The sequence below is a fragment of the Populus nigra genome, chromosome 5 (genome assembly GCF_951802175.1).
Source record: "Populus nigra chromosome 5, ddPopNigr1.1, whole genome shotgun sequence".
NCBI lineage: Eukaryota > Viridiplantae > Streptophyta > Magnoliopsida > Malpighiales > Salicaceae > Populus > Populus nigra.
The window spans coordinates 670863-809468 of NC_084856.1; the positions used below are offsets into that span (position 1 = coordinate 670863).

General features: G+C 34.7%; 11 protein-coding genes, 5 long non-coding RNA genes and 1 pseudogene across 21 annotated transcripts in view; 12 read left to right on the plus strand and 5 right to left on the minus strand.

Moving 5' to 3' along the window:
- Positions 1-316, minus strand: part of LOC133694573 (ATP-dependent zinc metalloprotease FTSH, chloroplastic-like) — a 3190-nt gene extending 2874 nt beyond the window's left edge. The window contains exon 1 of the mRNA XM_062116132.1: positions 1-316. This exon is cut by the window's left edge and continues 1064 nt beyond it. Within this exon, the coding sequence (XP_061972116.1) occupies positions 1-229 (229 nt within the window). The 5' untranslated portion in view covers positions 230-316.
- Positions 317-9186: 8870 nt separating this feature from the next.
- LOC133693599 (uncharacterized) lies at positions 9187-10288 on the minus strand. Its single transcript, XR_009842141.1, has 2 exons — positions 10201-10288; positions 9187-9270 (listed from the first exon to the last, which is right to left on the minus strand). It is a non-coding gene; the product is annotated as an uncharacterized LOC133693599 (long non-coding RNA).
- Positions 10289-12259: 1971 nt separating this feature from the next.
- LOC133694232 (uncharacterized) lies at positions 12260-14137 on the plus strand. Its single transcript, XR_009842246.1, has 3 exons — positions 12260-12368; positions 13300-13379; positions 13972-14137. It is a non-coding gene; the product is annotated as an uncharacterized LOC133694232 (long non-coding RNA).
- A 4076-nt stretch (positions 14138-18213) lies between these two features.
- On the plus strand, positions 18214-20094 carry LOC133694438 (uncharacterized). The gene is made up of 3 exons (XR_009842285.1): positions 18214-18325; positions 19257-19336; positions 19929-20094. It is a non-coding gene; the product is annotated as an uncharacterized LOC133694438 (long non-coding RNA).
- A 5510-nt stretch (positions 20095-25604) lies between these two features.
- Positions 25605-26715, plus strand: LOC133695335 (uncharacterized). The gene has a single exon (XM_062117276.1). It carries the CDS (start codon positions 25732-25734, stop codon positions 26557-26559), a length of 828 nt encoding a protein of 275 aa, XP_061973260.1. The 5' UTR covers positions 25605-25731; the 3' UTR covers positions 26560-26715.
- Positions 26716-34784: 8069 nt separating this feature from the next.
- On the plus strand, positions 34785-35612 carry LOC133694200 (uncharacterized). Its single transcript, XM_062115663.1, has one exon. It carries the CDS (start codon positions 34785-34787, stop codon positions 35610-35612), a length of 828 nt encoding a protein of 275 aa, XP_061971647.1.
- A 5612-nt stretch (positions 35613-41224) lies between these two features.
- Positions 41225-42851, minus strand: LOC133695338 (cytokinin riboside 5'-monophosphate phosphoribohydrolase LOG5-like). The gene is made up of 7 exons (XM_062117280.1): positions 42651-42851; positions 42466-42563; positions 42330-42360; positions 41961-42060; positions 41800-41870; positions 41556-41699; positions 41225-41477 (listed from the first exon to the last, which is right to left on the minus strand). Exons 1-7 carry the CDS (start codon positions 42771-42773, stop codon positions 41379-41381), a joined length of 666 nt encoding a protein of 221 aa, XP_061973264.1. The 5' UTR covers positions 42774-42851; the 3' UTR covers positions 41225-41378.
- An 8423-nt stretch (positions 42852-51274) lies between these two features.
- LOC133693289 (uncharacterized) lies at positions 51275-52530 on the plus strand. The gene has a single exon (XM_062114476.1). The coding sequence runs from the start codon at positions 51433-51435 to the stop codon at positions 52120-52122; it is 690 nt and encodes a 229-aa protein (XP_061970460.1). The 5' UTR covers positions 51275-51432; the 3' UTR covers positions 52123-52530.
- A 2957-nt stretch (positions 52531-55487) lies between these two features.
- LOC133693395 (NADH dehydrogenase [ubiquinone] 1 beta subcomplex subunit 2-like) lies at positions 55488-57984 on the minus strand. 2 transcript variants are annotated; one of them, XM_062114600.1, is made up of 4 exons: positions 57751-57980; positions 57480-57525; positions 57323-57379; positions 55488-55860 (listed from the first exon to the last, which is right to left on the minus strand). In XM_062114600.1, exons 1-3 carry the CDS (start codon positions 57852-57854, stop codon positions 57323-57325), a joined length of 207 nt encoding a protein of 68 aa, XP_061970584.1. In that variant the 5' UTR covers positions 57855-57980; the 3' UTR covers positions 55488-55860. The 2 variants fall into 2 exon arrangements, with proteins under 2 accessions (XP_061970584.1, XP_061970585.1); XM_062114601.1 differs by lacking the exon at positions 55488-55860 and adding an exon at positions 56693-57017 and having other exon boundaries at positions 57751-57984.
- Positions 57985-64156: 6172 nt separating this feature from the next.
- LOC133693138 (probable CoA ligase CCL5) lies at positions 64157-68222 on the plus strand. Its single transcript, XM_062114275.1, has 5 exons — positions 64157-65468; positions 67115-67260; positions 67436-67503; positions 67582-67684; positions 67774-68222. The coding sequence occupies exons 1-5, from the start codon at positions 64235-64237 to the stop codon at positions 67885-67887; spliced, it is 1665 nt and encodes a 554-aa protein (XP_061970259.1). The 5' UTR covers positions 64157-64234; the 3' UTR covers positions 67888-68222.
- A 4066-nt stretch (positions 68223-72288) lies between these two features.
- Positions 72289-75161, minus strand: LOC133693431 (uncharacterized). The gene is made up of 2 exons (XM_062114651.1): positions 74908-75161; positions 72289-72947 (listed from the first exon to the last, which is right to left on the minus strand). Exons 1-2 carry the CDS (start codon positions 75018-75020, stop codon positions 72740-72742), a joined length of 321 nt encoding a protein of 106 aa, XP_061970635.1. The 5' UTR covers positions 75021-75161; the 3' UTR covers positions 72289-72739.
- Positions 75162-76021: 860 nt separating this feature from the next.
- Positions 76022-78464, plus strand: LOC133693680 (lysine-specific histone demethylase 1 homolog 1-like; annotated as a pseudogene).
- Positions 78465-85120: 6656 nt separating this feature from the next.
- On the plus strand, positions 85121-86320 carry LOC133694496 (phosphoprotein ECPP44). Its single transcript, XM_062116032.1, has 2 exons — positions 85121-85531; positions 85644-86320. The coding sequence occupies exons 1-2, from the start codon at positions 85256-85258 to the stop codon at positions 86043-86045; spliced, it is 678 nt and encodes a 225-aa protein (XP_061972016.1). The 5' UTR covers positions 85121-85255; the 3' UTR covers positions 86046-86320.
- Positions 86321-89247: 2927 nt separating this feature from the next.
- On the plus strand, positions 89248-90556 carry LOC133693181 (uncharacterized). Its single transcript, XR_009842092.1, has 2 exons — positions 89248-89410; positions 89494-90556. It is a non-coding gene; the product is annotated as an uncharacterized LOC133693181 (long non-coding RNA).
- Positions 90557-92647: 2091 nt separating this feature from the next.
- On the plus strand, positions 92648-101787 carry LOC133694301 (ubiquitin-like domain-containing protein CIP73). 3 transcript variants are annotated; one of them, XM_062115788.1, is made up of 18 exons: positions 92648-93000; positions 94427-94568; positions 94934-95051; positions 95512-95610; positions 95714-95832; positions 95997-96080; positions 96693-96866; positions 96947-97016; positions 97092-97246; positions 97895-98059; positions 98140-98211; positions 98639-98759; positions 98838-99149; positions 99240-99364; positions 99442-99642; positions 100286-100909; positions 101096-101251; positions 101420-101787. In XM_062115788.1, exons 2-18 carry the CDS (start codon positions 94440-94442, stop codon positions 101489-101491), a joined length of 2796 nt encoding a protein of 931 aa, XP_061971772.1. In that variant the 5' UTR covers positions 92648-93000; positions 94427-94439; the 3' UTR covers positions 101492-101787. The 3 variants fall into 3 exon arrangements, with proteins under 3 accessions (XP_061971772.1, XP_061971771.1, XP_061971773.1); XM_062115787.1 differs by having other exon boundaries at positions 92649-93000; positions 94416-94568; XM_062115789.1 differs by having other exon boundaries at positions 92649-93000; positions 94416-94568; positions 99457-99642.
- Positions 101788-103883: 2096 nt separating this feature from the next.
- On the plus strand, positions 103884-107942 carry LOC133693859 (uncharacterized). 3 transcript variants are annotated; one of them, XR_009842188.1, is made up of 3 exons: positions 103884-104223; positions 106853-107141; positions 107326-107942. It is a non-coding gene; the product is annotated as an uncharacterized LOC133693859 (long non-coding RNA). The 3 variants fall into 3 exon arrangements; XR_009842189.1 differs by lacking the exon at positions 107326-107942 and having other exon boundaries at positions 106839-107310; XR_009842187.1 differs by lacking the exon at positions 107326-107942 and having other exon boundaries at positions 106853-107310.
- A 903-nt stretch (positions 107943-108845) lies between these two features.
- On the plus strand, positions 108846-114171 carry LOC133693858 (L-ascorbate oxidase homolog). Its single transcript, XM_062115202.1, has 8 exons — positions 108846-109170; positions 109265-109374; positions 110478-110748; positions 112121-112223; positions 112339-112687; positions 112913-113278; positions 113413-113491; positions 113611-114171. Exons 1-8 carry the CDS (start codon positions 109015-109017, stop codon positions 113821-113823), a joined length of 1647 nt encoding a protein of 548 aa, XP_061971186.1. The 5' UTR covers positions 108846-109014; the 3' UTR covers positions 113824-114171.
- Positions 114172-138606: the final 24435 nt, after the last annotated feature.

Consider the following 138606-nt stretch of genomic DNA (forward strand, 5'->3'; position numbering starts at 1 on the left):
CGATGGCTAGGGCTTGAGGGGTTAAAGAAGAGAAGAGTAAGGCAGCAGCTATGGTTGCTTGTGATTGAAGGGATTTAAAAGAACCAGATTTCTTTTTATTTACTATTTTTAGGAGATTCTTGGACAAAAGGAAGGAGGATTTAGTTGTTTTAGGAGTTGGAGGAGAAAGCAAGACTTTGGAACCAAACAAGTCTGAAGAGAGTAAAGGGTTTCTTGTTGATGATGCCATTGTAGGTTTTTCTTGCCTGTACGAGACTCTGTGGGGGGTGTAAAGCTTTATGTTCTCTGTCTTCAAATTTGCTCGTAGGTACCTGTGGGCTTTAGCCCTATATATAGGGATGTTTCCGACTGTGATGAATAAAGCTTTTAAGAATAATGCTTGATTGTTTTTTTATATATATATATATATATATATATATATATATATATATATATATATTTTTTTTAATATTAATATAATTATTTTATTTTTAAATAAAAAATATTGTTAGAAATCACATAAAAACATAAACAGAAACTGTGATAAACATCCCATAATATATTTAGAAATGTGTTTTAAACTCTTTATCAAATGTTTTTAAAGTTATTTTTTATTTGAAAATATTATTTTTTTATATTTGATATGCAGATATTAAAAATAAAAAATCATTTTAATATATTTTTATTTAAAAACACCATATACCACATTATTAAATATAGATTTAGAAAATAGAAAACACAATTTAATTTAAAATGTGTTTATATATATATATATATATATATATATATATATATATATATAAACTACCGATTGTTTTGAGATATAAAAAAAGGTATTTAGTTAAAAAAATAAAAATGCATTTTTTTTTAATTTTTAAATAAAAAGTATAGAAAAACGTATTTTCTATCTTGTTAAAACGACACTACCTAGATATTTGTTATAGTCTTGTTCATTTTTGATTTGGTAGATAAGTTCAATAAAAAGGAGCCGTAAATTTGGTGTAGCTTGAGAAGTATTTACGTGTACAAAGCAATACCCGGTCACTCATTTCAAGTCTCCTAAGATTTTTATGCAATCAAGTCGACTTTTTAGGGTAGACTTCATTGTTGCCCCTATAGTTTACATTCTTTTCAATGTTACCCTTTTAATTTCCAAGGATCCAATCATGACCCTCAATCATCTAATAGCCTGCCTTCTGCCTTCTAAATTTGGTTTTAATTTTTTTTTACAGGTTCTTAATTGTCTTTTTGAGATATGATGATTCGAGAGGAAAAAATGGGAGAAAATTAAGCATAAAAAATATGAAAATTGTGAGGTTCTTATTAGTTATTAAATAATAAAGGGCAGGTTGAAGCATAAAATATTAAACTTATGGGGCTAAAAGATGACATTGATGAATATTTAGGAGACAAGATATAGTTCGGCCGACATCTTGCCAAAGCCTTGGCCACAAATACAATGTTCTCCTTTTCAAGAGCGTCGTGTTGTCTCAACTATCAAGCAAATCAGTCCCGAAGTTGCAGTTTCCAGGCCATCGTTTTTCTGGCCCATTTGGGTACAAGAGGAAATAATACGAGCCCATGTGGCCCTTGTTTCACATGGCCCAAAATGAATTTGTCGATTTGTTAAATCCAGCTCGGTTCAGTAAATTGATTCAGCAAAACTAAACCAAGTTTTATTCCAATGATTAGATCAAATTTGGATAAGAGATTGACTTCGGACTTAGTCATATTAACTTTAAGATTTTTTTTTTATAAATAAAGTAGTTTTTTTTTTAAATGGTTTATGTTGATTTAATGACTGAGGTTAACCAACGACCAAATGATATAGGTCCTGAACGAGATGAGACCTCGTACAGAAACTAACAACTATGATTTCTTTCATTCTCATTCATTTGAGGCTGTCTTGTAAGAATTTCAAGATTAATGTACTATAGAGAGGGGTATAAGGAAATCACCATAACCTCAGCTCATCCCATAACCTCAGCTCATTAGTGATTTACTTTCATGTATAGTGTCGTACCCTAAAGAGAGTTCGACGTCGCGGCGACCCTTCCTGGTACCAGGGATTGATTTCGGGGTTTTTGTTTTGTGAAAAATGGAGTCGCCACCTAGTATTATGGTCACTAGGAAACCTAACTGGTCTTTTAGAGATTCTAAGGTAAGGGACTGGTTGCGTAAATGGAAGGTTTTAGCACTCCTAGTACGCCCTACATAAGATAAGCTGCTTGGTGTTAGGTTTGTCTATAATTGCTATGGTGTTGATGTTCTCTAATTCCATCAGTTCTATAGGATAAGTTTGTTATGATGTAAGAAATTGGGTTCAAAGTTTAAGGGAAAGAACCCTTGGCTAATATGGATCATACCTTCAGGTATGCCTATAGAGTGCCAAAGAGAAATGGTGCAGATTTTTTGAAGTCTATGCTTGATTTGAAATAAATTTAGAATTTATGAATTTAGAGCAACTAAGATAGAAATCTAAGGAGATTCAATGTTCTTGAAAGCTAATTTTTCTCTTAGTATTTCAAGTGTTCACGACTCGTAAACCGCAAGGAAGAGAAAAAAACTAAGTTAGAAATCTAAGGAAATTCAAAGTACTTCAAAAGCCTATTTTTGCCTTAGTATTTCATATTTTCTATGGCTCATAAATTGTGGAATCAAAATTTGAAATGTCCCCAATTATAATTGAGACTTCTTCCAAGGATGTGCGATTAAATGGTTCTAAATAAAATTTTAGGCATAAATCTACCCGTCTGTTAAAAATAAACAAGTTGTATTCCTATTAATAATATTTTGGACATTTACCTTTCATAGGTTTATTTGCCGCCCTTGTGTTATTAAAGGATAATGACTTTGTTGTTCCTAAAAAATATTTGGATATTTACCCCTTTGGAATTACTACTTGAGGTTTCTTTATCTAAATATTAACAGTGAACATCGACGAATTATTCCTAATAATATTTTGAATATTAACCCATTTAGGGGTTTCTTTATCCAAACATTTATAGTGAATAATAACAAATTATTCCTAATAATATTTTGGATATTAACTCCTTTTGGGGTTTCTTTATCCAAACATTACTAATGAATAACAAATTATTTCTAATAATATTTTGGATATTTACCCCTTTGGGATTTCTTTATCCAAACATTAACAGTGAATAAAAATGAATTCCTAAAAAATAAGATTTTTATATTTTTGGAATATTGGCCAACACACTTTGAAATTTACAAACATGTTGTAAAATCCAGAAATGTAAGGAAATAATTTTTTTGTTGTGTTTAAGAAATCCAAGCGAAAACATAATTTCAAAACTTTAGATATATATAAACATTAAAAACATGTTAGGGTATTGGCCGTATGTAACACACAAAAATATTTTTATATTTTTTTAATAAAATACGAAAAACTGTTTATCACATCAATTAAATGCAAACATCACGACCAAAGCTTGCAGAACATCATAAGAACCAGTTCATCACATGGGGTAAAGTCCTGAAAGTAATATTTTGAACTCCAAAAAATTACAATTACACGTAAACATCACAGTTAAAGTCATTCTAAAAAAAACTGAAAATGACCCCTCGAAGCCAACTTTCAACGAATAAAAATTCGGTCTGTAAATTCAGATCCTAAACATAGCCTAAACCATCCTCTTTACTGATGGGAGTGACTCTGCGTGCCCAAATCAGACGGTAGAACCCGTGACTCAACCCCTTCTGTTTTCCTAATCTTAGGAGTTATCATACTTCTTTCATGCAGCAGGAAAAAAAGCAACCTCAGAAGTGTACCTTTACCACCTTCGTTACAGACTAAAACTATAAAAAACAATGACCAACTATCTTCTCGCCAAATTACAGACAGAGAGAAAAAATAAAATGACCCAAGATCCTGTCAACATGATTGCTTCATATAAAAAGGAATTTCCCTCCTTCTCTTGCTTTCTCCTCTGGACAAATAACCTTTAGGAGCAAAAACCCTTCCCTACATAATTCTAAAACTAAACAGACCGAACAGAGGAGATGAGGGATACTGATGAAGAAGCTGTAGGGCTCACGATTTCTCCCGAATAAAAAGGAAAAGAAAGGGGTCGACCAGCAACGTTAACATCCACTCATTTAAACCCACAGCCATGGCAGAAAGATAACAAGCATGCACCTTTGTGGCCAAAACATGAACTCTAATGTCTAAAATAAAAGCAGAAACCAGCAACTCTTAACATAAGCTTTTACTTACTCACAGCCATGGCAGACAATAACAAGCGTGCACCTTCGTGGCCAAGATAGAACTCTTATGTCTAAAATAAAAGCAGAAACCAGGAACTTTTAACATAAGCTTTTATTTACTCACAGCCATGGCAGACAATAACAAGCGTGCACCTTTGTGGCCAAAATAGAACTCTAATGTCTAAAATAAACAGCAGGAACAGGTTTTGAAAAAGAAACAGCAGACAACAAACTATACATATGGCAAGGGATAAAAGAAAGGGCAGCGACTCATACCTGCCAATATAGCTTGCAGACAAGGAAGTATAGAAGGATGGAAAAGCCTTTGCTTTGCTACCTCTGAAGACCAAAGACAGCCTTCCTCTTTCTACCGTTAGGAGCTTCTTTAAAACCCTTTTAGAGTTTTGTGAAATCCTTTTCGGTAAGGTAGGATGAGCTGAAAGTGATCTTTCTTCGTCCTTAAACTGATTTTCTGCTTCTCTAAACTAAACCTTATGTTAGCTCTCTGTTTTCTACTCTTCTCCGCCTCCTTTTCTTTTACTCTCCCCTTCTTTTTTTTTTTCTCCTTTGTATTTAAACTCTCCCCGTATCCCTCCCTTTTCTCTCTCCTCTCACGTTTTTTCCACAGCTTGCTTATATAGCCAAATGAACTTGGAGAACAGCCCCCACCCCCTCTCATCCTAGTCGTCTGTGTCATCATGGGATGAAATTCCAACCATTAGATGATGGCGAGGCTCCCTCTACGTGACTGCGTCCTCTTCCCCAGCTGGTACTGGAGGTACAATGCCGTTTCCTCTCGCAGCTGCCATCCTAGCATGAAAAAGGGGACTGTTTTGTGCAGCAGGTTGCAGGATGCAAGGACGAAGGATTTCAAAAAAACAGCAGCAAAAGGTTGCAGAGGAGGGAAGGGAATGCATACGGGGTACAATACCATGCTAATTATATTTCCAGCAAAGGGGTTGTTCTCATACGGCACCGTCTAGCTGTATAGAATTAATGAAAGGGAGACGGTGTCATTTTTTCGTTGCAGCAAAAATGCAACCCCTCGTGGCAGAATTTCCATTTCGAGATCCTATCCCTGTTTTCCATTTCTCCATAACCCAGCCAAGTTCCTTTTCCTTTTATATCTGCCATTAACTCCCCTATTTCAGTCTTTTTTTTCAATTCAGTCCTGCAGACTTGGGGGGCAAAAACCTTCTCACAGCAAAAAAATTTTGCGGCAGAATTTTCACTTCCTCATTAGATATTCAAACATGAATATCTAGAGCTTCTGATATCGAAATCAAGCGATTTAAAAATCAAAATTCATCTACGCTTGTGGGACTGCATCTTTTATGAAGGATTCAAGGTGAGATAAAATCATTTTACAGAACAGAATCGGGCCGCAATCTGGTTGGTAAAAAATGGTCTCCTGATCTGATTCAAAAACTGACGAATATCGAGCATCCTGATATGACTGAGAGTATAACCTAAGAATAACAACTAGCAAAATCGTGATGGAAACAGAGTTTTTAGTGCAACTCTGGTCAGAATCCTACTCGCGCAAGAATTCTCGTCAGATATTCAAACAGGAATATCTTGAGCTCTTGATATCGAAATCAAATGATTCGAAAGCCCAAATTTATCTATGCGTCCAGGACTACAACTTTAATGAAGGATTCAAAGTGAGATAAAATTTTTTTTAAAGAACAGAAACTAGCAGCAATTTGGTTGGTAAAAAAAGGTCTCCATTAGCACGTATAGCTTAAAAAATAGGTAACAACATATAGCACCTTAATTCTTGCAGTCTTGTTTATGACTGTATATTCATTCATTAAGCTCTTTCCTTAACAGTCATAGTAATTGTATTATATATAGACAATATTGCAATGGAATATTATCAAGCTACTACATCAATTCATTTGTAATAATCCTTTTATGGTATAAGAGCTTTCTTCTCTCACGAGATTAGAGACGTTCACCATGTCGACCAATGGCAACCCTACTCCTCTCTCAGACTCTGCGTCTTCGCTTCCTTTCATTACCATCAATACTTCCAGCCAATTACCTTACAAACTCACATCCTCAAATTATCCCTCATGGTGTGCAACTTTTCTCACTTTTCTCATTGGATATGATCTAATGAAATATTTGGATGGCACTCTGCAATGCCCTCCTACACCCGATGCAAACTCTTCTACCTCTGTTGTGGCACTCCATGCACACTGGAACAGACAGGACCAGCTGTTGTTGAATGCCATCTTTGCTTCTGTTTTTGAAGTAGTTATATCCCTTATTGCTATGACCACTACAAGCCGTGATGCTTGGCAACATCTCGCTCACTTGTTTGCCAGCAAATCTCGGGCCAGGATTATGCAGTTGAAAGAAGATCTCACCCTTATTCAAAGGGGATCTCGCACGGTGTCTGAGTTCTTTCATGCAGTCAAGATGATTGTAGATGAACTCTCATTGATTGATGTACCTGTTTCAGATGATGATTTGACATTATATGTGCTTAATCGTCTTAGCTGTGAATTTAGAGATATGGTGGCTCCCATACACATGAGAGAAACTGCCTTGTCTTTTGCAGAATTGCATGATCTATTAATTGGACATGAACATTATCTTAAACGTATGGATGGATAACCTTCCTCCAATCTGGTTGTCACAGCTAACTCCTCTCAAAGGAGGTCATCAAATCCTTAGTTTAAACACAATAAAAAATGTTTCAATCGTTACAATACAGGTTCTACCAAGAGGCCGTCTGTTGTCTGCCAAATATGTGATCATCCTGGTCACACTGCCAAGAACTGTGTTAAATTGCAGTCCTCACCTTCTGCAAATTACACCACCTCTTCTACCCCATCGCAAGGTAAATGGCTTCTTGACTCTGCAGCTTCACATAATATTACGTCTGATTTGGCTAATCTCTCTATCCACTATGAGTATGATGGTTAAGATGAGGTGGTCCTTGGTGATGGTACAGGTTTGCATATTGCTAATATTGGTTCCACTGCTATCTCCTTCCCTTCCCGCTCTCTTTGTTTAAAAGACGCTCTACATGTGCCCCTCCTTCACAAAAACTTGATATCAGTTCATAAGTTCACTCATGATAATAATGTTGTTGTTGAATTTCACCTTTTCTTTTATCTTGTGAAGGATTCGATAACGGGAGCGGTGCTCATGCGAGGCAGGTGTGAAGATGGTGTTTATCCTGTGGAACTATGTCCTCCTTCGTCTCAAGCTCATGTTGTCACTCTAGCTGGCACACGTGTTTCCCTTGATCGTTGGCATCACAGGCTGGGACATCCCAGTTCCAAACTTTTATCCTCTCTTCTTCGCAGTTATAATTTACCAGTGTCTTCCTCTCAGTCATCTTTATTATCCTGTGTTTCATGTCATTGCAATAAATCGCACAAATTGCCATTTAGTGTCACGTCCCTTACAAGTTATGCTCCACTTGAATATTTATATGTTGATGTTTGGGGTCCATCTCCGGTTCCTTCCATTGATGGCTATCGTTATTATGTACTCTTCGTCAATCATTTTACCAAGTATTGCTGGTTTTATCTTATGTATAACAAGTCGAATGTGTCTCCTTTATTTGTTCAATTTGCAACCATGATTGAAAATTAGTTCTCTAGAATAATTAAGAACTTTTATTCCGACAATGGTGGTGAATTTATCAAACTTAAATCTATTCTGGCCACTCGTGGTATTAGTCATTTTACCACTGCACCGCATACCCCTTAGCAAAATGGCACTGTTGAATGTCGCCATCGATATATTATCGATACTGGTATGACCTTTTTACATCATGCTTCAACCCCTTCCACTTATTGGTCATATGCCTTGGCTACGATAGTTTATCTTATTAATCGTCTTCCCACTATATTACACTCACGTCAGAGTCCTTTTGAAATTTTATTAGGAAGAGTTCCTGACTATCATAAGCTGCGCACATTTGGCTGTCAATGTTATCCCTGACTTGTTCCATATCGTACAAATAAGTTTCAATCCAAATCCTATCCTTGTATCTTTCTTGGGTATTCCAACACCCAATATGCATTCCAATGTCTACATCTTAAAACAGGTAAAATTTATCTCTCGCGTCATGTTACTGTCACGACCCGAGTCCCGGATCCATGACCGACACATAGGCAAGGTTCTCCTCCAAGGTTCCATACCTATGCGAACCCAAACTTACACACAAACTTATCCTAACTCAATCAGAGTTCAACGCAACATTAATAACAAAATCAACTTCATAATATAATTGAATTGTCTTAATACAAAAGTTTATAAAAGTTCAAAGTTTTGGAGCACTAACTAGATATAAAGGAAAGGTACAAAGTACAACCAAAAAGCAGGTTCAGAAGGTCCAACAAAATGACCTGCTATCAAGCTATAAGCCTGAAAAGGATAAAAATGAGATGGTGAGTTCAATAACTCAGTGAGTAGATAACGTTCAATATACACACACGAGGTAATACAACAATGAGAAATATATATACAAGTATGGTTTTAGGTTCTTATAGGAAGGTTTCTCAAATAGGCCATAACAAGAAGATCAAATGGTAAAGTTCATCAGAAAATCAAAATGCAATGAGCATGAGGCTCCGTACTGCGGGATGATCAGTCCACACGGGTTGGTGACTCCCCCGACCAACTAGGGTTCAGATACGATGTGCACAAAGACTAACACTACCCTGTTAGCATGGATATTCTGACTGACATACCATAGGTTCATAATCATAATCTAACAAACATATTCATATCTCAAAGCTCAACTCATGACATCAATCAAATGATGAGCTATCAATTCAGAAGTCAATTCAAAATATATGTTGGTTCATATCAAGAATTCAGATTCAATAATTGATCATGCTTTATCAAAACAAGGATAATAATCTACATATATATTATCAAGAAGCATGATCCAATTCATATTAACAAATCAAATATTTATAATATTTCTCATGCATATGGAAAATTATCCACTCACCTGACTCGAAAGCAACAAAACTCAAAGCTGATATCGAAGAAAATCCTACTGACGTCCCGCCGGTAGAATATCAGGATTATCTAAATATAAAGGAGACATATTTAAGAATAACTCAAAAGAATATATATAACCTATTTAATACACTTATCTAAGGGTGTATTCCATAACCCTAAATGTTTTTGAACTAACTAGTTATCTTTCCTAAAAACCCAACATTTAACAGTTTTCTCGAAATCTAATCCATAATAAAACAATTAATAAAATTGACAATAATTCACTAAATAACCCTCAATTATTCATCAAACTAATCTGAAAAAGGTAATATTACAGCTAGGGACTAATCTGTAATTTATCATATTCTTAAGGGTTAAATTGCAACTTTTGTCAAATTGGAGGACCAAACTAAAATTTATCATAAATCCATGAATATACTGAAATTCTGACCATAATTAGTCCTCATTTCTGTACAGATCATCTCATTATACTCCAAGGACCATTCTGGAATTTTACCAAATTTTTAGGGTCAAATTGTAATTTTTGTCAAATTGGAGGACCAAATTGAAAGTGTTAAATTCTCTTATCTATACAATAATTCTGTCCATAATTCATATGTTATTCTGTTCAGATTCTCGGAATAGGCTCCAAGGACCAATTTGTAATTTTCCAAAGTTCGGGGACTAAACTGTAATTTTCCAAAATTGAGGGACCAAATTGAATTTTCGTCATCTTCAACCTCCAACTCAGAATTCTCACAGGTTACCTACTGTTCTTGCCAAATTTCTAACTCAACATTCACCATTTACACAATTCATAACTCAAAATCATTATCTTTCAATTCAATCTCTCAAAATCATCCAAATAATCAAATACCCACAACAATTAACTTTATAACATTCAACTTAATTCATCAATTAACCCAAAACACAAATTTTCAAGACCCTAACATTTATCAAAACCAAAATTAAAGCTTAATTAACACATATTTATACATTTAACAACCTAAATCTTACCTTTAAACTTATTTCTTCCAATCTCTTCCTTTTCCCTAATTTTCCCCTCTTTTCTCTTCTTCTTCTTCTTTCTCCCTTTCTCTCCTGCTGGTTCTCTCTCAAAATTCAGATCCCTCTTTCCTTTTTTTTTTTTTTTAACTTCCTATTTATATTTATCATCTCTTTATTCAATTACTACTATACCCCTCATTTAATTTATTCCTACATCTAAGCATTCAAGGGCTTTCTAGCCTTTTCCTATGTCTTTATATTCAAAACATTACAGTTACTTTTGATGAAAGCATTTTTCCTTTTACCAAAGCATCATTCTCTACCCCTCAGCCTATTGCCTCCCCGTGTCTTACTCCTCCTCCTGCTCCTGTTCCTCCTGTCTGCATGGTTCCATTGGATAATTCTACCGTCACATCTATCAGGCCAAAAGCTCCTGCCCCCGTGACTCTGTCTCCTACACCAGGTATGACTTCTCTTTCTTCTGCTACTCATTTATGCTCCTCTGCATCTCCTTTACCTGTTGAACCTGTGCTTCCCACTCGTACTCACTCCATGGTTACTCGGACTCAAAACAATATTTTATGTCCTAAGTAACTCTCGGTTACTACAAAGCATCCACTTGCATTGCCATTGGAACCCACCTGCGTCTCTTAAGCTCTCAAAGACCCCAGGTGGCGTAAAGCCATGGCAGATGAATTTACTGCCTTAGTCTCTCATGGCACTTGGCGTCTGGTCCCTCAACCATCAGCTTCCAACTTAATTGGCTGTAAATGGGTGTTTAGAATTAAATGCAATCCGGATGGTACAGTGGATTGGTTCAAAGCCCGTCTTGTGGCTAAGGGATTTAATCAACGACCGGGTGTTGATTATACTGAGACATTTAGTCCAATCATTAAACCAACCACCATTCGCCTCATTCTCTCCATTGCTCTGTCAAATAACTAGCCTCTCAAATAGCTCGATGTAAACAATGTGTTCCTTCATGGTCAGTTAACAGAACAAGTGTTTATGCATCAACTTGCTGGTTTCATTGATCAGACCTATCCTCATCATGTTTGCTCTCTTCAGAAGTCTATCTATGGTCTCAAGCAGGCGCCTAGAGCCTGGTATACTGCCTTACGCTCCAGCCTCTTTGCGTTGGGTTTCTTTAATTCCAAGTCCGACAACTCCTTATTCATCTTTAATAAAAATGATTTTCTGCTCTATGTGTTGGTCTATGTTGATGACTTAATCCTCACTGGCAATAACACTTCATTTTTGCAGCATGTTGTCACCTTTTTAGGTGAAACGTTTTCTCTAAAGGACCTGACTGATCTATATTATTTTCTTGGGGTGGAAGTTATACTGGTTCAGCAAGGTTTGTTCCTCTCTCAAAACCGTTATATTCATGATCTTCTCATCAGGCTAAATATGGTTGGCGCCAAGACGGTCCACACACCTATGTCTGTTTTTACGAAGCTTATGCTTGATGATGGTTCAGCCAACTGTGATGCCACTGAATACAAACGCATCATTGGCTCTCTTCAATATCTCTCACTCACTCGTCCAGACTTGGGTTTTGCAGTCAATCGTCTAGCTCAGTTCATGCACAAACCAATGGTGACACATTGGCAACATGTTAAAAGACTCTTACATTATGTCAAACAGACCATGCATTTTGGTCTCTTGCTGCGTCGCCAATCCCACCCAGTACTTCGCGGGTTCTCTAATGCTGACTGGGGTGGCAATCTTGATGACCGTAAGTCCACTACGGCGTATATAATCTTCCTGGGCAATAATCCTATCAGCTGGTATACTAGGAAACAAAAAGCTGTAGCTCGCTCCTCTACAGAAGTTGAATACAGGGCCCTTGCCACCGCAGCTTTTGATATTGCATGGATCAAATCTCTCCTTGATGAACTAGGTCTCATGTTACGTGAACCGTGTGATGTTTTGTATTAAAAAGAGTTAGGAAAAGGCTACAAAGCCCTTGGTGGCTTAAAGAGAGAGTATAAATAAATAAGGGTATTGTAGTAATTGTATAAATACATAATATATATAAATAGAAAAAAAAAAAAAAACAAGAGATCTGAAATTTAAGAACAAACCGTGAGAGAGAAGGGAGGAAGAAGAAGAAGAAGAGAAAAGAGGGGAAAATAAGGGAAAAAGAAAAGGAGTTGGAGGAAATAAGTTTAAAGGTAAGATTTAAGTTGTTAAATGTATAAATTTGTATTATTGAGCTTTTAATTTTGGTTTTGATAAATGTTAGGGTTTTGAAAATTTGTGTTTTGGGTTAATTGATGAATTAAGTTGAATGTTATAGAGTTAATTGTTGTGGGTATTTGATTATTTGGTTGATTTTGAGAGATTGAATTGAAAGATGATGATTTTGAGTTATGAATTGTGTAAATGGTGAATGTTGAGTTAGAAATTTGGCAAGAACAGTAGGTAACCTGTGAGAATTCTGAGTTGGAGGTTGAAGATGACGAAAATTCAATTTGGTCCCTCAATTTTGGAAAATTACAGTTTAGTCCCCAAACTTTGGAAAATTTGCAGAATGGTCCCTGGAGCCTATTCCGAGATTCTGAACAGAATAACATATGAATTATGGACAGAATTACTGTATAGATAAGAGAATTTAACACTTTCAATTTAGTCCTCCAATTTGACAAAAATTACAATTTGATCCTAAAAATTTGGTAAAATTCCAGAATGGTCCCTGGAGTATAATGAGATGATCTGGACAGAAATGAGGATGAATTATGGACATAATTTCAGTATATTCATGGATTTATGATAAATTTTAGTTTGGTCCTCCAATTTGACAAAAGTTGCAATTTAACCCTTAAAAATATGATAAATTCCAGATTAGTCCCTAGCTGTACTATTATCTTTTTCAGATTAGTTTGATGAATAATTGAGGGTTATTTAGTGAACTATTACCAATTTTATTAATTGTTTTATTATGGATTAGATTTCGGAAAAACCGTTAAATGTTGGGTTTTTAGGAAAGATAACTAGTTAGTTCAAAAATATATAGGGTTATGGAATACACCCTTAGATAAGTGTATTAAATAGGTTATATATATTCTTTTGAGTCATTCTTAAATATGTCTCCTTTATATTCAGATAATCCTGATATTCTACCGGTGGGACGTCAGTAGGATTTTCTTCGATATCAGCTTTGAGTTTTGTTGCTTTCGAGTCAGGTGAGTGGATAATTGTCCATATGCATGAGAAATATTATAAATATTTGATTTGCTAATATGAATTGGATCATGCTTCTTGATAATATATATGTTAATTATTATCCTTGTTTTGATAAAGCATGATCAATTATTGAATCTGAATTCTTGATATGAACCAACATATATTTTGAATTGACTTCTGAATTGATAGCTCCTCATTTGATTGATGTCATGAGTTGAGTTTTGAGATATGAATATGTTTGTTAGATTATGATTATGAACCTATGGTATGTCAGTCAGAATACCCATGCTAACATGGTAGTGTTAGTCTTTGTGCACATCGTATCTGAACCCTAGTTGGTCGGGGGAGTCACCAACCTGTGTGGACTGATCATCCCACAGTACGGAGCCTCATGCTCATTGCATTTTGATTTTCTGACGAGTTTTACCATATGATCTTCTTGTTATGGCCAATTTGAGAACACTTCCATAAGAACCTAAATCCATACTTGTATATATATTTCTCATTGCTGTATTACCTCGTGTGTGTATATTGAACGTTATCTACTCACTGAGTTGTTGAACTCACCATCTCATTATTTATCCTTTTCAGGCTTATAGCTTGATAGCAGGTCATTTTGTTGGACCTTCAGAACCTGCTCTTTTGGTAGTAATTTGTACCTTCCTTTATGTCTAGTTAATGCTCCAAAACTCTGAACTTTTATAAACTTTTGTATTAAGACAATTCAATTATATTATAAAGTTGATTTTGTTATTAATGCTGCGTTGAACTCTGATTGAGTTAGGATAAGTTTGTGTGTAAGTTTGGGTTCGCATAGGTATGGAACCTTGGAGGGGAACCTTGCCTATGTGCCGGTCATGGATCCGGGACTCGGGTCGTGACAAACTTGGTATCAGAGCTTTAGGTTAAAGAAACAATAATATAATTAAATTCGTAATAAGTGGAGCATTAGGATCCGTGTTGTCTTGTTTGTTGTCTTTGAAATTCTGAATTGTCATTAAGCATGTCTTCTTCCTTGTGATAGATATGCTTTCCTATAATTCTGTGATAATTATCATGCTATTGTTCTAGCATGACTTGAGTGCTCTCATTTTTTTATTTTAGGAAATGCCGAGGAATAGACGAATAGTTGATACTGTTAGAGTAGAGGATGATCAGGATGATGTCCCTATTGTACAGTTTAGAAATGTAAGGTATAGGAGGCGGGGTAGTACATCCGCACCTCAATATATTCTTGTTGTTTGCCTTTTTTTGAAGCAAAAAAAAAAAATATATTATTTAATATGGGTACAACTCATTTGTTTGTGTCCCTATATTTTTGTCATGAGCTTAGATAAGCAACCAACTTTATTAAGATCCTCAATTTCAATTGCTACTCCCTTAGATGAATTAATATTAGTGAAGTATGTGTATCTGGATTGTGAAATAGAGATTGGAGATAAGATCTTTATGGGAGACTTAAATGTCTTAGATATGGTTGATTTTGATGTGATTTTGGGAATGGATTGGTTGGCAAAGCATAGGGCTTCAGTAAATTGTTGGGGTAAGAAAATAATATTTGATCTAGATGAAGAAGTTGGGTTGGTATTTCAAGGAGATAAGATTGGGTCTCTATCAATTATGTTGTCAGCTATCTCGAGGAAAATGGCTAGAAAAGGGATACAATGCTACCTAGCATATATAGTGGATGTAGAGAAAAAAGTTCCCCAATTAGACCAAGTCCCTATAGTTAGGGAGTTTATTGATGTCTTTCCCGATGACTTACCTGGATTGCCTCCGTATAGGGAAATTGAGTTTTGTATTGATTTGGTTCCGGGTACTGAACCGATATCAATGGCACCATATAGAATGGCACCAGCAGAATTGAGGGAGCTTAAGGAGCAACTGCAGGATTTGTTGGATAAAAAGTTTATCCGACCAAGTGTGTCCCCTTGGGGAGCCCCAGTGTTGTTTGTGAAGAAGAAGGATGGGTCATTGAGGTTGTGTATAGATTATAGGCAACTGAATCGGGTGACAGTTCGAAATAGATACCCACTCCCTCGCATAGATGATTTGTTTGACCAATTGCAGGGAGCTCAATTCTTTTCTAAGATCGATCTTCGATCTGGGTATCATCAGTTGAGGATAAGAGATGAGGACATTTTAAAAACAGCTTTCAGAACTCGGTATGGTCATTATGAGTTCTTAGTGATGTCTTTTGGGTTGACGAATGCACCAGCAGCTTTTATGGATTTGATGAATAGAGTGTTTGGCCAGTTTATTGATCGATTTGTGATAGTTTTTATTGATGATATTTTGGTGTATTCGAGGTCTAGGGAGGAGCATGAGCAACACTTGAGAATGGTGCTTCAAACTTTGCGAGATCATCAGTTGTATGGCAAGTTCTCAAAGAGTGAGTTTTGGTTGGAGAGTGTAGCATTTCTTGGGCATGTAGTGTCAAGGAATGGGATTGAGGTTGATCCTCAAAAGATTGAGGCAGTTAAGCAGTGGCTTAGGCCTACTTCGGTGACAGAGATAAGAAGTTTCTTAGGGTTGGCCGGCTATTATCGGAGGTTTGTGGAGAACTTTTCTCGGATTTCTGCACCATTGACTAAGTTAACGCAGAAAAATGTTAAGTTTCAGTGGTCTGAAGCTTGTGAGAAAAGTTTCTTAGAGTTGAAAGAGAGATTGACTACAGCGCCTATTCTGGCAGTACCATCAGGTTCTGGTGGTTACACAGTGTATTGTGATGCTTCGAGAGTTGGGTTAGGATGTGTTCTAATGCAGCATGGCAAGGTTATTGCCTATGCTTCACGGCAGCTGAAGAAGCATGAACAGAACTATCCTACACATGATTTAGAGATGGCGGCTGTAATTTTTGCCTTGAAGATTTGGAGGCACTACTTGTATGGTGAAACTTGTGAGATTTTCACAGATCACAAGAGTTTGAAATATATCTTTCAGCAGAGAGATCTAAACCTGAGGCAGAGGAGATGGATGGAGCTGCTGAAGGACTATGATTGTACCATACATTACCACCCAGGTAAGGCAAATGTAGTTGCCGATGCTTTGAGTAGAAAATCATCAGGGAGCTTAGCTCATATTCAGGAGGTACGAAGACCTCTGATTAGGGAGCTACATGAGTTGGTGGATGAAGGAGTCAGATTTGATCTTAGTGAAGCTGGAGCAATGATTGCTCATTTTCAGGTTAAGTCAGATTTGTTTGATAAGATAAAAGCAGCTCAGAAGAAAGATGATTCACTACTCAGGATTAGAAATGAAGTTGAGCAGGGTAAAGCTGCAGGTTTTGTGATAGGTGATGATGATGTGCTGAGATATAGGGATAGACTTTGTGTACCTGATGTAGATGATCTGAGGAGAGAATTGATGGTAGAGGCACATCAGACAGTTTACACAATGCATCCAGGTTCCACCAAGATGTATAAAGACCTTAAGGTGTGTTATTGGTGGAATAGGATGAAGGCTGATGTAGCAGATTTTGTTTCTAGGTGTTTGACCTGTCAGAGGGTAAAGGGTGAACACCAAAAACCTCCTGGATTGTTGCAACCATTGTTGATTCCAGAATGGAAGTGGGAAAGGATCACAATGGACTTTGTGACAGGATTGCCTAGGAGTCAGGAGGGTTATGATTCAATATGGGTGATTGTTGACAGGTTGACAAAATCAGCCCATTTTCTGCTAGTTAAGATTACTTATGGATATGCAAAGTTGGCGGAATTGTTTATTAGTGAGATTGTACGGTTGCATGGAGTGCCAATCTCAATAGTGTCTGATAGAGGTCCACAGTTTACATCGCGATTTTGGGTGAAATTCCAAGAAGCTATGGGTACTAAAGTGCAGTTGAGTACAGCTTTTCACCCTCAGACAGATGGTCAATCTGAGAGGACTATTCAGATCTTGAAGGATATGCTGAGGGCTTGTGTCATGGATTTTGGAGTTGGTTGGAGTAAGTTCCTACCATTAGTGGAATTTGCTTACAACAACAGTTATCAAGCTAGCATAGAGATGGCACCTTATGAGGCTTTGTATGGTCGGAGATGTAGATCACCGGTTTGTTGGTTTGAGGTTGGTGAGAAGAGGCTAATGGGACCGGAGTTGATTCAGATTACCTCAGAGAAGATAGAGGTAATTAGAAAGAAGCTTCAAACAGCTCAGAGTAGACAGAAAAGTTACGCGGATAGAAGAAGGCGTGACTTAGAGTTTTCAGTGGGTGATTGTGTGTTCTTAAAAGTATCATCGACAAAAGGAGTATTCAGGTTTGGGAAGAAAGGCAAGTTGAGTCCTCGATTCATTGGACCGTATGAGATTCTGGAGAGAGTTGGGGCGGTTGCTTATAGGTTAGCATTACCACCAAACTTGTCTGCTATTCATCCGGTATTTCATGTTTCCATGCTAAGGAAGTATATGTCAGATCCATCGCATGTATTAGAGGTTTATCCCATTGAATTGAGGGATGATATGGTTTATGAGGTGCAACCAGAAGCTATAGTCGACCGACAAGTGAGGAAGCTTAGGTCGAAGGATATAGCTTCAGTGAAAGTGAAATGGAAAGGTCATTCACGTGAGGAAGCGACATGAGAGCTCGAGGATAAGATGCATGAGGAGTATCCTCATCTTTTCGATAATCTCGGTAAGTGTTCAATCTTTTCTATTAAGTTTCGAGGATGAAACTTTTATAAGGTGGGGAGATTGTGATGTTTTGTATTAAAAAGAGTTAGGAAAAGGCTACAAAGCCCTTGGTGGCTTAAAGAGAGAGTATAAATAAATAAGGGTATTGTAGTAATTGTATAAATACATAATATATATAAATAGAAAAAAAAAAAAACAAGAGATCTGAAATTTAAGAACAAACCGTGAGAGAGAAGGGAGGAAGAAGAAGAAGAAGAAGAGAAAAGAGGGGAAAATAAGGGAAAAAGAAAAGGAGTTGGAGGAAATAAGTTTAAAGGTAAGATTTAAGTTGTTAAATGTATAAATTTGTATTATTGAGCTTTTAATTTTGGTTTTGATAAATGTTAGGGTTTTGAAAATTTGTGTTTTGGGTTAATTGATGAATTAAGTTGAATGTTATAGAGTTAATTGTTGTGGGTATTTGATTATTTGGTTGATTTTGAGAGATTGAATTGAAAGATGATGATTTTGAGTTATGAATTGTGTAAATGGTGAATGTTGAGTTAGAAATTTGGCAAGAACAGTAGGTAACCTGTGAGAATTCTGAGTTGGAGGTTGAAGATGACGAAAATTCAATTTGGTCCCTCAATTTTGGAAAATTACAGTTTAGTCCCCAAACTTTGGAAAATTTGCAGAATGGTCCCTGGAGCCTATTCCGAGATTCTGAACAGAATAACATATGAATTATGGACAGAATTACTGTATAGATAAGAGAATTTAACACTTTCAATTTAGTCCTCCAATTTGACAAAAATTACAATTTGATCCTAAAAATTTGGTAAAATTCCAGAATGGTCCCTGGAGTATAATGAGATGATCTGGACAGAAATGAGGATGAATTATGGACATAATTTCAGTATATTCATGGATTTATGATAAATTTTAGTTTGGTCCTCCAATTTGACAAAAGTTGCAATTTAACCCTTAAAAATATGATAAATTCCAGATTAGTCCCTAGCTGTACTATTATCTTTTTCAGATTAGTTTGATGAATAATTGAGGGTTATTTAGTGAACTATTACCAATTTTATTAATTGTTTTATTATGGATTAGATTTCGGAAAAACCGTTAAATGTTGGGTTTTTAGGAAAGATAACTAGTTAGTTCAAAAATATATAGGGTTATGGAATACACCCTTAGATAAGTGTATTAAATAGGTTATATATATTCTTTTGAGTCATTCTTAAATATGTCTCCTTTATATTCAGATAATCCTGATATTCTACCGGTGGGACGTCAGTAGGATTTTCTTCGATATCAGCTTTGAGTTTTGTTGCTTTCGAGTCAGGTGAGTGGATAATTGTCCATATGCATGAGAAATATTATAAATATTTGATTTGCTAATATGAATTGGATCATGCTTCTTGATAATATATATGTTAATTATTATCCTTGTTTTGATAAAGCATGATCAATTATTGAATCTGAATTCTTGATATGAACCAACATATATTTTGAATTGACTTCTGAATTGATAGCTCCTCATTTGATTGATGTCATGAGTTGAGTTTTGAGATATGAATATGTTTGTTAGATTATGATTATGAACCTATGGTATGTCAGTCAGAATACCCATGCTAACATGGTAGTGTTAGTCTTTGTGCACATCGTATCTGAACCCTAGTTGGTCGGGGGAGTCACCAACCTGTGTGGACTGATCATCCCACAGTACGGAGCCTCATGCTCATTGCATTTTGATTTTCTGACGAGTTTTACCATATGATCTTCTTGTTATGGCCAATTTGAGAACACTTCCATAAGAACCTAAATCCATACTTGTATATATATTTCTCATTGCTGTATTACCTCGTGTGTGTATATTGAACGTTATCTACTCACTGAGTTGTTGAACTCACCATCTCATTATTTATCCTTTTCAGGCTTATAGCTTGATAGCAGGTCATTTTGTTGGACCTTCAGAACCTGCTCTTTTGGTAGTAATTTGTACCTTCCTTTATGTCTAGTTAATGCTCCAAAACTCTGAACTTTTATAAACTTTTGTATTAAGACAATTCAATTATATTATAAAGTTGATTTTGTTATTAATGCTGCGTTGAACTCTGATTGAGTTAGGATAAGTTTGTGTGTAAGTTTGGGTTCGCATAGGTATGGAACCTTGGAGGGGAACCTTGCCTATGTGCCGGTCATGGATCCGGGACTCGGGTCGTGACAAACCGTCTCTACTGCTTTGTGATAATGTTGGAGCCACTCAACTGAGTCTCAATCCTGTTCTGCATTCCAGAATGAAATATATTGCTATTGACCTTCACTTTGTTCGTGAATTTGTCCATCGTGGTCACCTGCGTGTTGCTCATGTGCACACGGATGATCAGCTTGCTGACTTGCTGACAAAGCCACTATCTAGGTCTCGTTTCACTCTGCTGTGTGACAAAATCAACGTTGTTGATGGAACGTCCATTTTGAAGGGTCATATAAGGAAATCACCATAACCTCAGCTCATCCCATAACCTCAGCTCATTAGTGATTTACTTTCATGTATAGCACCTTTATTCTTGCAGTCTTGTTTATGACTGTATATTCATTCATTAAGCTTTTCCCTTAACCGTCATAGTAATTGTATTATATATAGACAGTTTTGCAATGGAATATTATCAAGCTACATCAATTCATTTGTAATAATCCTTTTAGGGGACAGATGGAGGGTGTTGACATAAACTTCTCCTAATTTATGTATATTGAAATAGATTTTCTGTGTACTACATATATATACAGTCAGAGCAAAATGGTATCTGCGAAGATGATGGCTATGACCCTTCCGAAGTACTGTGCTCGCCGGTGTGGGGTTACTTCCCTGACTGTGCTGAGTATCCGGAAGGTTTATCCCATAACCGGCCGAGAAAATGCTGTCACGGCATCAGAAAGCTCAATGAAATAACTAAGAAAACCAAAAAGGACCAAGGTGGTCTGCTTTTGCTTTGAAGCCTATATGGTTACTCAAGATTTTCAATCAAAGAGCTGCCAAAGAAGTGCCGCACGAATGTTCTGTTCCCTATTTCTGAAAGGATGAACTGCTCGTATGTAAAACTTGCCATCTCTTTCTCTTGTTCACGTTCTTTAAAATATGTAACTTGCTTGCTGTTCTTGGCTTTTTATTTCTCGGGTTTGACTAGGGGTAAGAGGCTGAATTCTTGAAGGACTTGCCGTCTCGATTGATAGACTAGTACGTAGTATATAGAATCTCAACAATAAACGGTCTATGTTCAAGTTGACACACACACACACACACACACACACCAGTAGGATATCTCCATTTTCTTTTAATATTTCTAGACACTTGTGCTGTGGAAGTGTTTATTTCAATTTCCTTCAATGAATTCTCAGCAGATGGCTGAATATTATTATTCATTAAGATCACACACACGGCCTGCATGAATTTTAAATTGAATAGCAGGCTAAAGTCTCCAATTACCCTATAACACACCATCTTCACATGAAGATCTGCACAATCTGCATAATTAGACTCGAATCAAATTAATATTGTGATGGTCAACTACTGTCTGAGAGCCATGGTGTCAATGTGCTCGTGCAGGTCCTTGGAGAGATTCCATTAGGATTTCTTTTATGGGATTTCTCATCTCGAGATCCGACCGCGACAAAACATTGGCAGAACTGCCAACTCACCACATGATAAACAATTACAAGTTCCAGACGAGGATGGAGCTCTTCCTGTCTTCATTTTTCTGCTTTATATATATATATGGCCTAATTGATGTTAGCCAGGACAACAAACATCTAATTAAACGTCGAGGATTTCAAAACTGCTTTCTTTTGCCAAAAGAAAGATCAACATGTCTACCTCTAATAAATCCACTTTCCATCTCCGTTCCAACAGTCTACCCTCCAAAAATCATCCTTTAACCGAAGGTATTGAGGAGTAATTGTCCAGGTTGAGAGAATCAGAAGCAACTTCCTCATCTGTATCCTACAAATTAAGTGCCCTCAAAGACTTACATGATAGTTTCGATGATTTGCTTCGTTTTCCCCTCATCCAACAGGCTCTTTCCAATGAACATTACAGCAAATGTATAGAAGAATCGCTAGAAAGATCTATTCGGTTATTGGATGTGTGTGGCAGCACCAGGGGCGTTTTCTCTCAAATGAAGGAATGCGTACAGGAGCTAGAATCGTCCCTTCGAAGGAAAAGATGTGGAGAATCCAGCTGCTTGGAAAATGAAGTTGGAGCATATATGATCTCGAGAAAGAGATTGAACAAAGTAATTTCCAAGTGTTTCAGAAATCTGAAGAGAACAGAAAAGAAGAGCACAGGTATACCATCTGTGGACAAGGACTCGAACTTGTTTGCAGTAGTAAGCATGATAAAAGAGGTTGAAGAAATCAGTCTCTTGGTGTTTGAGTCTCTCTTATCTTTAATTTGTCGACCGAAGGCAAGAACTACTGGATGGTCTGCGGTTTCAAAATTATTGCAATCCGGGCGTGTTTCATGTGAAGGACAAGGTTGTGCAAATGAAGTGGAAAAGATGGATTCTGAATTGATTTGTCTAATTGGCAAGAAATCCAACCATGTAGAGGTGCAAACTGCATTGATGGGACTAAAGGATTTGGAGTGCAGCATTCAGGAAGTGGAGGAAGAATTAGAGTGTGTTTTTAGGAGATTACTAAAAGTCAGAGTTTCCCTCCTCAATACACTCAATCATTAGTTTATGTCCTCTTCAACATCCTTAATCTTGCCACAATTTTGTAATTATTGATTTTTTGTAGTTATAGGTACAGACAGACAATTATATCAAAATCACTATGAATGCATCGAATCATAATACTTCTCAAAATCACTTGTTGTCTCACTTCTCAAGTTCCTCATCATGAGAATCTGGTAATCCATGGTAAAGGTTGTGTTTGTTTTGGGATTAACAGGTTAACATTTAACCCCATCTATCAGATTTGAACTGCTATAGGGCAAGCCCTACCTCAAGAGAGCTGTCTGCAGCAGGTACACCCGGTATTCTATAGTAAAAGGCGAAAGAATAGTTTGCTATGTGCTCAACAGCTCATTTCCTTTCCGCCTGACGTGGGATGAAAGCAATAAAGTTTATATACAAGAATATATAATAGTTATCAAGAAAAATCAAGGAGAAGAACTAAGGAGTAAGAAATGGAAGATTCGTGACAATCTTTTCATGAAAATCAATCTAGTAACATGCATGCAACTTCTGGTCCTCGAGTTTCCGAAGGCAGCACCGCGGATCCTTTATAAATTCTTGCTGCTGTTACCTTTTAGATACAAGTGAGAAAGAAGCTGCTAACTGGTACTGCCAATTCCCATTTTAAGATTTCTTTCCCTGTACTGAAAGTTAAAATGATTCACTTGCTCAAGATCTCTGGTGTCCCCACAATCCTAGAGTGTTTTCATATTGCCTTGAGTAGTGTTCTTCACGGGCAGGGATACCATCTGGTGATCCAGCAGCTGATGAGACTAAGGATAGCAAAGAGGCCGAAAAATGCTAGAAAACTTATTGTTGCAAGCCTTATTGCCTTCTTAATGTTGAAACATGCCCAACTCTACTGCTCGTCGAATAGCTTCACTCATTTAATTATAGACAACAAGACTGGTAAATGAATGTGCAATTCAAACTCTAAGCCATGCTAATTATTCGTGTTCTTGATGATTATTACCATCTGCCACTGAATAATTAATTTCTCTGAACCATCTTAATTAGTGCGAGCTTTGAGACTTGAACTTGGCAGGGCCGCGACTTGCGCAGCCCCCTCTTGTGAGACCTTAAACCAGCAACAATCCTAAATTATGACCTAGGCCATGGAATGGTTGTGTCACAATTACTGGATTTTGAAGGATCAGAATGCATAGACAAGGTTCCTCGAAACTCATGGTATTTCAAAGCATGTTTGGTCCCTTCGGTGATTGCACCTGCAGGTTATTCTGTCTGCTGCAACAATAAAATCAGAAATTTTGGTTTCCACTCAAAGCTCTTGGTGTTTTTTCCGAATTCTTTTTGCATCTGGTTGACAAGCTGTTCCATTCCTCTTTGCAGGTCAAGCTGATATTCAAAGTTCTGCAGAATCTGCTTGCTCTTGCAAAGTGTGTTCAATAGTTTTTGATATGAAGCTTTAATTTCTTTCCAATTGAATTGTCTTCCATTGCGTACCACTCCTTTTCAGTTGTTTCCTTTTGGATGTTTCCTGCTTCCAGCTTCATTGGTTTTAGCTTCTTTTCCTAGTCTTTAATGGGGTTTATTCTCTGAGATTCTGATAGGAGTTTCGTTTGCGGGCTGTTTCGGTTCTTGATCTTTGCTCCATTCCAGGGATGCGTACTACACTTTGTAAGATGTCCCTTGTTGCAACGCCTCTCATATCTCCATCTGGTTTTTCATAACGACTCTGGTGCTGTCACTAAAAAACTAGGCTTATCGAGAAAAAAAGCAACCATCTTCCCAACAACACCTCTAGCATCCATTATATACACAACAAGAAGTATCAATTCAAATTCCATCGCTCCAGGCTTGCTTGCAAATGCAGTCATGTGTTGCATTTTTCAACAGGCCCGGCTTTCTGTCATCATAAGTTATAACAGTTCAGGAGTCTGCCTATAAAATACTCATGACATAATAGCAAGAACCCATGCGTTGCAGACAGAAATATCATCATTACACCAAATGATTTTGAACATTTTAAAATTCAAAGACCATCTCGTGGTGCAATGCTATTCAAGCGGCAAAGTTGAAAAGCCGTTGCCTTGACTCGCTATTTTGTAATGATAATGAAATGAATATAGATCACTTATTCAGGCCTCTGACAACATTGTTTCCTGCTTCATTGCCATGACACCCTGCACAAGGATATCAATCAAATAAAATATATGTGCACACAAGTGGATTGTACCCATATCTTCCATACAAATATATTTATTTTTCCCGAGCTTCAATACAAAAATGAATCATGAGGCTCGGATATAGCTCTCACTGATATAATATACTTGGTGAGGAGCAACTGAAATCTTGACAGCCTATTGTTTGCATCTAAATTTGACACGGTGGTGCACTGATGATATAGGTCAATCAAACATTGAATGTATTTCTTAATGAATGCACATGAGTGATAATTCAAGCTGGTTGTTGTGTGATGAAGCAAGATCCACCTGTTTTCCATATGTGTTCATCTTTAATATAGTGTTTGTAGTGGTTAATTATTCAAGTTGATACCATATTGTAGAGCAGCATGTCAAGGAAGCAGGAAACAACTTTGTCAGAGACTTGTATTTTGTAACCAATCATTCAACAATACCATGAGATTTTTAAATTTTCATTATGAATAGCTCCAAAAACTTATTTATGAGATTAAGATCAGTACATTTCACGTGATGAGATTCCAGCTAAATTATGCTTACGGTGTGATGATCATATTTCTGTCTGGGTTATCAGGAGGCATGCTGCTATTATTTGAATAATATCAATCAGTTGAGACTATATTATTAGCATTATGTTTCCCGAACTACAATGATGATGAGAGAAAGTCGGCATTGTCAGAAACCTTGCCACATGACAGCAAATGCAAGTCTGGATGCATATGCATCCCAGTTGTTATTTCCTAGCCTCTATATAAGAGGCCCAGAGGAGGTTTCTTGAACAACGTCTCCCAAGCTCAATTGTATCAACATCAATAACCAGCGTTCTTCTGCTAAAGGATAAGATGGCTGCTTGCCACATTCGCTCTACCAGCTTGCCCTCAAGATCTCACCCTCTAAATGTCAGTGTTGAAGATCAATTGGACAGGTTGAGATCATCACAAACAACTTCTACGTCAGTTTACCACAAATTGAGTGGCCTCAAAGTCTTGTATGAGTGTGTTGAGGATTTTCTTCATTTGCCATTAACCCAACAAACCCTCTCCAATGAACAACAAAAAGAAAGGGGAGAAGAGGTGTTGAGTGGATCTCTGCTCTTGTTGGACATGTGCAGCACAACTAGAGATGTTTTTTCATCAATGAAGGAGTGCTTGCAGGAACTTGAATCATCTCTCAGGAGGAGAAAAAGTGGAGAATCTGGATTCGCAAGTGAAGTTGAAGCTTACATGATGTCCAGGAAACGATTAGATAAAACAATCCGCAAATGCTTCAAAAATTTGAATAGCATGGAGAAGAACATCACTTCAGCAGTCGATGCAGTCAGCATGCTAAGAGAAGTAAAAGAAATCAGCCTCGAGATTTTCCAATCTCTCTTGTCCATGGTTTCTCAGACAAAGGCAAGATCAAGCTCCCATGCCTGGTCTGTCGTTTCAAAACTATTTCAATCCAAACGTGTATCATGCGAAGCTGAACTCAATGAATTCGAAAAGATAGACGCCGAATTGCTTGTCCTGAAGTCGAGCAAAGACATCAATTCTGTACAAGTGCAAAATACATTGAAAGGACTGGAGGCATTAGAGTCAACCATTCAGGAAGCAGAGGAGGAGTTGGAGGCTGTTTACAGGAAATTACTGAAAACCAGAGTTACCATTCTCAACATTCTCAGCCACTAGTTGATACTCTTCTCAAGATGGAGCAACTTTGCTTTCACTGCCCTTCAATACAATTTTGCAAGACAGTTTTGCTATAGTTGTAAACATATAGAAATATTCAAGTGTACGAAGATCACTATGAACATAATACAATGCAATAACAATTATCTTAAAACATGTTCCATCCATCTCTCTCCTTGAATATATTGTCATGAAAATTTACACTTCCTTGAGAAATCATCAGAACCTGGATCCAATTCTTATCTCGTCTCTCAGTGATCATTACTGTCCTTTATTGAAAAATACATCTCATTTTTAATCAGTCATATGAACATTTATGTTGGCTAGAAAAGGAAAAAAAGAAGGGATAGTCTTTTCAGAGTAAATCTCATCTATTCCTTTCCAACTCCAGTCTCAATGGCAAGAAATTCAGCCGTGTACAAGTGCAAAATGTATTGAAGGGACTGAAGGTTTTGCAGTGTAGCATTCAAGAAGTTGAGGAGATTAAATCAGTATAAATCTCATTGATACTGATTTTTTTTATTAAATTACTTTAAATATTAGCTATGTTGACATATTAATTCATAGTCCGATTAATTAGAATAGGCCAGGTTCATTTATTAATTTTATATTTTTTTGTTAAAACAACATCGTTTTGAATCAATCGGTCACTACGAAGCCCTTAGCCCAATTAAACCTGAGTTGGGTATGCCAACTATGCTTTTATTTTGACAGGGGAAGAACCAACAGGATTCCCAACAACTTTGGAAAGACATGCCAGTCCTGAAAAGTCATAAAACTGAGACTGGGACAGAAGCAGCAGTTGCATATCCCAGTTACGCAAAGACAGTTTAGAATCTCTTTATCAGCGTGCTGATCAGATTGGGTGAATTTATCTTAGGACTAAATATTGGCAAAAAAAAAAAACACTAAGCTTACATTCCTTCATACTGTTTCAAGATAATAGTAATGAAGAATTCATTTATCCAAAAAAGAATAGCAGTGTTCATATGGAGACAGAGAGAGAACGAAAGAGAGGGAAGGCAACATTTGAGATTAAACAATCCAAGTATATTGCGTGTTTTTCTTTGTATTTGTTATATATACTGTCAGATGATAACAATGTACAGATGGTTAGCTGACAGGAAAAAAAAAAAAAACTGTCCCCAAGAGGAAGTTAATGATTGAGAATGTTCAGAAGAGAGACTCTTGTATTAACTAGTAGTCTGTAGACAGATTCCAACTCCTCTTCTACTTCTGAATGCTCCAATGAAATGCCCCCAAAATTTTCAATGCATTTTGGATTTGTAGAAAACTAATGTCTTTGCTTGATTTCAAAGCAAGCAATTCAGCATCGATCATCTCGGCTTAATTGGCATCAACTACACGTTTGGACTTCAACAGACCAGCTGCCACTTCCCTTCAATTTTGTTGACAGAGAAAAGGAAGTTAAGAGGGATGCGAAAACAGCAACACTGATTTCTTCAGATTCTCTTGTCAGACAAGCCAAGATGGTTTCTTTGTCCAAGGTTGGTTATGTGTGTTACCATATATGTATACAATTAGGACTCTTAATATTAACTACCAAAGATTATCTTATCATAGACTCCTTGTATAGCAAAATAACCTTCTATGTATACTCCTTGTATGGCAAAATAACCTGCAATGTATAAGAGGCTGTTTTATGCCGAGTGCAGGAGAAGGAGAACATTCTGCAAAGTTAATAAATTGATTAACTCTCTTGCTACTCTGCTTTTGGCTTGAATATATTAACATGGTATCAGAGCTTCTTCCAAATCCTTGCTTGCCTCTGTCTTGAATTTTCCTTTGGCTTTTGCTGTAGTTGCCTTACTCATCATGGACCCATCTTTTTCATATTACTCCTGGTGGAAAGTGTGCAGGCGAGAGAGAAGGAGTGGTTGTTGAATCCTTAATTTCCAACTTTGTGTTATTCTTGTTTATTCTTGTTTTCTCTGCTGCTATTCTTTACAGTTCTTGGTTTCAAAATCTGCAAATCTGTCGTGCTTTTCTAATGTTATTCTTGGCAGCTTCAGATCTTCCTTCTTTGGTGATGTTCTTGGTATTTTCAGAATCATTCTTCTTCGTTTCAGATATTGGGTTTCTAGTGCAATTCTGGGCTGTTTTAGATCTTGGTTTTCTGCCGCTATTCTCAGTAGTTTCAGATCAGTCTTTTTGCTACTATTCTCAGCAACTCTTGGCTTCAGAATCTGGTGTGTATCCCTCTTCCATTGCACTAATTCCCTGTCAGTTTTAGTTTCAAAATCTATTTCTTTTCAGCTTTATCATGTCTTCGGATAAGCTAGACTTGTTCCATATCTGTTTTAATGGGAAAAATTATTCTGCTTGGGAGTTTCAATTTCAATTATTCGTCAAAGGGAAAGAACTGTGGGGGAATATTAATGGGAGTAATCCTACACCTACAGATGTCGATGCTTTGTCTAGATGGGAAATCACAGATGCCTAGGTTATGACCTAGATCCTTAGCTCAATAGAACCTCATCTTGTTCTCAATTTGAGGTCTTATAAAACTGCTCCTACTATGTGGAATTATCTAAATAAGGTTTATAATCAGGATAACATAGCTCGGTGTTTTCAATTAGAATATGAGATGGCTAACTTCACACAAGGAAGTCTCTCTATTGAGGAAAACTTTTCCGGTTTTCAAAATCTTTGGGCTAATTATTCAGATATTGTTTATGCTAATGTTCCTACTGCAGCTCTCTCTGTTGTTCAAGCAATGCACGACACAAGCAAGAGAGATCAATTCTTGATGAAGCTCCGTTCTGATTTTGAAACTGCACGCTCTAATTTGATGAATCGTCATCCTGTACCATCTTTAGATGCCTGTTTGAGTGAACTTCTTCGTGAGGAGCAGCGTATCATAACTCAAGCGGCTATGGAACATAGGGCAAATGTTAGTGCACCTATTTCTGTGGCTTATGCAGCACAGGGTAGAAACAAAGGTAGAAATATGCATGTTGTCCAATGTTTTAGTTGTAAAGGTTTTGGTCATATTGCTCAGGATTGCCCCAAGAAATTCTGCAACTACTGTAAGAAACATGGTCATATCATCTCTGCTTGTACCATTCGACCTGAAAGGAAACAAGGAACTGCTTATCATGCCTCCATTGGTGCCTTTGGTTCTGCTGCATTGTCTATTGCCTCACCTGTTGTTTTTATTCCTACTCCTACAGGCTTAGCAAACCCGAATACACTCATTCCTGAAATGGTACAACAAATGATCATTTCTGCTCTTTCTGCTCTTGGGTTCTCAGGTAATCATAAACTTCTTTTTAAGCCATGGCATTTAGACTCTGATGCCTCCAACCACATGACCAATAGTACCATTCCTCTTTCCAATGTCAGAAATTATGATGGAAATCTGAAAATTAGTATCGCTGATGGCAGTTCTCTGCCTAGCAGTGCTGTTGGTGATCTTTCTCCTTCTTTAACTTATGTTTTTGTGTCTCTTGACCTCTCCACAAATCTTATTTCTGCTGGTCAATTGGTTGATAATAATTGTGATGTTCATTTCTCCCATTCTAGTTGTGTTGTATAGGATCAAGCGTTAGGAAAAATGATCGCGAAGGGGCCTAAAGTGGGATAACTCTTTCCTCTTCATATTTCTCATTCCACCAATATTTCTAGTTTTCCTTTTCTTTTGCATGTAATTTTATTGGTTCTGAAAATAAAAGATGGCATAAACATCTAGGCCATCCAAACTCTGACGTACTTCGCACTTTGATTAATTCTGGATTATTGGGACATAAAACATGTTCTTCTCTTGATCTTTCTTTTGATTGTACATCATGCAAACTTGGCAAAAGTAAAGTTTTACCTTTTCCTCATCATGCATCTCGTGCCTCCAAATGTTTTGATATTATTCATAGTGATGTTTGGGGGATTGCACCTGTTGTTTCTCATGCTCATTACAAATACTTTGTTACTTTCATTGATGACTTTAGTCGTTTTACGTGGGTTTACTTCCTTCGAGCTAAAGCTAAAGTTTTTTCAGTTTTTAAGCGATTTCTTGCATTTCTTGAAACTCAATTTTCTGCTAACATCAAAGTCTTGCGCTCTGATTCTAGTGGTGAATACATGTCAATAAGTTTTAAGGCTTTCTTCAAAGCAAAGGAATCGTCTCTCAACGTTCTTGTCCTTCGACACCACAACAAAACAGTGTAGCTGAGAGAAAAAATCATCACCTTCTTGATGTAGTAAGAACTCTTTTACTTGAATCATCTGTTCCTCTTTATTTTTGGCGTAAAGCTCTTTCTACTTCAATTCATTTGATTAATCGTTTACCTTCTCCTACATTAAATAATGTTTCCCCTTTCTTTAAGTTATTTGGTCATTCTCCTTTATATTCTGATCTTCGTACATTTGGTTGTGTTTGTTTTGTGCCCTGCTCATAAACGATATAAACTTATTGCTCAATCTGTTAAGTGTGTTTTTCTTGGTTATGCTATCCCTCAAAAGGGTTATATTTGTTATGATCCCCATGCTTGTCGTATACGAGTTTCTAGAAATGTGATTTTCTTTGAAAATCAATATTTCTTTCCATCTCATGTTGAATTGTCATCTGCATCTTTACCTCTTTTGCCTAGTTTTTCTGATTCCATAACAATGATGGAAAGGTTTAGACCTGATTTTGTTTATGAAAGACGTCGTCGACATGAGTCTGATTCCACTTCTCTCGTGCCCCTTTCCGATCTTGACCCGGTGCCTGATCCTGCTCCTATTTCTACCACTCTTCATCGGTCTACTCGTCTTTCTCGACCCCCTGATTGGTATGGATTTTTCACTCTTGTCTCTCTTGTCACTACTTTATCCACTATTTCCATTCCCTCTTGTTACAAACAGGCCATGAAACATACATGTTGGCAAAATGCAATGCAAGCAGAACTTCATGCACTTGAGGGGAATCATACTTGGGATATTGTTCCTTGTCCTTCTACAGTCAAACCTATTGGGAGTAAATGGGTCTCCTCTGTAAAACTACGTTCTGATGGGTCTTTAGAACGCTACAAAGCTCGCCTCGTAGCTCTGGGTAACAAGCAGGAATATAGGGTTGACTATGAGGAGACATTTTCTCCTGTTGCCAAAATGACCATGGTTCGAACCATCTTAGCTATTGCCGCTTCACAGTCATGACAACTGCATCAAATGGATGTGAAGAATGTCTTTCTTCATGGTGATCTCTATAAAGAGATTTACATGAAGCTCCCCTATGGTATGATTACTTCTTCTCCTCACAATGTCTGTAAACTAAGACGTTCTTTGTATGGGCTCAAACAGGCTCCCCGAGCTTGGTTTAAGAAGTTTTGCAGTACAATTCTTTCATTCAGTTTTATACAAAGTCAGTATGACCCTTCTCTCTTCTTCCACATATCTGTTTCAGGTATAGTCCTTCTCCTGGTTTATGTGGATGATATTATCATTACTAGCACTGACTGTGGTTTGATTACTAAGCTTCAACAACAATTACATGCAACTTTCCATATGAAAGATCTTGGCCAGCTCACATACTTCTTAGGATTAGAAGTTCATCACCAACCCAATGGTATTTTCATGAATCAGCATAAGTATATTCAAGATCTTATCACCTTGGTTGGATTAGAGGACACTTCTTCTGTTGATACTCCTATGGAAGTAAATGTCAAATACAGAAAAGATGAAGGGGACTTACTAGATGATCCTACTCTCTATAGGAGCTTGGTTGGAAGTCTTATATACTTGACCACTACTCAACCTGATATATCCTATGTTGTCCATTAGGTCAGTCAGTTTATGTCTTTTCCTCGGCATCTCCATCTTGCTGCAATTCGACACATCATCCGTTATCTTCGAGGCTCACCTAATCGTGGGTTGTTCTTTCCTATCGGCTCCTCTCTTCAACTTGTTGCCTATAGTGATGCTGATTGGGCTGGGTGTCCGGATACACGCCGATCTACTACGGGTTGGTGTATGTTTTTAGGTAATGCCTTAATTTCTTGAAAATGTAAGAAACAAGATCGTGTTTCTAAATCCTCCACTGAGGCTGAGTATCGTGCCATGTCTACTGCTTGTTCTGAAATTGTATGGCTGCGCGGTCTTCTCGAAGAGCTTGGGTTTCCTCAGGTCACCTCTACCCCCACTTCATACTAATAATACTAGTGCTATTCAGATTGCCACCAATCCTGTTTTTCATGAACGCACCAAACATATTGAGGTTGATTGTCATTCTATTCGCAACACCTTGGAAAATCAGGTGATATCTCTTCCTCACATATCTTCCAATCTCTAAATAGTTGATGTCTTCGCTGAAGCTATGACTTGACAGCGACATCAATTTCTTATTGGCAAGTTATTGCTGGTTGACTTACTAGCATCAATTTGAGGGAAGATGTTACCGTATATGTATATAATTAGGACTCTTAATATTAACTATCAAAGATTATCTTATCATAGACTCCTTGTATAGCAAAATAACCTTCTATGTAGACTCCTTGTATGGCAAAATAACCTGCAATGTATAAGAGGCTGCTTTATGTCGAGTGCAGGAGAAGGAGAACATTCTGCAAAGTTAATAAATTGATTAACTCTCTTGCTACTCTGCTTTTGGCTTGAATATATTAACAATGTGCACTTTTCTCCATTGTCATCGAGTATATGAAGGACTTGAAGATCACTTGCTTCAGTTTTTAACTAACCATATATGCTTCAATGTTCATTGGAGAGGGCTTGGTAGGAGACTCACGATTGAAGAAAATCGTCCACGCACTAGTATAAAGTCTTGAGGCCACTCGATCTTTGGCAGGTTGATGAGGATGTTTCTTGTGATGATCTCAACATTTCCAACTGCAACTTGATACTCTGAGCTAGGGGATGGGATTCTGAAGCCAAGCTGATGGAGCGAAAATGGCGAGCAGCTATAGAGCTCCAACAAAGGCATCCATCATCCCTTAAGAAGAAGAAAGCCTCCATCAGTGGGATATGTAATGTAGGTCCAACTTCAAAGTCGTTCAAGCCAACTCCTCTTGCACCTATTATATACCGAACAGAGTCGCAATTCAGATTCCATCATTCCAGGCTTGCATCACTGTCATGTGTTGCATTTTCCGACAGCGGCCGGCTTTCTCTCATCATAGCTATGATTCAAGATGAGTGCTTCCTTTAAGATAATCCTAATATTGACATATGTGCCAATGAATCCTCGACAGAAAAATTTTCATTACATCAGAATCCATTTGACTTTGAGCTAGAATGCTGTGAAATTCACAGACCATCTCATAATACATTGCTGTTCCTGAGGCAAATTTGACAAGCCATTGCTACGAACACTATTTTCTAATGTTAATGAAATGAATAAAAATCAGTTATTCAGATCCCTGACAAAATTGTTTCCTGCTTCATTGCCATGACACCCTGCGTAAGGATATGAATCAAATAAAATATACATGCGCACAAGTGGATTGCACCCATATCTTCATCATACACAATTATCTTGCTCGAGCTTCTGTACAGAACAAAAAGGATCGTGAGGCTCGGAAATAGCTCCAATTGATAGACCTGGTGGGGAGCATCTGGAATCTTGACAGGCCATTATTTGCATGTGAATTTGGCACAGAGGTGCACGTGTGATGTAGCTCAACAAAAAATGAAATGTATTTGTTAATGATGCACATAAATGATAATTACAAGCTGGTTGGCATGTGATCAAGCAAGATCCACCCATTTCGCTATACGTGTTTCATCTTTAATCTAGTCTGTACAGGTTAGTCGATGCCCTACTGTAGAGCAGCATGTCCAAGAAGCAGGAAACAATTATGTCAGACTTGTATTATGTTAACAGTATTTTGATATCATGAAGAGCTCCAAAATCTTTATTGCGAGATTGAGATCTGTACATTTCACATGATGAGATTCCTGATAAATTATTCATACGGTGTGATGATCGTATTCCTGTCTGGGTTGGAAGGAGGCATGCTACTATTATTTTAAAAATTATTAACAGTTGAGATTATTTTATTAGCATTATGCTTCCTGAACTACAGCAATGATGAGAGAGAGCCGCATTGTTAGATAAAGGCCACATGACAGCAAATACAAGTATGGATGCATGCATTTCTTAATGTTATTTCCTATTGTCTATATAATAGACCCATGAGAGATGCCTTGAACAACATCTCCCAAGCTCCATTGTATCAACATCAATAACCAGCGTTCTTCTGCTAAAGGATAAGATGGCTGCTTGCCACATTCGCTCTATCAGCTTGCCCTCAAGATCTCACCCTCTAAATGTCAGCGTAGAAGATCAATTGGACAGGTTGAGATCATCAGAAACAACTTCTACTTCAGTTTACCACAAATTGAGTGGCCTCAAAGTCTTGTATGAGTGTGTTGAGGATTTTCTTCAGTTGCCAATAACACAACAAACCCTCTCCAATGAACAACAAAAAGAAAGGGGAGAAGAGGTGTTGAGTGGATCTCTGCTCTTGTTGGACATGTGCAGCACAACTAGAGATGTTTTTTCATCAATGAAGGAGTGCTTGCAGGAACTTGAATCATCTCTCAGGAGGAGAAAAGGTGGAGAATCTGGATTCGCAAGTGAAGTTGAAGCTTATATTATGTCCAGGAAACAATTAGATAAAACAATCCGCAAATGCTTCAAAAATTTGAAGAGCATGGAGAAGAACATCACTTCAGAAGTCGATGCAGTCAGCCTGCTGACAGAAGTAAAAGGAATCAGCCTCGAGATTTTCCAATCTCTCTTGTCCATGGTTTCTCAGACAAAGGCAAGATCAAGCTCCCATGGCTGGGCTGTCGTTTCAAAATTATTTCAATCCAAACGTGTATCATGCGAAGCTGAACTCAATGAATTCGAAAAGATAGACGCCGAATTGCTTGTCCTGAAGTCGAGCAAAGACATCAATTCTGTACAACTGCAAAATACATTGAAAGGACTGGAGGCCTTAGAGTCAACCATTCAGGAAGCAGAGGAGGAGTTGGAGGCTGTTTACAGGAAATTACTGAAAACCAGAGTTACCATTCTCAACATTCTCAGCCACTAGTTGATGCTCTTCTCAAGATGGAGCAGCTTTGCTTTCACTGCCCTTCAATACAATTTTGCAAGACAATTTTGCCATAGTTGTAAATATATAGAAATAGTCAAGTGTATAAATATCAATATGAATTACCATACCTTTCATCTAAATTACTCGTGGCTCTCTCTTCTCCCATGTCTTGTCTTCAAAATCTTAAGAGTTAATTTATTTATCCATAAAAAAATGTTACTTGTTTAATTATTTGTAGCAGATTGTTAATGGGAAAAATTGAAGCCAGCTCTTGTTGAATTGAATAGATTAATTAATGCAACCTGGGTTCCTGGCCTAATTTCTTATTGACGCTAACTTGTACAGCCTAGATAATTGCTATTGCTCTTTGCAGTTTTCCATAGAAAATGGCCGCCATCCACTGGAACGTGTCCTGAAGTGTTTTCAAAGCAGATTGAGCAAGCTTAATGACCTGAACTTGTACTTGTTCATTACAAAACTGGACTTGTTTAGCTTCAATCAAGAGATACCATATAGACATGGTTATAAGACACGATTCAGATCTAAGTTGCGGGTTGCTTGGCTCAACCTGCGGGTTGACGGACAAGCCTTTTTTTAAAAAAAATAATATTGTTTTAATTAAAAATATGATTGGGCATAAAACTCAGAATCAAGAATATACCTTAGAATTCGCCTCCATTTTCTTAAAATCCGGTTCTGCCATGGAGAACTACTCGTTTAATGCATGAAATATTTTTGGAATTGACTTTGGAAAAGAATATTCTTAAAATTCGCCTACTTTTTCCAGGTACAGTTCGTTATACGAAGGAAGGGATAATCATAGAATTCTAAGAACTTTATCCAAAAAAACCCTTCACCCCTCTCTCCCATCGGATTCAAAGAACCTCAGATTTGAAATGTTGGGTTATGATAAAGATAAGGAGAGAGAAAAATGTTGGTTGTTCCTGTCGGAATTATTAGCCTTAGAGTCGTACCATTACACCTAGACATCACATACCATAGATGGGTCCATACATGGCAATTGATTGACTACTCCATATTTGGCCAAACAGTGAACCTTTTTGGTGAATTAGCACCCACCAAATGTAGCCTTCAGGTTCGATGAGTCACGGTCGGTGTAACTATTTGGGTCTTAGACCTCGAGTCTACATGGATCAATGTAGGCCATAATCCAATGTTACGGGACAATATCATACAGTACAAAATTACTAACAGAGGGCGAGGGGACCATGGTCCACCCTATGGCTAGTACTCCTAGCCTTTAAGTTGGTCCTATTCTAGGAACCATTACTATGTGACACATTTTAAAAAGATGTTGAAAGGGCCTTAGCACCAACCAGAAGAAAATCGAAGGGTGGCCAACTTGTCAAACCATGTGCCGTTAATATTTGAGCACTTGGACTAATAAACGACTGATTCATGTAGACTACCAATTGACTTGGAGTGTGGAACCATATCTAGTTTGACAAGGCAAATTAAAGAAAGTTGAGAGATTAGGTATACGTCTTTTATGCACCCAACAGGTCCATTTGAAGGTGACGATGATTGTAAGAAGCATGTTATGCCAATGAAATTCAAGCTAAGGATAATCCAATAACCTAACCTAATTTATGTATTTAAAGAGAATTTTTGCTAGAGAATTTGTTCTCTCTTCTCCTCTTTTCCTTCCCTTACCGTGACTTTTCTCCCAAAAATAATAAGGAATTTAGTTATATCTAAACTTGTGTTTTTGGGTTTTAAGAAGGGTTGAAGAAGTAGGTAAGTATTATGATCCCTTTTTTAGTTGTTTTTCTATTTGGGATGTGATAGTTGATGGATTAAAGAAATGTTTTAGAATTTATATGATATTTAGTATATTGATTTGATATATAGATGATTTAGGAGGTGTAATTGATGTTTATGGTGTTAATTTTGGCTTAAAACAAACTAATTGAGGGATTTGAATTTTTTTTTTAAAATTGGCATATTGAGATTTTGGAATCCAGATCAACCGGTTGATCTAAACTAGCCGATCAATTGGCTTGATGTTGTCGATTGACAGGATGGTTTGAACCGGTCATCTAGCTAGCTTGAGGCGGTTGTCAACCTATTAGTCTTTTCGATCGAATGGTTGATTGAGCAGTGGGGTTCAATCGGTTCTTTTAAGTTTGGTTAGATTGGGACATGTTCAGGATCAATTAGGTGGTCTATTTTGGATTTATATTTATATTTTGGTCTCAAATCTTATAGTTATAATCTTTTAGGTTAATTGTTTCGAGTCATTTTTTAGTGTTTTTTCATATTTGTTATAGGTTTTATTAACGTTCCTCCTAGCAATCATTAATAATTCCTAGTTCTACATATGTTTGTCTTTTGCCTTTATTTTTCGAGTAAGTGGGATAATTTTTAATATACATGTAACATAAATAAGTTATATATGTTGATTATATGATAAATACGTATAACATTCTTGAATATCTATATATGTTGATTTATTGTCAAGTACTCATCCGTCTCTTGAATATATATTTATATTATGTTGAATTAAATCATATTCGATATAACATTCATTTGCTTTGATAATTATACGAATATCTATTATGTCTTGATATCGTACTTGTCAAAAACTTCATACTAATGAAAAGTAGTTAGTCTTTGTACATATTATTTATGTATAGCAAACTGGTGAGAGAGGCACCAACTTGTGTGTAACTAATCATCTCAAGGTGTTTTGTTCTTGTAACTTTAGTGTTTCATATGTTATCTGACATGTATTCTACTACCATATGTTAATATACTTAGTATGCATGTATATATAAGATATGTACGACTTACAATTTATAATATCTAAGATGTATATTAAATGTTATTCACTCACTGAATTGGTTGAACTCACCCCTCTTTTTTATTATTATTTACATATTCTTAGCTTCTATTAGCATGTTGATTTTGTTGAGAGTTCCTGATTCTTCGCTTTTGATTGGTATGACTTGCTTGTTTCCGCAAAACTTTCCGTCTTATTCATTTTCATTTAATGTCTTAGATGCTCAACTATTATATTGTTTTTATTCAAGTTTAGATTTATTTCAAAAGGTTGGATTTTATTTAACGTAATAAGTGTTTTAAATTATTAATTCTTTTTACTGGTTTTGAGAAATATTTGAAAGTTTATGAAATGCTGTGTGATTCTATATAATCTGATTTATGATATATATGTTATGAGGCTTAGCATAGGTTAGGTGTCTTGAAGAACCACTCCTGCATTGCCAATTATGGACCCGAAGTTTGGGTCGTGACAATGATGGAGAGGGACCGTTATAGAAACTGTGTTGAACCATTAATGAATTAATATTTCTTCATGCTTATCAGTCAATATGGGTACTCTCTTTTTATTAAAGGGTTCACATTTAAGTGGCTTTTGAAGTCATGGAAGTTATGAGTGTGCGCGCGCATAAGGATATACATAACTTAAAATTATGGTAGTTTTATGATATAACATGTATCAATTAGGTCTCTCGTATGTGGGCTAGCCTGTAAGACTGTTTGCAGGTTACTCTAATTTTAGGGATAGACTTCTCAAATTAAGAAGTTGTGAGTACAATTTTAAATTGAGTCTAGTTTAAAAGCTTAAACTGAGAAGTTTGAGAGTCGAAACTTGATTTGCATTGAATTTATAATTAGATCAAATAAGATATTAATTCAATGAAATATGGTTGACCTAACGAGTGTTTTAATAATTCATTTGACGTAATCAAACTTGATCAAGTCAATACCAAAGAATTTTTATAAAATAAAAAATAATATTGTTTTAATAAAAGTATTGATTCAACTATAATCTTATCCAAACTCTTTTTCTAAGTCAATCTTGAATCACATCTAGAATTGTGACAATGTGTATATAATTACATAAAATTGTTCTTGAATAGTTTTTTTTTTCACTGCATCAAAGAAGTGAACTTGGTTTTAATACATTAACTAACTAGTTATGTAACCGCGTTTCTGTCACGGGTTGAATAAAACATTTTTTAAAGAAAAAGATTATGCTCAATTGAAGATGATGCTCAATGGATAAAAGCGTGTTTTAAAGAAGGAAAACAAACAATATCGCTGGGCAGTCCACGTTCCAGGGATCCAATGGGTGACTTGTATTCTTGAAGTAGCTTAGACACCTACTTCTAGCTGGCATCCTTAGCAGGTGCATGTACTAAGCTAGCTAATCTATGGTGTAGAAGTAGACTAGTGATGGACGGACGTGTGAGCCCAATTAAAGTTATTAGAGTTGTGGACCGTTCATAATTAGCCGGACTGTCTTCTCACCGCTGTTGAAAGAGATGTTTTGAGTTTGTGGGGAGCGATCATCGCCTCCTGTCCTTGTTTTGATCTCTACGGCACGAGTTATGTTTCCGGTGGCAACATGCTCTTGTTTCTTAGATGATGAAGTCATGCATGAGCAAATAATATTTGTACAAATAAGGCTGATGACAAGGGATTTGTAAACCCAAGAATGCTCGGCAATTTCTTGGAGTTAGGGAGGATACAAAACGCTGTCGTGGTAGCTCGCATGATCCATTTACATTATGCCCTGATTGGATAAGAATCGATGAGGGTGATGTGAAAGACTTGTATGAATAATGATTTTCAAGGTAAAAAGCTTTCTAAATTTAAAACGTGTTTAAATTTAAATATTATCTCAATTTAAAATAAAGTCAAAATTTATTTTATAATATTATCTAGCAAATGAATCTCACTATGTCGTGTGTTTTAGAAGAAAAAAAAAGTTTTTTTCTTAAAAAAAAAAAAGGGTAATTATAACATATCTCGAAACAAAAGAATCCATCAGAAGCTTCAAAGGAAGCAATTAATTAAGAAGGGGAGTTACTTTCAATATTAAGCTACCGAATATCAAAAAAACATTATTGGATAAAAAAATTAAAAAGTCCTCAGATAAAACAAAAGAAAAGCTTTTATGTGTGTGCCAATACATTGGGGCTTGTGTTATTGTGATCGTAACCAGGTAATTAATAATTGTTTTATATAATTTTAATTGGTCTAGTTTATTGGTTAGATTTTAAATTTATTTTTTAGAAGTTATTAGTTCAAGTTCATAAACTTTAAGGTCACTTAAAGTTTACATGATCGATAACTTTAGGATCCGTGAAATTAGTCGAGGCACGCACAAACTGACCTGACACCCACGTTAATAAAAAAAAATTGTTTTACACGACTTATGATTGAATTTCTTAAGAAAATTATGTTAGTGGATCGCTAAATCAATTTAAAAAGATGTTTTGTTTTGTTTTATTTAATAAAATAAAATTAAAATTCGTTTAGCCGAGTTCTAGTTAAAATAAGTTCAATTTAAAAATAAGTTCTGATGGGTCAACCATCCGTACGGCCTCATGAACAAGCGCACAGCATGTACATTCCTAATTATGCACTGTACACGCATACAACAGGAGAGCAGAGCGCAGCACCATGGCAGGCATGCGAGAGAGAATAAAAGGCTGCTTTTTTTGCTTTTTTTCTACGTTTTTTTTTTTTTTTGTTCTTTGCATTTTCTTACACAGAAGATTTATCTGAAAGAAGACAGCATTTGCCAATTTCTTTCAGAACACAATAAAACTAAAGACTAGCTACCAAATTAATATTTCATTTTTTCTGGCATGGAAATTCTCCTCTTCCTTTCTAGACCAATACATACAAAATTGAAAAGGAGAAAGCCCTACATAATTTTAATAAAATCCTAAAAAAAAAAAAAACTTTTCATATGGTTAATTTCTGCCATTAACGAGCAATTTCAGTTTGCAAAGATGCATTGAGCTCCATTTGTTCTGCCTCCCACTTAGCCTTGGCAACAACTCCATCATGCACAGGCACATATTCCTGCCAAATAAAGTAAAAAAATTGGAAAAAAAAGAAAAAACACAAATCAACCAAAAGGATGTGATCACAAGAACCCACCTCAAGTTTCTGAACAAGCTCTTTGGGACTTGGGGCAGAGACAATAATACTACGCTGAGATGGCATGATGAACCCATCATCCACTGCCTTGTCTATAAAAGTCAGCAGGTAATTGTAGTATCCATCCACGTTAAGCAAACCCACCTGTATATGTCAAGAACTAAGTTAAAGAATTGACCTTAGAGCATAACAAAACTTTCTTAATTTGAATCTTATCCAAGGTTAAGACATGAAGTAGCTTTACAGGCTTGTCGTGGATGCCAAGTTGGGCCCATGTAATGACCTCCAATAACTCCTCCAAGGTTCCATACCCACCTAGTTTAATTAATATAATATAATATTAACACATAACCATCAGGGAAAAAAAAAAACATTATTTGAGAGAGAAAGAGGGAGATCAGGTACCTGGTAAGGCAATGAAACAGTCAGAATTGCGGGCCATCTCAGCTTTTCTTTGATGCATGTCCGCTACTGGCCTGACCTCCCCCACTGTTTCTCCTGTTAGCTGCACATAACAAAAAACAAAGCATTTAATCATGTCTTGATTAGTAAATTAATTAAGGCTATGTTTTGTTTCTGTAGTGTTCAGTACTGGTGCTGCCGGCTGTGTTTTGTCTCTTGGTTATAAACTTGAAAATGTTTGGTTAATCATCGCGCTCATGAACTTACTTTTTTAAATCACAACCACAGGAGCTATTACGATGACAAACACGCACCAAGAACAACTAGAGACAATCGTTTCTATACATGGATTAAGAATCCTAATCTGCTTACCTCTTTGTTCATCAGAGTTTTAGGGATGACTCTGTAGGAGAAAGCAACAAAAGACATAGCAATACAGATCAGTACTCGAACAAGAAAATGAAATTATGTGGACAAGAAAGCATGCACCGTAGCTATTCATAATTACCCTATTACATGGCCTCCCCCACGATGGACCTCTTGAGACACTAGCCCCATCAATCCAACACTTCCTCCGCCATAAACAAGATCCAACCTTCTCGACACCTTCACATGGAATCGAAGCAAACTCAATATTTCTGGACTTACAAGACTAAATAAGATCGAGAAAGTAAGGTTTTTGAATTGCTATACCAGTTCTTGGCCAAGTTCAAGAGCAGCATCACGATAACAATCCCTGTTGCCTTTACTGCTACCACAAAACACACAAACTCTTTTAAATCTTGATGATTTCACCGCTACTTTACCATCCTCCATCTCTTGGCTCTCTTGTGTTTTCTCTTCTTATTGTATATTTTTCACCAAAAAAGGGAGGGCGACGCAATTATGCCAAAAGAGAAAGATGGATCAGCTCCATATATAGACATATCCAAAGGGGGAAAAGGAGAGCAGGATACTTTTGGGCACCCCTGGAATCCTGTTACGCCACGTGTACATAACCCGGAAATATTTGCTTTATCACCAAATATCGCCGACACGATACACCCAGTCCTTCCCGGTAGATTCTTGAGTCCACCAGTTTCGGCCCACGTGCACTCTATTGCCAGCTTAGCAAGGACGTAGTCCATAGCATGGACAAGACCTTGAGAAATTATTGAAAATTAGAATAGTACTATACTTCCTGTCTCGTGACCCACCTACATTAAATTTTTATTAATTCAACTATGAGAATGAATGGTATCAGTAATAATTTTGTATTGGTACCACAGAAATTTTTTTGTTCCTGAGACTTGGGTAAAGTTTGGAATCATTTTTTATTTATTTTTCAGAGATTAAATTCATCAAAATGTGTCAAGGTTGAAAAGATTTGTGAGGATATATATATAATGATCTCTTAATATTTGTGGAAAAAAATCATAAATTTAAGTGTAAGTATATAGAAATAACATTAAAGAATAAAAAGAATAGACAGTACAAAATTCTATAAAACAAGATCACTATATAAAAATATTAATTTAAAATTTTATTATTAAATATTTTCTATTTATATAGATTTTTTTATCTTCAAAATTTTCAACTCGAATAAATCTAAAATATTAATCTAAATAAGAGTCTTATCATAACACAATACAAAATCCTACATAAACTAAGAAATTAAAAATGAAAAAAAAAATAACAAAACAAGCTCAAATAACACCTTTTGATCCTAATTAGAAGGCCTTTTGTACCTCATGATCAAATTTAAACACGATTTAATAATTAAATAAAAAATTATAGATTTTTTTGTTAGATTGATCACTCAATAATATAATTTTTTTTAGCTTGACCATGTCTCATGAATCCAGAAATAACCATGTCAGGCAATCCATATGGTCTAGTCATAACGTATTCATAATTAATTTATAAAAACTATATATTAAAACTGTCCGTTTGAATTTTTACTAATGTGGTTAAAAAAAACCATGAGCAAACACACACCCATGATATGCTCTTGAGATTTAATTTGCAAAAACAATTTGAAAAGTGCTGAAAAGTACAGAATACTTGATGGCTAATTAATGTTTGGTTGTGATTAGCTGATGGGTAATCAAATTTGGTTTGGTTCTGACCAAGTTGAGTTGCATGTCTGGCCGAATTAATTAATAATTAATTAATTAATTATCGGGGTTTATATTATATTCAATATAATGTTGTGAGGAATTGAAATGGGATAATTTATCCATTAAAAATGGACAGTTCACACAAGGCGTTTTGCCATGTGCATATATTCTCGGCAAAGGACGGCTGATCTGGAGTTTTCAGCTAGACTAGGGATGCAAAAGCAACACAACATTATTGATTACACACACGAGAATTTGTAACCACTGTGAGTAGCCTTTCCCCTTAATCTTATCCAATCTCACACGTGTATTCTTCTTATACACGTAGGATGATTGTTCAATTCCTTGTCTGGTCTGGTGTTCTTCAGTTAAACAAGTTAGAGTTAATTTAATCAAACTGCAAGTTAACTTGCAATTTGATTAATTTATCAATTAATTTTGAGAAATATAATTAAACTGGTTAGATTTTAGATTTGTTTTCTAAAACCTACCGGTTTGAGTCTTGTAAATTTCAGGGTCATTGAATATTTATATAGTCATTAATTTTAGAACATATATAATTAATTAAAATATTTATATTAATAAAAAGAATTATGGCTCAATCATATTGTTGTAATTTATTTTTACTATTTTAAAAAAATATGACACGAGGATAGATATCAACCGATCGATCTTCAAAGCCCGCGTGGCGCGCCCAAAAAAAGTTGGAAACCAAAAACTGAAGCCATATCGTTCTTCCCGAGGAATCAATCTGTTAAAGGCTGCTGCCTGCAATGAATCAGCCCTCTCTGTTCACCAACAGTGTAAAACTAAGCAAAATTTGTGTACCTAACAAACAATGTATGCTCGCCTTTCATTAATTACTGTACTGTGCATTAAATCCAGTAACTGTAATAATGCTTACGTGAGCACAGGAGCAAAGGTTGAAAAAATGAAAATCCAAATGACTTTAATTGTAATTATTTACTTGGGCAGTGCCAGGGATGTGCTCTCAAAAGTGGTGGCCGGAATAATTGTCAATTGATGCCATGGCAGGCCACTGATCTTCCCAAATAATCACTATTATTAAAACTGACCTAATTTGGGGAGTAAATCCCATCACCCATCATCCCAACTTTTAAACGGTGTGAATTAAATGGGGGTGAAAAATGATTGGATTTACTGGGAAAAATTAAATTTTATTTTAAAAAATTCAAAACATTATTTTTTTAATATTTTTTAAAAAAATGTTAAAATGATAAGAGTTAAGTAATAAACCAGATCAGATTTAATAAATTTATCGTGAATGAATTGATTGTAACAAATTCTTTTATATTTTCTTTTAAATTAGTTTAAACTTTAATTTTTTTTATCATCTCAGATTTTATATTAATCAGGCATCTTTAATTTAGGTTTCAGTCAAATCAAGCAAAGAAATTCGAGCCCGAAAAATAAAAAACACGAGCCCATCAAAAGTTGAACTCGAAACAGAACCATTTCCATTCCAAAATTTAAAAAAAAAAAATCAAAATTAACCCATCACGCACTTATATGCTCACTGATATTAATAGAGCATATTTTGTCCCCTTTCCTTATACAATTTCAATTTAGTCCCTGAAAAGTGAAAATTGAATCCTTTTCCCCTTAAAAACTTTTTTTCCTTAATAAGTTTAACCCTCTAAATACAGAAAATTGGCTCTCCCTCTTAAGCGATGACCAATCCGGTCCTCTATTCTCAAGAACATTCTAGTTTGATTTTTCAAGAACAAGATTTATTTATATTTTGTTTTGAAGAGAGATATTTAAATATTTTCCCTCTATTTTCTTGTAGGAAAAAAAAAAACTTTTCCTCTTAGTTTCAATGTGATCTTAGATCCACTCCTGAATTCCAATATTACATTAAGAGTGTGTTTGATTTGAAGGTATAGTGGTTTTTTTTAAAAGATACAATACTTTTTAAATACAAATTACATCTTTAAAAATTAAAAAAACATAAGTTACCTCTCATCCAAACACATACTAAATAAGTTTTCTTGCACGCTAATTATTTTAATGATTAAAACTCGAAAACAATTTAAGTTTCTTTGTGCGGTCAAGCACGCAGATAAAATTAAAGATACAAGATAATTATTGTATACACTAACTTTAATCATCATTCTAACCAAAAGACTAAAGTGGGGAGCAATAAATATTCTGCTTTTCAAACTAATTATTCATCATAGTCCGTTTACTTTTGAATTTTAATATTTGCATCTTCAGCTATAGTCTCCTTTTTGTATCCCTTGTTCAAAAGAAAAAAATAAAAAATAAATAAATAAGGAAGTCAACGTTTTTTTTCCACCAATGCCAAATGGGGTTGGAAGACAAGGGCCTACAAAGTGAGTGGAGTATGGCTGTTATAGGAGTGGATGGCATTAAGGATGCTTGGAGTTGTTGGATCGTCGTGTATCTTTCAAACTCTTTGAATTTTGTTGCTATTCATGAGCTTGAGGATGCCCTTTGCCAATGTACTATGTAATAAGATATTGTATGGTAATTTAGTGTAACGGGTTTTTTTGATTAAAAATATTTCAAAATTAATTATATAAATATGTTAAAATTATTAAAAATCATCGATATCTATAGCATTAATTTAATATTTTTTTTGGTGAAAATACAATTTAAAAACATTTTAAAAATTAAAAACTATCACGATACATATACCTTGCAGCAACTAATAGACAATCCAATAACTAGAATTGAAATGGATTTTTAACTTGAACGACCAAGAAAGATATACACCATTTTTAGATTAAAAGAAAGTAATTTCTATTTTGCAACATAATTAATTGAAACATTTTTAAATTGGTTGTAAAATCTAAATAAATGAGTTTATGAGTTTAAAGACGAGTTTGTGAGGAGGGATTAATAAAATAAAATGAAAGGATGAAAGAAGAAAAAACAAATGAATTACCATCCAATAAGTTAACAAGAAATATTCATGATAATAGAATTGAAAACTACATTAAAGAGAGAGAGAGAGAGAGAGAGAGAGAGAGAGAGAGAGAGAGAGGTATAAAACTTAATTTGTCCGAACTATTACAATCAACATATCCTAAAGGATAATTAATCAAATTAAAAAAAAGGATAATTAATCACCAAGAACTCAGGGATTTTCTTCAAGGACCCACATCCAATTCTCTTTACGAGATTCAAACACAAGTGAGACCTTCAACCCAACAACTAACATAGATACGACATAATTAGAAGCTAGATCAAAGAATAAAATATGTCATTTTCTACTTTAATATGATCCTTCTTTTTCAACCAAGCTGTTCCTGAATTAGTCAAGGATTAGAAAAAAAATAATACCCCACTACAAATAATAATATGCTTACATGAAACTTCATGTGAAAGGAGCCTTTAACCTTGACATAATTCAAATGGATAATATCAAAAACAGCTTTCCCCACAATGGAATTTGTTGTGTGGAAGTTATCAGAAACACCAACTCCGCGATGGAATTTTATTGTGGACATATATTCACACAACACGAGTAGCTAGAGATTATAGAGATATATTCTGATGTAGTCAAGCACAAAGAAGAAGTATTAAGATTGAATAATGTAGAGTGTGTGTGTATCCTTCCCTTTCTTGAAAAAACAATTACAAAGAGAGAAGGAAAAAATCGAACCTACCTTTCAAGAGATTGATTAGTCTTAATTAGCTCGCTCCATCCATACACGTCGATAATATTAAGAATATTATTCTTCCATGAAACTTGACACGCAAGGGAGCCTCCACCTTTGACACGGCAGATAGATAATATCGAAAATTCCCACAACGGAGTTTTACTGAGTGGATAATATTAAAAGGTGCATGGAAATAATCCCTCAAGACAAGAAAAGATTGTATAAATTTTGTGATATTGGAGTGATTATCATATGTCTAGTTTTAACAACGAGAGATGATTCTTAGATCCACACACGTTGATCATAAATTTAACTTGTAAAAGTGAATTTGAGAGAGCATGATCTCTCGTAATCATGTGATAGTTAGTGATGATCTCATATTCCACCATTAAACCCGATGGCTCGTGGAGGTAGGCGAAAGTATGTTGTCTCAGGTGGGCATTAATCATTTTCACTGTATATATTTAGATTATTCCTTAGTAATTATTGATAGGTTCGTTGATCTTAGGCATGTGTGTAAATGGTTTTTCCGTGTACAACTTCTCTAAGTTTAGTTCAAAAGAAAATGACCTTCGTTCGAACTTTTTTTGAGCCATCGCAACCAAGCTAACAAAAGGGAATTACAAGAAGAGAAAAGGCAAGGATCGAATGTGTGGTAGGTGTCTCTATGATTATCTTTTTGTATGGTGGTGGCTCGTATGGTGATCGATGGTTCAAAATATGGCAAATCAAAGACAAGTGGATGCAAGAAGTAAAGTTGGGTGGACTGTATTTAGGCAAAAGGTCTAAAGGTTGGTGCCTCAAAATTCGTTTTAACTTCTTAATTATAGAGATAGCGTGGACTTGAGACTTCGAGAGAACCCTTTTTGAGAGAGGATTTTCCACCTAATTAAAACTTTACAATGACATCACTTATGTTTCTTACAAGTAGGCAAACATTCCCACCCACCGTCCCATAATTCACTAAATTTCAAAGGGCAGCTGTAAAGACTTTAACGGATGTTTTTACATGTTCAGGTTCTACATGACAAAAGTTGGATTCTGAAACTTGATGATATATCAATATTGTAGTTCCTCTTCTAGCTCCGTCTTTCTACCATGGTTACAAGCGGCTCAAGGCTGGGGTTACACGTCGTATGGGCAACCCAAACTTCGACTTGTGTTTTTTTTTAAAAATTAAAACATATTATTTTAGTTTAAAAAAAAACATAATATTTTGTTGATCAAGAGCCCGGCTCTAAGTTAGAAGGTTGTTAAGTTAACTCATCATGCTAGACCGGGTCCTAAAGCAGTGCTTTTTACTTCCATTTGTTGCATACCCTGAGAGGGCAGCAAGAAATTAAGATATGAACCTTAAGAGCTAAGTAGATAGGTTGGACCAATTAACAATTAATAAAATGCCATTTTTCAAAAAAAATTATTTTCTTTTCGTTAATTAGATTGTAGTACATCTTCTCTACATTTGCATACAAAAAATACTTAATTATATATCGGGAGTCTTATCTTGCTCTCTGCTATGGTCGATCTTGTCATTTTCTTGGATGTCAACTCTAAGGCTACATCTTCTTCATTTGGAGTCATATATGTGTGTGTGTATCTTCAAATATTTAAGCAACTTCTAGTGTGTGTCGTTTCTCTGATTGATCTATTTATACTTCATTGTTCCGTCACGACTGCTGTTGTTGGGATTCTTCTCTTATATATGTTTTGCTTCGTATTTGTTGCTTGCAGCATGTTATTTGTACTTCTTTCCTCTAGTTTGTTGCTTCAAATTGGTGTTAGTATAATGGTTTTCCGGCAAAAATTAGTAAAATATAAGAACTCAATTATACATCTTCATGATTTTGATTTTTGCAAGTCAGTTATGAAACAGTAAGTGCTGGCCGGAAAGTTTTTTCATCTTTTTCTGCCAATAAATCTAGTAAGGTCACTTAAACCTGACGGGTTAATCTAAAATCTAGCCTTGATCGAGTTAAAAAAAAATTATATGTAAGTTAATATGATATATAACTTAATTGATTTAGCGTGTGAATCCTTAACTCGATTAAAATTTTTATTTGCTTTGTTTTTTTATATAAAAAAATTAAATAATATTATTTTAACTTTAAAAAATTAAAATGAAATTATTTAAATTTAATCAAATTAATTTAAATTAACCTGACTAACATGTAACTTCAGTTATAAACCTAAGTTTCATTCCTATAAAACCTAAGGTTTTCCAGATTTGAACATCTTGAACATGAGGCATGCAAGTAAAAATCTCAGCTCTTAAATGTTGGTGAAATTAAAGAGTATTTTAATTAACTTCAATTTGCATCATCCACCACCAATTGAGTGTGATGTTTAAGACTTTTAGGGTTCCGCCTTCCAATTACAATTTCTGTCTTGTATTCACCGTCTTCTATTAAAAAAAAATAAAGATTATTTATCTTTGTTATTAATTCAAAGTCACAATTTTGACCAACAATATCAAAAAATAAAAATAAACTTTTCTAAGTTGACTAACTATTGAATAAAAAAAAATATCAAACTAAAGTAGCTAGTTCACTAGCTGATTTCAGAAGTGACTTTATTCTCTAGTATGGAGAATATATATATATTAATGCTTTGAGAAGCTCTTCGTGTGAAATTGCGAAAAGTACTGTGGGTTTAAAGTATGCATAGCACCACAAGTAATACTAATAAATAAAAAATCTTTAATTCCATAACTATACTAATTAATAGGAAAAAAATTAATTAATAATTAGATAAATTAATTTAATATTCCTAACACAATATTAGTCTTACAAGTACACTTAAAGTAGATAAAATCATAGTATTCGGTTATAATCTTGAAATAGAAAAAATTAAAAAAAAAAACATGTTTTATATTTTTTTATTTTTAAAGGGTATAAATTTATTTCAAAACTTTCACGTGAACAGATTTTTTTTATTTTTTTATTTTTTTTACTCAAACCAAATTCATTTATATATGTATTTTTTCCAATCGTGTAACACTAACCAGTGATATTTGAAGCTAGTACTGCGACCACTAAAACTAAGAAGACAAATAATTAACCTTGTTATTAATTAATCAACTCACATTTTCGTAATTAGAAATTTGACTACTATGTTGCCTGGAGAAAAAACGTGGCACTGCATTTTATCTTCTTGCAAGCAGCTGGCATTAGGAACCTTCAGAAGAGTTTCTTGGAAGTTCCTTACACAGGAACTCAAACCATGAATCTAATCTAGGATCATGTCCATAGAAAACAAAGGCTTGTACAGTTGTAAGCAATCCTGTCTTATAGAGAAATGGCTAGTTTTGTCTTAATCAAGCTCAACAGTTTGTCTGGTTTGCAATTTCCAAAATTGAACACAGGCTGGCACCTCCCTCCCGTGCATGCAAACCTGACAATATCAGTCTAAATCACCAATATAATATTTGATTTAAGTCAGTCCATTGCCTCCCTCTATCTGAATGGAAGCTTCCTCTGGGACATATTTGGTCCCCATAGCTGTTGCCAGTAATCCTATGTCCGTACTACAACAAAGGATACTTCATTGTTCTGTTCCTCGAAATCTGAGATCTTGAACAGGATAGGCTGTCCTCCAAGGTTTTCTATAAAAACCAGGAGTTGTTGTGGTCAGGTCACTATTGCCAACTGCCTGAAAATTGAAACTTCCTTTTCTTTGTTAATCCTCTTGAAAAGTACGTACCACACCGTTCTTGTTTCTTTGTTGAAAATGGCACTGCCTAATTTCAATGCTCTCAGAGACTTGCATAACTCTGCCAATGATCTTCTCCATTCACCAGAGATCCAACAAGTTCTTGTCAACCAGAAACAAGAAAAATGGCTTCACGAAGTCTCAGAGTCATCTCTAAGAATGCTGGATGTGTGTGGCATTTCTAAGGATGTTCTTTTGCTTGTCAAAGAACATCTTCTAGACCTACAATTCACATTACGTAGAAAAAGAGTTAGCAAGCCAGATATTAGTACCAAAATTGCCGCCTATAATTTCTACAGAAAGAAGCTAAAGAAAGAGACAATGAAATGCCTGAAATCACTGAAGGGAATGAAAGGCAAGTCTGTAACTTCAGATATCTCAAATGTAGACCACAGCATTATCGTGGTTGTTGAAGTACTGAGAGAAGTGAGAGTCACTACCATCACCATTGTTGAATCTTTGTTGTCTCTCATCTCAATTCCATGGCTGGACCAAGGATCAAGTAAAGGGTCTTTTATAAGGTCAACGTTCTTGCGATCAAGTGGACAGAGTTCGTACGATTTTTGTGACGAAACAGCACTTCATACTGCAGATAAAAGACTGGAGGCAGTGGAGATTGCCGTTGAAGATCTTGAAGGTGAATTAGAGTGCATGTTCAGGCGTTTGATCCAGACAAGGGTTCTGCTCCTTAACATACTTACCAATTAAGAAGGCAAAGCCTATCCTTAACCTCTTGCAAACTATTCAGCCTATCTTTAACGTTATTAATCTGCAGACCAGTATTCAAGGGATTGCAGGTTGCTTTGCCGTGGGTGTATTGGTGACCACTAATTACTTCTTGGAGGAAATTAGATCATATGTAACTTTTTATTTATTTTTTTATTCTTTTCAAATAAAAATGTGTGAATCTTCACACAATTTATTGTTTTATTCCTTTCTTAATTAATCCTGAAGGGCAAACGATAGGGCATTTCGTTCCCAAGTACTTAAGCTGGAGCTTTGCCAATACAATCTCAATTCACAACACATATATATCATTGGTGTGAAGATTCACCACTTCTGCACCTCATCCTTCTTCCTCTTGTAAACATTATGAAAATGAAAATTGTTCATCAACCATTGCAATCCCTCCTTTTAAACACAAGTATTTATCATACGTAAATATATTAATCTAGCCATTAGGCACCGCTATATATATATATATAAAAAAAAAGTTAAATGAAGTTAAGATTTCACTGTAATTCTAAACATAGATTACTGTGAATTATAATAGTGAAATTTAAATGAGTATGTTGTGTAATTAAGAGGATCATGGGAGCATTTTAATATTTTCACGTTTTATTTTTTATATTTTAATCGAAAAGTTGCTAGTGCATATTTCACACACCCCAACTAATGGACGGCGTCCGTGCCATTAATTAAGGAGGTGTGTGAGACACTTTCCGATGATCAAATATATCCATCCACCATATAACTAAATGCGTAGACGTGCTCTCTTTCACATGGTTTAGCGCATGTAAACATATCATGATTGGATTGTCGTCGGTGATCGATTGTTTTTTGTTTTTTCTTTCATTTCTCTCTCCTGACAACTAAAGTGCACAATTATCCTCTATTTATTTGTTGTTTGCTTGGGTCTAGCATGAATTGTCAGGCCTAAGAGCCTTGGGTCTAGCAATCATGTTTGGTGCTAGACCCAAGCACAGGTCTGGCATGGTTGCCAGACCCAAGCTTTGTGGGGCTGACAACCATGTGCAAGTGTACCGTGGACCAAGACACGGTCCACTGTAGACCTGCACAACGGATTTTTCAAGCTTTGAAGGCTTGGGATAGAGCTAATATTGTCTTTTCACATGAAATTAAACTATCATTTTCCTCTTTGTTTGAAAAAATTGAAGCCCTGGTTATTGGAGTATTTCAATATTTTTCATAGGCTCATTAGTATTAAACGTTTCAACAGGGGTATGGTAATCTTTTGATGATTATTTGCATAGTAAAAATATTATTCTATCCCTAAGGCTAACAGAATTAAGACTTGTTGCCCAAGGATTTTTTGACCTTTCACAAACTGTTAAATAATTAAAATATATCTTTGGCTTTGGAAAAGACAAAAAAAAAAATAAGCTTGTATATGAGGGGTTCTTTTTTGTTTCACGTTATTTTTTGAATTTCTATTATAATAGGGAACATTTTGGTATTTTAATATTGTTTTATTATTTTTAAATTTAAAAAACTGTGTTGGATCCACGTTTACTTGGATCTGACAAATAAGCAAAACCCAAGTTACTTGGCTGCCAAACCCAAGACACTTGGGTGTGGCATAGCTACCAAATTCAATTCACTTGGGTCAAGCTTGGCTGCTAAACCTAAGAGCTTTGGCTTTAAAAATCAGTTGACTTGGTTGACTGGTTGAGACAGAGCAACCGGGTGAAATAAGTTGAAGTGGTTGACCGATTGAGAGACGGTCGACCAATTTAGTCAGTAGAATAAAATTTCTATTCATATTAGAATTTGTTTATATTAATTTAATTCCTTGATTGTCTAAGATTTTATATCTTTTTTTTCTATTTGTATACTTTTCTCTCAATTTTCTTTTTGTTCTTGAGTTTTTTAATTTTTATTACAATTTTGATTTCATACTACACATATTATTCTTGCAAGAGAAAGATTGGCCTAACTTTTATTCCATTTGAACAGAATTTATTACATTCCTTTTTACTTTTTTAAAAAAAAAAACTAATACCATTTCCTTAATTCCACGGTACCAGCTAAGCTGGAACCTTGCCTACATGATCTAAATTCATGAACTCAATCCATGACCTAGAATATAGGCTACCAAATTCACGTAAGCATAAGTTATTCAAGAATAGAAAAGCCTTTTAAAACCATGTGTCAATAGAAAGAAGGAAGGCATGCATGAATGCCTCGACCAGTCTACTTTTTTCCATTTATGCTGCTTGTGCTCTTTCAGCGCAGTTGCTCAAGCATCCAACATGCGAAAAATCATTACCCGTGAAGAAGTAGACAAAGGCTTGTTGGACACCCGACAATCAAATAAAGGAGCTTAATATTCTACCATGAAACTCGAAAGAAAATTGGAGATCTGAGAACAGGGCAATAAATGGATATTCCCATGTCTGCGTTATAGAAATATCATGGCAATGCATCCCTTATGTTGTCTGGATTATTTTCTTTAAAAAAGGAAAAAAGATGTGCAGTTGTAATAATGTTAATAGACATGCCAAGTTGCCAGCCTATCACCCATTTGACGCCCTTCCAAATGTTTGGGTAATTAACAACAAGATTTAATACTTGTTTAGGTTAATGTTCCCTTTTCGATTTGCATAATAATTATGTTGTTTATACCAGATTTGTTACACCTCTTAAACAAATATAAACAAATTCAACTTTTCAACTCCAATTATTATTTTAAAATTTAGACTAGCTTGATACATAAGCTCAAAACCTGAACTAATCAAAGTTAAAAAAAAATATAAGAAAAAAAAACTCAACTAACCCACTCAAAATTATCAAAAATTTAAGTTGATCAAGTTAATCTAATACAACTCAGTTAAAACTCAACCATCAATTCATTGTCTCCTTTTTTATTTGAAAAAAAAAATGAACGCCCTTTATTTTTATTTAAAATAAAAATTTAAATCAATCTCTTGTGAGACTCCAACTGTTAACACAAGTTATTGACATCTACAGTTACATAGCAACCAAATCTTGCAAAATGCAATCTGTCGTGCAATTTACATTTAAAATCTTCATAATTTCGGCATCTGATGAGTGATGACTAGACTTTGCTAGTTGAACTTGGATCCTGTAGAGACCTTTTAGAATTCGGTAGGAAAGATATGCAGGAGGCAGAGGCCCAACTAATACGTGTCTCGAGCATCAGTGTTGGACACCAGGCTGCTTTATTTAAATTTAGGCCCATAAACAATGTGACCTGAACCATCGCGCCGAGGGCAGTTACGTGTCAAGCATTCCATTAGTTCTTATCGTTTCTTCCATCGCGCAATTGGGAAATAGTTAGTGTGATATATATCAATAACTCGTTGGAAACATTGGAAAATAGTTCGAAATTTTGATGTTGTGAAGGGTTAGAGCACAAGGCTGGGGTTTTACCATGATTTGCTACATAGAGAACAGTGGGAAAAGCAAATGATACCTTGCCAGGCACCGAAAACATGCTGGGATGAACTGGTACAGCATGATACACAGAGAAGCGCCCATGTCTAGAGAAGAATACATACAAACTAAAATCCATGATCACAAAGAAGCATGTTAAAATGGGTTTCAATGTACGCGGGAATCTTTTTCCGCCACCACTTTATTGAAACGAAGAAAGAAACAGGGCTCATCAAGACAGCATGGCCAACAACCCATCGACAAATACATTTACGGTTGGCTATTGATCTTCATTCTTCAATGGGATGCCTGAAATCAGCAAAGTAACAGTATTGTTGCCCCATTTCCTTATAAATTCTAATATTTGCTGATACAAAATCTGAGGACGAAAACAAAATGCTTCTCAAGAATGTCAGATAACTAGAAATAGCTATGACATGCATAAGTAGTGACCACCAAATTAAACTGAACGTTCACTTTCTAATGAAGAACTGAGGTTAAGCAAAGAACAGAAAACTAAATAACAACTATATGCATGATGTTGTGAGACAAATTATGATACTTGTTTCTAACTCGTGGTTTTTTTTTTTTTTTTTTGTCTTGTTAAAAGATGAGATTGACAGCTAATTTTTGTTTTCAATCCAGTGCTTGAGATGTCGCAGCATGCCACTTCCATAAATGGGCTACAGTCTACAGATCATGAGAACACAATGACCCCACCAGTGAATACCTTCAAAATATTTCACACAAAATCAACCATGATGCCATCCATTTCTTGAAATGGGCACAATGAAAGTGAGAAGTACATCAACCATATTCGACTACCCAATATGAAATTTCCAAGAAGTGAAAGAAAATCCTTAAGGCCATCAGGTTCAGTAAACAACTTTTGCTTGAATAAAATAAAAGGGGTCCATGATAATGCTTTTCTCCTCTAATCAATTTCACAAAACAAAAAATCTTAATCCTCATCATAAAAATCACAGCCATTTACCGCCCACTAAGTTAAAGTAAAAAAGAAGATTGTCAAGTTCTTGTTACATAATGGTTGGCAGGATTTTGAAAAAACACTTTGGCTCAAAAGGTTAGCAGGGGATCAAAAAGTATGCCTCGAATGAGGATATCATTTTAGACAACCTGATTTGTATCAACAAGAAGAGCATGATTTTCCTATAAATACCAATTTGGGAGCAAAATAATTACAATGGCAATAAATCCATAACTAAAAGCTCCATATCTAAAGTATGTAATCATACAAATCCTTTTAGGTCAATCTACCAACGCTATCATGGCTCTAAAACAAACATCCCCGCACATATTCCCAAGAAAATCCAAATAATAGCCTTCAATCAACAGTACTATTCCTACGATGGCATAGCGCAAGCACACAGATCCTTTAGATCTCCTCATGACTGAAAAATGGACACCAAATCGATCTCGAGTTTTTATATCACACAATAAACACCCTTCCAAAACAAAAACAGTTTTAAATTTAATTACAATCAGTGGCAGTTCCACGCAAATATAATTGGTTTTGGATACACCGGGTATCGGCAAAACCAATTCATGACAAAACTAAAATGATAATTTAAAGAATACCAGGAATATCTATCAATTCCTTCATAAAATAAATAAATAAACTGTGAATCCAATTAATAACAAGAGACTATAACAATTAGAGGTTGCTCCTTAAACTGTCTAGCGATGCAATTTATTTACGCTGCGTTCACATCCTCAGCAAAGAAGATAAAAGTAATGCGCGAGAAATTACCTAGTGTCCACTCTCATGGCCATGGTCACCATGGCCCTCCCACGGATGTCTCCAGCCCTGAAAAACACAGCACAATCCCTTCCAATTGAATTAAATGCCCAATGCAAATCATTCATAAAGGAAAGAAATTTTTCTTTAAAAAAAAATCAACTCTTACCAATACTACAGGGCCATCTTGCTTCGCCCTGTAAAGTACCCAAAACCTGAAAACAAAAATTACAACAAAACCCCAACAGTCAGCTTCCTTACTTCAGATCAAGAGCAAAAAAATTCCATGATTTTTATTTTTTTTAATTCAACAATCCAGAGATAACAGTAAACCAGATCGGAAAATTAATAATTACCAAAATCAGATTAAAACAAGGTTAAGATCAAATCTAGGGTTTGAAGCTGGAAAAGGGGAAAAGCAATGGAGGATAACAACTAACCACATGACAGCACACAAGCCCTTTCCAGTGACTACATGCCATCGCTTTGGCTTATGCATAGTCAAGCCTTTGTAATTGATGCCCTCTCCATGCCCTCCTGCCATCTCTTTCACTCTCCTCTACCTCTGGAATGATCAATTGGTGCCCAGGACTGCAAGTATGATTTTGTTACCGAGAGCCGTTTGATTTTAAATTAGTAAATTAAAATTTTATCTCGGAATTTCTTCGTGTGCCGATGCCGCGCCTGACCTTGCCCTGGTGCAGATATTGGGCCCATATAATCTAGGCTAGGAATGGGCTAGAACCTGTCCAATATTATATTTGGGTTGGGTCACTTTAATCTGTGGGCCTCGTTCCTAACTTTTGGGCCAGACCTTTCCAATACTATAACGTTCTTCTCTTCTCTTTCTTTCGATTAACAAATGCCAATTTCTTATTGGTATGTCGTCCACTCATGCTAAAAAGAATTATGAGATTCTTTCATATTTAATTACGTTCATGAAATATAAATTAAATAATATTTCATTAAATATTAAAAATAATAATTTTTATTTTTCTCCTCAAATAATTTCAACCATTGAATTCAAAAGCAGTTATAAGAATTGAAAATTAATTTTCTTTTCGAATATGAACATGACATGATTCAAAATATTGATTAATTGGAAAATTAGAAATAGGTCACCATATTATTTCTTTCTTGACCATTTTATATTTTTTGTATATTTTATATCAAGTCTTCCTCTTATTTATTTTATAATTCCTTCCATATTTTGTACATATAGCTAATAAAAATTAATTTCAATATCTTTAACTTCATTAATCTTCAACCTGATTTATAATTTTTTTATTTTTTCATATAATTAATTTTATAATTTTAAAAACAAAATAAAGATAGTTAATATTATAATTTTAGTTCTCCATTCAATTTTTTTTAGTTTTAAATTAAAAAAATAGTATCCTAAATACCCTAACTTGTTTATATATATATATATATATATATATATATATATATATATATATATATATATGAATAGCCTGAAAAAATCATTTTCTTATATATATAAATTTAAAACCAAAACTTCTAGATGGAGAATTAAAATTATGATATCAAAATTTGTTTTCCAGATTTTAAGAAAATAGGAGAAAAACTTGATTTCATATAGAAAAGTAAAAGCTAAAATTAAGAGCACAGTGACTAATTTTGTTACACTCTAAGTTCAGGGATATTTGGCCAGTTTAGAAATTTCACAGTGAGAGATAAAATAGAGAGGAGCTTGATATAATTTTTGCTTATTTTTTAAAAATATTTTTATTTTGAAAAAAAATAAAAATAATTTTTATTTTATAAATTTGATATGATATATATATATATACTAGTTAGATGACCCTCGCGATAGTTAATATTATAATTTTAGTTCTCCATTCAATTTTTTTTAGTTTTAAATTAAAAAAATAGTATCCTAAATACCCTAACTTGTTATATATATATATATATATATATATATATATATATATATATATATATATATATATATATATATATATATATATATATATATATATATATGAATAGCCTGAAAAAATCATTTTCTTATATATATAAATTTAAAACCAAAACTTCTAGATGGAGAATTAAAATTATGATATCAAAATTTGTTTTCCAGATTTTAAGAAAATAGGAGAAAAACTTGATTTCATATAGAAAAGTAAAAGCTAAAATTAAGAGCACAGTGACTAATTTTGTTACACTCTAAGTTCAGGGATATTTGGCCAGTTTAGAAATTTCACAGTGAGAGATAAAATAGAGAGGAGCTTGATATAATTTTTGCTTATTTTTTAAAAATATTTTTATTTTGAAAAAAAATAAAAATAATTTTTATTTTATAAATTTGATATGATATATATATATATACTAGTTAGATGACCCCCGCGATGCCGCGGGTCAATATTTTTTTGCATAAAAAATATCAAAAAAAGCTAAGATTTAAAAATTTTAAAAATATTAGGTTTTTCTGCAAAACTATACCTAAGAATCTTGGGTTTGGCTACAACGTCTGACCCAAGAGTAATATTTATAATATTAGTAATAACATTAAACTTGCATGGCCCAAGTTTAAGTGGGTTTGGTTGCAATACCAGACCCAATAACCTTGGATGTGGGTCTGACTCCAAAGTCATATCATAAAAGTATGATAATTAAATAGATTAAGTAAAAAAAAACATAGAAAAAAAACCAACACGAAGAAAATAACTAATGAAAAAAAAGAAAAAAATCTGAATTAATTGGGTTAACTCTTCAAACCAGGTTAACCCGTCACACATTGGATTTGTGTCATGAAAGTTTGATAGCTAAATAGAAGAAAAAAATTGACGGGTTACCCTATAATTAACTGGGCTAACCCGTCAAACCCGGGATCTGTGTCATAAAAGTCTGATAATTAAATAGAAAAAATTTAATATTAAAAAAGTAAATTAAAAAAATAATTAAAAAGAAAAAAGCCAGAAAAAAACTAAAAGCATCAGCTTTTTCACTGTGGACTGCATTGTGTAGTCCACAATAAAAGGCTTAAAAAGGGAAAGAAAAGGGAAAAAAACAAAGGCTTACCCACGGGTTAATTTTTTTTCTTGCATAAAAAATATAAAAAAGGCTAAGATCTAAGAGTGTTAGGTATTTCTGCAAAGATATACCCAAAAATCTTGGGTGTAACTGCAACATTTGACCCAAGAGTAATATTTATAATAATAATAATAATAATATTAAACTTACGTGACTCAAGTTTAAGTGAGTCTGACTGCAACACCAGATCCAAAAGCCTTGCATGTGGGTCTGGTTGCAAGATTGTGTCTTAAAAATATGATAATTAAATAATTAATTAAAAAAAACAAAGAAAAAACCAACATGATGAAAAAAATTAATGAAGAAAAAGAAAAAAAATATGAATTAACTGGGTTAACCCTTCAAACCAGGTTAACCCATCAAACTTGAGATTCATGTCATGAAAGTTTGATAACTAAATAGAAAAAAAAAAGTTGATGGGTTAACCAAGAATTAACTCTGTTAACCCGTGAAACCAGGTTAACTAGTTAAACTCGGGATATGTGTCATGAAAGTCTAATAATTAAATAGAAAAAAATTTAACATTAATAAACTAAATTAAAAAGAAAAGAAACTTCGGGTTACCTTGTCGAACCAGGTTAACCCGTTAAACCCTGGATCCATGTCATAAAAGTCTGATAACTAAATAAAAAATTTAACATTAACAAAAGAAAAAAACAAATAAAAATGGATGGGTCAACCTAGAATAAATCAGGTTAACCCGTAAAATCAGGTTAACCCGTCAGACCTGGAATATGTGTCATGAAAATCTGATAACTAAATAGAAAGAAATTTAACACTAACGAAATGAAAAAAATTATTAAACTAATCTCGCACTAGATTAAAGTATATTATGCCTGATTAAATTATCCAAATCTAATCTCATTTCATGTTGGCTTTTCTATATTTTTTTCTTCTCTCGTAAATCAAACATTATTAAACTCGGTTTCACAAATCAATTTAACACCTAGCTATTTTATTTTTTTAATATGAATTAAATATAAAAAATATATATATAATTAATCTAGTTAACTCTTAGAATCAAAACTTGTTTGTTTTTTAAAAAAATTAAAATAATATAATTTTGATTTTTAAAAAGATTAATTCAACTCAAATTAATTAATTTATATGCCGGCAAAACCATGTGTGTCAATAATAATCTAGATTAAAGTATATTATGCCGGATTAAATTATCCAAATCTAATCTCATTTCATGTTGGCTTTTCTATATTTTTTTCTTCTCTCGTAAATCAAACATTATTAAACTCGGCTTCACAAATCAATTTAATACTTAGCTATTTTATTTTTTTAATATGAATTAAATATAAAAATACATATATATATATATATATAATTAATCTAGTTAACTCTTAGAATCAAAACTTGTTAGTTTTTAAAAAAATTCAAAATAATATAATTTTAATTTTTAAAAAGATTAATTCAACTCAAATTAATTTATTTATATGCCGGCAAAACCACGTGTGTCAATAATAATAATAAGGAACCACTAACAACACACAAATAGATTAACAAAAAATAATTCAAAAGATAAGTTCCGAGAAGATGCAAACACGCGAAGATTAGGATATTTATTGCCTGTTGAAGAATTATTGTCTGATAAGATTTTCCTTGAACGGACAGCACGACGTTAAACAAGAAGAATCCACGTGCATGTGTCGTGTATAATCTATGTACAGTTTATTAGTAGAATTGAGAGGACGGACCTTATCTGCAGATTTTCAATCTTCTCTATTTACAATTTCTCAGTCCAGTACGTTCCACCTCGAATATTTATGACTGGCAATTCAACAAAACGGCAGGCGTGTTCCCAAAAAATGAATTGCAGGCAATGTATTTTGTAGCTTCAATGTTGATACTAATGGGGAATTTAAAACTCACTAGCATTTGGCTTCCATAGACACTTCAATTGCGAAGGTTTTTAATTTCATTCTAATCTATTTGGAATAGCCTATATCTTGTACCCATTGAAAAAAAACAAGATAACATTGGAAATTTGACGCAAACCAATTATCTATTATCTATTAGTGGCTAAATAGAAATATTTAAATTTTAAAATTATATTTAGATACTTTATATTGTATTTGACATTTAGATTGCATAATCTCAAATTAATTTATTTTTTTATATGAATTAAAATTATATACGATGAGTTAATATTTTGAGTTTTATATATATATATATATATATATATATATATATATATATATATATATATAAACAGTACAACCTTAAAATGATAAGTCAAAATACTCTAAAATTAAATATATTATTTGAATTAAAAAAATGTAACAACTGAAATAAAATTAATAACCTTGTTTGAATGATGTTTGGTATAAGATTGTTTAGATTTAAAAAAAATATTTTTGTGTTTGGTAAACTAAGGTATTTTAAATTTCAAAAAATCATAAATATCCTTCTACATTAAATTGCTTTGAAACCTAGGGTTTTGGTATTGTGATTTTCTTTTCTAAATGAAGTTATCTAGTGTACCCTTATTTTTATTAATAATTACACAAATATTCTAAGTGACTATTACATGTGTTCCTAGAATATAATTTTAAACCATTAATATGTTCTGGTGACTTTAATTTAGTATCAAGATAGTATTATAACTTGTTGGTGTATATATTATTTAATTTACTCAATAATAATAATAATTCCATACAATTAAATTTATTATTGATTCGTTTCAATATATTGCTTTTAAACACAAATTAATACAAGTGTTGCATTGAAATAAGATCAGTGTATATTTAATAAATCTAGGAATTATAATTCAATGTATTTAAACACAAATGAATTATAATTCAATGTATTTAAACACAAATTAATACAAGTGTCATCTATCTTGTTTAACTTGTAAATAAGACTAGAAGGATTACAAGTTATCAGTTAATGAAAATTAAAATCTATTCACATCGAGTTTCGTAAATAAATTGGTAGATTTAATATAAAAAAAATCAATTCTAGAAAAAATTCAAACCAACCGAATAAGTTTTAGTATTATTGGATAGATAGTATTGTCCTGAAAATCCAAAAAGAACAGACAAAGATGGAAAAGCAATGTCTTAACTTAATCCTTATAGTTTAGCAAAACTAACCAATTAATCTTTGAGGTTTTAAAATATATATTTTTAGCCTCTAAATTTTTAATTTATTTATAATTTAGTCCTTTTATTAATTACATGTTTCTTTTTTCATTTAAGTTTATTTAATGTTTCATGAAAAACACGATAAAGAAAAATAAGTAGGTGAAGAGAGGAATCAACTACCAAAGTCTATAACATGTGTTTGATATTGTAGCTACTTTTTCAGTTATAATTTAAATAATTAGTTTTAAAAAATATTTTTAATTGTGGTATAAAAAAATAGGTTTTGAAAAATATAAAATTGGTTAAAATTTCTATAAGATAAATTTTTGTATGCAAAATAATAATAAAAAAAAGGTCTCCATGAATGAAAAATACATTATTTTAACTTTCACAAAATCAAAATTTGAAATCGCCTCTTAAGTTTTTTCTTTCAAGCCCAGTGCAAAGACAAAAGTTATTTGATTAACTAGATATTTTTTTTTTATTGTTGAACAAAAAGCAGAAACTAATACAATATCTCTCTAAATTGTAGATGATTAATATCAATCAAGGGACTATTTAACAAATTATGATACTATAGAGATTTATTAATCAATTTTGATAAACTACAAGGACGAACTTATAATTAATTAGCTAAAAATGTCGGCCATCACCATCGACTTTTTTGACGAGTGACGACCTGTGCATAAATAGTTCTCTTTCTGTCAAGAGAAGAAAGAACCACAACAGCCAGTAGTTAGATTTGAGAGAGATCTTGATCAATAATTTAGCAGCCATGGCAGACAATAACAACCTCACAATCGACCCAAGAAGCGGCTTTTGCAAATCAAACTCTGTTTTCTACAGCAAACGCAAGCCAATCCCACTCCCACTAACTGACTTCCTAGACGTCACCACCTTCATCTCCTCCCGTCCTCACCACGGCAAAACAGCCTTCATCGACGCAGCTACCGGCCGCCACCTCTCCTTCAAAGACCTATGGAAAGCAGTAGATTCCGTTTCCACTTGTCTCTACGACATGGGAATCCGCAAAGGCCACGTCATCCTCTTACTTTCTCCGAACTCCATCTTCTTCCCCATCGTTTGCCTCTCCGTCATGTCTTTAGGCGCTGTAATTACCACTACTAATCCTCTCAATACTCCTCGTGAAATCGCTAAACAAATTGCCAACTCGAAACCTTCACTCGCTTTCACTACTCCTGAACTCCTTGCCAAACTCACCGAGTCAAACTCAAACCTCACCATCATCCTCATAGACGATGGGATCACTGATGCCTCCACTAAAACAAACGCCAAAATTGTGACAACATTAAGTGAAATGGTAAAAAAAGAACCAAGTGGGATCCGAGTTAGAGAGCAAGTCAACCAGGATGACACAGCGACGCTACTCTACTCTTCAGGCACAACAGGAGAAAGCAAAGGTGTGGTGTCCTCACACAAGAACTTAATCGCTATGGTACAAACGATTGTTGAACGGTTTAGATTAAACGAAGGAGATCACAAATTTATCTGTACGGTCCCGATGTTTCACATCTACGGTTTAGCAGCGTTTGCCACAGGAATTCTGGCAGCAGGGTCAACGGTCATCGTTCTCTCAAAATTCGAAATGGGGGAGATGTTATCGACGATTGTGAAATACCGGGCCACTTATTTACCACTTGTGCCGCCGATACTAGTAGCGCTGATCAACGGGGCTGATCAGATACGGGAGAGGTATGATTTGAGTTCGTTGAATTTTGTTTTATCAGGCGGAGCTCCATTGAGTAAGGAAATGGTTGAAGGGTTTTCGGAGAAGTATCCAGGGGTTACGATTTTACAAGGTTATGGGCTCACTGAATCGGCGGGGATTGGTGCTTCGACGGATACGTTGGAGGAGAGTAGGAGGTATGGTACGGCAGGTCTATTGTCGCCGAACACGGAGGCCAAGATTGTGGACCCGGAGAGTGGTAAAGCTTTGCTGGTGAACCAGACCGGTGAGCTTTGGCTTCGAGCTCCTTCTGTCATGAAAGGTAGGCTGTATGTTGCTTTCTTTTTCTGTTTTTTGTTTTTTTTTGTTTGGTCGTTTTTGTCGTGCTAGAATATTATAATTGCACGTGTCATTTATTTCTTCCGATGATAGAATTAGAAAGTGACCTAATGACTTTGTCAAAAACAATAATACAAATATATTTCACGAGTCCACTTTGGTAAAAAATTTAACTTAACAAAAAAAAAAAAAAACTTTTAAACAAAAGCAATTAATTGACAAACACTGCTTGCTAACAAAAACAATTAATTCAGCACATTTTGACAAAAACAACTAAGCAAACTACAAATCAAAGGTCAAAAACAATGAACTAATTATAATTTTATATTTTGATAGATATTTCATTATAAATAATATTTTTTTTACTAAAATGTTCAAGATTTTATAATATTATAATTCATATTTGATATAAAAACACATTGAAAACTAATACAACACCTAGTTAACGCTTTCACTTTGGCTCTTCGATGTCCAAATAAACAAAATTTGAATCAAGTGTCATGATAATCATGTCCCTTTTTGGAAGTAGCCAATCGTTGCTCTTTTTTTTTTTAACAACTGGGAATTCTAAAATAGCATCAATCAGGGAAATCTCTTACAAGTTTTTGATACAAAGCAGTTGTGTACCCTAGATTGCTGGACACAGAGACAACCTACAAGTTCTAGCTATCCAGTTACAGAGAAGGCATGATACCGATGCACGATTGAAATTGACGATGGCGCGTAATAAAGCAACATGAGTTACAGACATGTTTTTGCTGGAAAGAAAATACCAACACATCTATAAGTTGTTTCAAGAACACAATTAGGCTATCATACCACAATTTATAATAGTTGAAAATGATAATCAAACCTTGACTATAAATGTCCACTATTAGACTTTTCCTTGAACCCGTGAACTTGTTCTCGCCACTCAAATATCTGCAAATAGAAAAAAAAACAATGTCGCCATTCGCCATGTCCTATGTCCAAAAGAATACGTGGTGTGGGGCAATATGTATTGTATAGAATGAGGAGCTTGGTTCGCTAGTCCTCCCGTGCCATCATTGTATGCGATGAGAAGTGGTGAAAGAAAGATGAGTTATTCATGTTCTGCACTTTAAATTTTAAAATGGCAGGTCCACTCTGTTATAAATTATTGTTTTCTAGATCTGTCGGTAACTTTTATATCTCAAAAGGAAAGGCAAATTTATTTATTTATTAAGAAGTGCACTACCTTTGCCCCACCAGTTTCTTAACCTCTTTTTTAGCTGCGCTGCGGCAAATCATTCCTCTTTTTAATGCCTGTGCGAGAAGACCTAAAAGTTGGGGTACCACTTCAATCCATCGTTTCATGAAGACTTCTTGTTGTAGATGCAGCGAGTGGTGTTTGTCATCACATGATTTAATGATGTAATCTTTAATTTGGTGATAACACGATGGTATACTCTATGTTACAGAGCTTTGGCATGTTGATTTCAAGCTTAAATTCCAATGTTTTCCCCTTTATGGAATGTGCCGCTGACCTTCATGAAATCACAATGTGACCTAATTTCGATGTTGATTTTGCATAGATTTCAGATGTCTTGCATGTTGCCCTCATCGAGTATAATTTGTTTGATCACCTATTGTGGTGGGGACTTTTTTCAGGTTACTTTAGTAACGCTGAAGCTACTTCATCAACTATTGATTCAGAGGGGTGGTTAAGAACAGGAGATCTCTGCTACATTGATGATGATGGCTTCATTTTCGTGGTTGATCGGTTAAAGGAGCTGATTAAATACAAGGGTTATCAGGTGAGTGGAAGATTCATTTTATCATTTCATGCAGATTTCTTTAAAGCGACAAGTATTAATCATGAAGTAAATTCTTAAACGCGGAGATTTAGAACACTTGACACTTTTTTTTTGTCTTTTCTCTTGGAAATGTAAATGAAGGGCATGCTTTAATGGTTGTCTGTTGACATGGTAGGTCCCTCCGGCAGAACTAGAGGCATTGCTACTAACTCACCCAGAGATTTCTGATGCTGCTGTAATACCGTAAGAAGTTCTTACCTCCTGGTAGAAATGAACTTGGGAATTCAATCTAACCTTGCATTATATGTGATACTGTATCAGGTTTCCTGACGAGCAGGTCGGGCAGTTCCCCATGGCTTACGTGGTAAGAAAAGCTGGAAGTAATTTATCCGAGAAAGCTGTCATGGATTTCATAGCAGGACAGGTGTGTTCTCAAATCAGTTCTTTTTTATCAAATGGTTTTGCACAAATCAGGTCTCATTTTTTCTAATTACGAAGCTGCTATATATATAGGTGGCGCCATACAAAAGAATTCGGAGAGTCGCATACGTTGCTGCCATACCTAAGAATCCGTCTGGCAAGATTCTCCGAAAGGATCTTATCAAGCTCGCAACCTCCAAGCTCTGACTGGTTTCGGCTTATGCAAGCAAGATCATAGGAAGAGCAGGCGTACATATGGTCACTTACAATGTTCGTGTTGATATAGCTGTTCTTGAGCTCTGATAAGACTTCGTCCGTATGTTTATCTGCTTAATAAGAGTTGTGATCCTTTCTTGTTTTAATGTAATTGGATTAATAGAAGTTCAGGGTATACAGGCTCCAGACTGTGTCATTGGGTAGTCTGTAGCTGAATGATTTATATGTCCATTGATTTTCCTGTCCTGTAAAAATAGGATATTGTTAGTATGTAAAGAGACAAATGAAAGAAAAAGCTAAATGGTGTGTTGATTTTCCTGTTGCAACATCGTGGATCAGAAGAAATTCCCGTTGAGCAGAGTAATGTTTTGGTTTATTTTTATACTTCAAATTATTTTTTATTTTGATTATAATTTTTTTTTTAATTTTATTCTAAAATATTTTATTGACTTTGATCTTAGCTGATGATTCATTTTAATTAGTTTTTTATGAGTTTACTGTGGTGTTAAAAAAATTTTATGGTATTAAAATAATACTCAATTTGATAAGATAAGATTTGATTTTGTTGAGATAATATTGAAGATTGATAGTAAAACAAAAAAACAGCTTTTATTATTTTTTAAGGTGTGTTTTTTAAAAATTCAATTTCTAAAGTTGTTTTGTTTAAAGTTTTGATCTTTTTGGTTTTTGACTTTTACTTTTTAATTTAAAATTTTATTTTATTCAAGTTTCATTCCTTGAATTTAGAGGAAAAAAATTGTGAATTATATATATTTTAGCAACTAAAACAATTAATGTTGGTGTTTATGAATTTTATTAGATAATATTTTTTTCACCTAATTTAGGTATCTAGACCTTTTCTTTCTTTCTGTGTTTTTCCTGCAGGTTTAGTTATAGTTCATGAAAGTAAATTAGTTAAGATTTTATTTTGAATGTTATTTTATTAAATGCCATTTGATTTTTATTTTTTTATTAAAATTATATCATTTTTTTTATGATAGTAGCAAGTGTTTTTTCTTTACAGTCCTTTATAATTATTATTTTTGTTAGTTTTTAATACATGTCTACTTTTGTTTTGGTTTGATTAAATGAAAAATAAACATTATAAACAAAGTTATTAAATTTAAATAAGTTTATAGTCTGACTGGTGAGTTTGACAAGTTTGCCGAAATTAATTCAAAATATCATCATCTTTTTATATTAAAAATATTAGAAAAATATTGTTTTTTAAAAAATATTTTTTAAATTAATTTAAATTTTAACCGGATTATATTTGAATTAATCAGCCAATGAGGTAGCTCGTTAACCACTAAATTTTGGTAAAAAAAAAAACCTGCTAAATTGAAGATGATTAATATCGATATCAATTGAGGGACAACTTAACTATTTATGATACTATAGAGATTAATTAATTAATTATGATAAACTCGAAAGACTAACTTATAATTAACTAGCTAAAAATGTGGGCCATGGCCATTGACCAGTGACGACCTGTACATATATATTGTCCTCTGCCAAGAGAGTTCCTTCCATCACTTCAAAACATCTGAAGCATAAAAGAACCGAAAACAGGCAATAGCTAGATTTTGCTCAAGAGTTTAGCAGCCATGGCAGGCACCAACAGGAGCCTCACAATCGACCCAAGAAGCGGCTTTTGCAAATCAAACTCTGTTTTCTACAGCAAACGCAAGCCAATCCCACTCCCACAAACTGACTTCCTATAGACGTAATCGCATCCATCTCCTCCCGTCCTCATGCACCACGGCAAAACGGCCTTCATCGCGCAGCTACCGGCCGCCACCTCTCCTTCAAAGACCTATGGAAAGCAGTAGATTCTGTTGCCGCTTGCTCTACGACATGGGAATCCGAAAGGCCACGTCATCCTCTTACTTTCTCCGACCTCTCTTTCCTTCCCCATCGTTTGCCTCTCCGTCATGTCTTTAGGCGCCGTAATCAACACCACTAACCCTCTCAACACTCATCGTGAAATCGCTAAGTAAATAGCCATCTCGAAACCTTCACTCGCTTTCACTACTCCTGAACTCCTTGCCAAACTCACCGAGACTAACTCAACCCCCCTCCTCATCCTCATAGACGACGAGATCACTGATGACTCCACTAAAACAAAAGCCACAATTGTGATAACATTAAGCAAAATGGTAATAGAAAGAACCGAGTGGGATCCGAGTTCGAGAACAAGTCAACCAGGATGAAAAAATAAAAATGAAGCACAAAAAATAATAATTAAAAATCATTTTTAAAAAGCAAAAAAAAGTGGTTTTTAGAATTAATTTTTTTTAGCGGTGCGCCATACTAGGTTTATTGTATAGAATGATCTATTATTTTCTAGATCTGTTTATACCCTCTACATAGATTTCTGATGTCTTGCATGGTGCCCTCATCGACTATAATTTGTCTGAATGAATATTGTGGTGGGTGGGGGATGTTTTCCAGGTTACTTCGTGATCTGTACAAACTACAAAAGGAGAAAAGACAAAATTAAAAAGGAAATTAAAACCATAACAAGTTTATCATCTCATGTTGTGAGTATAAACTATAATTATTAAATCTACCAGGTAAACTAACTTGATAAACTTATATTTCAATGGGGTTTTATCCAGATTTGGTCCTTTTACTTGTTTTGAATTTTCTTACTATAACCTTTTACTCCTTTTCGTACTGATTGAATCTTTTCATTCTTATTCTGATCCTGTAAAGATTTATCTTAGAATACCTCTTTTATTTTTTAAATTATGTTGCCAAATAAACAAGGAAGCAAAAACTGTGAAAATTAATTTATTTTAATTAATAAAATTGTTTAGCTTTTGTAAATATAAATTTTTAGTTTTTCTTTTTTTCAATTTGGCTGCAGGACTTGGGGAATACTATGTCTATCTCGAGTTTTTATGTGGCAGCTATACGCTCTATGACTATTGATTCTGCTAAACGAATCGGAGTTCGAGATGGGTTATGGCAGATACCTCCAACCATCGATGGCTGCTTTCGGTGAGCATCATCATGCCTGTATATATCATCTTCGTGCCAAATATCAGTCCATCTTAATCACATACGCTTCAAATTTCAATTTTATTAACAAGTACCTTGTAGTTTATTCAGCTTGCATGCATTTTCGGATGCATAAAGAACTTCTCTTATAAATGATCTTGTTATTAACTATATAAATACTAGTTTTTGGTCGTGAAACCAGGTCGAAGATAAGACAGTCTATACATCAATCGCTTTTGTTTTTTTCCTTTGAACTTGCATTGGATCTGGTCATATGATTTTTGTGCTGAATGTTTCAGGGGACTGTGCCTTCCAGCGCAAAGCAATCGTCCCGTTGCGGAGAGGAGTAAAGTTGGCATATTTGATCATAGCAATGTGCTTGTTTCCTCGTGCAATAGGGGGATATTGGGCTTTGGTAACTTGGTAAGCACAAATATTTAATGGTCTCTCGAGGATAAACTAAGGCCTCGACAACACAAGGACTATGAAAAATGTTCCCTTGCCTCGTTTTTGAAACAATAACATGTTGTGTTCTGCTTCTAATGAGCAGGTGCCAAACAGAGGGATGCTCGATGCTCGACAGGAATATCACGGACATGAAACCTCTAAGTTGCTACTAGGATTAACAAGCCTATTCGTTGTCATTAGCTGCCTCAGCTCGTTTCAGATATATGCAATGCCAGTATTTGACAATTTGGAGATTAGATATACGGGCAAAATCAAGAAACCATGTCCACGGTGGTTGCGAGCAGTGTTCAGATCTTCTTTGGATGCTTGGCATTCTTTACATCCGTGGCACTTCCTTCCTTGACTAGTTTGGCAGGATTGATTGGAGGGATTGCAATTCCAATTACCATAGCATATCCAAGTTTCAAGTGGATGATGATTAAAAACCCCACAAAATATAGTGCAATTTGGTGCCTTAATTGAATACTGGGAGTCTCGGGGATGGTGCTTAGCATACTAGTGGTAGCTGGAGCAATATGGACTGCTGTGACTTGGGATCGAAATTCACTTCTTCAAGCCTCGGTAAGCAGGGTCCTAACAAATTTGACGACCCTTGGCAGTCGGCACTGCATCTAGGGTTGATATAAAACCAAGCTATAAATCTGATCTTCGTTGGATAAAATGCCTTCTTCAAGCCTCACAGCCACTGCTTGAAGAATCTCTCCCCTCGCACCAGCTTAGTTTGTAGTGTCTGAATCTTTACTCTTGATATTGGCATGTAACATCTGATACTATAGTTGATATATATATAGAGATATTTTTCAGCAAGACCTTCCACACCAAATTCCAGAAAAAATAATTCTGCCAGGGCTTGTACAGAGTCATGCAGATGCAGAGGGTAATTGTTTATCGGAACTATGAGAAAGACAGTCTCCGAAATTCTCAACACCAACTCGTTCCTTTACATTAGGGATGTATACCAGCAAAAACAAAAATTGTATCCCATACATATTAAAAACATTTGTCTCATAAATCAAGCCTGGCTAAAGCTTCTTAAAGCGGCTATCCATGCTACAAGCATGTAGCAAAAAAGAAACAATACCTTTCTAACACCAGCACCCACCCAACCCACATTTGATGTCTGTCACTAGCTCACCGCCTCAAACAAAACCATCTCAATCTTCCATTCCAAGTGATGAGAAATCTCCAATTCAATTAGCATCCATTTTATTGATCACCTCACCATATCCCTTGATCAACTTTCTTTAGGTATACAATTAAACATTGCAATAAAGCAGGGGGAAAAGGATCAATGCAAAGGTCAGAAATTGTATCAATCTACACAACAAAGTTGTGTTGGTTTAGGAAAAGGCTCGCTGCTAGTAAAGTTTTACATAGATAAAGGAAGAAGCATCCTTCGCTTCTTTTTCCTAGCCAATCGAACTTGCTTTGTAACTTTCATGCATATAAGCAATAGCAAAGTGATGCATACTAGGATAAACGCAAGTCGCATATGCCTAAAATATAAAGAAACTGCAGAGAAAACCAAGAATGCTATGATAAAAAGTTCCCATATTACAAATAACACAACGTCCACCCTGCAAGCATACACAGGACAAAGAGAAGAAACAAAGTCAGAATCGATGCCATCTTAGATGATACAAAGAAAGATTGATTCATGGACAATAACACTGCAGGGACTATTATAGATGAGTTGACTATCAGTATTCTCTAAGCTATGATAACCAAGCATGAGAAACATTCACTAATTAAAAGTAAATATTTGATAAAATGAATTGCCAGGAAATGTCACCAGCAACATGAAATATCCAAATCTATGCAGGGCAGGAAAATAAATCCACCCTCAGTTTTAGTTTAGCTCTGCAACCACCCAACCACTGTGTACAAAAGTAAAAATAACTGAATTGCATTTATCAGGCAAATGTCCCAAACATTATCAATTGAATTATTATCTCCGACTTACACAAGTCACAAACAATTGAGTTAATCTGGTATCTACACTAGTTTATCTCCGGACAGCTTTTGCCTTTTCAAAAGTTCCAACAGGAAACTACTAACATCAAAAACGATCGAAATGTAACAAAACTGTATCCTATGTTAAAGCTCACTGTAAACAACCTTTTCAATCCCCCAAGTTCCCTTCAACACCCAATCCTATCAAATAGAGTATCAATGATCAGCTACAGAACTCAATTCCATTATCTTTCCCTGAACAACAAAACCCAATGCCTCATTCGATCCAAATTTAGAGCTCAGCTTCTCATCCCAAAAATCACGTGCATGAAATTGCAGGCAAAAGTCAGAAGTTCCCTAGCACCAAACTGACATCTTTCGTAAGAAAATGGATCATATTCTGTTTTAATCCTCACTATTTATCACCTTCATAAGCTATTCCTATGCTCACAATATGTTTTCATTTCAACTTTATTTTTATTGTCCTTTGTGGAGTGTGGACATCCATGTTCTTCGTGAATTAATATCAGAGTTTTGTCTACAAGAAATTAACAAGGATATCATCTTAAAAGCATTTTATCTCCGGCTCATTTTGCATCTTTGCTTTGCATATGGGAAGCAGCTGTAATAGGAAAATTACAACCTTTAGGTGCTACAGATACTTGCTGCCCCCATTCAGAGCATGAAATTGAAAAACAAAGCTGCATAAAAGAGGATTTACTCATAAATGCTACTCCAACAAAAGGTTCACAGAAATTTCACACATCCAAACATGCTCTTAATGTGTGATAATTGGCTTGCATATGATCGAAACCATCTAGTAACCGGTAAAAAGTGTTTCTTTTCCTGCAAGTGATACAACACCAGTGCTTGAAAAATACGTTGTTAATGAAATTTTAAATAGCATCTATCAAACAGCTATAATCATTCCTCGAGAGTTCAAGTGTTCAAGCCTCTAAACCCATTATACATTTCTCTCTCTTCAAATTTTGCTCAAATATACATAGTTAATTTGCTAGATGTAATAATGGCTTCAACCTGCTAAAACTAAACTGCATGTTCGCACCTCAACGATAGACACTCCATACAAAAATGCTCGAGAATAGATCGTTTCCAAATTCTATCTTTCAGGAACCCGTTTAGATTTATGTAAACAACTAGTTTCCTTCCTTTTTTTCTTAATCACCTCAAATTTTCTCATACACAAGCAAGCATGCTTCTTTCATCTGGTAATGAAGTTCCATGATGTTCAGACTGACCCCGGGGGGATTCCACTTATATATATATATATATATATATATATATATATATATATATATATATATATATATATATATATATATAAAAACCGATTCAATTAATAAAAAAAAATCCTCTGAAGCTTCAATTTTAGCTTTCATATTCAAAATTCCTTAAGAAAAACCCACAGCCCGTCAAAAAGAATCCAAACCATAACTGATCTAACCTGAACAAACTATAATTTCTTTGCAATCACAACACTTTAAGAACGGAGATCTAACAATCAAGAAATGAAAAACCTTTGAAATTGAAAAGTTTAAGAAGGGATACGCCAAAGGCACGTACCTTGAAGAGCTGATATTAGAAGCGGAAGAAAAGAAGGAGACAGAGGCCCAATCATGCTTGGATCGAATCTGATACTCTCTTAATTGGTCTGCCAAATTCGATCGCGTTATCATCTTTATCGTTTGTCTCTTCGCCTCTATCTCCCTCTCTTTTATTTCCTCTTCGAGCTCGAGGAGGAGACAGCAATGGAGACCCTTACGGAACCAAAGAAAGAGCGTGGAGGGTGGGAGGTTCGATTTTTCGGTCTGGCTCGGGTTAGTTGCGTGCCTCTGTCCCTATAAAAATTCTCAATTGTTTGGGCTCAATGTGTGTAAATGGGCTTCCGCTCGATGGGCTGTACTGAATTAGATATTTTTGTTTTTACTTTTCTTTTTTAGAAGAAATTAGTAACTTTGCTGGGAATTAATATTGATAATTCTTTTGTTATTTTAAAAATTTAAAGGTTAGGTATATTTCTAAGGGTCTGATGAGTTCTATGCTTTGACTTCTTCCTCACATCTTGACCACCTTTTTTAAAGATTTATTAGACATAAATTTTTAAAATATTTAAATATTATAGTTTTCATAACTCGTTCTTTTATTTTCTAATTAATATAATTTTTTCAAAAAAAATGGTGATAACTTTTTTTCCAATTTCGTTCCATGTGTTTTCAAATTATTCGGAATATGTTCAATTTTTTATATTTTGTTTTTAAATTTTTATTTCATGTTCTGTATTTTTTATTTAAATTCTTCTTACTATTAATTTTAATTGATCTTTTATTTTGTTATTTATATTTAAATATTATATTTTTAACAGTTTAATTATTTGATTTAAGTCGATAAACAAGATTCTCTCCTTCATGTAATAATGAGTTAATATTTAAACTACTCACATAGTATATTAAAGATTTTTAAAAACAATATATAGTATATAAAATCTAATAATGGATCTTACAAAGATATGGTCCAGGAATTTTCTTTCTTTCTTTTAGTAGTGATTAGCATTAAGAAAATAAATAAATAAATAGCGAAAATTAAAAAACAAATGGGCCTGTTCTGTCAAGAAGCCCAGCTTAGGATCCTTTGACTTCCAGGCAAAGTTTAAAAAAAGCGCAGTGCACTAATAAGACGCCATAAGCTAAATGGAAAAAACCGCCGAGCCTCCTCAAGACCCCTCCGATAACGCACACCATGTCGTCTCCTACGACTCCTCGCCAAAAACCCGACCTCAAGGACCACCAAAGCTCACCGGAAAACAACCTTCCACCTTCATCAGAAACCCACTCTTCATTTCCCAATACAACAATCGAAGCTTCAGTTTCAGACTCCCAGGACGACTCTTCTGACCCCATCCAGCAACCCGAAACCCTAGCTCCACATTCCCTGCTCTACAACCAAAAACGACGCTGTAGAAAACGCTTATTCACCGAAATCTTCGGCAATCCTTCCTTCTGCCTCCACAGAATTGGCGGCGCGAGGCATTAATAGCAATCTCCGTCGGTTTTCCTGTCGATTCGCTAACCGAAGAAGAAACTGAAGCTAATGTAGTGTCTATGATTGCGGGCAGAGAGCAAGCTAATTATATTGCGGTGAGAAACCATATTCTTACTCGTTGGAGGTCTTATGTCTCTGCTTGGTTAACTCGTGGGCATGCGCTTGAGTCTATTTGGGCTGAGCACAAAGCAATGGTGGATTCTGCTTATAATTTTCTGCGACAACATGGCTACATTAACTTTGGCATGGCGCAGGCTATTGAAGAAGCGCAAATGAATTTAAACGACGGAGTAGAGAGAGCTAATGTGGTTGTTGTGGGCGCGGGACTCGCTGGGTTGGTTGCAGCCATACAGTCAATGGCTATGGGCTTTAAAGTTTTTGTTTTGGAAGGGAATGCGCGGCCAGGTGAGCGTGTAAAGACAATGAAAAGGAAGGGTGAAGGAGTGGTGGCTGTGGCGGATGTTGGTGCGAGTGTTCTTACTGGAATAAATGGGAATCCACTTGGAGTTCTTGCAAGGAAAATGGGGCTGCACCTACATAAGGTGAGAGATATTTGTCTCCGAGATTGATTCTAGGATAGAGGCTTCTTTTAGTAACTTTTTAGATAGAGTTTGTAAGCTTAGACAGGCTATAATTGAGGAAGTTAAATCTGTACATGTTAATCTAGGAAATGCGCTTGAAGCTTTTACGCATGTGTATAAGGTGGCTGTGGATCCACAAGAGCTAATGTTGTTGAATTGGCATCTTGCAAATTCGGAATATGCAAATGCTTCTTGAATGTCTATTTGTCTATGGCGTACTGGGATCGGGATGATCCTTGTGAAATGGGGGGGGGGGGGGGGGTGATCATTGTTTTATTCCAGGAGGTAATGATACTTTTGTTAGAGAGCTTGCAAAGGACCTCCCGATTTTCTATGAGAGGACTCTGGAGAGTATAGGGTGTGCAATTGATGGGGTTATTGTATATGCCAATGGACAGGAGTTTCTTGGGGATATGGTGCTTTGCACAGTCCTGTTGGGTGTGCTTAAGAAGGGATCCATTGAATTTGTCCGTGAGCTTCCACAAAGAAAGAAAGATGTCACTCTCAGACTAGGATATGGGTTGCTAAATAAGGTGGCATTGTTGTTTCCCTATAATTTTGGGCAGGAAAAACTGATACATTTGGTCAATTTACAGAAATTCAAGCATTGAGAGGCGAGTTTTTTCTGTTTAATAGCTGTTCTTCTGTTTCAGGGGGTGCTCTTCTAATTGCTCTAGTTTCTGGGGATGCTGCCGTCAAGTTTGAGACTATGTCTCCAGTGGAGTCTGTGAAAAGGGTCCTAGTCATAATGCGTGGTATTTTCCATCCAAAAGGAATTTTTGTTCCAGATCCAGTTCAATACTCGTTGGGGGAAAAGATTGCTCTCATGTTGCACTGGATCTTATTCTCATGTTGCAGTGGATCTTATTCTCATGTTGCAGAAGGGTCTTCAGGAGACGGTTATGATTCTTGCTGGGAGTGTGGGGGATGGAAGAGTTTTCTTTGCAAGAGAGGCAACCAGCGAACAGAATCCAGCAACAATGCATGGAGCTTTTCTCAGTTGGATGATGAAAGCAGCTAGTAAATTGAGAGTGGCTAACAGAAGGCCATTAGTGTGATTGACAAAGCAAATAATGGCCTCAAGGAAATTGATGATTTGAACGAATTATATGACACCTCTAATCTGACCTTTGGGAGCCTCTCTATTTTTTTCAGTCCGAGGTCAAATGAAATTGAATCTGTCATTGTTAAGGGTCAAATTCCAAGGGGAAGAATCAGATTCTTGTTTTCTATGTCTTCATGGTTTGGTTTCAAGGAAGCAGGCGGCAGTTGAACTTAGTGAGCTACAAGATGATGGAAATGTTGGAAGTAAAGGTTTGTCTAGTGCTGGGGGGGAATCTCTTGTCACATACATCAAAGAGGCTTGATCCATACTAAACGCAGGGAATTGAGATTGATGCTTCACATAGAATTGAAAATTCTCCGTTGTGCTCTGTCCCATTATTTCAACTGGTATTTCAGTCTCTTTCCATTTTAAATTGGATTGATAGAGTTCAATTATGTGGGTGGGTGATATCTTAGGTGCTTGCCTGATAATTCTGCTGTGTGTTCTACCTTCTCGCTTGGGTTTTGAAGCCTCATGGGCTGGCGTAAAATTTTAAATATCGGTCTTAAGCTCGCGTAGCTCGTTTCTTGACTATGGCTCGGGCCGTTCCCGAAGTTCGTTCAGTGGAAACGGGACCTCCTTCCCGAACTGGCCAGGCCATTTTCTTTTTTCTTTTGTTAATTTTTCTAAAAATTTCCAATAGTTCACCAGATAAAGAAAATTATTGCAGCAAACGGGGAAAAAAAACACTCGCACTGTAATATATATTTTTGTATGGTTTGACTATAAAATTTTGTGTGATCTAATCAATGTGGTTCAAAGAACTGTGAATCTTAAATCATGTGAGGGAAAGTACAGTGGTTTTTTCACTTTGACCCTTCAAAAAACACACTCTAACCTGGCAAAAAAGAGGTGATTTGGCCTTCTCGTATAGACATACTAGTCATTTTCAAGTTGATTAAAGACAAACTTGATTTTTGATTTTCATTATAAGTAGTTAAATGATTTATCTAGCCTTGTAAAAAAAAATAACTTGCAGCCAAGGGCATTTTAGATATTTTGATTTTCTTGACACATTTAAATTAGTCATTTGCCATAGGAGGAGACAGAAATAAAACTTCTTTTCAATTGGCTTTTCACCTTTTTATTTTGGTTTTTCTTGTTATAATAAAATTGATTTATAGACAATTTAGTCTTTCACGGATATAAAATATTAATAAAAAAATTAGAGTGATTGGTCAAAGTATCATATTTAATTTAGTTTTTATTATTTTAAGTGCAGTTTATTTGTTTTTTTACCTTATTTTGATTTATGTTTTTCTTCAATTTCATCCATAATCATTAGATTTATGTGATTTTTATATCAAGTTTGATTCTTGTTCTTCTGATATTTTTAAATTCTTTCACTGATAATTTTTTTTTCAATTTCATTCCTCATTATTTAATTTTAATATTTTTCATGTCGGATTTCACCCCTATTTTTTTGTACTAATATTTATTTTGTTTGTGATTTTTTTTGTTAGATTTTTTCCATATCTAATCCCTTGGCATTTTTTTAATGAGCCGCGAGTTTTAAAAGTTAAAATGAATTGACTTTGAGTTTTTTAAAAATCCTTTTATAAAATTATTTTTTTATTTCATCTTTCAATATTTTATTTTTATGAAATTGGTCTTTATGCTTTTTTTTTCAATGAGATTATCCAAATTATATTTCTGTAGTCACATTGTTAGTGAGTTAACCTGGGTTGATTCAAGTTATTTTTGTTGCTATTTTAAAAAAAATATCATGCCTCGATATTTTTTTACTAAGAATCTTGCTTTGTTTTTTTTAGGTTTTTCTTCTACGTGATTAACCCCAGCTTCATAACCATGATTACGAGTTTTGAAGGTTAACTTCAGTCTTTTTTATATGTTTTTATATTTTTTTCAATTTCATCCTTCAATATTTATTTTTTAGACTTGGTCTTCGACATTTTTTTCTCACTTTTCTTTTTAGGAGGTTATCTCATTCTTGTTTTTATAATCAAGAGGTTAGCAGATTAACCTTGGTTAACTTAAATTTTGTCTTGTTTTTTTTTAGAATAATTTTAAAAAAAATTCATGCCTCGAAATTTTTTTATTAAGAATTTTTTTTGTTGCCTTTTGGGTTTGCTTTTTAAGCATTAAGTCCCTGTCTTGTGATGAAAGTCACAGGTTTTGAAGGTTAGCATGAATTGATTTTTATTGTATCTTCTTTTTAAAAAAAAATTAATTTCTTCCTTCAACATTTAATTTTTTAGAAACCAGTCTTCATTCTTTTTATTCACTTTTCTTTTTATATGGTTATCTCGATTATGTGTCTATAATAACGAGATTAGCAGGTTAACGAGAGTTGATCTAAATCTTACTTTTTTACTTTTTTTAATTGTTATTTTTTAAAATTTTATTAATCAACATTGAATTGTTTTGTAGTTGGGCTTTATGATTTTATTCAATTCGTTTGGAATTGTGATTTTTTTCACCCTCTACTTGCAAGGATAATCATTTAATTATATAAAAAATATATTTCAAGAAACATAGTTATTAAACACGACTTGGTACATGTTTCATGTTACGGGATCAAATATTTTTAATTTTATATTTCAACATTTAATTTTTTTGAATTTGGTCTTCATGTTATTCTTGTCACTTTTCTTCCTATAGGGTTATTTAAATCACGTGTTTATGATTGTGGGATTAGTGCATCTATGTAAGTTGACTTTGGGTTTTTTTTTCCACTACTTATTTATGTAATTTTTTTCAGTTTCATCATTAAATACTAAATTATTATTTTTTTTACTTTTTATTGACACGGATGATTTTTCAGTGAATGAAAATAATATTTTAAGAAATATAGTTGTTAAACACGGCTAAATACATGGTTTATATTGCAATATTAGAGATCTTAATCTTAGTTGTTTTTTTATTTAAATACTGATTTAATTAATTATATTTTTAAAAATATATTTTTAAAAAAGAATTCAAAAACACACTAGAAACTTGTATATTATTTTTTGTCATGGAAAAAAAGAAGAAGAAGTCACCCCGCCTTGGAACGGGGGTACAAAACAAAACTAGTGATGATTCTAATGCATCATGAGTTGGATGGCTTTCCCACGGAAAGGGCCCCATGTTTTTTCAGCCCGAAATACAAGCACTTGGGAGCCATGACCCTGACCATTCCTACCGGCCTTTATCGTCTTTTGATTTCCCTGTCCTTTCTTTTTTATTTTCATATTCCTAACGCCATAGGATAGGACCCCCTAACAATATCGAAAGTACCATCAGTCTTCGAGTTAAAAAAATTACGTTGATACTCTCTATACTAATTATTTGATCTAATTTAGTCCCTCATGAATGGAAATTAAGTTTCCGTCCAATTGAAAGGATTTTTCTTCTTTTATTCGATATTATATATTATGATATATTTTTTTAACGAGACCACTTTCACAAAATTATGACGGAAAAATCCAAATAGTTCGCGGCAACACTTATTTATGTCTAGGATAATTAGTTAATTTTTTTGTTATGACAATCTGATTTATTTTTTATAATCAAGGTGGTTGAAGACCGGTGTTTGTTACTCACAAGAGGTTCTATTTGATAGATTTAAAAACTCTCAAATGATTAAGTTATTAATTTTTTTTTAAAAAATACAATAATATTGTAAATAAATATGCAGTAGAGAATTAAGATTCCGAACCTTTTATTTAAATGATTCATGGTCTATTTATAGCTTACGGGTCTTTCTATGAAGAGAAATGACTAAAATGTAATGTTGCTCTAATAATATTAAAAATAAAAAATATCATTGATATATATATTAATGTTGATGAAAAAATATCATATATATGTTAACATGAATAAATGAATAACTATTTCTTATATAATATTAATAGAAATAGAAATATAATGCTTATTAAAGAATTTTTATACACTAAATATGCTCAGAAAAAGTATAATTCAGTGGAGCCTAGAAGAGATAATCCTTCCAATAGCTGAGCTCTAAAAGTTGGGTTTCAGGGGGGGGGGGGGGGGGGGGGGATGAAAGTTAAAAAAATAATACCAAAACTGCTGGCATTGAGATCTTTTTAAAATAATGGTATTTTAATAAACAGTTGATAATGACGTGAATTTAATTAAATAAATAATTGGAAGTTGGAATGGTTGGAAGCAGTCACTTGCAATCACACGTGGACACGTGCCAAACACAAAAGACCACTCCACATAAAAAGTGGATTAGTGTGTAATTCATAAATAAATATCTTGGAAATACAATCATCGGCAACACTAAACCGACAATCTGTCCACTCAAGTAACGCATCCACGACGTCAAAGTGGGATTTATCACCTTAAACTATTGCCTCTCACCACACATGAACCGTACCACAAACCTGCTAGTCGCAAATCTCGAGATACCCTTCCCTTTCTTGCCGACGAAACCGCCCTCAGGTCCCACCCAACTCGGGGTACTTTTTCCGATGACGAGGAACGACGCCCAGACCCTTCGTACGGTTAAATCCTGAATACTTACATAGGATTCTTATAATTACTGTTTAAAAAATGGATTACGCTCCGTGGTTTGCGGTTTGTCTTCAGATTTGTGCAGTTAAATTTTTTAAATTAATATTTTTTATTATATTTTCATTTAAAAATAAAAAATATATATTATTTTAATATATTTTTAAACAAAAAAAAATACTATAACAAACACTTCATACCATGATTTTAACCACCTCCAGACTATATATATGAAAATACTTGATTAATTAATATACATTGTAATTTTATATTGATTTTACTATAAAATATTTTTTAAAATTTTAATTAAAAATAAATTTATTTTTAAAAATTATAATTATAAAAAAATACCACGGTATCAACTAAGGCAGGTAATCCAAAAAAGGCAAGGCTACAAAAAAGTCGGATTTTATAGGTCAAGATAGATTTTTATACCCTAGTCCTGCCAATCTAACTAGTTTATAAGTGATTCTGCTGGTCACTGAGGTAGAAATGCTACCGAATAAGAGGTGGAGTGCACATGACCCCTCTGAAAGTTTAAAATGATGACCAAAATTTAATAGTTATTTTATATAAATTTTATTTTTTTATAAAAAGATCCTTTTTAGTAAAAAAATAGTATATTTTAGTTAAAAATCTATAATTATTGTATTTTTTTTACGTGTAAATGATTTTTGTATCTTAATAACACCCCCCCCCCCCCGTGTGTAGATCTTTCAAATCATGAATACTAGATATCTATACAAATTGATATGTTAATTTAATTTTATAAAATCCAAGCCCGCCATTCTTTACTTCTTCTACTAATTTGTTATATGTTTCAATATCTCTTGATAACTCAGTAATCCAATAAATAATCTAATTAGTAAGTTAATAGTTCTAGACCAAAATGAATTAAACGAATAGATAATTTTGTGTGGTAAGAATATATTTTCCCATAAATCTTCTAATCTTAATATAAATAATCCGTTTCTAAAATTAAATTTAGTAGCCATTCCATGTATATTACTAGAGAAAACAATAAAATATCTGAGGTTGCTTTGCTGTTTATTTGAACAACGAACACCTCTCCTGTTTATTTCTTTTACTCTTGTCTTTTTTTTAATCTCACCCTCTCGTATTTTTTTTATTTGATCACTTTCACAATAAATTGATTTGCTTTTCAGTTTTATAATTTGTTTTACTTTACTTTACATGAAGCTCTTGACATGTTAAAAAAAACTTTTAATGCTTAGTTGATAATCAACTAGACACATTTAAAATAAATGAATATTTAGAAGACAAATTTAAATCTAAAATAAATGTTCAATCATTTTTTTTATGAAACCAGTGACTAGATTGAACGAACTTGAAAAAAAAATTGATATCTGTGCCAATAACTTATAAATGACACAATATTGTGATGATAATTATAGCAACTACCAAGCTCGAGATGCGCCCTTACATGGTGCCAACAAAATCATCACGGTGAGGAGTTTCTTATCTAATGGCCTATTGAGACAAGGGCTCTCCGGTGTTTTTTTTTTTTTCCTTTTCTTGTTGAGTTTTGCGCTTAACTCTATGTTGTCTTTTTTTATATACATGTTAAATTTGATTTTTATTCATTTGATTATTATTTTTAACAATCAAATGAATAAAAATCATGTAAGGGCACATCTTAATTTGATAGTTTGATTGTTTTTTTCTTTTTTTAATTTGATCCCCTTATATTAGCATGATCTAGAACTAAGTTTGATAGTTTATTCTAGTTGACTTTAAATTGGGTTCTTGCAATATCAATTATAAATTATAACTTTGAGTTAGTACTTAATCTAACAAAATAAAATTGAACTTTTATTGATTCAAAACCATTAAAAGTTTAAAATTTTAATTTTAAAATGAAAAAAATATTCAATATTGTTTTTCAAGAAATAACATCTTTTCAACTGGATATTTAATCAAAACAAATAAATTTATTAACATTTGTTAATATATAATTATTGATTTATTTTATTAAACCCAAATATAAACTTTTTAACTTGCATTATAATTTTTCTTAATAATAATAATAAAAACGTTTACAGCACCTATATTTTATTTATGTTGAGAAAACAAAATCCCCACCCCACACTCAACACACACAAAAAAAATCTGCTGTGGCCCCGAGATACACCGCCCCCCCTCCCCCCTCATATTTATCCAATCGAGGCCGACACCACGGGTCTCACTCAAGGACAGCCATTCACGTTCTCGTTCCACGTGTCACCAACGCATTTGCAGAACATTACAGCGTACCCCTCTCAACTTTTCAGACTGCTACTTTACACATTCCTCCACGTATTAATCACGCTCATGCCTCCACCACTCCCATGAGTTCCATCTCTAATTACTAGACATCTAGCCAATCATTCAAGCGAGTACATATAATTCTATACATGTCGTAAAGTAATACGTTTTGATTTCCTCCCTTACTTAAATTTACACGTCGTTACAGAAGTGAAACCTGACTGGCCCAGCTCACTTGGCTTTATTACTTCTTAATCGCGTCAGCTCCGCGTTGGCTTCCAGGCTCCAGCTATAAAAGCCCATCACCCCTGCTAACCCAAACCCAAACCCAAACCATCAGTTACAAGCGCAAATCACTCGAAGCTGAAACTTGCTCATTTCAATTACTCTGTTGTGATTTTGATCTTTTCTTGATTAAGTTCATATTGTGATTTTGATCAGTATGGCTGAGGAAAACAAGAGCCATGAGTATGAGACCAAAGTTGGTGAAGAGAGTGGTGCTGTTGAGACCAAGGATCGCGGGTTGTTTGATTTCCTGGGGAAGAAAGAAGAAGAGAAGCCTCAAGAGGAGGTGATTGCTACTGATTTTGAAGAGAAACTTCAGGTTTCTGAACCCGAGACTAAAGTAGAGGAAGAGCACAAGAAAAAAGAGGAAGAGGAGAAGAAACCTACTCTCTTTGAGAAACTCCATCGATCAGGCAGCAGTTCTTCCAGCTCTGTAAGTTTCTAACTCGATCCATGGATCGATCTCATTATTTATTTTGTTTGTTGTCTTTTCCGTTAAGTGTTTCTTGAGATTGACAGATTTTTTGATGTGTTAAAAAATGCAGTCCAGTGACGAGGAGGAAGGTGACGATGAAGAGAAAAAAAAGAAGAAGAAGGAAAAGAGGTCATTGAAAGAGAAGATGAAGATATCAGGAGAGAAAGGAGAGGAGAAGGAACACGAGGACACTAGTGTTCCTGTCGAGGTAGTCCATACAGAGACACCCCACGAACCAGAGGATAAGAAGGGTTTCCTTGACAAAATCAAGGAGAAATTGCCGGGACATAAGAAAGCTGACGAGGTCCCTCCTCCAGCTCCTGAATATGTTTCCCCTGAAGCTGCAGTTTCCCATGAAGGAGATGCCAAGGAGAAGAAGGGACTACTCGAGAAGATCAAGGAGAAGTTACCTGGGTACCACCCCAAGACTGAAGAAGAGAAGGAGAAAGAAAAGGAGAGTGCTTCCCAGTAGGGCAGCAGGCAGTATTCTTGTGTTCTATAGAACGGTGATGATGATGCTTGATGTGTGGCTTGTTTGGTTATGTCCATCTACTGTTTTTCTTCCTTTTTAGAAAAAAAAGCTCGGTTTACTGCAAATATTACAAGACCATACGTGCTTGTAATTTGATGTAAGATTGTTTAGGGTTTTGATCACATCTCATGTTTTCAGGATCATTTCCTTTGTTTTTGTTATTTTGATCCCTTTTTTAAACTATAATCAATGAATTATTATTTCCCTTGTTTCCACTTCCTTTTGATAGCTACAAGATAGAGAGAAGAAATTAAAAGGCAAAAGCATGGTCTCCATTTAGCTAAATGATCTTGAAGACTCCATGCATCTTGCCTTAATTTGATGTGTTGAATGTGGTGGTGGGGGAGAGTGATCATGCCTCTAACCCCACATGAGGCCCACTTCAGCGTTGTAAAATAACTTCATGGAGAACTTATCAAAAGTTCAAGTCGGATAAGTTCATGATATCACTCACCCTTTATTCCTGTGATTTGAGGTTGTATTCATTAGAAAAATGAAAGAATCAAAGCCAATGCTGGCTCCTAATCCACGCACATTATTAATCTTCGGCGCCTAGAAAATTTGATTGTTAATTGGGTGGGGTAGTCTCGGAGAAATGTGGCATGGTCAGCAAGTGGTTTCGAAGGGACTCGGGCGTTCCATGATTGTCGAGATCAAAATTTACAGGTGTTTTTGAGTGTAAAGTAAATGTTGTTTTTTAAATAAATATATTAAACTAATATTTTTTAAATTTATTTTTATATCAACACATAAAAAAATATTAAAGAACTTAATTTAAAATAAAAAAATTAAATTTAACCAAAAACAGTTTCAATCCAAACACTCCATCTTGATGCGAAAGAGAATAATTTATAGCTAAATTGCAATGAGTGTACACGTGTAGGGTTCGATTAAGACAGGTGAAGGAGAGCTACAGTGCTGAAATCTTCGAGAACTTCCTTGGTAGGGATAGAAAGATGAGAAAGAAAAAACGGAAAGGGACATTTCTCTGATTAGCTGTTTCCTCCATGATCCGTTGTTTTTAAACCCCACATGGGGACCCGGATAAATCTTAAATCACCGATCATAGGATTATCCGGGTTAACACTAATCTATCTTTTTTATTCTATAACCTAAAAATAATATTATTTTTAAAAAAAATCTAACAAATTTTTTACTAAGATACGTCTGCTTGAATTCTCGACCGAGTCAAAGAATTTTAAATCACTCGAGCCATGGATGAACCCAGAATGCCATAAATATTTGGCTACAAGGGCCATACAGGGAGGTAGAAATTCATCCCACCTCTATTTATTGGCTTTGTGGATGATTGATTGATACCGTTGGCACTGGAGTCCAGATGGGATCACTTTTCCTTTTCCTTTCGGTTACCTTTAGGAAGAACTCATCCAGCACTTGAAGAAAAATGGTGGATCTAATAGGGTCCAGGGTGGAAAAAATAGCCGCTTGAGGTCGGAAAGCGGTGATTTTAACGGAAATTTGATGCGTGAATCAGGAAATGATGTTTGTTTTAGACTAATTTTTATGGGCCATTGATTGAATTCGAAGAGAATCGACAACAAGTTATATACAACTTGCTTGTTTTTTTTTTTTTAATATTTTAATTTTAGTATATTTCCAAACAAAAAACACTTCAAAAAATAATCACAACCATACTCTCTAATACCTTTTCAGAACTTAAAAAAATTAGGTTTTTGATCTATCTAGATAATAAAAATTAGTTATTTTTTAAAAGATTGTTTTATATATATATTTTTTATTTAAAAGCAGAGATAAACTTGGAGTGAAATAAAAGGTTTCTATGCACTTTAGTCAGCCTTAAAAATTAACTGCAAGCTATGCCATAACACAGCTTGCAAAGTCTTGACGATCATGGCCTCACAAGAGAAAATGGTAAAAGTCGAAAGAGAAAATGCGACTAGCAACGTGCCAGCTATAAAGAACTTCATGATGCTCTGAATATGGAGTATCTAGATTAGTCCTGAGATCTCGCTTTATTTTTTATTAACTTATAATTCGTTCCTATGGTTTCAATTATTTTGGAAGTTAGTCCTTCTAGTTTTGAAAATTTAAGTTAGTTTCTTGACAAAATTTGATTGCTAATTTTTTTTTTAATTTTCTAAAGTATCCTTGTTAATTCATTTCAAGATTTTCTATGTCAAGTGAGATTTGAAATTTTGATTAAAAATAAAGGACATTTAAAAAAAAACCGTTAAGAAATTGTCATGAAAACCACCAAAATAATCAGATTACAAATAAATATAAAAACTTAATATAGGATTGCTTAAACCAGATAGATTAGCATGAGGATCAAGTAATAAATTTAATTAGCATAAGGATCAAACGAGCCATTTAATAGCAATAACATCAGACTTGACTATATGGTTTATTTTACTAGATAATCATACGAAGAAAGTGTTTAGAAGCATAGTTTTTAGACCTTGTTTGGTGGCGGGCCTGGTTCAAGATCCGGATTTAGGTTTTGACCAGGTATAGGATCAATTTTTTTTAAAAAAAATCAAAACAATATCGTTTTAGTAAAAAAAACAATATCGTCTTAGTAAAAAAACAAAAATCAACGGGTTACAACTGGGTTTTTGACAGGGTCTTGCCGATTCAACTGGGTCTTCGGATCAATCCACTGTGTCACGCTAGTTTTTTCTTCTTCTATTTTTTCTTCAACCTGGTTACGCCGAGTTTTAAAACCATGTTTAGAAGTTCAGTATCAATTATTTTTTAAAGTTTTTTATTTGAAAATATATTAAAATATTATTTTTTAAAAATTATTTTTTATATTATCATATCAAAATAATCTAAATATAAAAAAAATTAATTATTTTTTAAAAAATTTAAATTTTTTAAAATATAAAAATAATCCTGCCATAATACTGATGACTAATATCATTGGAGAGAGGCAATTCAACAGGGACGTTGATTTATTCATGTCTGCCACCAAGGATTTGACAGGCAAAGATCGATATCGCCGTAACTTTAGTCAAATAGTAGCGGAGTTTTAATGGAAACAGCAAAGTTAGGACTTGTCAATTGTCATACAGCCCTCGGTCCAGGTTTTGCTGCTGGAACCACAAATAATATTCTAATTTTAACCTAAGTTTTTTTTTTCCTGAAAAGATAGCGCCAACCGTGACTACCGTATTAGATACTGCATTGGAACCTTTGCCACTCTGACTTGCCTAGTAGAGATGTATTTTCAATTAATTGTTCCTTCAATCTTATGCAGCTAGAAATTATTCCTTTTCAAATACTTAGAGTGGGAAAATTGATCATACTTTCTGTTCCAGGAGGTTTGCTTTCTTTCCCTCAGCAATCAAACGACTTAATTTACAATTAGTGCATAAAACAAGCTGTCAGATTTTGACGTTTGCAGAGCTGACAACAATGGCTGGCCGACGACCGAGGGAGGCAGTTAAGGAGACATTGATAAGTAATGGAGGGGGAGAATTTAACGAGGAGACCCACGTTCCCTTACTCCCAGTATACTGCAACTTTCGAAGAATACGAACAACAAGGATACGAAGTATGCACTTGCTGAGATAAAAAGAAGAGGTTGTAATAGTAGCCAGGCTAGTTTGTCTTTGCCAATTCTTAATGAATTGTGTAGGCTGCTTCAACACTCTATGGTCCTCGCACATTATCAGAATGCACACAAGAATTTAGCCACCAAGCACTAGCAATGGCAAAGGGATGGGGTGTCCTTCAGCCAGCAGACTGGTCACAACCTGATCTTTCCTCAAAAGTACTCAAACTATTAGCTGATCCATTTCGAGACTCGCTTCCAAGTGGTAAGAAGTCTGGTGACATCAAACAAGATATTAGTAAACCAAAAGGTGGCTCGTTAAAAAAAGGGGATCGAGCGAGCGCCACATTTTAGAGTGCTAACCCGAGGAATGATCTGTTAACAGAAGGCACATTAGCAGTGGTAGAGATGCTGCAGGGACAGCAGTGGATTCCAGTACATGATGATGATGATGATGATTTCTGCTTGTTTTTCAAGTGGAAATTGGACAGTAGCAGTTTCTATACTAGCTTCGCAACCATTGAAGGGGAGGTGCCAAAGGAGACTAGCTCCGGAGTTTATCGACCAAAGGCATTCTGGGTCATCTAAGAAAGCACAAGGCTCTCCCATCGAATACTTTACTGGTGCATCTATTGCATTTACAATGTCGTAATCTAAGAGATCGGTATTCAATGCTTGTTGTTATAATGGGAAAAAAAGAGCTTCCCTGAATCCAAAACATGGTTGTATTGATATTTTAAAAACTCCGCCTTCAAAAAACAAAGTGCCCATAAAAGGGCAGATGCTTAGATGAGAACTTTTAAGAGTCATGATACAAATAACTTCGAGGGATTTACTTATTTGTCCATCCAAATCACTCATCGGAGACTCTTTCCTTCAAGTAATAGATCAAAGGCTTTGTTAATGTCTTCAAGATTGACCTCATGTGTCGAAAACTTATCCAACTGCAGTTCCTGAGAAAGAGAAAAACTTGTAAGCATGCATCTGCAGAACCACTTAAATTCAACATGCCAAAACATGAATCACCAAGGGATCATAGCTTCTTATTTACGTTTTACAAGACAAGTACCTAGTCCAAAACAATATTACATGTACAGATACAATTTGGTGCCTCAGATAACAAACAAACAGGAGGCTACTTGTACCTCTACAGTGTTGGATAACAACATTCTTAGTTAAGCCATGATAGGCAAGAAAAGATAAGTTTACCACCGTGTCCATGTAACGCTTAAGGAGAACTGGAATATCAGATCTTAGCTCTAGAAAAAACCATTTTGTATTTTATAAAATCTAATATCAATCTTTCTTTTAAAATCCTGGCTCACATGTTTATCCCTACATTTTCCACTATTGACCAAGTCTGTCACTCCAAATTCTATTCCTGTGTGAAAATGAAAAACAGGGCATCGAGTATAAATCATGTCATCAACTGTAACATTATTTTGATGTTTTTTTGTTGTTATTATTATTGTTATTACTGTTATGGTTGTTGTCGACGACGACAACGATTAAGCCAATTGTTAATTAAAAGTCTATATTCTAAAATAACAATCTATTAATTGATGTTACTAGAAATCTTGATGGTAAGACCTGCAATAAATACCCCACACAAATATATTGTATTAAGAATCTATAATGGGATGATATGCAGAAACGTGTTATGTTAGGAACATATTATGGAAGGGCTGCTCAAAAATATTGTGTTATGGATCTATAATTGCGTGACTTACATATAAAAACATGTTCACGGTAAATAACAATTTTTTACTAAGATATGAACTTGAGTACAAGTTCCTCCCAACCCGGGAAGACTAATAGAGGAATTTTCTTGAGAAAATAAATATTTCCTTAATTAATTTTATTTTTTTTCTATTATTTATTATTTTACTTTTCTAGTTTTTTTCTATTTAAAAAGAATAATTTTCATATTTTATTTTTACTAGTCTGTATTATTGGAGTCTTTTGGTTTATAGCCTTTTAATAAATGAGATTTAGATGAATATAAATGGAATATTTTGGATATCTCCTTATAATTTATAATTATAGTGTTATTAGTTTTTAAGGGCTTTGACTTGTACAAACTCCCTTATCTTTTACTGCCATGCCAAGTGTTCTGCAAAAAAGATTCTTGTTTTGTTATTTAAGCTGAAAATCTTCACCCATGCTAATAAGATTTAGCCTACATAATTATAAATTTTTTCAAGATTAGAAAGTACTTATCAAATTTTCCTAGAAATTAAATATTTACAAAATTATATATGAAAAGAAACTAATCTAGAATGATCCTGAATTTCAACCAATGAAATAGTCCAATTCAAATTATTGTCAATTACCCTGGAAATTACTAGCTTATTATTATATTCAGACATTCATAACTAACAATTACTAGATTTTTTTTCAAATTAATTACAAAAACATAAAAGACAGGTAATATTTGGTTATGAGTTAACCACGCACACAGTGCTAGTTTTAATAATGAACAAAAACTACATTAAAAACAACAATGTTTAGTTAAAGTTAACCACAGAGCATCTTGCTATTTTTTTTTAAAGAACATGGAAAGGCAATATTTCTCTTTCAAAACTTTTTTAAATGATTATAAATAAATAAATACTCATGCTTAAATTTATCTTATACTAACAAGTTTGTAGTATAATTAATTATAACACCTTAAAATTATATTTAGTTAGTTCCAGAATATAAAAAATAAATAGAGAACAAATAAAATTACATTTAATTGAAAAAATAAAAAAAATAAATAAATCATTCTTTAAAATAATTAAAACATCATTTTTATACTTTCAAAACAATTATGTAAAAACATGTCTCTTCTGTACGGTAAATTCTATTCAAGAGACTATTATTTTAATCAGCTAAACGCGTGTTCTAATCGATGGGGCTACACCGCCAATTCTTGTTGGTCTTGGACCGGTATGCAAGCCTATAAAGCAAACACTGGGCAAGGTTTCCAAGCTCATTATACCAAGCCTCCAGAACACTGAAGGCCCATGAGAAAGATCGCGCTAAACTTCCTACCTATAAACCAAAACCGGCCATGGCAGCCTTTTCCACCAACCGCCACCTATCCAAACGATGTCGTGGCATGACTCCTCCTGACCCCTGCTGTGTCTACCTCACCATTGCCATATTTGGTCTCAATTTTTATGAGGTTGCCTTGTAAATCTAGATTCTTCTGGAACGTCCATTAACCCGGCCACTCGTGTCCCGCTGTACGCCTGTGGCCCTAGAACCAACTCCCTTAACCTCGAAGTTATCCTCCGATCATATCCAATTTCAAATTAGACACCCTAACTATCACTCTCTCCGATTCTACCTTTCTTGCAAATTCAAGCAAAGGTCTGCCGCGAGAATTCCTTTTTTCCCAGATTGGTTATCTTTATTTCTGCTAAGAAACCCTAAGAAAATTTCATTTTTTGTAATGTATCAGAATTTATTATGCTATAGCATTTCTGCTTTGAAAGTTGACAAGGACATGAGGATTTTTTTTTAAATTTTGAAAAAATATTTTAGGGTTGTTAATTAGCTGTGCAATCATGATTTAGATGGCTTAGGGTTTTTGCAAAATTTAATTTTACATGCCTGTTATTTTGAACCCTGGAGTTGGTTATGCAGATGTTGCATCTGATTATCTTTGATTTTCCAGTTGTTAGAATTGTTTAATGCGGTGTGTTTGTATCAAAATGGACTTTATTTTGGTTGTTTTGAGTTTAAAGCTGGCATAGATCGCTATTAATTGTTGAAAGGGGGTTGATTTTAGTTGCGAGTCGATGGCGCGTGGAGTTTTGATGTGTTTCGGTTAGTTTGAAAGTGTTGTCTATTTGATTGTATTTAATGGCTAAATGAAGATTGATAAAGTTGGGATTTTGATGTTGACATTCATCATTAGTTGTTAGGTGACTCCTGATTTGGATATGCTTATAAAGATATGCTTAGAAGGATGTTAGAAATTATGTTCTTTTTAAATTGAATGCCGGAAATAACAAAATTGTTTACAGCATTTCCATTTAAAGGAAAAGGTGTAGGATAATAGGATCGTTTTTGTTTTGTTGCAATTTTTAAGACATAAAGGAGAGATGCGTAGTAGGAATGTATATAATTGGATGTCAGATTCTTCAGTAGTTGGAGTATCTTTGTTATGTTGTTTACGATGTCGTGACATCAGCAAGCTTGGGAAGGAGAGATGTGTGGTAATTATTATAAGTTTTTATTTTGATGGTTGCCAATAAATGGAATAAATGTGTGTCCGGTTAGGTAGCCTTCATGGGCTAGAAATAGACTCATCCCACAGTTAGGAATTTAAAAGGGGGTTTCAGCTTTCATTGAGTTCAGATATACAAGATATTAGTATGAATTTGGAAGAGAAGAATCAACGATGACTATGCTTATTTAAATGAATAAATACTTGCAGAAAAAAGGATGTTAGATGTCTAATTGATCATTGTTATGTTGTTAGACGAGAGCATTCTGTTTGGCCTTCATAGTTGATCAAATCTTTTTGTAGATATACTTTTCCTTAGTTCAATTTCTTTTTATTTTGGCTTCCATTCTTACATGAACTTATTACATGCACATGGTAGATTGATCACGTTGCTCTTTTAGCAGCTATGTTTCCTAATAACTGCGCATCTTCCAAGTGCTTTGAGACATTGATTGTAATCATATTAGGAAAGATTGAATCACCCCTTTTTTTGGTGCATTGAAATTTAATTACCTGGATTACGTATCTTATTTGTAAGATTTTCACATTTTAGAGTTTTGGTAGCTGCTGAGGTACCATGGCAAATGAGTACTCTAATGAAGGCTCCAGTACAAGCCATGTTTCCGGGGAAGGTTCGGATGCAACTGTAGAGATCAATATCAAGACCTTAAATTCTCAGAAATACAGTTTTCAGGTCGACAAAAATGTAAGTATTGCGTGCCTTTGACAATTTCTTTTTTGAGCTGTACTGTTTATGCTTTTGTATTCATATTTAGTTGTTGAGGTGGAGTTTTTTGGACGAAAGAAAATATCTCCAGATTTTTTTGTAATGGAAGCTTTAATTTTAACTTGTGCTGTGTGCCTGTTGTGGAAAAACTTTTCAAGTTTTTGGATCGGAGAGATCATGTCTTTGGGTTAATAAAAGTAATTCAACGTAGTTCCATGCATTTCATTGGTTATCAAGAGAGCTTTTAAAGGACGTGTGCTCTCTGAAATTGCATAGATGTTTTTATTTGGACTGTCTAATATAGTTTTAATTTTGAATATAGCTTTAATTTTGAATATTTTCAGATGCCAGTTTCCGTATTCAAGGAGAAAATAGCGAATGAAATTGGTGTTCCGGTGAGTCAGCAACGGCTGATTTTCAGGGGAAGGGTCTTGAAGGATGAACACCTCCTTTCTGAATATCGTATCCTATCATATAAGCATTAAAAATGCCGTGCCTGCTACTCTTCCTTTTAGGCCCTCTTTTTGCTGGGGAATTTCATCACTTGCACTTTATCTGAGTTATTGTGCTCTATAGATCTTTTGTTTGGTTTGGTGGAAGAGAGATTCATATATTGTTGGATGTCATTAACCCTGAAACTTTTTTCATGTGCATTTAATCCGATTTATGAGAAGCAAGTCACCTTTCTGGTAATTATCAGATACAATCTTCTTATGGAGTCAGATATTATGATATCCCACACTCAGTATCATCTTAAATCACTTGGTCATTATCGGATACATTATTTTATGGAGTCAGATTTTATGATATCCCACACTCAGTTATCATCTCAGATCACTCCATGCGCAAGGACTTCAAGGATTTTTTCTTTGTTAATACTGGCTATGTTACTATTTTCACTAAATCCCTTGACTGTTCCCAGAAGTGGAAAATGGCCATACGCTGCACTTGGTTGCAAGGCAGCCTGCACAACCACAACATTCAGCTGATACAAGCTCTGGGGATACAACCAGGAATAATGGTAATCAGGGTATTGATATTTAATTATTTTGCTTGTGAAGTAATCCGGATTTGAAGATGTTATTTAAATTGATAGTTTTCTCTTGTAATTTTTCAAATGACAGGAAATAATGCAAGCGCTGGTGCCCCCCGAAACCGCATTGGGCCCATATCTCACAGTGTAGTTCTTGGGACATTTAATGTTGGGGACCAAGGGGGAGGCATTGTTCCAGACCTCAATCAGGTGTGTTTCTTTATTTTTTTTCTTTTTTCTTTTATAGGTCTGCTGGTTTAATCTGTGTATCTTTATTTGATGTTCAGTCAGGGTTAGTGGTAGCGTAAGAATGTAGAGACCATATTTGCATTAGTATTAGCAGAAACTCTTACTTATTGTTGCTTGACATGCAGGCTATTGGGGCTGTTCTGAACTCGTTTGGAATTGGTGGCCAGGCAGCAACCAACAGCATAGGTGGCATGCTATTATCAAATATAGTAAGGATTGCTTGTTATTATGTATAATCTCATTCATCATCAGACCTCTTTAATCTGTATAAATTATGTAGTTAACAGTTTAAACTCCAATGGCATTGTATTGCATCATTCCTTTTTTGCATTGTCAACAATTAATTTGGTACTAAGCAGGATGATACCAGGAGGCTTGAGTTCTAACCCTACTTTTGTCACCGTACCAATCCCACAAAAAAGAAAATGTTTGAGCCATTACAACTGTGAATTTTCACTCTTTGTGCATGCTGGAGCTAATTCTGCTTTGCCATTCATATATCAATTCCATAATTATGATTCCTGATCATGCCATAAACAGCATTAATTTTTCAAGTAGAAGCTCAGTTGAAAGGCTCCTATTAGGAGTATCGATTTGGATACCCTTTAATTGTATTGAAATTTTGGTTTATACTTTGATTTTTAGCATCTGTCTTTCATATCAGTATCTGATTCTCGAATTATCCTAAAATGCTAACAATTATGAGAGCAGTTGCATATTGTTGACATCTGATTTTCATATCAGTGTGAGAATATAGAGTGCATGTAAGACATCGGAGAGGAATTTGAGACATTTAACTGATTCTCATGTTCTGTTGACAGCCAAATGTTACTGGTCAAGCTTCTCAGGGAAGTGAAACCGGTGCATCACGTGGCAATATTGGTGGTCAAAGCCCTGCAGGAAATCAAACACAGTTTGGCCAACCATTTCAATCAGCTCCTCAAGTTGTGCAAGTTCCTCTGACTGCTGCTATACCTGTTCCTTCACTTCATTCGGTAATAACATCTCCTTCCGTTATGTATTTCTGAGATGTGTGTGGTTATAGTGTGTTGTAATCTTGTCCTTTCTGTTTCAGCCAATTCCTGATTCCTTGAACACGCTTTTAGAGTTCATTACGCGCATGGAGCGGGTGCTGGCACAAAATGGTGATGATTGCAAAAGTATATAATCATTGTATTTTCATTTTAAAATTCCGAAAATAACTTATTTGCTTTATCTAGGTAATCTGCCAAATACATCAGCAGCCAGCATCGGAGACCCACCAAGGGTAGAATTACCTTCTAATGCACGGGGCTTGCCAACACCTGAAGCTTTGAGTATTGTCCTGCGTCATGCAGAACAGCTTCTTAGTGGTCCCACAACAGCTGCATTATCTGTAAGCACTTTGTGCTGATTCCCCCTATCTGATATCACTGTTTGAGTTCATAAATCTTTGGTTATTCATGTCAGAAGTTGAACCAGCTTTGTAATTTGAATTTAATGTGAGCATTTCAATAATTGGACTTTATTTGTATCTTGTTGAACCTGTTATCTTGCATACTTGCGATTCATTTTACTTTGGTGTGATAGTCCTATAATGTTGGATTCTCTGTGAACTTCACTGCCATAAATTGTTTTGTGAAACATACAGTCTATGTAAGCATTTAAATTTAAGGCATTGTTATAGGTATCTTAATAACACTTTATACAAGGATAATAATTATTCCTAATTCTCAACAAGGCATAGCCATTATGAATTCATCTTTATTAACATCAGGGAGAATGCTTTAACATGTTTGGGGTTCGAGAATCACCAACATTGCTATGCAAGTGAAGGTGATACTTGGTCATTCAGAGAATTCATTTTAAATTTCATTTGATGAGTGGGTCATTTGTTATTTTTAGGGCTTGATGGGTAAATTGATGATAAGATTTTGGAGATAAATCAATGTACTATTTGTTAATGCTAGAGATAAGTTTATGTGGAATTGATAGGTTTGTGATCTGATTATGCATTATTTATAATGTGCTGCAACGTTCGTAGCATATTACAGGACGTCTGGAACAAGTGGTTTCCTCTACTGATCCTGCGATCAGGGGCCAAATTCAGACAGAATCAATGCAAGTTGGCCTTGCAATGCAACATCTAGGTTCTCTTCTTCTAGAACTTGGTCGCACAATCTTGACATTGAATATGGGACAATCACCTGTATGTTCTGATCCTTAGTCAGTTCAGTGGTTCAGATAATGATAAAGTACTGTGCATAATCGTTTTGTTGCAATTTGCAGGCAGAATCTTCTGTAAATGCTGGGCCTGCTGTTTATATTTCCCCATCAGGGCCTAATCCCATAATGGTCCAGGTTTGTGAACGATTATTGAAATTATTAGTTTGTTTACTTTGGCATTAACTTATCTCACTAATCATTGGTGACTGCTGTGGCAGCAAAAATATATAGGGCCTTATTCACTCGCTGTTGAAATCTGTTATTAGGGGTGTCAATATCGTAAAGGAATTTTGAGTGTCAGATTATATACTGATGCATGCCTTTATCTCATGTATCACTGATTGGTAATTGGTATTCATGTGTTTTCATGGTTCTCTAGATCATATGAATCTGTTATGCTGTAATTGCAAAGGCTCTTTCAGTTACCTGCTAGGCTTTCCTTACATACAGCCTGTCTGTCCTATTATCTATAAATGGCTTTACTGCTGTGTAGCTTAATTTCTTACAATGAATTTTGTATACCAGCCTGGTGCAGTGTTTCCTAATCCTAAATTCTTTGCAGCCCTTTCCTCTTCAAACCAATTCCCTTTTTGGTGGTTCGGTTCCGCCATCAAATCCCGTTGCATTTGGCCCTGTTGGTATTGGAAATGCTCCAAGGCATGTAAACATTCATATACATGCTGGTAAGCAAACCAAGCTTTACTTGATTTATACTGTTGCTTACTTGCTTTTGAGTTCTATTTGACACCCTTCATTACCAGGGACCTCTTTGGCATCAGTTATTCCGGCCATAGGTAACAGGACAAGTAGTACAGGGGTGCAGGGCGAACATGGTAATACTGCCAGTTCGGGTGTTTCAGGCCCAGAGCAGGTGCTACCAGTGAGAAATGTTGTTGTAGCAACAGTCCCGCTACGCTCTGCTGGTGTTACAGTTGCTGCACAACCTGGTCTTGGGCTTTCTCTGTCACAGCCACCTTCTGATTCCATGTCATTAAGCTCTATAGTGAATGAAATAAACTCGCAACTGAGACAACTTTCTGGCAATATGCAGGAGGGAAACCAGCCTGCGTCAGGTAGCCAACTGTTGCATGGTCACATGGTAAAAAATCAAAGATATATTGTTCTTTTTACTTGCCAAAATCACAAAATATTGCTATATGCAGGCTCCATTGGATCTGATGCTGGTAACAATCCAACAAACTCAGAGATGAATAGCACTGTGTTCAATGGAGTTGGGGAATCCAGTGTGTCCTTACCTGGGGTTATGTCAGAACACCATGGTCAGAAGGTATGCTTTCTGCATTATTCAAGGATCCTCTTTGTTACTCCTTTCTGGCCTGTACTACATTGTTGAGGGAATACCAGACACATGCTGAACAGGTCCAGGTACGTGACAATGATTCTTTTAGCTCAAAAGACATACCATCTTCTTCAGAGGACAGATCGTCTTCTCTGAAGTCTGATGATACTTCTCAAGATGTTTCCAGTTCCAGCAGTAAGCATGATGTTCCTGACAGCACTAAAGCTGTTCCGCTTGGTTTGGGTTTGGGGAGTTTGGACCACAAGGTATGGTGATTGCTTTTTGTTTTTATTCGAGTTATTTGTGATGAATTTAATCAAACACGCCAACCTGTTAACAGATGAAGGAATAAGCAAAGCTATTAAACCCAACCCAAGACCCAGTCACTGGTTGAGCAGGGTAACTTTGGCCAATAAAAAACATCGGCTCAATATATTTTTTTTAAAAAAAGTTAAAGCAACTGTTTTTTTTTTCAAAAGTCAAATCGGTTTTGACCGGGCCATATGTTAATTTGCTGGGTCATACGGGGTCAACTCCCCACCCAGTTTAGTTACAAACCTAACCGGGGCTTTGGGTTGGGTCAGCATGTCACTGGGTTGACCCCCTGGGCTGGGTTTAATAACACTGGGAATAAGGCTGTGGTGTTGGAGGTTTGAAATGCTTGCTGTAATGGATGCTACGAGATGCAACATTTTTGTTTGTTGCTATCATTTTATAAACAGTGTGTGTTATGCTGTAATAGGTGTGAGCTTGTCATGATTTTACATTAAAATTAGTGCTTACTACATTCTGCCACTCTTGACATTGTGGATTGATGGTCGCATCTGTCATGCATGCCTTACTTATCCACATGGTAAGTTTTTATTTTTTGAGAAAAAAAAAGCTGATCTCTTTTGTTGATGTGACCAGAGACGAACCAAGCAGCCAAAATCTCTTGTCAGGAGTGTTGATAGTGAAACAACCAATACCCATCCCAATCAGAACCCAGACACTGGGATCATTGGCCAACAGCTTTTACAATCTCTTGCATTTCACAGCTCTGGCACAAATAGAAATATCATGCCCTCAGATCCAGTAGCCCCCTCTGCTGGGCAGGTCATGGAGGGTAGACCACCAATAAATTTAAGTTCTGATGGCCAGTTGGACACCGCCAGTGTTGTGTCTCAGGTTTTACATAGTCCTGTTATAAACAACTTGTTGACAGGGGTTTCAGAACAAACTGGTGTTGGTTCTCCGAATGTCTTGAGGAATATGTTGCAACAGCTTACTCAGAATCCCCAAATAATGAACACTGTCAGTCAGATTGCTCAGCAGGTTGACAGCCAAGATCTTGGAAATATGTTCTCAGGTTTAGGAAGTGGCCAAGGTGGCGGTATTGATCTGTCAGGGATGGTCCGACAGATGATGCCCGTTGTTTCCCAGGTTCTTGTCCGTGGATCACCCACTCCCCAGCTGTTTCCTACCCCAGAACCTGAACCCCAGATGCAATCCAATGAGAGGGAATCAAATGGAGCTGAAAATCCTAACATTCAGGTTTGCATAACCCAACGAAAGAAATAAAGGAATGTGAATTAGCATGAAATCCTATAACAGAAACAAAAGAGTGCTCTGTTCTCTCTCCTCTCTCTCTCTCTCTAATTTAATTTAATCAAGGTATCTCTTTCAAAGAATGGGAAAACTGTCCCTGTTTTGACTGATTTTATCTTCTGTGCATTATAGATCAACCTTCATGAAGTGGCTCAGAGGATTGAACAGTTTGATGCACCTCAAGATGTTTTCCAAGCCATTGTCGGAAATGCAGCAAGGTTGAATGGCAATGGAAGCAATGCTGAAGATATTCTGCATGAGTTGAACAACAATGAGGATTTAGCCAGTGTAAGTTTTATGTTTCTGTATCTTTCTTGCTGTTGTACTTTCAATATTTTTCGGCTTGTACATACTGATGATAGCAATCAAAGCACCTGTACACTTCTGTTACTGCATTTGAATTTTCTTTGTTATCATATTATACATGAACTCAAGGCAATATATTTACTTGTACAGGATTATGTAGAGATGCTGCAGCGTGATATTCATCGACGACTTCAGGATGACTCTGGGGAGGAAAAGTGCTAATTATTGTTTAAGTTAAAATGGTTTCTGATAATTCTCATAGGGTTACAGATCCGGACAGATTTCCAGAAATCATCGCCTCCGTTTGGTTTGCTTTCAAATTGTCTTTCGAGCCTGTAGAATGTTGTGCAGATCAGGCTTTGGGGCTCGATGTGCCCCAAATTGTAGGTGGTTGGCAGATAGACTTTTTGGGTTAATTGTGTATTAATCGCTGCTTTAAATATTATAATTACATAACATTGAGTTCTGAACAATTTCAAGAATTGGTTCTGACAATATGCAGCCTAGCATTTTTGTGATACTGTTTCGGCTCGAATTGGTAGTTTGTTTATGCTGAAGTGCTGCTCTGTTGACAGGGATTCAATAATCCTTGTCGTGTTTTGTTAGTCATGGATTTGAATCATTTGATAATTCCCCGGTTCTAATTATCAATCTGTACGACCATTCTACTAATCTATATCTCTATTCCCGAGTGCCATGTCTCGGTTGGGTGCGGGTGGTTATGGGTCGGTCTTGGGTTTTGTTCGGGTCATGTATGGGTTTGGACTGGGTAGTCTGTGCTCGGTTTGGGGCATGGCTTGGATTCCATTCTGTATAATATTTGCAATATTTATAAATTATTGCATACGTTGTGCAATTACTCGAGTCCAATGCATAATGCAGAGTCTCTGACACAATCTGAGGCTTGCATCGTAGGTTACACAAGTCCATGATTACATATGAAATTAATGTTATAATAATTATAATAAAAATAATGTATTGAAAGCATAATTTAATCATTTGCATTTCATTTTAATTAGTTAAAATGCTATCCTAATGGATCCAGGAATCATGATAATTATCAAAATGGGCTCTCATTGGGTTAGGTAAAATATCATGGGCTGGGTTTTGGTTACAGTGGATCAATAATTAATTAATGCTTGAGCAGGTAATATAATTTCTAGCCTTAATAAAAGATTATTCCAATTAATTTCTTCCTGTCTGTCTCCTGGTGTAGCAAGTAGTCGCAGTCATCCTCCGTTTGCTCTCATAGCTTCCTCAAGTTCAGCAGCCAATGCCTCTCAAAACCCTAAGAGGTCGTTAGGGTTAGTAGCAAACGCGATGAATCGCAAAGACATCTTCAAAGCTCTTTGCAATGACTGGAATTTTCCTTTTGAGCATATAAAGACATTATTAAGAATTACTTTATAAGCGTAGGTTTTCTGACGGGTTAGACTTCATTATTTATCTTCTTATACATTATTATAAATGGTTGATATCAATTTAAGATACTAAAACATACAATATTTAGGTTAAATAGTTTCATTTGATGAGAAAAGTTTATATCAAGTGTTTTTCTATCTTTAAAATTTGTGAAAAACCATGTATAAGTTTAAGTTAATTTTTGAATTTGAATTGATTTTGGTTTTTAAAATAGTTTTTTAAGGCTATAAATAAATTTATCATTATTCATATGTTGTTTTACAGGTGTTTTAAGTGAAAAACATAAAGAAAAATAGTTTTATAAATAAAAACAATTAACATCTCGATTTTTCAGCCGCCACAATTCTTGAAATCTGAGCAAATAAGACAATATGTTGTTTGTCTCAATAAGAAATACGTTGTTTGATTTAAAAAAAAAACAAATTAGGACAAACCTCCCCAATTGAAAACAAAAAAAAATGAATATGCCTAATAGGCTAGCCTGACTTGTTAGGTCCATCAATGTTTGATTTTTGTTTTTTTTTTAAAAAAATTTAAATTAATATTTTTTTTTGTTTATTTTTTTAAAATTTATATTTAAATTAGCACCCATTCCCTTATTTGTTTTGTATGAAAAGTCTATTTTAGATGATGATTAATTTTTTTTAGTATGCATTTATATCTGAAACTGTTTTCTAATTCATCTATATATATATATATATATATATATATATATATATATATATATATATATATATTATCTTTTATATGAATGAATTTTATTTTTAAAAATGAAAAAATATATATTTTTAGATAATATTTATAATATGTGCAGTCTTGTATGATGTTTTTTTCTCATTTTATTTTATTCGATCAATTTATTTATATTTATATTTTTATTATTGTTTGTTTAAATAAAAAAAAATTATTTTAATAAATAAATTTAGTAAACATAACCGGATGAATGTTTTGTTTTTTAATATTAAATATTTTGATCTACATCTAGTTTTTAATTTTTGAAGTTTTATTTTTAAATATTGTTAATAATTATTTATTTATTTATTCACATATATAGTTTTTGATTTATTTAATTATATATATCTATAAAATTTTTAATTTAAATTTATATTTTTTTAAGTATAAAAATACATTTAAAAAACTTTCATATATAATGTTTTTATAAAAATTAAAGATATTTATCTCGCAGCGAAAGACAAGCAAGATAACCAAGTGAATAGTATGTCTACTGAAACCAAGGACCACCTTTTCTCTCGATGAAGAATCAAGATTCATTGAATTCGTAGGTAGTGACTGGTCCCTGTCATTCCCTTGTATTTATAGAAAACATGTTGCACTCGTCTCTATTATTTTCAATTTCTTGTTCTGAAATTAAACACAACTTCTGAGTAGACTAGTCTCCGAAAGAAGAGCACCAAAATATAAACGATCGCATGAAGAATATAAAGCGCAGCCTGCTTCACGGTGCCTCTCTTGATTGCATTGGTCTCTTTGCTTTTCGCCTTCGCCTTCTCTTTGGCGATGATGAATGAGAGGTAATTTGTGGTCGATTTTGCCCGTGGGCTACTCTATTCTGACTATTTTAGGGTTCACTAATTTGATATTGAATGAATTATTGTAATAGAACCTAAGTGTTCAATCTTTAGTGAATTTCTCTTTGATAATTCGTGGTTTAGGGCTTTAGGTTTCTCTATTCTTGGTGGGCGAGGATTAAGTGCATGGTTGTAATTAAGGTTGAATTATTTTTTTAAAATTTGATTTTTTTATTTTAAATTATATTTTTTAAAATATTTGAAAAACCTCTATCGCCTCATTCACATTCCCAAGTACCTACGAACTCCCAAACACCTACTAAATATTTTGGCTATATGACTTCTGTTCGTGATTACTTGTTTTGTTAGATTTTTTTTTTTGATTTGAGATACCATTAATTCTTCAAAAAGCTTGGTGCATTTTGTGCAAATAACTAGTTACGGTGAGAGTCATTAATCATAGAAGGAAATGACTGGTGGTTGTTGGAGTACAGCCTTTTTGACCAGTGAAGCTTGGGATTCCAATGTGCTGCATTGGTTTTTAAACTTGGTTTTGTGAATTCACGGAACAGCTTTTGAGTTGTTTAGATATTGGGTTTGAGGTCTTGCCGACTTATAGCCTTTTTGACTGGTGAAGCTTGGGATTCCAATGTGCTGCATTGGTTTTTAAACCTGGTTTTGTGAATTTACAGAACAGCTTTTGAGTTGTTTAGATATTGGGTTTTAGGTCTTGCTGACTTGAGTTGTTAGCATTGCGATTTATTCTATGAAGTCGAGAAGGTGCCATTTTGTGTTGTTTAATGAAGCCTGTAGGATAGTAGCATATGCCTCACTGTTTTGTTGTCAGTGTAAATGATTTTCAGATTACTAGGATTTTGTTTTGAGGAAAATGCAAGTGGGGATACAATTGGTGGGCTTGGCTTCAAAATTGACCAGTCACAGGGTCCTATTGTATTGGTGACATCTCACTCTCAATCTTCGGGAAATTCGGTTTACCTTCTGAGGCTTTATAACATTTTCTGTGAACCTCTAGTTTATATTTTGCTGCTTATGTTTGTCAAACAATTGAGAATCTGCTAACTGTGGAAGAGGTTTCTTGCGAGCATTTAGTTGAATAGAAGTTTTCCCATTAATTAGTATGCATTTCTGTGATCTTTATTAATATTTTGCTGCTCATGTTGTTTAAACAATCAAGAGTTTGCTATTTATGTTGCTGCCACTAAGTTGAATTGCAAACTGATGTACACATATACTGTGCTGCAACTTGTAAAATGATCATTCGCTGTATTAAAATTTTGTAGGAGAGAGTTTTACCGTGTTAGGTAACCAAAATTTTCACACTATATCTTAGGTAAAGCATTCAAATGAGGAGGAAATGGTAAGAAAGAGTTTGCTAACTGGAATGGAATATGAGCAGTTTTACACATTCTAATGGATAGAGCAGTTTGACAACAGTTCATTTAATTGAAGGTCAAGTCTACCCAGTGGAGCATATTTAAAATCCATCATTCTCATATTGGTTATCTGTTATGATAAATTTCTGAAAATTTCTTGGCTTAGTGTTTTGATTATTGGCACAGCTTTGAATTGTTTTTTTCCGAGTTTCTGTGGGAACGAGAGAGGTGATCATCTTTTGCGCAGACATTGGTGATGATGCAACAGAGCGATTGGTCATGATCGTCACTTTCACTTTCTTGTCTTTTATGGTTTCTGTATAAAATGCCCTCTAATTCTGGTTGATGATCTACCAACCATATGAGTTATTTAATATTAGCCAAACAAACCCATCATTGATTTAGGAACCAAATTAATGGTGAGATAGTGTTTGCAATGAGGGCATGTGCCACAAAGATGCAATTATCCCTTTATAGGCAGATAGCGCATTGTTTGGTACTGCTAGCCTTGCTCACTTTTTTTTATGATTGTGCCTGACCAACGCATTTATTGAGATCTCACTTGTTAAAAGTCTTACATTTTTCTAGCATTTACTATCTATATGTTAATTTGTAATTATTGTACAGCTAGCCTCAAATACTGAAATCAAATCTGTTATTAGCTGAAATCTCTAACCAACTGCCTAGAGCCTAGAAAAACTTTCCAAGTAAAGATTAGCAAGCACCCGGGCAGTGGGCAAGCTAGTCGTGTCGCTTAGGGTTAAAACTTAAAAGATAACGATAAGGTTTCACCTTGAAAAAGAGGGGGTTGATATGTCGGGTCCATTTAATCATAACCGAAAGAGTGAAGCCAATGGTTGTTGAGGGCACCAGTAGATAACCTTGCTTCGTCTCAAATCTTGCTTTGATAAAGATGCAGTGTCGTGATTACACACACACACACACACACACTCGAAAGTCATTGAGAGAGTCAATGTAGAAAGATTCAATTCCTCAGTAGATAACCTTGCTTCGTCTCAAATCTTGCTTTGATAAAGATGCAGTGTCGTGATTACATACACACACACACTCGAAAGTCATTGAGAGAGTCAATGTAGAAAGATTCAATTCCTCTATCGTGAAAACTTAGAGAACGTTGTAGAATTCTTATCACAAAGGCAGTTTGTGTAAAGATGTTATTTGGCTCTCAATTGTGAAATTTGCCATCACATAATCACATTTTAGATTTGATCCCGCAGGCTTTCATGAAAGGGATTTGCATGCTTGTAGCTGCAAATATCACGCCTGGGATAGGGGGAAGATCCCAAGGTCAGTGACGTTTACAGGTTTGTAAATACACTTCTGTTTATAGATTCGGGGCCGGAGTTTATCACGCTCTTGTTTTAGGAAAGCTAACAGACGCGGCAATTCTAGGACCCATCTTCTAGCTGGAAAGAGTGGAAAAAGGGGGCCTGATCTAATAAGACAAACACAGTGTTTGATTGGATTGTTTGACTAGATTACAAATATGTCACAAAATTCAGCAGGGTAACCTTCTGGACCTCCTCCATGCATGTGCTTCATCTCATCTTATATAACTATTTGTCAGAAGTCACGGCCATTCTTGCATATTTTTATTACACTCAATGTCTGAAAATGACGCTGTTTATCTTTTAATACTGTAATTAAATCCAGGTTGCATTCTCATTGCTTTTTATTTTTGTTGCCAAAGAACCCAGGCATGTAGGTCCACGCACCTGATTTGTCGGTAATCATACTAGTTAATTACCACTGACTACATTACAGAAGATCATGGGCCAATCTGGATGGCTGTAAATACTTTTTGTGAGAGGGGTCAACTCTCAAAATGCCTGAAGCTAATCGGTACAGCAAATGTGGTTCATATTCTATCCCAGACGGGCACTATGCACAAAAAGTACCCTTCACTGTGTCACGAGAGGCATTTGCACCCCGGTACAAACTACCTAATTTATTCCTTCTTCGCTGCTGCTTATCATCTGCTACAAAAAGTACCATTCCCTGTGTCACGGGAGGCATTTTCACCCCAGTACAAACAACCTAATTTATGCTTCCCTGCTTGTCATCTGTTTTATAACCAGTACCAATATTTCTTAAATACAAAGGTGCCTGAGCCATTACCGCCAATTTAATTTGTTGGACTGGTGTAGTGTTGACGAACCAGACTAGCTCGTGGCGTTCAAAAATCCGTCTAAGGCACCATAAATACAACGCAACAAGCACGACGTGTTCGATCGAAGGATGGATGCCAAGTGGAAACACAAGCATTGTTTTGAAACTCGATTTATTATGGAGTTATGTCTTGAATTATTGAAAGAGTTAATCTAATTAATTTAAAGTTTTTATTTTTAAAAAAAATCAGAATGATGAAGCCTTAGTAAAAAAAAATAAAAAAAAATTATTTAGTTAATAATTAAGTTTTTACCGAGTTGATAAAGTTGAATAATTTTAGTTTTAAATAGGTTAGAATTGATTATTTTTTTAAAAAAATAATTTTTTTTCGATCTAAAGTGCTTATGTTTATGTTTATGTTTAAGTGAGTAAATGGAGTGAGTAAATGAAAGGGTCTTTTCTTGTTTTTTTTTTTTTAAGTTTAACGTGGGTGTCCAGGCCAGCTTGCGTGTATCTCGACTAATCCCACGGGTCCTGAAGTTAACGACCATATAAGCTTCCAGTGGTTATCATATAAGTAATCACAGGGTTCGAACCTGAGACCACAGAGAAAATAAACTTTTTAATCCTAAACTCTTACCACTAGACCACCATCTATATAGTTTTAGTTTTTAGTTTTTAGTTTTACTAGTCAAGGCATTCTCAAGGCGCAAATCCATACAAAACCGTCCATTTACATCCATTTTCATTTGTTCAAGAGTCTTTTTCTCAAATTTCAAGGTGGAGAAGCAAAATCCATTCATGACCGGAGCCAAAATGCCAAAGCTCGAGGATGTAACAAGACTAAAGAGGGCCCTAAGAGTGAAACCCCACACATGAAACCCACCACCACCACCGCAGCACCACCCTCCAAAACCCATGCGGGAGACAAACCACATTCACAAACACTGTTCCTTCAAATACTATTAGCATATGTTAATAAGCTGACCCCATCACCGACACTGACTATCTTTTTCTTTTTTAACAAATTGCGTCCCGCCCTCTTATTTTATTGCTTTTCTTGACTGTACATGCCACACCACATGCTCTGTACCGCACTTAAATATCGCGCCATACCTCATCATTTAGAGCCTCCTTCCAAGAAACTAACCCCCCTTACTCCTCTTTTAAAGTCCCACTCTCTTCATCACCCTCCTTTCTATACGCAGCAGCACTACTAAAACAAGAGGCAAACCAAAGAGTCTTAATAACTTTGTCATTTGGCACCAAAATGCCGCTCAACTTAGCGTGCAAACCTGCAGTACTCTGCACGTTTTTGTGTCTCACAGTGTCTATTTTTTCAGTTGTGAAAGCTGAAGATCCTTACAGGTTCTTTGACTGGAATGTTACTTATGGTTTCATCTACCCTCTTGGTGTTCGTCAACAGGTTTGTCCAATTCTCATTGATTTTACTGCCCTTTCTTTTGATCTCTACCATTGAAGTTTTAGCTGATGCTGATTTGGTTCTTTATTGTTAAAAGGGTATTCTTATCAATGGACAATTCCCAGGCCCTGATATTCACTCTGTTACCAATGACAACCTCATTATCAATGTCTATAACAGCTTAGACGAGCCTTTCCTCCTCTCCTGGTAAGATCTCTCGTGAACTTTCCCTTTCCGGAAAGAATATTTGCACTTATTTTTGGCTCCCTGCTTTGAAAAAACAAATCTACCCTAATCCTTCCCTCGTTTTTCACAATTTTATACATGGCCACGTCTGTAATCCCAGGACCGACCCCATTATCAATCTCTTAAATATTCATTTAACTAAGAGAAGACCGTCGGCTTTCACATTGCCATTTCGCTGTTTTCTGTACATCCTTTTGGTCTCGTGTGAATGCTGATGAAAGCATCTGTTATATAGTGGCGGTGGCGTTTAAATCTTTTTATGGATTAAATTGATGGAACTTTCTGCGCTATTAGCGCTGTAATTTGTGCCAAAAGTAATCATAATCTAAGTTTGAAACCATAATGCTAAACTCTCTCCATTAGTAAAAGATCCAAAAATTGTTTATTGTTATCACATGTATGTCATTATCAGAGAATTAAGGCTGTGCGATTACCAATAGCCACTGTATCTATTTGTTAACCTACCAGATTTGATCACTATCTGCGTGGTCAATTTTAGTTAGCTGTTATCCACTAGGGAAGTTAGAGGATTGAATAGAGTCCACTGAGTGTGCCATGTGGACCTTTGCCATTGCAAAAACAATTGCGGTGGATTAAATGGTATTCATCTAAAATAATATTATTTTAAGATTTTTTAAAATAATATTATTTTGAATTTATAAAACTTTAAACAGGATCATTAGCTACTTGCGACCAAGGCAAGTATATAATTTGAAACCTCATCTAGGACAAGTAATAAGTCAGCGAGTCAGTAGATTAACCTTCCGGTAATCCTTGGCATTTCTAAGATGTACTATATTCATTTCCTAGAATCAATGCTGGTGGGTTTGGAATTTGATCAACTTATTAATTATATTTTAGACATTTTAGAGAACCGGCACATATTGCGTTACAGCGCCTGCTTCATAATGTAGACAGCCAACACATTTATCAGCATGCACCGAGAAATGCATGTGCTCAATCATGTAATGGTGGGCTCATTTATGGACTAGACATTTATTCGAATCATATCTTTTGTAATGGTAAATTTACTTGATGTATTTGTTTTGTGTCTGTAAAAACAGGAATGGAATTCAACAGAGGAGAAATTCATACGAGGATGGTGTTTTTGGAACTACATGCCCAATTCCTCCAGGAAAGAACTTTACATACATCCTCCAAGTCAAGGATCAAATAGGAAGTTTCTACTACTTCCCATCCCTTGGATTCCACAAGGCTGCCGGTGGATTTGGAGGAATTAGAATCCTTAGTCGACCACGAATTCCTGTGCCTTTCGATGATCCTGCCGGCGATTACACCATTCTTATTGGAGATTGGTACATGTCCAATCACACGGTAAACATTAACCCCAACAATCTGTTAATCTTGTTTTAATGATGTTCATTTTACAAATAATTTTTCGCATAAATCCCATGTTGAGATCTTTGAAGGAGGGTTTCAGAAAAATTAATATCAATATTGTCATTAGCTTTCTTAAAATTGGGAGAGGGTAGAGGTTTTTGGAAGTTTGTTCATCAGTTGGCTTTGAGTTTGTGTCGGCAACGGTAGGGGGCATGCTTATGCCATATTCCATATTTGTCATGTTACCTGTTGTCTTTAGACAGCCTGCCCTGGACCTTTATTCTTAGCAGAAATTATCAAAAAAGTGCAAGGTTCAGGAACACGTTTGCTATCTGTCAAAAAAAGAAAAAGAAAAGTAAAGAACACGTTTGCTTGATGAGAGCCACTAGAGCTGGAGATCATACCACAGTTATAGATAGTACCCGATCCGGAAATCAACCCGGTTAAGATCCTGGATCGAGTGAGTTAATTTATATAAGCTAAAGTTAAAAAAAAAACACATCAATTCAACTCATTTTTTTTATTAATTTTTTTTTTTCTAGATTCAGGTTAGGTTTTAAGTCAACTATCATACTAGACTTAGATATTTTATCGTACTGGGCTTAGATATTATAAATAGGGATTAGATATTTAGGAAGTGTTTGTTTTTATATTATAATATATTTTTAAAATATATCAAATTTATTTTTTAAAGATATTTTTAAAATATTTTTAATGTATTAATATTAAAAATATAAAAATATATTATTTTTTATATATTTTTAATTAAAAAAATATTTTCAAAAAATATTCTAGACAGAGCACAATACACGAACTTAGATTCATTGCTTCATTGTGAGGATGCCTGCTGAGAACAGTGTTACTTTTGTCACAAATTTCTTCAGCTGGGCCTAATCTGTGCGTGTTGTCTCAGCAAACCGTACATGCTCAATATGTGAATCCCAGCTGTCTATCTAGTTACTTTTCTAGAAAGTCCTACGAGACACGGGCCATGAGTTTTGTCTAGTCATGCATGTGGCTCCACATTAGTTGCTTCTAACATGGGCTGGCACATGCTTGTTGGAAATCCAGAAAACTCATTAAATTTCATGGTTTGAAATTCTAGTTATAAGATCCGGTAAAAGGTCAAGTAGCTCGAGTCATGTTAATGAAAAAACTTGAATTTTTTAATCAAAATAAAACAGTTTTATTTTGATTTTTTGTTTTAAAAGCTAAAATAATATCATTTTAAATGTTTATTTTTTTTAAAAAAATCCAGTTAACTGGATCCTATCCGATCTATAACTAAAGTCTTTTTTTTTTCACCTCTTGAATGATAAATATGCTGTATTAGAGTAATAACGGGTGTCCATTTGTGTGTGTATAGAAATTGAAGGCTATATTGGACAGTGGCAGGAAGCTCCCATTCCCTAATGGAATCCTCATCAATGGTCGTGGACGCAATGGCTATTCACTCACTGTTGAACAAGGTAGCCCATTGGATTTGCCAATCTCCTGCAGCCAAAATTTATAGCATACACAAAAATCAAAGGCAGTAATATATTTACCAATCATGCATGACACATTCTTGACTATCTGTTACAGGAAAAACTTACAGGTTGAGAATATCAAATGTTGGGTTGCAAAATACCCTCAACTTCAGGATTCAAAACCACAAGATGAAGTTGGTAGAGGTGGAGGGAACACACACTCTCCAAACTACCTACTCCTCTCTCGATGTTCATGTTGGCCAGTCTTATTCTGTTCTATTTACAGCTGACCAACCTGGCCAAGACTATTATATTGTGGTTACCTCTCGGTTCACTGCTCCAGTCGTCCTCAACACCACTGGTATTCTACACTATAGCAACTCTGCTGGCCCAGTCTCTGGTCCGTTCCCCGGTGGACCAACCACACAAATTGACTGGTCACTCAACCAGGCTCGCTCTATCAGGTATATTCTAATCCCTTCCAACTAGCAACATGCTCTTTGAGCCAAGTTTAAGGCATTTGGGTCCATAGCTAAAAATTTTAGTTCTTGCTGCATTATTCCCTTGGCTGGACAACAATAGGCAATGCTGTCCCTCTAAGGATGCATGAATGTATGGCACAAAGTCACATTGGTAATTTGGTATGTTTTTGCTGTCTACATCACTCTGATTACACGTGCTCATTTCAGGACTAATCTCACTGCAAGTGGACCAAGGCCAAATCCACAAGGTTCATACCACTATGGAATGATCAACACTACCAGAACTATCATAGTGGCAAATTCAGCTGGTCAAGTCAATGGCAAGCAGAGATATGGAGTCAATAGCGTGTCCTTTGTTGCACCAGACACTCCCATGAAGCTCGCAGACTACTTCAAAATTCAGGGAGTTTTCAAGGAGAATAGCATATCTGACAGACCTTATGGTGGAGGATTGTACCTGGACACGTCAGTTCTGACTCTTCCTTATAGAGCATTTGTGGAAATTGTATTCCAAAACAATGAGGACATTGTGCAGAGCTGGCACCTTGATGGTTACAGTTTCTTTGTTGTTGGGTAAGCACGTAGTTTACATTTATTTTCCTTTGTCTCTATATGATCATATCTTCAGGTTGTAATGATTAAAGCACGTCAGAAATTCTTGTGAGCTTGGTTTATTGAGACATTTCTTCCAAACTTTTGTGATGCAGTATGGATGGAGGACAGTGGACAACAGCTAGCAGGAATCAGTACAATCTTCGCGATGGAGTTTCTCGATGCACTATTCAGGTACGACGAGAAATCTCATTGTTTTCCTAATCAAACTGTTCTGCTTCTATAACCAGAAATATTGATATAAACAGAAAGTAAGGTTAAGGATTTGATATTTACTTGTATGATGAGTGCAGGTATATCCCAAGGCCTGGACCGCTATATATATTCCGCTCGACAACGTGGGGATGTGGAACTTGAGGACAGAATTCTGGGCACGTCAATACCTCGGTCAACAATTTTACTTGCGAGTTTATACAGATTCAACTTCACTCAGAGACGAATACCCCATTCCAAAGAATGCACTTCTTTGTGGTAGGGCAAGTGGTCGACACACAAGACCTCTGTAAGCTAGCTCTTCACTGAAGGAGCCACCAATTAAGCCGGTGAGTATGTCTAGTTTCGGAGGACGAAGAGTAGATTCTTGCATCTCATCTTCGCTGTTGAGTTGCTTTACTTAGGCTACGAGTATCAAATGAAAAGCTTGTATGGTTATAATTCCAATTGATCTCAGCTCGAGGTCGCATTCTTTTTCCCCTAATGATTGTATTCTCTTCTATATTGGTTAAGTTCTCATACATTATTTATATTTTTATATCAAGCCAGCTAATTCTCAAAGCTGGCTAGGGTAATTAGTGTGTGTTTGTATCTTGCATGGGATCAGTTTACTCTTAATACTTTATTAATCTCTTCTCTAATTCCTTTATGTTTGTGGTGAAGGGCTAGGGAGATCCCAAAAGCAGAAATCATATTTACTTTGAATTAAGGTAATTATTAAAATATTTGATAATGATTCTCATTTGACAGCATTGTAAAAGACATGTAAACCCAAATTCCTACCCTCCAAAGCAGAAATAAATCGAATATAATAAGGGTTGCAGGGAAGCGCCTTAGGCCGTCCATATTCAATGTAAGCCTTAATTAAGACCATATGTGAGAGTGTGGAACTCGTATTTTTACTTTTTACTTTTGATTTATTATTAATGTTCTATTTGACCCATTTTAGTCTTGAAAATTGTCTCCAACCCCCAAAATCGTTATATCTATATAGAGTTCATCCAAGTCTAGTCCAGGCTGAATTTTTTTGAACTAATTAGGATATCAACTAGGTAAAATTTGAATACAAAGGATTTTTTTATTCAAAACAACATTGTTTTATTAAAAATAATAATTGAAATAACATTATTTTAAAAATAACATGGCATTCTAATAATTCGAATTTTTAGTTGGATCTGATACCAGACAACTATGATTTTATCCCTTTGCGAGCTAGAATACCGTTAATGGAGCCACCATTTTATTAGGCAGGGAAGTTTCTCTAGTTTCCAAGGATATATAAAGAGAGGAGAGTTTTGCATCGCACTCTGTTTTTGGGTACTTTACTTTACTTGCAGTGTATATGATAATGTAACGTATATGATGTTTTTTAAAAATATATTTTACTTGAAAATATATTATAATATTTTTTATATTTTTAATATAAATACATTAAAATTTAAAAAAATATTAAAAAATAAATTTAATACTTTTTAAAATAAAATACACTTTTAAAAAACTTCTAAAAACAAAAGTTATCCCAATAAAAAATAAAATGAGATGGAGGAGCTTGTGCGGCTAGAACTTCATAGAACTCCGCTCGAGGTCACGTTCTTTTCTACTGATGATCTTCTATATTTGTTAAGGTTCTCATATATATATATACTAGTGTTGATACCCGCGCGATGCTGCGGGTGTCAAAATCTGTAATTTTTTTTTTCCACATGTTATATGGTAATAGATAGCATATTCACAAAGTTAGTTGCAAAAGTGAAGTTTAGATAGTTAAATTCAAGCATAACAAAAGCAGTGAGGGGTAAGTATTTTATGCTTTATACATATAGGTAGAGAATTGGACGCCAATGAGCAGCAAGCTGTATTAACAACGTAGATGATGAACATACCCATCAGGTTGTGATGTTGGAAAAGCAAGCATTGACCAACTCGACGTTAATTGGTTTTCTATGGGAAAAAAACAAATGTAAGTGTAAGTTATAAGTTTTATAAAGCAATAAATATTAAATGTTTTTAAAGATAAATTAGTAATGAGAAATGAAGATGTAATTATTGTTGAGCATGTGAGTTCATAAAAAAGGGAAGGTAATTAGAAGTAGATGCTTACTTTATCAGATGAGGAAACGGAGAGGTGCTGCTTCTTTGAAAGTTGGGGTGTAGGAGTGTCATCATCTTTGTAGAGAGGCTCCTTTGATGAGTCTGTGTTCAAGGGTTTTGGGTGGTGAAGCTGGGTGCTGAATCATATGGGAAATGTAAACAACATGAATGAAATCAATTAAGTAATAATTATCATAGTATGAATGTAGAGCAACTATGAGATAGTGTTGTCTTGGAAGTTAATATCTTGACATTAAGCAATAAGAATAAAAGTAATGATAAAGCTGAAAAAGGATTCCACGGGATGAAATTTTTATGCCAAATAAGATATTAAGAATGAAAGGGAAGACTATTTATAAAGTTGTAGATTAGGCAAGGAATAATTGCTAAAGGAATGCATATGAAGGAAATCAGATAGTGGTCTCGGCTGGTGTGTTATGTGTGCACTGGAATTATTTGTTAGGTGTGGGGAGGCAAAGCAAACCTGTCTTGTGGATTAACATCATTGAAGGTTAGTGCTCTTTTTGATTGGCGACGGCAGCTGTCATGGGACGTGTCTTTTTGCGGAGAGGTCTGCTGCTGCGAAGCTGGAGTCTGGATCTCAGATTGATCTATATTCAAGGGATCTGCAACGTTTGGTGTTGGAGGGGTGAAAGTCCTGGAACTCCCAGCAGACGTTATTGAGGCTGTTGTGTCAATATTTTTAATGGGGCTAGGTGGGTTAATAGATGCTTCAATTGATATGTCATCGAAGATGTTGCAAACATATATCTCACATCTGGCGAGAACAGATTTGTATGCTCCAAACCGAAGCTGAAATATTTTTGTCTTGTTTAATTTCTCAATCAGTTGAGGCGGAACAGTAAATGGATCAGTGAATTGTTTGTCGAACACCAAATGATGAGCTGAAGCATTGAAAAAATACTCAGCTGTCTTGCCAGAGAGAAGAAAATTCGTGACATCTTGACCATCGCTGACGATGCAATTAAGTCTGAACCTAAAAGATATGAAAAAGAGCTTCAGTTAAGAATGAAAGAAAAGCATGGGTTAATATATGTTTCAGCTAAAAACTCAAGGATGTTTTGGGATGTATTTTAGTTGAACCATGGGACTGGTGCAGAGGTTGGATAGTCATGCTCCATGCACCGTAAATTATTAGGGAGTCCAGAGAGTGGCTTGTTGCAATCTGGACAGCTTTGACACCACCATCCCTTGAAGAGATCATAATCAACTATGAAAGCCTTACATGTAAATCTTTCATTCTGCAGGTGTCAATTAAAGCATAAAGTCATAGAATTTTTTTTCATAAAAATGAAGGCTATGCAGTGTTTGTGATTGCCAACAGTAGTGTAAACATAATAATATACTTAGCTGGAACATTAGGAAATGAAATGAATAGAAATTAAAATTTCAAGTGCCAAGCAAAACTCCACTTTCGACCGATTTAGAGAATGAAAAATCAGTTTATGGTTTTGGAAAAGAAAAAAAAACCTGGGCAAGAAGAAAGACATGGAGAGGTTTGTTCTAGAAAGCGTATATGTATGTTGGTAGGAGTGCTAATGCTAAAAAGAGAAAGGAAAGGTATAAAAGAAAAGGGTTGGCAACGAAGAAATTGACTAATTGAATGATTGCGGAGTTCAATCACTGGATTGAATAGGAAGGAGAGGAGTCGGAGCTAGTTTTTTATCTATCAAAGAAAGAGTGCTAGTGGACCGGAAGAAGAAGGTTGGATAGCAGACCTTGCTTTTTGTGAGTGTTTTATCTGAGAAGAGGATCGCATGTTACATCAGTGGATGGGAGGAGAGCAAGTGAAGTAGATGAGTTGAGTGGGAAGATTCATTTACCACGTATATAAAAGGGGTCTGGAAGCAGCCATGAGATATAAAATTATAGTCTTTGAATCTCTATGCCATGATTCCTGATGCTAGATACTCAGACAATTGGTGGACTTGGAAATCACGGCATGAGAGGAGTGATGTCGTGTTTCATTGATAACCTTATTGTAATAAGTAATATTTAAAAAATAACATAATAAATACCTTGTGTTCGTACGGGTCCATACAGAGGATCTCTCTTATTGTTCTTCTATTTTCATTCATTTGAGTTTGTAGTAACAGGACAGCTCCTGATGATGGAGGTAGCTGTTGTAAGTCAACAGCGATTTGAGCATAGCTACGGAAAGATAAAGAAAAAGGTGTTGAGAATGAATTTAAACAATAATACAAAAATTGAATTTGAAGAAATGCAAAAGGTTTGAAGAATATAGAAATTTACTAATGCTTGTATGCTAATAATTCTGGTATGTCCGGGTTAAAATACCAAACTGAAGCTGCGGTGCCGATTAAATTTGCAGATCCTATAAAAAATGTAATAACCACACAATTATCGATGTATATTTAATGTGAAGAGGTTATGAAATCTGAATTGAAAAGCTCATAACATTGAATGATGGCAGGCTTGATGATAGAACGAAGGAAACCTCTAAATTCAGAGACACGAAAACCAGCAAAAGCAACGATAAGAGGGGAATCTTGTTCTGCCAAAGAAGCGTCGTCAAAGCTTCGAGCAATGTCACCCCATAAAGTGATACGAAGCTCGTCGCCCCTAAACAAAATAAAAGTGTATTAGAGTAATGCTAGGAGGAATTCAATACAGTAAATAATTTGAATTTATCATTAACCGTATATTTTCTAGGATGAACTCCCTTTTGTCTTCAAGTGTTTGCCCTCGAACCAAAATCTTTTCAATTGGCTGTATTGCTTTCAGCCTACCAAGAACATCTATATAAATAATTGAAAAATCATGTTAGTGGAATGAAAAAAACTATGCATGATACAGTTTGATACATAAGGGAAAGAATGAGGAATACCTGTGAGAAGTCTTGATCCTTTTTCTTTGTTAAGGATATGTGCAAAATCTGTGAAATTAAAGTAATATCGTGGAATTGAAAGTGGGGGAGAATTGAGGCGAGTGACTTTGGTGTCAGACTTAAGATCAATAACAGCTTCATGGCCAACAACAGCATTCATGTACCGATTTTCAAAGGTGTAGAAATTTTTGACTTCATAATATTCACCTTCAGTAATGATTGAAGAAAAATGTGCAGCATCTCTAGATTTGGCTGATCTTTGTATTGCACCACCCTTGTTCATTAAACAAAAGGCAAATAATTTGTGCCATTGCATAATTGCAAGGTTAAAAAATGTAGAATGATGGATGAGGAGAGAAAATAATATTGAGTATTGTAAAATTATAGCATTTGGTTTTGATGTCTAAGCGCTAAATTCATTTTTTTATCAATTATGTATGTATATGTTATCATCAAGAATTTGTTTTGTCAATGTAGACAATGAATGGTAGTTTATTCTTGGCTATAATATTAGAAAAAAATGAAGAGGCTTTTGTATTGCAGCATGTTTAATCTGTGAATTTAGTTTAATGGTTTAGCTGCATGAATGTGGTCCTGTAATAATTTTAAATTATTATTGTTAATGAATGAATTTTTTCGAGCATGCGGACATAGGTATGGTTAGTCTACTAATTGTGAAAAGGCTATAGAAATAATAATAAAAGTATTTGTGTGGGAAAGTAAAAAAGGGACCAAACTTGGCAGTAGATTATGTAAGTATCTGAAGATGAGGATGCGTAGGGGATTGACTATATTTCTATTCTAGAATAGTTTGATACCTCAATTGGTCCTAGAAGAAGGGGCTGAAAAAAAACAAAAGCATGCAAGCAAAGGTAGGAATTTGAAGAAAATAATAATAAAGATCATATTAGTAGACATGTTGCATACCTCACGATCAACAAACAGGCAATTGAAGTTTGTTGCTTGTCCATTTTGTTTTGGAATCCAAACACGACATACCCGAGCTCGGATTAAAGGGTAAAAAACATATTTTTTAATGCTGTGTAAATGAATAGTCATCACTCTGCATTTTAAAAAAGCAAGGAAAAATTAAACAAATAAGTGAATAATTAAATATGAAATTAAAATATAAAGATAGCAATAGATCCATGAATATAAGGAAATGCAATTCAGATCATGAATACATGTGTATGGCAACCGATTATTTTCATACATGTATGGCAGAGGTGAAAGTAGTATATGAAACAACTTAATGGTTAGGAAGAACAAAAATGAGGAATTAGCATGTCTACTCATTATAGACAGTAGTAGTATTTTATGTATAAAAATGTTAAAACATTGGAGAGAAGCCTGGCTTAAAACGCCGGAAAGTTAAGTTAAATTTGGAGAAGAGAGACGTTATTCATTGATTTCCTATGTAGCTGAGATCTCCAAGTAGAATGGACACCAACAACGTGAGAGCATGAGTTGTGCTCTGTGTGTTTCTACAAAGCTTGTTTTTATATAGTAAAAAACAAAAAAGAGCCTCCTGTAAGTCCTTATTAGCATTTTGTTAAACAGGAAATCTTGTGTCCAAGTTGTGTTTGTTTAATTAGCAGGAAGAATATGGATTTTGATTTTCTCTCTTTTGAAAACGTTGAAATCGATGAATGGTTACTTAATCGATGTGCAGGTCATGGTGACATGAATTTGCTACTGTATTTCATATGGTATTTTACATAAAGACAAAATCTTCCTACTCTAATATCCAGTTATTTAAGTTGTTCTCTTTTTTTCACTGTACCCCACACAGTTATTCATGACAGCCGATCGCTCTAAAACCTCAATTTCCAGGTTGAGTGGGGTGATTGTACTGTTGAAGAAAGAAATAAAGCTAAGGAGATGCAAGGTGATTTTAATATTTTTAGCGCATAACAAAGGGTGCACGAAGATAGGATATGTAGAGAATGAGATGATGATATTGTTGACCAAATGTTACGAACAAATAAAGTAAAAAAGGGAAAAAGTAATAAAAGAGTTGAAAGTAAAAGTGCTGTTAGTTTGAAACAATTAGCCATAAGCAGTGGAAAAATAAAGAAGATTGAAATAGTTGAGGTTTATTTAATGTCGGGAACAACTTTTGCAGCTGAAGAAATAAAGGAGTTGATGAAGTTTATGATCTTACTATAATAAAATGAATGATTAATGTATGTGTGATATATAATATAATGAAATAATTTTATAGTCGTGATGTGTGGATTGACCAAACTATCATGTCTTTGTTGAAGAAGTAAAGATTTATATTGAAGATTATGAAGAAACTTTAAAGAAGAGTGGTTATATACTAATAATTGATAGATGTATAAATCAAAAGATAATTTTCATTAATAAAATTATGATTAAATTGTCTTAAAAAAAAATGTGTTGTTTAAATTTATGGATTTATCAAGTGTTTTGAAGATTTATGAGTTGTGAGAAAAAAATGTTGTTCAGAGAGGTTGTTTTTTATATTGAGCTATAAAATATAATGTATTTGATAATCAATAATGCTTTAAATTATGTTATTGAAGAAAGACTCAAAGAAAGACTTTTCATTAATGTTTTAATCTGTTTGTGTTAATTGTTGCTCCAACTTTATAAGAATATTAGTAGAATATGCTTTCAGCTAGTTCTATTGTTGGGCATACTTCTATATTATAAAATATATCCTTTAATATAACATGGAATTAACTATTTAATTAGATTGAAGATCTTAGCTTATGATAAACCTAAGGGCAGTGCACTGTCATACAATGTCCAAGTCTAAATTTAAAAAGAGAGGATAAAGAAGTTTGTTGGATTATTTATAAAGCCCAGGGTAAGTTTTCGATTTACAAAGAAATGAAAGTAGACAAATTGCCTGGATTATCTTGATTTTTATGTGCTCCTAATTACTTATTTATTTTGTATACTAATTTTATGATTATGATGCTTCTCGGTGTTGAAAAAGGAAAAAAAATTAACAATGATTTGCATTGGTTCTGTTTGTGTTTAGTGTGAATGAACAATTAAGTGTAGGAATTTGAGGTTAGTTGATAAGAGGTTTGAAGATTGGAATTAGCTGTGGGTATAGCCATTGAAAATTTGTGCTTTAGTTGGTGTGTGTATTGATAGAGAAAATTAAAGAATTAATTTATTCATAGCTTGGTTGCTCTGTTATCTCTGTTTTTTGCAATTGCTGTCTTTATTACTTGCTTGTCTTATTTGTCAATACAGTATCGAAAGGACTTTTGACATATCCAGTAAGAATGTGTATATAACATCTGCAGTTATATTGACCCCTTTGATTAGTTATCATATTCTAGCTTGTATTACAACAGATGCGCCCAGATTTGACATATCCAGTAAGAATGAAAGGAGGCTGTTTTCCTTGAATGATCATTGCTGGGTAAGAAATTAATTATTTCAAAAGGTAACAACAAAAAGATTGATGAGAAAAGGCACAAAGGGCCACAAGAGACAACTTTCATGCAAAAAGTATGGCTTTATTCTATCTAAATGGAACCTGAAGGGATTCAATGTATTATGAAAAAAGAGTTACTGGTTGGATGTTGTCTAAATGAAACCTGAAGATGTTTAAGTGTATTTCCTATTTGGATGCCTTTTTTATTAATTTTAAAGATGGTGAGATGTTAGATAATTCATTATTCGCTTGAAGTCTATAAATTTTACAGAAGGAAAAGAAAAGCTAATTACAAAGAAAGAAAAAATGACAGCATAATTGCTCAAAGTATTTAAGACATGTCTATACATAAAATAGAAAGAATTATGATGAAAAAAATATGGTTTTATATATGAAAACAGAAAGAAATAATCCTCACTGATTAACTGGTCCTGTAGATTAAGTTTTTGAACAATTTGTGTGTTCATTTATTACATGGAAAAAACGTTAACTCATGTAATTTCTGTGGCAACACAAAGATTGTGAAAAGGGCAAAAAAATTTAAGACACGTGAAATTCTTTTATTTGGTCGGGAAGGTAAGAGAATGGACATAAATTGGTCCTTAAAATCACGAAACAAATTTTTGATTAATGTATTATTTCAACTAAAACTCTGTAAGGACATTAGTAAAAAGAGATGTAATGGAATTTGATAACGAAATAATGAGGGTGTGCCATTAATGATGATGTATTTGTAGGTGAATCAGAGAAAGAGAGTTAAACACTAAGGTAAATTAAAAGATGACGATCATGAATGAGACCACCTTCAAATCATTTCAGTTTTTGTTCATACGATTTTATCAAGTGGGTTGTCAGGTTTAAAGGTGGCAATTCTTACTAAAGGAAGAAGATGGTGCGTTTGAGTGATTTGTGATTTTAATTTTATATTTGTGCCATCCTGCTCTTAATTGACTGTTAGAGAAAGCTTATGAAGTTAATGGCCACTAATCTATAGGCTCGCCATGGCTATCATGTTTTGCTGATGAGTATTTTTATTTTCAGCGGAGAATAGAAAGATAGCATAAGCATCATAGGCACCATACGCATAGTTTTTATATATTTATTTAATAAGTTAAAATTCTGATCAAATATAGTTAATCAAAGGAGCAAGATATTTCTATGAAGTAGCAACAACAAATCTCATAGGCTAGCATTTGTTATCTGACACAAAGAGTTATTTTGTTAGGAGCAAGGATCTCTTGAATATAAATGTGGAATATGGAAAAAAAAAATTTGTGATCTGGAAATGCAAAAAATATTTAGATTGTTGTTTGTAGGCAGCAATATTGACAAAATGTATGAGATGTGCGCTGCATGGACCAAGGGTTGTGAAGAAAAAAACAACACTTACATGAAACAGCAAAGGCAGGGAGCAAATCCGTCGATCCAAAGCAGAAAAACAAACAGCAGACGAAGCGAGAGACTAACCTGAAAAAGCATGAAAAGACTTTATGAAAAATAGAGCGGCATGAGACTGATTTTTTTTTTGTTTATGTTGCAAGAAGACTCATAGATGTTCAAGGGTATGAACAGAAAATTGTAACACACAAAAGATACAAAAATGAATACAAAGATTACCTTTTGGTAATAATTGAATGATATCTTTGTAAACAATGTTTTTGGCATAACATGATGGTTTTCCTTCATGATCGAAGGAAATAATCCTTAGCCCATTCTTTGATGTAACTCTTGACAAAGCAACATATAATTGACCATGACTGAAAACTTGTTCTTTCAAGAAGAGACCAACAACCTTAAGTGATTGTCCTTGGCTTTTATTAATAGTCATAGCATAGCAAGGCCTAATAGGAAATTGTCTTCGTTTGATTGTGAAGGGGCATTTTTTATCATTAATTGGAAAGATAATCCGTGGAATAAAAACTCGATGTCCAATGTTAGAACCTGTAATAATCTGGGCCTCAATGATTCGGTTGGCAAGCTGTGTAACGATAAGCCTTCTCCCATTACATAAACCAGCAAAGGGATTGAGGTTCCGAAGTAACATAATTGGCGTGCCAATTTTCAAAGAAATACTGTGTTGGGGCACACCATTAAAGTCAAGCTGGTTGATAAATTCAATTGGATACAATAAGTCAATGTTGTCAATATCACCAGAAGTTGTTTGAATAGAATCACAACTAAGAAAGTTGTATTTATGACCGGGTATAACATCAAGGATAAAATTATTAATCTCAGAAACAGTCAGGTTTTTCGGTGTAACAATTGCCCTGTCTTTAAAATAGAATGGGTCAAGATAAGACTTTTCAATGTCAGGATATATGGCAGAGACAATAGCTGCAATTGGAGAATCGATTACTTGAACTTGAAGCTCAGATGGGATTTTGATAAATGCTGCATCATGATCATCTGAAACAGGCAAATCACATATTTGTCCATCACCAACTAAAAGGATCCACTCAGCAAATTGTCTAAGTTCCTCTTTTTGAGCTGGGCTTAAACCATCAGCTGATAGCCGCATATTTTGATTCAAAGTGAGGAATGTGAATGCAGACCAAAGCAATGAGCTAGTAAAAGAAGCATTAATAATTTCTTCTTTTGTTCCTCCAGGTATAACAGGAAGAATTTGTCGAAAATCCCCACCCAATAAGACGGACTTGCCACCAAATGGATTGTTAAGTCTAAGAACATCTCGTAGAGACTTGTCCAAAGCTTCGAAACAGAATCTATTATTCATTGGAGCCTCATCCCAAACAATGAGTGATGTCTTCTCTAGCAGTCGTGAAAGGTGAGTGTTGTGTTTAATCTCGCATGTTGAACTCTCACTAACTTCTAATGGAATTTTAAATCTAGAATGGGCTGTTCGGCCTCCAGGTAACAAAAGAGAAGCTATTCCAGATGAGGCAACAGCAAGAACAATTAAACCTTCAGATCTAACTCGATTAATAATTGTATGCCATAAAAAAGTCTTCCCTGTTCCACCATGACCATGAACAAATATGAGCGCTTGTCTCTTTTGCAGTATAGATGTAATAATAGATTCATAAATGTTTCTTTGACATGGATTAAGAAGTGGCATAGCCAATGAATGGTTATTTCTAAGCTCAGTAAGATCATAGTCAAGCTCTTCTCTTAAAAGTTTGTTCCTGACTTCGTCCATCAAGTGACCATTTGGCATTGGAAGTTTATGATCTTCCAATGATGTCCCGGAAGCATTTAAAAGTTGTTCAAGCTTATACAACACATAGTTCCTAAGTTCGTCATTAGATAAACGAACGTTCAACATTGAGAAAGAAGATCTTAGATGATATTCAATGTCATCATGCATACAATGCCAAAAGTGATTGAAAAGACAATTTGGATCAGCAACCTCGCAAAACATAATAATATTAACAAAAAGTTGTCTTAGCTGCGGAGAAGAAGCTGTTGGAATAGCTTCACCAAATGCATCCGACCATTCTTTATCATCTCCTAACAGCCCCAAAGCCTTGCATGTAAGCTGAAAAGTTGGAAAGATTGTACCAGAGACTTTCCGCAAGTCTTCAAAGCTCTTAGCTCCTCTAACATGATTAAGCAACATTCTAAGAAAATACAACTCCCCCGCTGCAGGATGGACATACACAATGCGACCAAGGCAAAATCCACGTGATCTAATAATCCATTCTTTTTGCTTAGGATCCCAAACATACCTGTTTGGAAATTGTGAGTAAAAGAGATCTCGTGCATTGACATCAACTCTATTGCGCTCAAACCACTCTGTAAGCATTGTCTTATTAATGCCAGGTCTTCCAAGAACTGATGATAAGGATTGATTACCTGAAAAAAACACATGGTGTTGTAATGGCAGATGGACTTGAAGTCTTTCAACAGCTGGGGTCCTTGAATGGATTGGGAATTGGAATAAACGCCATACTGCTTCATATGGACAAATGAATCTACAATTCAGATAAGCTTGTATTTCATCATCAGTATCTTTTTTCATAACCATTCTACATCGATCAGCTCCTTTGCTAACATACTTAAAAAGATACTTGATAAGCAGAGATTGACAACAAATTTCAACATTAATGTGTGCATTGTATCGAAGCAAAAGCTCTTTGTTGTACGGGACAACATGACAATTTGATAGGGAAATGCCATTCTTAACAATGTGACCCATAGGCTGCATGCGTCGTTTATAGTAAACAAAGCCATTCTCACCAAAGGTGGTTGCATCTTTGTTTTTTTTTTGGAAATTGTTTCGAACATTTATTCTTTTCCATACATTGAGCCTTTGGATTTGCAGCGCCGCATGGACCATGCATCATAAATTTTGAAACTATCTCAAAGCAAATAGGATCTTGATGCTTGTCAGGTATTTCAGCTGAAATAATAGAGTCAACATCCTCAGGCGAACGGAATTTGAATTCAGGAGCCAGCCAAATTAACAAATGAGTATGCGGCAAACCTCTTTTTTGAAACTCCACAGCGCAAACATCTAAGAAGAGAATGCAAGTAAAGAAGTAAAAACAGATGTTTGCAGAAGGATAAAAAAAAACTTGAAATTTAAGAAATGAAAAAGAAATACCAGCAATCGTCCGCCCGAAAGGTTTTCCGGACTTAATGAATGAGATCATATCAATCAGCTTGGAATGAAAGACCCTTGTGATGATGTCAGGTTTGTCCTCAGGCTGATAGCTCCTTGTTTTTTTAATTTCTCGGCGTATTTCAGGCCAATTAACATTACAGGTAAATGTGATAAAAAGATCAGGATTCCCATAACATCTACATATGGCCATAGCATCTTGGTAATTATTAACCATATACCTAGGGCTTCCTGTTAAAGACGATGGAAGTATAATTTTCCCTGTAGTTGATCCATCAATATCACCTCTAGTAACAGCATCATGTATTCCTTTGTAATGCTCAGTTCTAAGATTTTCTTGGTTTGCACGTATAAAATCTAAACGCTCTTCTTCAACATTAACAAATGCATCAACCAAAAATTGTTGGTACAATCGCCCGCCTTTTATGAGAGTGCTTTCTTGTTTTTCTCTTTCATGAATGAGATAAGCATAATAAGCCCTCATTGAAACCTTTTGTCTTTTTTTAGGTGGTTGCTGCTCTTGGTGAGCTAATGGAATATCAGTGTGAAAACCATCCTCACCATATGGAAAAAGAAGTGGGTAATGAAGGGACATAAATTTTGGATGAAGCTTTGAGATCCTTTGAAGTGTTCCAGATAAACTTTCAATAATTATGTCTCGATCAGATCGACAATGACCAATGTCCCCAACAACCAAACCACCAATGTCATTTAAAGAAGGATCATTGTATTGCCTTGAGTCATCATCTCTTTTACCAATTAACCGAAGCTTGAATTCTGGAACGTCAACATCCCCAAACCTTTGTTTAGCATGACGGAACAAACGAACTAATTGATTTGATGAATCAAGCATACTGATAAGACCAACAACAATCTCACTATCCAAGATTGATTGAAAATTTTCATTGCAGAATGGTTGCAACCGGTTAGAAACTTCATTATCTGTATCGAAAATATAAAGCTGCGCAAATTTGGGTCCTTTATTATCCATGGGAAGAAGAGAACCCATAAAATGGTGGCAGTATCCATTGACCTTAAAAACATAAGATCCAGGTCGAGAATTAACAGAATGATCAACCACAGCCCCCATGGATGTGAAAGCGAACATTGAGTTATAAGCACGAATTTCACGCCGAAATTTTTTGGACAATGAACCATTGTTTGGGTTAAGGAGGTTATCAAGGTAGTTAGGTGTTTCTTGTGGAGCAGGAAGCACAACTTTCCCATTATTACAACAAAGTGTAAAGCATGGGTTTGTTTTGGATGAACGGGCCAAGCGTTCTTGCAACCAAAAAAGAGCGTTGCAATGTTTACACTTGTATGTTTTATCGCCAAAATCAATGTATTCAATTAAATAACCTGGAAAAAAATGAAGCTAAGATACTTGAAGGAATGAAAAAAAAAAAGGTAATTAGAAAGAAAGCAAAAATGGCCATAAAAGGTACATGATTGGATTACATACGTCTTTTTTTTTTTCTGATATGATGCTTGGCTTATAGTAGATTGATGATTAACGGTTTGCTCAGAGAATCCTTCAGATTCATGGCTTGAAACTACATCACTACAGTGAAATGAAGCAAGGGCGGTAGATTGTGGAGGATTGGATAGCCTTGCTGCACTAATGTCATTACTTTCAGTTTGCACTATGTTGCTTGATAAGGAGAAGGTGGTTTCTATATCTATGTGCTGGCGTGAACAGACTAAAGTGCCAACCCCTTGAGTATGCTGTGGAGCAGGTGGTGTATTTGAAGAGCCTGGGTTATCAGATAGCAAGATTCTATGAACGGGGGTTTCATAGTCATTCAAAACAAATTGTGAGGATTGAGATGACGGTATATACTGATCCGGTTGAACATGTCCGTCAGGACTTGCCATGTTGTTGCTCTAAAGAAACCATGGAATTTAAAAACGAAGTTAAATAAAAGGGAAAAAAAAACTTTGATGAGAACATGATGATGTCTAAGTGAAGGAAAACACAGGGATAGAGAAAATCTTAATGACATGTGCTTTCTAAAGAAATCATGTAAACATAGGAATAATAAGTAATTAAAAAACAAAACACAATGAAATTAAATGCTGGCCAAAGATTTATTGGCTTGCAAGGTGAAGGAAGTACATTAGACTGAAATCTTTGATATATTATCAGACATGATGATAGGACAGGCTTAGCTAAGAACACAACTCCTCGATTCAGGAAATCATGAAGATATAACAATAAAAGACCAAGCAATTAAAAAAAAAGGAAATCATGAAGATATAACAATAAAAGACCAAGCAATTAAAAAAAAAGGGCATTATGTGTTGCTAAACATAGAATTACCATAACCATGATTAAGCATGCAAGGAAATAGAAATGCATAAAGCAAAGAACAGAAACGCAAAGAACAAACCTGAGAAAACACCGATGATCAATAAAAGTGGCTGCCTTAAAAGATCTGAAAAACAAAGTTAAATTTTGATTAATATGTGCAAGAATAAAAACAAACAAACATGCATTATAAGACCTAGAGAATAAGACATGAAAAAATTAAAAAAAATAAAAATAAAAGATCAGGCAACATGTTCAGGTAATAGAAATAAAGATCACAATCTCAGCAAGCTCTTTAAAAAAAAAACAACCAAAGGAAAAAAGAGAAGAAAACTCAGAACAATTTTTGTAATTTTTTTCATGACATTGTCCTGTGTCGTGCAATGTTTTTTTTTAAATTAAAACATAGGATAAAAAATTGTTTTTATTTTCGAAACTGTACTATAACCCATAGCTTGACTTATGCAAACATTGCTAAAAACACTAAGGACCTGTGACTAACTTTCTTTATATGATCATAAGGCATGTGAAATCTGTTGCAGGCTCATGCCTCAAACGAACAATGATAACTAATCCAACCTCATCATAAAAGTAAAAGTGCCATGTTATTTCATCAAATGTCACCAACACCATTAACACATGTATGACAGTCATCAAGAAAAGTGTTTATTTGTACATATCAACGAATACTTTGAATTTCTCTTTTCACATCAGATGTAAAATAATACAGTGCGAAAAATTATTTTTCTCTCAAGCAGAATGGAAAAAGTAATTCCCACACCTAAAAAAACAAAACTAAAACATGTCCTAATGACTATAATATAATCCAAGCTTCAATTCTGATGGTGAGAAAGATATATAAATTAATATTGAATATGATGAATCATATGTGTTCTGGAAATCAATACTTATGAGCAAAGCAAGTTTGTTCTTGCCACCAGGAATGAACGACCATTTAAATTGTTTAAAAACCAGCATGAAAGAACAGTTAATGAGCGATGGCTGCCTCTTTTTGTTGCTTGCATAGTGACCGCCCATACTTTCCTTTTTATTATCCCTACATACGCCGTGCCCCTACAGTTCTATGAATCGCATCTCCGATGGAGTTTCAAGAAGCAAACTTAGCAGAGCGGTTCCAAAAGGAAGAAGCTAAGGAGCAAGCAAGCACTGAAGATGTATGCCGACCAAGATTTGGATCTTTAGCTCTTGAACTGTCACTTTCCTGTTGCACCAGTTTCTAGTCCTTGCATATATATATTTGCCATCCCATTTTCCTTTCAACAAATCAGCCACAATAAAAAAAAAAACAACTAAAACGTTGTATCTCAATCTTGAAAGTCCGGCTTCTCATTACAACAAATCATCAGTTTTGTCAAATGAATGTCATCAAAAATCACAAACCTTGTCCAGTCCAGTGATTGAATCCTAGCATTCAACGGATAAATTTTTCACCATATGCAACTACATTCTCTTGTGTGTAGCCTCTAGTTCCATATTCGATCGTCACCCTTTATCTCCGTTTATTCCCTCCTCTCTGCGGCTTCTTTGTCATTGTCCTCCATATATCAAACATCATTATAGTTGTATCCGGATGTCCTGTGACCTTATTTGGATCCAACAAATGGTATGCAGCTCACATGACCAGCACCTCTCTAGCAGCAATATTTGAAGAATTAGTTTACTGAATCCTACTCTCCCGTTGTCGCTCTTCTTCTTACAGGTGCGAGTAGCATGCTATCAAAGGGGGTCCTCCCACTGTACTGCAGTGAGTTTATTCCAGGAAAGAAGACAAAGAGTGACCTTCAAGTGTGCTTCTTGTTCGTTTTCTGGCTCCATTCCATCCTTTACAAACCACAGGTCCCAGGTCCGCCCTTTCCCTTGAACATGAGCTCTTAGATAGATATCAGCATAGCTTCGTAATTAAGCTTCCCGCACACCTTCTCTGAAAGCGAGAGCCTGAGATGCTTTGCTTGGGTCTTCATGGCTTCTTACTTACTTAAAAACAAAAAAGACATGACCAACATACTGTAATGGTCTACTTCCAGCACCGAACGATTTCTGAGTAATATTTGTATGCCATAACAGCTACCTTATTCATTACAAAAACGATATGGCATCCTATATTGCGACATGTAATTAAAAAACATGCCTGTAAATTTTATACAAAAACAACAAAAGAAGTTCCAGAAGCTTGGCAAAAGAATAAGAATTGGTATGCAGAAACACAATTGGCCGTGATGCTATTTGTTGCAAAACTAATCATCATGCACAGCTGTTGGACAAAGAAACGCACAGAACCCAGAATATGGTGTGACACAGATGCACCTGACATGAACGCACGACGACGGCCAAATAGCAGAACATGAAACGATATGCACCAGGACTTGATGAAACGAAGACAGACTGCAGAATCACACAAAGCACAAAGAAAAGAGAAAAGAGAGAAGCCCCTCTTTTGAAGAACATGGCAACGATAGCAGAATGAGACATAAATGTAAAGACACTTAATGGGCAATGCAAAAAAAACAGAAGACTCCTTTTCATAATATGACAGAGCAGAGGCAATGCAAAACATGCAGACATGAAGATGAGCATAGCCACTTTTCACAACACAATCTTAAAAACAACTAAGAGGAACATATTCTAACCTTGAAGTCCAAGCTTTCTCCTGAAAGACGATATGATAAAGGAACAACGAACTGCAAAGGAAAGCACAACAAATGATGGCCACCCGAATACTGAACAAACAAAAGTTGCAGGAAAACACACCTTCAAAGACTATAAGAGAGGCGGGAGCTGAGAGAACTGTGTCGTTAAAAATACCATTTCAAAAGAGCACCATCGCATGCAATTAGACAATCAGAAACCACACTAACCAGAATAGAAATGACAACGAAAATTGAACAGGAAACAATGAAAACGGGGGCAAGCCTATGTGAATAATGATGCCAATGCCACATCCATTTAATGCACCATTAAAGAAGATTAGCCAACTTGACTTTATTCCAAATAAAGCCTGAAAACATTTAATGCACCATTAAAAAAACACTGGCTAATTCGATATTGTCCAAATGAAACTTGAAGACGTGTAGGCTCATTGCTTCTTTGCATGGCATTTTAATTATTCGAAAGGTGATTACATGTCAAATCATTCAGCATATCCTGAACTCTATAAGCCTCACAGAAGAAAAATAAGTCTAATTGTTCAAAGCATTTAAGACGCTGGCATGATGATGTCTGTCTTTTCAAACTTCTACAATAACAATATATTTTGCGATAAATCATTCAGCATATCCTGAACTCTATAAGCCTCACAGAAGAAAAATAAGTGTAATTGTTCAAAGCATTTAAGACGCTGGCATGATGATGTCTGTCTTTTCAAACTTCGACAGTAACAATATATTTTGCGATACAATGCAGAGACGATATATATATCTTGGCGGAGAAAACCGTGGGGAAAGCTACAGTACTTTCCCCACGCGTTTTAGAGTTCTTTAATATATATATATATATATATATATATATATATATATATATATATATATATATATATATATATATTATTTTTTTTTATTTTCAGTCACAGAAGAGACTTGAGGCCCAAAAAACAACAAACCACACCACCCAACTAATTACAAATTCTAAAAATTCATCTATTTAACAGAAGTCTGTCCTTAATCTTTCTTTTTTTTTTAGCGTGGATGTCTGGGTCAGTTTGCGTGCACCTCGACTAATTTCATGGACCTTAAAGTTAATAATTATGTAAGCCTCCAGTGACTATAAAAAGACTCAAACTTGTAACCATTGAGGAACAAACTTAAGGTCAGACCAGCCAAGCTAACCCAAAGCCTTTCCTTAATCTTTCTTTATAATGACTCGGTGGTGACCCATATCTACTCTAATGTTAGCCAATCCATCAACACAAGAATTGGTTCCCTAGGCATGGGTGATAGGAAATGTGCTTGATCAAACTAGCATAATAACCTTTAATTATAACAAAAACTAAAAGAGTTTAGTCATGTACGGTGGATTGTGAGTGTTTTTACTATGGACTAATGCAGTGTTTATTGGAGAGGAGTTAATTGGTTCTCGCAATAAGTTGTGAGCGATTTTTTTTTGTTATTTTTTTGTGATGTGCGTAGCGTGCTGTGAGTTGCTGGGTTGTTTGTTGTCAATAGATGTTCGGTGAGCTGTTATTCTCCTGATTTGTTCAGTGTGGAGGCGCTGATAGTTAGATACAGGCTTTACTTGTGATGTGCTTGGTTACGTGGTTGTTCTTGGGAGAGCATTGGTCTGCTGTAGTTGGATGGGATTTTGGTTGATTTTGCATGAGATGACAATGGTTTCTTTTCGCTAGATTGCCAGGCCTAAGTAACATGGGTATAACATACTTGCAAGACCCAACCAAGATGAGTCTGGTAAGGTTGTCAGACCCAAGAAACTTGGGTCCTATAGGGTGCCACACCCAAGTAATTTAGATCTGGTAGGGCTACGATAGACCTAAGAAACTTGGGTCTTACAGGTGTTGCCATGGGGTTTGGTAGGGGTTGATTATTATTGTTATTGTTGTTGTTGTTGTTAATATTATTTATATAATTATTAATAAATTTGAAAAAAAATTATTACTATTGAAGAAAAACCATAAATTTAATTTGAATGGTAAAATTAAAAACTATAAGAACTTAAATCGGACATATTTAATATTATAAACATTATTATTTTCATTATTATTAATATAATTATTAAAAAATTTAAAAAATATTATTACTATTGACAAAAACCATAGATTTAATTTGAAGGGTACAATTAAAAATTATTATAACAAAAACTAAAATAGTCCAGTCATGTACTGTAGATTGTGAGTGTTTTCACTATGGATTGAAGTAGTGTTTATTAGAAAGGAGTTAGTTGATTCTCGCGATAAGTTGTAAGCGATTTGCTTTTTATCATTTTTTCATGATATGCGTGGTGTGTTATGAGTTGCTGAGTTGTTTGTTATCAGTGGATGCTTGGTGAGCTATCATTTTCTTGATTTTTTCAGTATAGAGGGGTTAGTAGTTAGATACAGGTCTTACTTGTGATGTACCCGGTTGCGTGGTTGTTCTTGGGAGAATGCTGGTCTGGTGCAGTTGGATGGGATTTTAGTTGATTTTGCACGGGATGACAGTGGTTTCTTTGTTGTTTCTCTTTGTTCTGGGCGAATATAAGTACTCTGTCATTGTGTTGGGTTGGTATAAGTACTTTGTGACTGCGCTGAATTGTTTATTTTAATTATTTCTTTTGGATTTTGCTTGATTCAAGGGATTGCGGTGGATTTTGTGTCCAAGGTTGATTGGGGCAATCTTGCTTCTTTTTTTTGACAACATAACGTGTTTAAGATTAACAGACCCAAGTTCCTTGGTTGGTAGGGGCGCCAGACACAACCTCAAGTTCCTTAGGTCTTGCAGGTGTTGCCAAGGGTTTGGTAGGGGCGACCAGACCCAAGTAACTTGAGTATTGCAGGTGTTGCCACGAGTGTGGCAGAGGTTGATTATTATTATTATTATTATTATTAATGAATTTGAAAAAAAAAATTATTACTTTTGAAGAAAAATCATAAATTTGATTTGAATGATAAAATTAAAAATTATAAGAACTTGGGTCACACATGTTTAATATTATTATTAATATTATAAATATTATTATTTTCATTATTAATTTATTTTTTAATAATTTTTTTAAAATATTATTATTATTGAAAAAAATCATAAATTTAATTTGAATGATAAAATTATTAATAATAATATGTCATATTCAAGTTTTTTGGGTGGTAGAGGTGCAAGACCCAAGAAACTTGGGTCTTGCAGGGGTTGTTATGCACAACCCTGAGATCCTTGGGTCTTGCACTTGAGTTTGGCGGGGGTTGCCACACTCAAGTAACTTGAGTCTTAATAATAATATATCAGACCCAAGTTTTTTGGGTGGCAGGGGTGTCAGGGGTTGCCATGCACTAGGGGTGAACAAAGAAACTGAAAAATCAATTAAATCAAGAAAATCGGAAAAAAATAATTGAAAAATCAAACCGTGAAAAAAACAATTAGAATATTTAAAAAAACTAATCGGTTTGGTTTTGGTTTGATAAGCCCGAAACCAAAAAACCAAACCAAAATTAATAAAAAAAATCAAACCAGAAAAAAATGAGTCAAACCGAAATCAAACTCATTAGAAATTACAAAAAAAAACTCAATAAACAATATAGTTTTTAGTTTTTAATATAAAATAACCGAATCAAACCCAAACCGAATTGAACAGAAACCAGTCAGTTGGGTTTCGGGTTTTGTTCTAAAATAACTGAACCAAATCGAGACCGGTCAGTTTGAACCAGTTTTAATTTTTTAAAATTTAATTTAGTTATTATTTTAAATAAAATCCAAACTAAACAAAAAATAATCATTCCTGCCCCTGCACAACCCCAAATTCTTTAGGTTTTACAGGGTGCCCGATCTAAAAAACTGAGGTCTTGTAGGTATTGCCATGGATCTAGTAATTGGGCTAGATCCAAGAAATTTAAACATGACAGGGACGGCCAGATCCAAAATCCTTGGATCTGGCGTGAGTGCTCGCCTATATCTGACAACAGGGGCGGAATCAAAATTATATAGATTATGGGAGGTCAATATTTTAATTATTTTAACTAAAATTATATAGATTATCATGGGAGGGCTGGAAAAATAATTTTTTTTTGCAAGGGTCGGGCCCCTGACAGGCTACCAAATCTACCTTAAATATTAAAACATTCATAAATTTAATTTTCAACTGTCATGCAGCGTCTCTCTCTAAAATCCATTATGAGAGAGTACGCAGACTGCAAATCTAACTCTAGCTGCTGCAGAAACTCGTGTCCATCGAGCCATGCCATCTCAAGCCATGCTGAATTTTACCGCCCATAGTTCAGCTACAATGGCGTTCCCCAGCCAACACAATCAGCAAACCCAGACACAAACAAAGGCAAATGACAAAGCAAAAACCTTATCATTATTACTATAAGAAACCGCCTTGTTTCTGTTAAACCATTATCGTTGTTGTTCAAAGAGTTGATCCTTTAAAAATCTAATAACTTATTAAATTTTAATATTTTTATGTTACAGTAAAAAAATAAAAACCTAATTTATTGATAGATAAAATGATCCATAGGTTCACTCTGTGACTTTTTTTTATTATTATTAATATGGATATTTGATTAGTTTATACTCATCTTAACTAATTACATAGATCCTAGAGTTAATGATCATATAAATCTTTAATGACCCTGAAATTTTTATGACTCGATTTGATGATCCCTTAAAAATAAAATTAATACTTGACTCTTTTTAATTGACTCTATAACTTATGTACGTAGGTGGTTGAATCAGTCTTGAAAACTATACGTTAAACATCGGTAGACCCACAAAGAATATAAATATATACATGGGAAGAAGAATGCATCGCTTTCATCTCGATGTTTAGACAGTTCTTCAATCTCTTAGGCACAATTCAATAGTTCACAGTAGATATACATTAACATCCATACCTAACACTCCCATAAAAGACCAATGTTGTAGTATAAAATATGCATGGGCTTGGAGTTAGGTGGTGAGAAAAGTTGAATCACTGCGATGGGGGTGTTTCGTGAAGCAATGAAGACGAGTAGAAAATGGATCAGGGAGTGGAGGTTCACCACCCAGCCCAGACAAAGAGCCTGGATTGTCTAAGCAGTGACGAGCGGAGAAAAAACAGAAAGAAAGGTCAGCAAATACACGAAATGAATTGTGGAAAAATTATACGAATTTTATATATAATAGTTAGGTCAAACTAACTCAGCTGACCCTCAAAGGTTTCTTCCAAGACCGAGCTTCGGCAATTTCAAATAACAGGGCTATGATTTTATCATCTGCTGCATTGGATGGATGATTTATTTATTTATTTTTATTTAACGGATGATTTTCTTCTTTCTTCCCCTTTCATTGGACATGTTATTGCGGACCTACGTGCTCACCTTGGATGCATTGTCTGATTAAGAAAAAACAACTCACACCTTCTGCTTAGTTTGTTCTTTAGGAGGCCCAGAAAGTCGAGAAATATAATGGGCATGGCCCTCCTTTATGGCATTACAGCTACCAAAATTATAAATGATTTTTTTATATATAAACAATAAATCAGGTTTGTAATCGTTTTATAATAAACTCATGTTGTAGCTTGATTATTAGAAGCTGATTATATAAATATATGGGGATTTGCAAGCAAGAACAAGATCATGATCGAAGTGTTGAGTATCTGCCGTCGAAGTCTCCTTTGAGAACTAACTAGTGAAACGTTGTAGCTATTTCCACAGTAGAGCACGCATTAAAATTTCTCTAGTGATTTTGGACACCTCAAGCTCAAGGGTCCAACCCCTCTGTGTAAAGTGTAAATCTTTTTGTTTCTTTAATATACTGATACACAGAGTCGTACTGAGTCACCAAGCCAGCTGCCTACTCACCAAAACAGTATAACAGTATAACAGACAGACATGCTTGGATGCCTAGGAAAACAAAGAAGAGAGACAAGTTTCTTTGCCTAAAAATATGCCGTATTGGATTATTTATTTATGCAATGTATGTTTTGTGAAAAATAATTTTTAAAAAGTTATTTTTAAAATTTTTTTATGTTTGTTTGTCATTAGAAAAGTTGGTCAACGCAAAATATTTTTTGGTCAACGAAAAATTTAGTTTGATTTTCAAGAAAGTGTTTTCCTGTAAAATATAGGTAGAAAATACTTTTCGAAAATTTTGAAAAATTTAGAAATGTAATATTATTTGCTGATTATATCAAATTTGGTTCTTAAACTTTTGATTGCTGTATATATATTTTGTTTTGAATATTTATTTTTTAATTTCATCTCTTAAAATTTAATTTTTATATTAACTTTGGTCCTTATTTTTATAATTGTTATTTGTTTTTCTCTTATTATTTTTTTATTGAAATTTTTTATCTATCAAATTTGAACCATATTTTTTTTATTGTTACTTATTTTATTTGAAATAATTTATGAAATGTTAATTATTATTATTTTAATTATTTTAATTTTTTAAATTTGATCTCTATTATTTTGATTATTATTTATTTTATTTAAGATAATTTATATTTTTTTTTTCAATTTCATTCTCATTCAACTTTTTAATTTGTAAGATTTGTTCCTCATTATTTTAATAAACTTGAAAAAAATAAAACATGAATAAGTTATTTTACATGACATAACCAAACACTGAAAAGTGTTTTCCAACTTATTTTACATTACACTACCAAATATCAGAAAATAATTTATTTTTTTTAAATTCACTTTTTTAAAAAAATATTTTTTTAGCAAACAAAGGTGCGATATGTCATAACCACAGTTAATTAACTTAAATTATTAATGATAATAATAAAAGTATTAAATTAATAATAATTATATTACTATTAAGGCAGCGATCATCTTCTGAAAACAAGAGAGAATATACATGGAGCGTGAAGAATGTGTCTCTTGTATCTCTTATTTTCTAAAATTATAAAAATTAAATTTAAAATTATTTCCAAGATAAATTTAGTATTATTAAACCCTATTCATAAGTTGAGGCAAAATCTGAGTTAATTCTAATTTTTTTAAAATAAAAATATATGTTATTAACATGAAAAACTTTTTTTTTGAAAAAAATCAATAATTATTTTGTAAAAAACATTAAAAATAATTTAATTATATTTTATTGAGATTTTGATCTTATCACATCACATGTTTTTAGGTGAACTCTAATTTTTAATTGTGTTAAAT

Bases quoted from the DNA above. Each gene is read 5' to 3' on its own strand.
- LOC133695335 (XM_062117276.1), top strand. From the start codon at position 25,732: ATGGCTGCTTGCCACATTCGCTCTACCAGCTTGCCCTCAAGATCTCAC.
- LOC133694200 (XM_062115663.1), top strand. From the start codon at position 34,785: ATGGCTGCTTGCCACATTCGCTCTATCAGCTTGCCCTCAAGATCTCAC.
- LOC133695338 (XM_062117280.1), bottom strand. From the start codon at position 42,773: ATGGAGGATGGTAAAGTAGCGGTGAAATCATCAAGATTTAAAAGAGTT. The intron at 42,564-42,650 runs GTATAGCAATTC...TTCCATGTGAAG, and splicing joins TTGAACTTGGCCAAGAACTG to GTGTCGAGAAGGTTGGATCT. The intron at 41,478-41,555 runs GTGGGTTCTTGT...TTTATTTGGCAG, and splicing joins AGCTTGTTCAGAAACTTGAG to GAATATGTGCCTGTGCATGA.
- LOC133693289 (XM_062114476.1), top strand. From the start codon at position 51,433: ATGGCACTGCCTAATTTCAATGCTCTCAGAGACTTGCATAACTCTGCC.
- LOC133693395 (XM_062114600.1), bottom strand. From the start codon at position 57,854: ATGGCAGGAGGGCATGGAGAGGGCATCAATTACAAAGGCTTGACTATG. The intron at 57,526-57,750 runs GTTAGTTGTTAT...TTTTGTTTTCAG, and splicing joins GGCTTGTGTGCTGTCATGTG to GTTTTGGGTACTTTACAGGG. The intron at 57,380-57,479 runs GTAAGAGTTGAT...TGTGTTTTTCAG, and splicing joins AAGATGGCCCTGTAGTATTG to GGCTGGAGACATCCGTGGGA.
- LOC133693138 (XM_062114275.1), top strand. From the start codon at position 64,235: ATGGCAGACAATAACAACCTCACAATCGACCCAAGAAGCGGCTTTTGC. The intron at 67,504-67,581 runs GTAAGAAGTTCT...ATACTGTATCAG, and splicing joins TCTGATGCTGCTGTAATACC to GTTTCCTGACGAGCAGGTCG. The intron at 67,685-67,773 runs GTGTGTTCTCAA...CTATATATATAG, and splicing joins TGGATTTCATAGCAGGACAG to GTGGCGCCATACAAAAGAAT.
- LOC133693431 (XM_062114651.1), bottom strand. From the start codon at position 75,020: ATGATAACGCGATCGAATTTGGCAGACCAATTAAGAGAGTATCAGATT. The intron at 72,948-74,907 runs GTACGTGCCTTT...GTATGCTTGCAG, and splicing joins TCTAATATCAGCTCTTCAAG to GGTGGACGTTGTGTTATTTG.
- LOC133694496 (XM_062116032.1), top strand. From the start codon at position 85,256: ATGGCTGAGGAAAACAAGAGCCATGAGTATGAGACCAAAGTTGGTGAA. The intron at 85,532-85,643 runs GTAAGTTTCTAA...TAAAAAATGCAG, and splicing joins GCAGCAGTTCTTCCAGCTCT to TCCAGTGACGAGGAGGAAGG.
- LOC133694301 (XM_062115788.1), top strand. From the start codon at position 94,440: ATGGCAAATGAGTACTCTAATGAAGGCTCCAGTACAAGCCATGTTTCC. The intron at 97,247-97,894 runs GTAAGCACTTTG...CAACGTTCGTAG, and splicing joins CCACAACAGCTGCATTATCT to CATATTACAGGACGTCTGGA. The intron at 99,150-99,239 runs GTAGCCAACTGT...TGCTATATGCAG, and splicing joins GGGAAACCAGCCTGCGTCAG to GCTCCATTGGATCTGATGCT.
- LOC133693858 (XM_062115202.1), top strand. From the start codon at position 109,015: ATGCCGCTCAACTTAGCGTGCAAACCTGCAGTACTCTGCACGTTTTTG. The intron at 112,224-112,338 runs GTAGCCCATTGG...TATCTGTTACAG, and splicing joins TTCACTCACTGTTGAACAAG to GAAAAACTTACAGGTTGAGA. The intron at 113,279-113,412 runs GTAAGCACGTAG...TTTGTGATGCAG, and splicing joins TACAGTTTCTTTGTTGTTGG to TATGGATGGAGGACAGTGGA.